General features: G+C 47.4%; 2 protein-coding genes across 2 annotated transcripts; one reads left to right on the forward strand and one right to left on the reverse strand.

Moving 5' to 3' along the window:
• The first annotated feature begins 5,312 nt into the window (after positions 1–5,312).
• LOXHD1 (lipoxygenase homology PLAT domains 1) lies at positions 5,313–81,859 on the forward strand. The gene is made up of 23 exons (XM_040089787.2): positions 5,313–5,415; positions 6,349–6,503; positions 7,884–8,017; positions 8,948–9,096; positions 10,436–10,540; positions 11,269–11,397; positions 12,145–12,309; positions 16,651–16,832; positions 21,165–21,281; positions 26,594–26,756; positions 29,476–29,630; positions 30,416–30,625; positions 33,097–33,220; positions 36,662–36,870; positions 41,507–41,692; positions 44,620–44,747; positions 48,666–48,783; positions 56,858–57,035; positions 62,888–63,073; positions 74,474–74,644; positions 75,952–76,090; positions 77,569–77,730; positions 81,379–81,859. Exons 1-23 carry the CDS (start codon positions 5,313–5,315, stop codon positions 81,857–81,859), a joined length of 3,849 nt encoding a protein of 1,282 aa, XP_039945721.2.
• Positions 81,860–86,722: 4,863 nt separating this feature from the next.
• Positions 86,723–141,880, reverse strand: ARK2C (arkadia (RNF111) C-terminal like ring finger ubiquitin ligase 2C). The gene is made up of 8 exons (XM_040091223.2): positions 141,785–141,880; positions 102,152–102,461; positions 100,124–100,249; positions 95,792–95,921; positions 94,677–94,781; positions 93,985–94,080; positions 92,696–92,802; positions 86,723–91,584 (listed from the first exon to the last, which is right to left on the reverse strand). The coding sequence occupies exons 1-8, from the start codon at positions 141,843–141,845 to the stop codon at positions 91,467–91,469; spliced, it is 1,053 nt and encodes a 350-aa protein (XP_039947157.1). The 5' UTR covers positions 141,846–141,880; the 3' UTR covers positions 86,723–91,466.
• Between the last annotated feature and the right edge of the window lie 1,028 nt (positions 141,881–142,908).

The following is a 142,908-nucleotide window of genomic DNA, read 5'->3' on the forward strand; positions in this document are numbered from 1 at the left end:
CAGTTTTTAAAGTTGTGATTTGTTTGAGAACTGCTTTCTTGTGTAGCTTTCTCGGAAGGATTTTGAATTGCCACTGTTCTAGTAGAGTAAATTCCATCAAATAACTGCATTCTCTGAAGAAAATCACCAAAAATATTGTATTGTCTTTCTCTGGAGAACCAGGGCGCCAATGCTACTATTTTCTTTAGAAAAATGGTGTTTGCAGAGTGCAGGTTGTTTTGTTAAAAAAAAAAAAAAGAAAAAGAAAAAAAAAAAAAAAGAAAAAAAAAAAAAAGAAGGTCAAAGTTATTGAATTAAATTGTAAGTATAAAAATGCTGAATTAATCCTATTTGCCTAAGTGCATTTTTATGGCTTGGGTAATCATCTAACAGTGAGAGGGAGGCATACAGAATATTTTAAGCTTACCAGTGTACTTATTGGAACTCTTAGTTTTCGGTGAATAACTCCAAGGCATGACAGCTTCTCCGGCGTGGTCCTAAGATGCTGGATGCACAAATGGAGGGCAAAATCCTTTCTGTGTCTGTGCCTGGAGCCTTCCTCAAGTATAAGCTGTTTGAAGCCAATTACCTGTCTGGGCCTTGGAAATGCCACTCACATGTCTGTGTTTTGTACATCGATCTTACTCCAGATGTCAGTTATCACATCAGCGTGAAGACGGGAGATATCCCCGGTGCCAGCTCAGATTCCAAAGTTTTCATCAAACTCTACGGTGAAAAGGCAGACTCCAGCAAAGAGCCTCTCTTAGTCTCTGATAACGATCTAGGGAATTATTTTGAACGTGGTCGAGTGGATGAGTTTACTCTAGATATGATGGATATTGGAAAGGTAAGAATTAATTGCAGGTGGCTCAGTGTTTTGTGCAAGTGTCTGAATTCACGATCGAAAAATAACACTCAGTATTGAAGGTGACGAAAGAACCTTTGACATTTACATCGGGTATTAAGATACATTAAGCTACATAGGATATTAAGAGACACATTTTACCTAGATTTTACACCAGCAATCTCTTGTGCGTGCTGGCATGCGAGGCGTGTTTTATGTCTGTAGTTAAACACATGTATAAATTACTTACATGAGCACGGCGGAAGAACACCTTTCCAGGGTAAGGGGACTGTTCTACGTTAAGCAAATTCTGTTGTGTTGGGCTTTTCTCTGCCCTCTGGGTTTTTGTTTGCTTTCTTTCACAGATAAATCGGATACTGATTGGGCACGATAACGTTGGTCTGCGGTCCGGCTGGTTCCTGGCCAGTGTCCAGATCACAGTTCCAGTCCAGGGAAGGCAGTACATGTTCCCCTGCAACCGATGGCTTGACAAGGATGAGGCTGATGGCAGGGTGGAGGTGGAGGTCTACCCAAGTGAGATTTTGCCAACGGAGAAGTGTAAGAGAACACGTGCTGCTTTATATCCAGGGCTAAATATATACTGCTCCCGTTCTTCAGGGCAAGGTCACCACTGTCCTAGACACTAAAACCAAAAAGTCACCATTCCTATGAGCTTATATTGGTGAGGAAAGTAAAATATTCTCCTCATGTTTTCTGAAAGAGCTGGAAAAACATTACGGAGATTTTCACCTCCATTTCCTGAGACCATTTGAAAAATTTGTGTCCTGGACAGCACAACACAGCACAAGACAATGTACTTCTTCACTTCAGTATCAGTGGGTTCTTCTTTTTTTTTTCCATATATCTGCCCCAGTCCTTTTTTCTCTTTATGCACCGGCACATGTCCCATCCTGTCTTTACTACCCTGTTTCCTGCAAAGGAGAAGCTGTTTGATAAATAAGTGCCAAATCCCTACTGGCCACTTGACTTTTATCAGTAAACTCATTTTCCTGTAAGACTACAGTTAAAATCTGCTGTCGGATCCCGAGAAAGAATGCTGTGTGTTTTTCCCCTGCTCTCTGTAACTCCCTCCCTTGTACTCTACTAAGGAGATCATTCAACCACTCTATAGTTAGTGCTGAAACAAAATTCCCTATTAAGGCTTTGTTTTGCACCCCTCTGACACTGGCTGATACTTGTAAAAGGAAAACTATTAGGTTAGTCCTCGGTGAAGGGTTCTGTTATCTCACATTTACTTTGGATAAGAGCAAATGGTCGGCTACGTGGACATTTGTTAAGACAAGGTAATTTAATTTCGAACCTGAGCCCCCGGGAATGTTGTTATCTGAGTTTCCCTGCTGATTTAATTGCTTTATTTTTGGACTAGTGATAAACTATGAGGTGTCTGTAGTTACTGGAGACGTGCGAGCCGCAGGCACCAACGCCAAAGTCTTCATGCAGATTTATGGTGAGGCTGGCAAAACGGAATTGATCATCCTAGAAAACAGATCCAACAACTTTGAAAGGGGAGCCACAGATATCTTCAAGGTATGATGGAGGCAGTCACTGCCACTTCTCAGAGGGGAAAGAAATGATCAGCCAAAGCTGAGACATCAATAGAGTAACTGGCCCAACCATAACAAAAAGGGAAAAAAAAAAAAAAAAAAGGGAAAAAAAATGCTTTTCAAGAAAATTGCAGGGGTCTGACAGTATCTACTGTCCTCTATCCATAGTTTTGGAAAGCTTTTTATTTCTTTATGGGGTACTGTTTTTGTGGAGGGACTTGCTCCTTCTGAGGGGTTACTAGCAAAGGTGTTGCTTAATTTACGATCTATTAGCAGTATTTGTTTGTGTTTACTTTCAAAAGGAACTCAAAAGACTTAAACTTTGGGCCTGACCACATGTTATTGCCAATTCTCACCGCGTAGCTGGTGGAAAAAGAGAGCACATTTGTATGAGAATATAAGGAATCCAAGCTTTGGCTGTGGTCACACACACCATTAACTATGGTCCCAGATGTCAGCACTGCAGAGGTTTGCAGCTGTAGTTCCTGTGAATGTGCGAATGCCCCATGGATTTTACAGTGCCTGTAACGCCGTTCCAGCAGGCTCTGCAGAGTCCTGGCACTCCATGTGCACAGCTCATCATTCCAGGGTGGTCAGAATTCAGGTTTATGCTGCAGAGCCCACACCCCTTTCTGAGCAGCCCAGCAGCAAAAGGGAGTGTTTGAAGAGGTGAGAAACCTCCAACATAACTCAAGGGAGCGAGCCAGGATTTGGATAATCCAGCAAGATATCCTGGGCTGATGAGGCTGGGCAGCAAGGGTGGATCACAATACGGTCAGGCATCCTCTCCCTTTGGGGCCAGTGTTCTTTTCTGATTTGTTGGCTTGGGGTTTCTGCCCAGAGAAAGCACGGTTTGGGGCACAGGGATGGTCTTAGCACATCCATGATGTGGGATCAGAGCAGAGACAGGATGCTCTGCCAGGACACATCAGAGGCACATCCTTCTGTACTGAAGGAGAGACCAACACCTGGACAGTGAAGCAGAGAGTCCAGGTGGAAGCAGGATTTAAGGGACATCTGTCATGTGTGCTCACAGCACAAGACTTGGCACAGCAGTGCCTATGTCTTCCCATGAATTTGCAGTCCCAACAGAGGATGGACCCATCCCAGTACAGTTAAGCTTGGAGGTAATTGCTGAAGTTCCCCTGAATCATCAAGACTGGGATATCCTTCCTGCTGTCAGTGGCCAAATGGAGGTGCCTTCACACACAACTTCACCAGTTCTGTACAGTGTATTTTTGAGATCAGTTCATCTCCTCCTGCCTCTTCTTCTTGCTTTACAGATTGGAGTCACTGCTGTTCATCTATTTTTAATGAGTTTTTGGGGATTTGAAATGACTAGTACCTTATAAATGTTTGCTTTAAAGAAAACTCTATAATTTTAAGATTAGGTTTCTCTGATTTTAAAAGAAATAATCTTTCTAAAATTTATAAGTAAGAGGTATTAGCCAATATCAGATTTATAATAAAGCCATATGTACAGCATTCTGTTTACATATCTTTGCTTAAATCCTCTCTCTGGTATTTATTGCCAGATTTGAAAATTATGCCCATTTCTCTGATTTTTTATAAGCATACAAGACAGAAGCTCCAGAGCATTACTAAATAGATCGTCTATCTTTTTCACTATATGAATGTTTACAAAAAGACACGGGCAAAAGTAAGATTCTGTGAGCTACATGATAATAGGAAATGCCATCAGTCATGGACAAGGCATGCAGGATGATTACAGTAAATCTAAGGGTAAAGCTGTGTAAGGAAAGATACATTCTTTATGTCAGGACAGCGGGATCAATTTTAGTTTTCTGATAAGCATCTTGTGTGCAATTGATTTTGTTTTAATCTACAAAACGCTTCTAGACTAAAACCTTACATTCCGAGTGCCAGATTTCAGCCTGAAGCAAATGTTTGCAAGTTTTATAACATAAACACTGGATAACGGTGTAAGCAATCATCAGGAACAAGTCATGGGTTGTTGAAGGATTGTGTGGAGTAAAATCTTCAATCCAACTTCATTAGGGAGTAATCCGGAGAGATAATCTAAACCAAGAAGGTTTTGTGTCTGCTGTGCTGACTAGAGGGATGTAAGTCTTCTTACTGATCAATCTTCTGCCATTGAAGCAACCGTAACCACTAATGATTGTATCCCCTCTGCTCACCAGCAAAGCGAGAAAACACTTCTCTACTTTTCCAGAGGAGAAGGAAGGAGAAGGGCACTCCAGACCCACCGCCTGTGTCAGAGATCGGGTTATATGAGTTAACTGCCTTTTCACTGCACCATTATTGCTTCTTGCTGGGTTCATATCCTGTGCTGAGCATGAAAGGCATCTTATTATTAATTTTCAAAACGCCTCATGGGCTGAGAATCTGCAAAAAGCCTGGTGTGATATTATCATATATTCATCTTTAGTGACAATGCAGAGACGTTGCAGGTAAGGAGAGCAATGAGGAAGTAGAGAGCCAAATAAATATGGATTTAGCTCCTCTCCTCACCATGGCTGCTCCGAATGTATTCAGTTTAATCCAATCAGATGAGATGTGGTAATGGAAGGTATGAAATACTAAAGCATGAAGGAAAAAAACAACTTTAAACTTGCATTAAGAAACTGTTCTTATCCTTGCTTAGATATTTTGTGTGATAGAGCCCATGCTTCTCATTTTTTAAGAAAGAGCTTTATGAAATTGTCTTCTATCCCCCCTGGGTGTTGACTTCTCCTTGGTGGCAGAGAGAGGCTGCAGATGTTGGCAAGATTTATAAGATTCGGATAGGCCACGACGGGACGGGCATTGGGGATGGCTGGTTCCTGGAAAGCGTCACGCTGAAGCGCCTGGCCGCCAAGACAAAGGAGTCTGACAAAAAGAAGAAGAAGAAAAAGAAGTCAGATGAGGAGGAGGAGGAGGAGGAGACCAGGGAGGAAGAAGGAATGGATGTCTATACATTTGTGGCACATCGCTGGCTGGCTAAGGACGAAGGGGATAAGGAGCTGGTGGTGGAGCTGGTGCCTGATGGAGAATCTGACCTGGAGGGTAAATACCAGAGGGAATGTGTGTGTGTGTGTGTGTGTGTATGCAGCCTCTGCATGAAGGATGATAACCACACTGTGCTGCTTGGCAGGACCATTTATCCCCCACAACCACCCAGGCACGCACTCTTATCTGTGGTGGATCAAGCTAGGGAGGAAGGGGATGGTGGATAAACTAGGGCAGAACGTGGAGGAAACAGCCTGAAATTGGAATATCCTAAAGGATTTCTATAGGATTCATCAAAGGTCATCTGATGTGACAGACAGGTAGAAGAATCACAAAAGAAAAGCCTCATAAAATCAGGCCTGCTCTGTTAAATTGATGGCTAGCCTGTCATTTCCTCTAAAGTGCAGCTAAGTAATTTGCAAGTTCCCATGTGAAAATAGTCTTGGTATGAAAGGTTCATCAACAAAACAACCTATTCTTAGGTTGAAAAATGGGTACATCTGAATAAACAATTAGATTTATTCCATGAGAACCCATTAAATATATATACATATATTAAAAACAACCTAAATCTTAGCACAAATTGCCTTCTGACCAATAAATTAAGTAGTAAGAAAACTACCAGCCAATACGTGTTGCACACAAAGTCTGTAAAAACTGTATAAAAAGTTAAGTAAATAAAAATTAACTTTTCACGAATAAAGAAAATAGAGTCCCAGCTAACTTATTACAGCAGCCTGGGGCACTTGGATCAAGAGTCCCAGAGGTTACCCACTGTGGCTGAGAGTTTACCAAGTTGTTATGGCCAAGGAGAAGGGCTGGAGGAAGACAGAGCTGCTCACGTTTTAAGACAGATGCCAACAAACTCCAGTCAAACTCTTTCCGTGCTGGCACTTCGGGGGTTACACCCTTCTGCAGTGAGCCACGGATTTGATGAAATACATCCATCCCCAGGGTCCTTCTGACCTGCCTCTGCAATTTCACTTGCAGAAAATACGTATGAGGTCCACGTTCTCACCGGGACCGTGTGGGGGGCTGGGACAGATGCTAATGTCTTCTTGAGCATCTACGGCGTGGAGAGAGGAGACACGGGTGAGCGCCAGCTGAAAAGGTCAAATAACCTCAACAAGTTTGAGAAAGGACAGGTAATGCATGAACTCCACTCACTCAAGCGAGAAGGAGGCTGGCAGGGTTCTCTCAGCTGACACGCTGGCCGCTCAATACAGTTTCTTCTCACTTCTGTAAAACGTGTTTTATTCCTGAACTGTATTATATAAAGCAAAATGCCTCAAAACATTTCCCAGGGGAGATTCATTTGAGTAATAAGCTGAACACCAATTCCATGCTGGAGCCATTTTCCTAGTCTGCTTCCTGTAAGCATTCTGGTAACAGTGCTTCCTTTCAGGAAAATTAAAATTTGAAATTTGCAAACTTTAAATTAATATTGGAGAGTATTTTTGAGGCAGTTTAAGCACATAGACATTTAGATGCAAATACTATTCTAAATGTTCTTCCCAACCAGGCAGGGCATAAAAGCAATATTACACAGTGTGCTGTAATTACGTTATAATCCAATCCAATTGAAGATCATCTCTTGTATGTTGAGTATTTGTAATGAAAAGTTTATGAACAATTACCAAGCTACTGTTAGAGCCAGGAGTTTTTCAAGGAATAATTCCGAAGAAGAAAACATTATAGAAACAAAAGGAAAACTTGCAACCCTAAAAAAAAAAAAAAAAAAAAAAAAAAAAGCCCTAAGGTTGTTAAATAAGCTGTTAGCTGTGATTTATGAGCTTGGCACTGGTGAAACTGCAACCTGCACATGGTTCTTCATTCAGTGGGAAGAGCTCCAAGCTGCAAATATAATGCTCCTTACCCTTGGGAGTGCAAACCCAAAGTCTACCAACAGATTAATCACATTAAGATGTTTAAACTGTTATGATAACAAGGACCATCCTGTCACACTAACACAGTTAATAAATGATCCTCTTGGCTGTGGCAAATGACAAAAGGAAGAAATTCTGAAATATTTGAAATAAAGCATATGGGCTGTATTTTGGGGCTGTCTTGTGCAGAGCCAGGAGTTGGAGCCTGTGGTCCTTGTGGATCCCTTCCAACCCTGGATATTCCAAGATTCTACACAGAGGTGTGCAGGAGAATTTCCACGGAGCCAACGTGGGTTTTTTTCGGTTCCAGATTCAATCTGTGGGAAAATACTAAGCCTGAAAGGAATGATATTTAGCAGAGAGGAGTTAAACTTGCAGGAAGCTGGAACCGGGAGGAGGTAAAGAGGAGTGAAGGGGTGAGCAGCTCCAAGGCTATTACTGCCTTGTGGGAGCCAAACATGAGTGTTAATGGGAGACCTCAGAGCTGGGTAGTTATTTTTGTACACCCACACAAAGAGTACAAAGAGAACTTACAAATTGCTGTTTCTTAATGGTGAAAAGGATTACCCTTGGCCATTTACTGCCTTTCCTCCCCTCTTTCTTGGAAACACAGCCGTTTGCCTCTTGCCTCCTGTGCAGGTCGATGTGTTCAGCATCAAAGCCATTGACCTGGGCGAGCTGAAGAAGCTGCGGATCCGCCACGACAACTCTGGTGCTAGCCCCAGCTGGTTCCTGGAGAGGGTAGAGATTATTGACCTCAAAGAGAGCACCACGTGAGGAGCCTGTTACCCCCTTTTCATGTGCTCAGGAAAGGGGCCACCTTCTCAGGGCCCTGCAGAGCTGTGGGGAGGCAGAGGAGATGCAGAAGGGCATCGTTGCAGCTCCTCACCAGCTCGAAGGGAATGGGCATCCTTTGGGAGCCTCGTGGTCACTGGGACACGAAACAGAGCGTGGGACCATTCTGGGGTACCTGTGGGTGGGTTTTGCTGTCCCAGCACCTCTGTAATTTGGGAACCAGCAGTGTTTGGAATGGAGCCTCAGCTTTTTTCCGTTTCTCCTGGGATGGGCTCATCTCTCCCTCCTAGAGCGGAAGCCGCATTCAAGCATTTCCCCTCTAGGCCCCACTTTGGAAGTCTCTCAGCTCACATTTTGTTTGCTTTTTGTACTTAATAGAAAGGTCTGGGCCAAAAGCAAGCTCTGATCTAAGCAAATTCTCATGACTTCCACAGACATCTGGGTGAGCAAAGAACGGGCTGCTTAAAACCTGAAATATGGGCTTGCCTTTGAGCTGGAACTTGCTGGAAATCGCATGCTTAGAAATTGCACAGTGCTCTGATGGGTGGGACCACTCTTAACCACAAGATATGTCCAGTCTTCATGAACACAAAATGCCTGGGAGACTGGAGGTTCCTTCAAGTTACTGAACCCTTTCTGGGACTGAAATCAAAATGAATCAACCATGTGGAGATGGCAGCCCAGAAACAGCACTTAGTAGTATGTGCTGCCTAACCTATTTATGGACTTAGTTCCCACAACACCAGATCTCGAGGATGAAAACAGACGTACTGCTCAGCTTCGAGTAGTCCTGTTGTTTTTTGTTGTTTTTTTTTTTTTCCTTCAAGTAGCCTCTGATCTGTGCTTGTTTATGTTGTTAGAGCCTGTGAACTCCTGTGTAAGCACCGGGTGCTGCTGTCATTTTGTAGGTACTACTTTCCGTGCCAGAGGTGGTTGGCAGTCGAGGAGGACGATGGTCAGATTGCCAGGGAGCTGGTCCCAGTGGACGAAGCATTTGTGAAGAAAGATTCGGAAAATGATGGCCAGTCTCCTGCAACTTTGGGCCTGGAACAGAAAGGTGGAATATATATGTTGGCCTTGTGTTTCTTCCAGCGTGGGGTTGGAAAGGAACCAGGTTGTTGGTGCTGCTGAGGGCATTAGCAGCTAGCAGTAGCAGTTACTGGCCTGAGAGTAATTTTGCCCCCAAATTAAATTTTCAGGTGTGAATGAAGTGTCAAGCGTGTGTCAGACTCTGAGGAGTGGACCCTCCTCATCTTTTATTTAATCATCTCACAGGATATGACCCAAAGTGACAAAGCTAGGAAGATGGGTACTATGTTCAGTCATCATTTTTGAACGGAAATGCATATTTGTTGCTAATGTCTAAGGAATAAATCTCACTCATTTCACATCATGGACTGTAATGGTTAAATGTTCCAACATGAAACTGAGCAGAGAGAAAACATGCCCAGAGAAAGAGAAGGGACCTAAATTCATCTCACTCACCATCTTGCTGCTTCTCTCTGTTGTTCTCCAAAATAACTTTGCCTCACTTATGAACAGATTTGCATGGTAACCACAGAGCAGTGACACATTCCTGGGTCTGATCCTGCAAGGTGCTGAGTGCTCAACACCCTCACTGGCTTCAGAACCAGTGAAAGGTTTTGAACTCTCCCCTATCTCCCCCTCAGATGCTTTTGAATACATGAATAATTTCTGCAAGCTGCATAGTGGAAAAAAACCTCCACAAAGTGTTTATCCCTTTGGTTCAGAAGGTCATGCTGGTTGACCAACATCTTGAAAGAAGATGTCCAGCTAGGGAGGAAATATTCCATTTTGGAAATCTTGAGGTTATAGCAGCAGAGTGAAGATCATATCAGACTTTTCCATTAGATTTTTTTATGAGTTTACTGCAATTTCTCTATGGTGGTGCAGTAGAATCATCCCTACTGATGCTGTTCTGAGAGGTGTGTTTGTGAATATGAACTGTATATGACAGCATACACACTTTTTGGTTATGTGTTATATGTACATGTATTATTTGATGCCAATGAAATAAGGGCGCGGGGGGAGAGTGTGTGGATTTTTGAAGTGAAATTTTACATGTGTGGATTTTTGAAGTGAAATATTACAGTCAGAGGCAGCTTTGAGGTGGGTTAGAGGCTCCCAGGAAGCCAGTGGGAAAGCCTGGATATGCAGGCAATGTGCTGAGTGACTGGAGCAGTAGAAGATTCTGGAACCAGATAACCCAGCTCACCTCAAGGGCTACCGGAGCCTAGGACAGGAATCAGAGATTACAGCATGGTTGTGATCAGACAAAAACAAAACTCAAACCAAGCACAAATTTATGCGAGGAAAAGTAGAGTTAACTCCTGGTCAGACTTCACACCCTTAAATCAAGATATTTTCTCTGGCAGCTAAATCAACAACATACACAGTGAAAGTGAAAACAGGGGACAAGAAGAATGCTGGGACAGATGCCAACGTTTTCATCATACTCTATGGAAGTAAAGACGACACAGGTATGGCTTCAAATGGTGGGAAAGGGTAGCAACTCGCTGCCTGATACCCGAAAAGACAGGTCATGGCTTCTTTTCATTTCCTCAACACCCGTCTCTCAGTCCTTTCAGCGCAACTTCATGTTCCCGCTGTCAGCGCACACATTGTGGTAACCCGGAGCACGGCACCAGCTGCTGTAAATCACTGCCAAACTTTGCGATGCTGATTTGCACCAGCTGCTGATCTAAAGGTTTTAATTTCAATTATAGAAACAGCACAGTTGACTGGGACTACATTATCGAGCAGTGAATGCGCTGGATGATTTGCTTTCCTCAGCAATGAATCAGCATGCTCCTGAAACCCAACCCTCCTCTGCCACTCTTTGAGTGGCCCAGAAGTATTTAATCAGCTGATGAGCAAATCCTCTTGGAAGCAGCCGAGCCGTGTGTGCAGTGCCTGGGATGCCTGTGAGAGTGAGAGGGAACTGATGGGTAGCGCCGATTTCTTAACTGCGAGCACAGCACGACAACATCGTCCCTGTGGCGCTGCCAGAGGATCATCCAAGGGAGGGATTCTGTATATTTTGGGTGTTGATACAGACTTGGGATCAGAGCAGGGTGGGGGACAAAGCTCGGGTCTTGAGATGAAAAGCCAGTTTTTGCATTTTAGCCCCTTCCCTCTTTCCACTGTTGACATTCCCAGAGGATTTGTTTCACATGCTGAACAATGTCCTTTTGCATCGCCACAACAGGGATAGTCAGCCTAAAGGCCTCAAAGATTAACAAGAACAAATTTGAGCGTGGGAAGGTAGATGAGTTTACAGTGGAGTCTGTGGACATTGGAGACCTGAAAAAAATCAAGATAGGCCATGACAATAAAGGTAAGATAATCTGCTTTGTAATGCAGTGTTTCTAGTGCACTGGGAGCACTGCTGTATAAAATAACCTCCAAGACCCCAAATGTAATTTACCGTTTGGTGACAGATCCTTGCTGTCACTTTGGCTGTTGCTGGTACTGTCTTTGTTGCTGATTCCATTCCCAAGTGACATTAGGAGCCCAGAGGTGCCAACTTGCAGGTAGCTTTGCATCCTCTCCCTCTGCAAGATTCTTTATAGTTCTACAGCCATATCTTTAGAGATATTTCACAGATACCACCAAATCCCATTTTTGTTTTTATTGCATGGGACCCATACACTTGCCTCACCTCTTTATAAAGTTTTTGGTGGTATTTTGATCATCAAGTCTTGGCTGCTTTTTAGACAGAATTCCATGGATATACTACAAAAAAGGGAGGCAGTGGAGGTGTGCGTGGATCTCTTCCCCTATGGGTCATTAAGGGACAGGCTTGTTGATGACTGCTCTGTATTATTGCAGAGGCCAGTCAATAATAGTGATGCAGTAATTAGCATTTCCACGTGCACGTCTTTAGCCTGGCACTCACAGAAATGTGAAGCGTTTTACCTCAATCCCGGGCAGTTGCATCCAATGATATTTACGCCGTGAATTCTACATTCCCGTTGGCAAAAGACGGAAAGATTTATTTCCCGGGGGTCAGGCATGCAGTGATTTCATCTGCTGTTGTCTGCAAAGGCTTCGTGGGTTATTCACTGTCATCTCTCCACCACAGGTAATTCAACTGGCTGGTTTCTGGAATGGGTGGAGATCGATGCCCCATCCCTGGGACAGTGCCTCAAGTTCCCCTGCGGCCGCTGGCTGGATAAATCGGAGGATGATGGAGCCGTTGAGAGAATTATCTTCCCTGCAGAACTGCAGACAGTAGAGTACACCCCATGTGAGCAGAATGCCATTTCCCCAGGATACGCCCCTCATTACAGAAGATAAAAATCTCACAATCTCATGCGGTTTTATGGGTTTCGCCTCTCCCTTGAACTGGCTTTGGAAAATTTATAAGTTGATTGCATGTCAGCTATTCAGATTACTACAAGAACATTCCCCTGGGTGCTCTAGATTAACATTTACCATGTTTGCCAAATCAGAGAATCATTAGAAGTCATGTGGATGTGGATGATTGTCTTTTTCTTCCTATTTCCCCATCCCCTCCAAGTCCTCTGCTCATTCCAAGCTGTCTTCCTTGTTTCCAGTTTCCCTTTGATCTTCCTCCATCCTAATATTGCCATTTCTGTTGCCAAAGCAGACACACTGGTCTTGCTTCCAAGTCTTAGTTCTTCCAGTGCCTTTGGCACTGCACAACCTTCTCCTGCTGAAAGACCCTCTCCCAGAGTTTCTTTAGTGTGGTGCATTCTAGAAGTGTTGCACCAGACTGCCTCTTTTAGTGTTCTCCAATTTTTCCCTTGCTCTTCACTCCCCTCCAAATTAATGTTTTGGGTAAACATTACCCCAGCTCAGCTCCTTCTGAGTACAAGCTCATGTTTGCTATGGCAACTCAAACTCTTTAGTTCTGGAAACTTCTTTTCCTGTCTGCGGAATACTGAGGATCAGATAACATGGTCTTCTCGAAATAAATGGAATGTTCTGCATTGTAGCCCTCTCCCTTCTCATGCTCCCCTCTCTTAATCATCTTTGACAGTGTGCAGAGTGCAGCCCTGGGGTTGTATTTGACTTGTCCCTCTCTGATCTTCTTCATTTCAAGTGGTTGATAAGTTTTGCTCACCATTAGGGTACTGTCAGAACTGTCTTTTCCTTACATTGGATTGGGTGCCACAATGATGAGGGATGAGTTCTGACACCTGGGAGCTGACTTCCTGACAGGCTCTTCCTTGGTCATTCATAAGAAGAGCTAAAATGTTTCACGTGGAGGCTGTCTCCCCTCTCATCTTACCCCCAGTGTATGCACTGAAGGTATCAAAAGCCTTAGTGCCTACAGTTCTTTATTTAGACATCAAAATTTAGAGCTGCTCAAACCCCCTTTATCTGCCCTGGTTTTCTTCTTCACAAGTAGTGTGGGAATAACCACACAGAAGGCCATCAGCTGTTTTGCCCCCTTTTTTATGGCGAAGGCAGTGGTTCGTGTTGAAGATCCCTCCCATGTCCAGATCCCCCTGCCCTGCAGTCTGTCAGCTGAAGTAATTCCTTCTCAGAGGATCTGCCACTGTCATGTCTTTGTGCTTCCCCCATGTTTTCACCAAGGTATTTTTATTTCTCACACTTCACCTTTTTTATCTGAACTCACTGGAGCAGAAGAAAGGAGTCTCTTTGCTCCCTTCCACAATTTTGTCAGTCCAATGGAATAAAAAGTAGATTCACAGGATTGAAAGGGACCTTAAAGCTTATCCAGTCCCACTCCCTGCCAGGGGCAGGGACACCTTCCACTGTCCCAGGCTGCTCCAAGCCCTGTCCAGCCTGGCCTTGGACACTGCCAGGGATCCAGGGGCAGCCACAGCTGCTCTGGGCACCCTGTGCCAGGGCCTCAACACCCTCCCAGCCACCAATTCCTTCCCAGGATCCCAGCTGTGCCTGCCCTCTGGCACTGGGAGCCATTCCCTGGGTGCTGTCCCTGGGTGCCTTGTCCCCAGTCCCTCTGCAGCTCTCCTGGAGCCCCTTCAGGCCCTGGCAGGGGCTCGGAGCTCTCCCTGGAGCCTTCTCTTGTGCAGCTGAGCAGCCCCAGCTGTGCCAGGCTGGCTCCAGAGCAGAGGGGCTCCAGCCCTGGCAGCATCTCCGTGGCCTCCCATGGACTCCCTCCTGCAGCTCCATGTCAGCTTTAATTTGGGGATCCCAGACCTGGATGTGGTATTCCATGCCTTTTTGTCTGAAAAAATAAATTGATTAATAGATACAGTGCTACCTTTCATAGGAGTGAATATAACCCAGAGACTCAGTACATGCTTCTCTTCTGTTTTTCCCATGTTATCCCAATCAAGAGATATATTATGGTGCAGATGTTGGCTATATAATTTATTAATGCTTCTGAGTATTTTAATGATGCAGGAGCTTCAGGCAATGCCGTGCCTCTGAGCACACACTTCGTGTTATCCCAATTTTTGTCAGCCCAGCCTCTGGAAGCAGAAAAACTCTCTAGCAAACAGTTTGCACCAGGCCCGCTGTCAGCTTAGGCTTTTTCACCATCTGAACCATCCCCACTGTGCTGTTTACTACACTGTTCTGGTTTCCTAACAATTAACCTGTGGGTTTCAGCTTGCCAGAGGTAACTAAAACGGCTTGATTTGTTTTATGATGACTCATGCCAGAATTGTTTCACCATGAAAACATGTCATCCACAGTCCAATTAAAACCATCCCTGTGGGGATACAGCTTTAAAAGTGCCATGTAAATGAAATGGGCATCTGACAGCTGAAAGTTGTGCTGCTGGTGACCTTGTTAGGGCGCTGCTTTGCTGATTCAGTTCTAAGCTGATGTTAATATTCAAGCAGCAAGAGCAAGTGCTGCGGCCTTCAGTGGAGAGGATAATTTTTAATTCATAAAGCATAGGGTGTGATTTTTGGTATCCAGGATATTTTTTTTTTTTTTCCCCTCCACTTCTTACATTCTAGGAGAAGCTATTCCATTTTACTCGCAGCACAGCAGAGCGGATTTCACTGGCTTGGGCAGGAGGAATGTTGGGTACCTCCAGGCTGACTCTCTGTAGAAAGAAAACTTCTTCATCTGTGGCCTCCTGAGAGCTGTATTTAGAGAGCCTGAGCTTTTAATGAATGATTAGTCCCTTACATGCATAATCAGAGTTACTCCAAGAGTAGCAGAGGTGGTGCTGGGGGCATTTTCCCTCCCCTAACGGAGATGCTGAGTGTGAAACACAGCGCCAGCTGCTGAATTGTAAAGATCAAAAAAATGACCGAAGTCGTGGCAGAGTAGGAGGGTGAGAATGACAATCAGCTGAAAAAATTGTAGCAAGGGATGGGAAAGGATGGGAAAGATGGACCTTTTTTAGGGATGTGTGGGAGAGGAATGGCCAGGAGCAGACTGGCAGTGGCAGAATCCTGGTGTTGAAGGCTGTGCTTGTGGGTAGTGGGATTGAGGGATAGTGTCTTCCTGAGGCAGGAGAGGTCCCTGCAGCTGCTCAGTGATGCCCAGACCTCACCTGATGTTTGGATTTCAGAAAGGGTTTAAAGGAGTTTGGGACTGGATACAGTTTGGAGGATGGCACGCCACGACAGTGCAGTGTGTGAATTGCCATCGTGGTTATTTGGTCACTCAGAAGATGGATTTGGGGAATGATTCAGCTAATCCCAAGGAAAATGCCTTCATTCCTTGATCAAGTGTTTCTTCAGACTGCACTGACTTTATTGATTACATCTGGAGATGTACACACTGGTCTGATGAGCAGGCATCTTCACCTGTGTTTCTTGATCTGTGAGCTAAACACCATCTCACCTTGAAAACTGAGGATATATTCAGGAAATCCATAGCAGAGCCAGGAACAGAGCCCCTGTTCCCAAATTCCTGGGTCAGCCTTATTCCCGAGCGAGTCTGAGTCATACTCCAGCAGGACTCGGGGCCGAGAAGCTGTGAAGATAGAACAGAACAAAAGGAGGCATCAGATTTTGGGGTCATGGGACATTCTGGAGGAACCACAGGAAAAGAACAGGGGAGTGTTTATGGTCTTGAACATTACTGTTCTGCATTTCACCAAGGGTTTGGGTTGTAACTTAATCTCTTTGCCTCAGTGTTTCAGGGGAGGTGGTACCAAGTGAAAAATGGATCAGGGGAATTATTAACTTCTTTGTGACGGATTTTTGTCATGTGTTTAGTAGTGGAAATATCAGGACTTTTTATCAATAAGGCTATCTCCAATATTTTTCACTGTCTCCAGTGGTCTTAACTTCTTCCATCTTCCTAAAGGGTCAAATATTTGTGAATTCATGTTTTGCTTTGACTCTTGAGCTGTTGAAGTAAATCTTGTTTCAGTAACTTTGGGTGGCAGGTACTCTGAATGTCATGTGATTAACCTGAAAACCCATTACTTGAACACATACCAAGGTCAATTTGCCTTATAAAGGAATTCCTCTGGATTCCCATAGGACTGACCAGCTTGATAATTTAACTGACCACTAGAGTGTGATTGCTACTTTCTCCTCTTTCACTGCTGAGATTTAGAACTCATTTTTTTTGTTTCATTGATATTTTTCTTAGGAGCATTACTATGCTGGCCCCTAACTCCTTTTGGCTTGTTTCTGTTTTCTCTCATTTCCTAAACCAGTTGTTCCTTACGAGATCACAGTGTACACCAGTGATATTTTTGGAGCTGGCACAGATGCAGATGTCTTCATTGTTCTTTATGGAAGTGATGGGATTTGCACTCAGCAAAAATCCCTGTGCCTCAACAAGAGAGAGCAAAGGATGTATTTCGAAAGGAATTCAGTGAATCAGTTCATTGTGGAGGTAAGATGGAAGCATGGGGAGAATTGGGGAGCATGAATTAGTCAGGAATAGACTCCCTCAGTCCACTGTGTTCCTGCATTGTAAAACCATTAAACTTATTTAATCGCCTAATTCCCAAAGTTCTTCAATGCCTGAGATGAGTCTTGGAAAGATGTGGGAGGTCACAAAACATAGCTGGCCCTGTACAGAAAGAGGAAAGTCATGTCAGCCCCTGCCCCTCCCTCCTCTCACCTCCACTGGCATCAAGGATTTGTGGTCCCAGGCTCGGGAGGGGCCAGAGGCCCTTTCCAAAATGACAATGAGAGTGGAAACCGTGGCCAGGATGGGTCACCACTGCTCTGCTCCTCACTGGTCTCACCCACCTCAGTCCCTGCTGCTCTGCTCCGGGCTGGGGCAGCCCCACCTCGAGTGCCGAGGGCACTTTTGGGTGCCACAGTATAAAAAAGGCATGAAACTCCTAGAGAGCGTCCAAAGAAAGCCACAAGGATGGTGAAGGGCATTGAGGGGAAGCTGTGTGAGGAGCAGCTGAGGGCACTTGGTCTGCTCAGCTGGACAAGAGGAGACTGAGGGGAGAGCTCATTGTGGTCCTCAGCATCCTCATGGGGGGAAGAGGAGGGGCAGACGCTGACCTCTGCACTCTCATGAGCAGACAGGACTTGAGCAAAGAGCAAGAATGGGAGGTTCAGGTTGGGTGCCAGGAGAAGATTCTTCCCCCAGAGGGTGCTGGGCACTGCCCATGTTCCCCAGGGAATGGGCTCATTCCCAGGGCTGCCAGAGCTCCAGGAGGGTTTGGGCAATGCTCTCAGGGATGCACAGGCTGGGATTGTTGGGGTGTCTGTGCAGGGCCAGGGACTGGGCTCTGACCCCTGTGGGTCCCTTCCAGCTCAGGATGTTCTGTGATTCTGTGATTCTCTTGCCGTTTGCAATACTTAGAAGCACAATGTATCTTCTGTATCCTCAGGCAGAGAAACCATTTCTTTCCTGTAGACAATGTGACTACAGACTAACCCAGACTAACTTTTCGAAAGATCTCACCAAGCATTTCTTGAAGTGTCTGCACAACTGTATGCAAATAGTAAACCGGTGCACATCAAAGAGTGAGCTCATTTACATCCACAGTATTAAGGAATTCCTATTCACAGTATATTCCTATTGCTGAAAATTTGTAAGAGGCAAAAAATACAGGCGGACCTGCTCTGGCTTATCCTGCTGATGCTGCTTCATGTCCTTATCTTCCCTTCCTGGCTGCAACACCAACACTGGCTTCACGGAGGATCTTACGACTTCTCTCTCTTTTGAGTCTGTTTTGTTTTCGTAATTGAAGGGAAATTTTAAGCCAATTCTTTTTACAAGTTAAAATACTTGCAGCCCACATTGTTGTTATATGTCATGAATCATAAAATAAATCCCCAGTGTGATTCCTTTAAAACAAAGAATAAGACTTATTTCGGTGGAGTTTCCGCACAATTTTTCATAGCAGAGGTTGCATTAATCCACACGTATAAATCTCAAACCGAGTGTTCTGGTTAGGTCTTTATTACATAAGATTTATTTCAATTTTGGTGGAATCTGAAACATCAGTACTTTTCTTAGATTAAGTGAGAGAAAATGCAGTGTGTTCTACCGATTTATAACATCGTATTAACCTGTCCCCCAAATTCTTTCCTACTTCACCAGCTCCTCTTTGTGCAGGAGATGGGAACAAAGCAAAATATATTTTTCTTTCACCTGCTTGTGCAGGGCCAATAATTTGGAGTTCAACAGACCTTAAAAACGATATGGGGGATTTCAGAAAGCACAAACTGGAAATTGTCTATTTGCTTTGTAGTTTTACCAGCCTCTATCATTTTGTATTTTGCAAAAGAGGCACAAAAGATTAGAGGCTGCTCTTAGCTGTGCTTCCAAGTGATGATTTGCTGGAGATGCCTACAGCAGGGTAAAGCCCACTTCTTCTTTAACATGGATCTTGACTGCTCAAGCATCATTTTATTGCTATGTATTGATTAAAAGTCTCATTGAAAGATGAGTATTTGGACAGGACAAAAGAGGAAAAATAATTTTTCCTTAATGTATACTTGTGTGCATGTGTGTGAGTTTTAGAAAGGAGTTTGGATGGTTTAATTATTTTGCAGTGAATCTTACTCTGCCTACAGTTGAGGCAGGGCTGATGGAGGCAAACCCAGTTTGTTCAGAGTGTGGATTCCTTGGGTTGTGCAGTCTGACTGACTCATGGAGCTGTCTTTGCTCCTGTGTGGGGCACTTCCTTTGTCTGGGCAGAGAAGATAAAAATTGACATGCTCCATTTTCTCATATTTTCCAAGAAAGTAAGACTCTAAAGCCCCAAGGACAGAAGGACAGCTCTGTGTTCTACATGCAAAGGTTTGAAACCAGCCTTGGGTGTTTGAAGGCCAGCTATAAAAAAGTTTTCACCAGAATAGCCAAAAGCTAACAGTTAGGAGAAAATTTTCAATTCTTCCTGTTCAAGCCTTTGAAAGGGAAGTGAATTAAAAGTAGTACAGCAGTAACAAATTAATTAATAAGGTGAAGCATAAAGACCCTGTATCAACTTCATAAGACAGTCTTCCTGTTGGCTTTCTCAGAACGGCACTGTGATTCTGTGGCAGAAGAGGAGAGATAATATAAAATGCCAGGCTGTTTGTATCGTACTTTCACCTCAAAGTTATTCTTCCAGTATTAAGAGAGTGCGCACAAGTGTTTAAAAAATGAAGGTGATTTAAAAAGAGCAATTTAAGATTTAGCTGCACCACAGTTTCATAGAATCACGGAATCAATTAGGTTGGAAAAGACCTCTGAGATCATCGAATCCAGCCCATGACTGATCCCCACCTTGTCACCAGACCAGAGCACTGGGGGCCACATCCAGTCATTCCTTTAATACCTTCAGGGGCAGTGCTTCTCCCACGTCCCTGTGCAGCCCATTTCAATGTCTAATCATCTATTCTGTGAATAATTTCTTCCTAATGTCCAAACTAAACCTCCCCACAGCTTAGGACTGTGTCCTCCTCCTGTCCCTGTTCCCTGGGAGCACAGCCCGACCCCCCCGGCTGTCCCCTCCTGTCAGGGAGTTGTGCAGAGCCACAAGGTTCCCCCTGAGCCTCCTTTTCTCCAGGCTCAGCCCCTTCCCCAGCTCCCTCAGCCTCTCCTGGGGCTCCAGCCCCTTCCCCAGCTCCCTCAGCCTCTCCTGGGGCTCCAGCCCCTTCCCCAGCTCCCTCAGCCTCTCCTGGGGCTCCAGCCCCTTTCCCAGCTCCCTCAGCCTCTCCTGGGGCTCCAGCCCCTTCCCCAGATCCATTCCCTTCCCTGGACACGCTTCAGACACTCCACATCGTTCTTGAATGGAGGGATCCAGAGGTGGACACAGCACTCGATGTGCTGCCTCACCAGTGCCAAGTACAGGGAAAATTTCCAAATTATTGCCTTCATTCCCACTCCGGCAGAAAAGCCTGAGATGCAGGATTGCTGCTCTGCAACTGGACCCGTCCCTCATGGTCGGTAATCTGTGCACACCAAGGTTCTCTCCATTTTGGAGCAGAAGTCCAGGGAATACTTCTAGCCAGAATGCAAATTAGGGCATAACTCCAGAGGAGGCCACGGAGATGCTGCCAGGGCTGGAGCCCCTCTGCTCTGGAGCCAGCCTGGCACAGCTGGGGCTGCTCAGCTGCACAAGAGAAGGCTCCAGGGAGAGCTCCGAGCCCCTGCCAGGGCCTCAATAAAGCCTTTTCATAAGCCCCTGCCTGGGCTTATAAAAAAGAGGGTGAGGGACCTTTCATATAGGCAGATAGTGACAGAAGAAGGGGCAATGTCTTTAAACTGCCAGAGGGCAGGGTTAGATGGGATATTGGGAAGGAATTCTTCCTGTGAGGGTGATGAGGCCCTGGCACAGGTTTTTCAGACAAGCTGTGGTTGCTCCATTCCAGGAAGTGTTCAAGGACAGGGCTTGGAACACTCTGGGACAGTGGAAAGTGTCCCTGCCCATGGCAAGAGGGTGGAACTGGGTGATCTTTATGGTCCCTTTGAACCAAAACCATTCCAGGATTTATTTTTAATGATTCTACAATTGATATCAGCACTAACAGTTTCTCCCCTAGGACTTCAAATAGCCTGGGAAAATATGAAATAAGGTAAAGAAGTGGTTTCTCAAACGTCACCAGTTGTTCATGCCGTGATATTGCACATTTTAATTTTTTTTTTTGTTTTGTTTGTTTGGTGTTGGCGTAATTTGGTGGTGTTTGTTTCTTTCCCCACCCCCCCCCCTGCTGTTTGGTTTCGGTGTTGTTTGGTGGGGTTTGTCTCTTTGCCTGTTTGCTTCTGCAGCTGGAGGACGTGGGTGACATTATCGAGAAGATCCGCATAGGACACAAGGGTGGAGGGCTGAACTCGGGCTGGCACTTGGACCGCGTGACGATCCGGAGGCTGCTGCCCAACGGGAAGGTAGGCTCTGAATCCCAGCACACCCCCAGGAGCCGCCACTCCCCTCTCCCAGATCGCATCTTCTCTGTACAAAGTGTGATCCACAGTGAAAAACGACTCCCTGAAGAGCAGAGCGCTCTGAACGAACTTGCTGGAGCCTGGGGACCTTGGGGACAGCAAACAAGTGTTGTCATGTTTCATTCTTCCAACACTGACAATAAGGCTCTGCAGTCGTTGCTTTTTTCAGAGCTCCGTGTCTTCACGTGTACTTCTGTTCTGAGGGATCACAGGGAGGGAAGTGGAAAGTGGGTGTACCATTTTAAAATAAAAAAGTATTGTTGCCGAACGTGGATGAGAAACAATTTCATCAGTCCCTTAATCCTGGAAGATTAAATCCAAAGGAGTCAGTACAATTAGGGCAAGTAAAATGCCTGTCAGTGCAACTCCCTGAATCATGTTAAAAAAGTCAAGTTAGAGGATAGGATTTTTTGCTGTTCATGTGAACAAGGTTAACACAGGACAGTCAGATAGGTAATCCTGATCCTTTCCATGCAGGAAATTGTTCCTCAGCCCTGCTTTCAGATGCTGGCTATACCAACAGGGATGAATCTGGCTGTGGGGAACTTTGAAAGAAAATCTCTTCTTCAGGGCCAGTCCAGAATTGGAGCAGTAGCTGCATTGGGGAAGACCTGAACTCTTTCCCCTAATTCCAAGGGGGTGTCAGCTTTTACCTCCCCTTGGGTCTGCCCACTGCTCAGGTGACTTCTAATACCAAGATCTAAAACAGCTTCTTCAGTCCTGGTGAACCTGCTCCTCATCTTGCTTCCTCCTTCAAAATTTATGGGATATGTTTCACTCTCTGCTACACAATCAACTCACAGGTCATCCTTGGACCCTCCTCACCATAGGATCATGGAAGTGTTTAATTGAAAAAGAACTCCAAGACCATCAGGTCCAACCACTCCCCCAGCACTGCCCAGGCCACCACTGACCCATGTCCCTAAGGGTCTATCTTGGTTCTGAAAGACAGGTGTCTGCCAAGGAAAGATAGATCTTCCCTTGGAATGGAGAATGTAAACCCCCTTCCCTCCAAATTATTATAATTTTGCAATTAGGGGTTTTCAGGCAAAGATATGGGAATAGGAGTAACAGTTCTTTACTAGGAGTATTAAAAAAAGGGAAAATACAAATGTTGTAGTACAAAAATAACAAGCGAGGTAGCAAACAAAAATCCTGGAAAACCCCTGACAGAGTCAGGGATATGACCTGGCACCCTGTTGGTCAGGGTGTTGGAAGCAGTCCAAATAAGTTCTCCTGGAGTAACAGATGTGGTTCTGCGGAGTAGAGATGGTCCTGTAGAGAGTCCAGTGATGGCAAGAAGGGTCCAGCCTTCCTCTGGGAATCCAGTGGAAAAACTGGATCCCTTGTGTCCTTCAGTCCCAGTTTTTATCTAGCTGGGAACAGCTGGCTCCTCCCCAGTGTGTGGAACATCTCCCAATGGGATGATGGAATGTGTCCTGTCATTGGTGGGCCGTAATGGCCCATTATCAGAAGATGTCCCCTGGAGGATGGAGGGGTGGTGAAAGAGATAAGAAACACTGCCCCACCTGGATTTAATGGCTGGGCCATTATCAGGAAACATCCTCCTCCCTCCCCCCTGGAGTTAGAAGGATAAAACATCTCCCGAAAACCAGCTTTCAACAGATGAAATTGAATACACATTTTTAGGTTACATAATCCAAGACAGGGTCACATCCACACGGCTTTTAAATCCCTCCAGAGACAGGGACTTCTCTACTGCCCTTGGCAGCCTGTGCCAGGACTGGACAACCCTTTCTGGGAAGAAATTCTTCCCAATATCCAGTCTAAATCTTCCCTGATGCACCTTGAGGCCATCTCCTCTCCTCCTGTCTCTTGTCCCCTGGGAGCAGAGCCCCACCTCCACCTGGCTCCAGCCCCCTGACAGGGAGTTGTGCAGAGTGAGAGGGTCCCCCTCATCTCCATCTCCATCCTCCTGAACAAGCTTCTTCACAAGCCAATACCCTCAGATTGTTCCTCCTTATCACCTTTTTGCCAGTCTGACATTATCAGACTCTCAGCGTACTGCCTGGCCTGGCTCCGCTAGGTTAATGGACAGGTATACGTTGTTTTCGGAGATATTATTGGTCACAGGCTGGAGAGGATGAAGAGGGGCACACCCAAATGCACAGAAACCAAGGGAAAAAGAGGTTCCTGGGATGCCTCTTTCTACAATGGCCTTAAACTGAGCACTTAGGGAAGTGCCCGAGGGCTCCGTCCTGGGTGCTCTCCAGTGTGCCAAGAGAGGGTCTGGGGGCTGCACCCCCTCCTCAGTCATTGCAGCAGCTTTGAAGGGCAGGTGATGAGAAACCTGAAGGTGGAGGAAGGGAGGAAAGCCCCGAACGGCTTGGGAACGGAGAGATTTACAATTCTGCTGATCTTTTGATTATGGCATGGGAAAAAAAGAAGAAAGCAGAGCGCTGCGTGATGCCGCTGATCAGCCGCAGGATATTATGACCTGCCACAGGATAGCAATACGCTGCCAGCGCTTCTAAAAGCTGTGCTACCTGATTAGACTGCTAAGATGTGTCTAGATGTATCCGTAGAGCTGCTAAAGAAAAATGAGGTCAGTAACTTTTCAGATTAAATTGAAAGCACTTGGGTAGGAAACTAGGATTGTTGCGTGCTGAAAAAAACTGTCTTGGCATGCCAATTATATTTGATAATTATATTTCGTTTGTTACAACTTGGAGAAGGGAAAAGCACTGACTTTTAGCACGCTCTCATACCCTGCTTCTAGCTCAGGTCCAGACTCAGACTCTAAAAAAACAAGTTCTGTTCAGGGCAGCAAGAGGATTTTATTGCTGGTAGTATAAACCAGTGCACTTTATATCACTTAAATATTAATACAATCAACTAACAGGGTAACCCCAGTAAAAAACCGTGGCAATGGCATGGTGATTATCAATAATGACACAATTAACTCTTGCAGTAAGTGCACATTACGCCCCACTGTGCTGCCACTCCAGTCCCTAGATATCTCGTTACCAAATAAACAGTGTTTGCCTCAATGGCACATGCCGCCAGCAGCAGGAATGTGCGGGAGCTGCTGAAAGCTTCAGCGAGAAACGTGACTGAAGTGGAATCTCTGTCAGGAGCAGAGAGTTCCAGCCCTGAAGCATGGCTCTGGAAAGCCCTCTCTTCCCAGCCTGCAGGTGTGGAGATAAGCACTGTTCACCGGCTCGGCGTACAGTGAGATAATGCGGGTTAAGTGGTCAGACAGGCGGTGCAGAAATGAGGAGGCAGGAATCATTAGGTGCTGTATTCTGCTTGTGTAGCACAAATAACACTTGAAAGTAAAAGATGTGAAGTCACCTGAAGAGCTGCCGGTTTTCTTTGACACCTTTTTGTACGCCATGCTCCAAACCTCCTCGTGGAGTTAAACATCTCTGTCTGGGGTTAAACAGCAGCGCTGCAGGGAGCAGCAGAGGGGAGGAGAAATGGTCTTTCATTAACTGCAGAAGGTTTGGGCTGTGTGTACTCAAAGTGTGGTTCTGCTGCAGACTCAAAACACTCAAGTCACACAAGCCCCTCGGAGAGGTTCTGCGGCCACAGACCGACTTCCCTGGCATCTCTGTGTGGGGACACTGTGACCTGCTCGTTCCAGGTTAGCTGTGATCTGAGTGCACACCTGCCCTTGGGTGCACAAGCTGTTCCTCCCCAGTGATGGTGTCAGGGAGGGCAGGATCTGCAGTTCCAAGCGGCACAGTGCTGTAATGCACAGTGACAAGGATGTTTGAGATTACTACAGTGAGATCTATTCCCTTCCCTGACCATGCATTAATATTTTAGTATTTGAATAGTAAAAGCAGTGAGGAAAGGGCCCTGTGTTTGCTTGGTAAGTAATCACAGCAGAGTAATAAAGGCGAAAAATTATTCATAAAGGGTGTCTACAAGAGAGCTGGGGAGGGACTTTGGACAAGGGATGGAAGGACAGGACAAGGGGGAATGGCTTCACACTCACAGAGGGCAGGGTATCAGATATTAGAAAGAAATTCTTGACTGTGAGTGTGGTGAGGCCCTGGCACAGGTTTCCCAGAGCAGCTGTGGCTGCCCCTGAATCCCTGGAAGCATCTGTCTCTGCCCCTGGATCCCTGTCAGTGTCCAAGGCCAGGCTAGACAGGGCTTGGAGCACCCTGGGATAGTGGAAGGTGTCCTTGCCTGTAGCAGGAGGCTTGGAACCAGATGATCTTTAAGGTCCCCTCAAACCCAAACCCCTCTGGGATTCTGTTAATATCCATTGGTATGTCGTATATGAAAGTGATGGCACACTGTATGCTGGAAAATCCTTGTGCAGGGTAAGAGATAAATTATGAGCTTGTCAGTAAAGAAAGGGCCTTTTTCTTTTTTTTCCGTATTTATTTGCTGTGAGATTTAAACTAACTTCCTCTTTTTTTTTTTTTTTTTCTTTTCTTTTTTTCTTTTCTTTTTTTCTTTTTTGTGTTTCCTTCTGTTCAGACGTGTGGCCTCTGTATCTTGCATGGTGGCTCATGCTCTTCTCTTCATGGAGTCATAGCCTGGGGTGCCCAGCACGCAGAAAACTGCCTGCATCTTACCATTTTGGAGGCCTTATGGGAGTCTGTTCTTAGTGGATAGTCTGGGATTAATTTTGTTTACCAAGTGGAAAACACATGTTCCATTGTTTTTGTCTGTTCGATGATATAAATCATATTTGTTTCCACCAAAGTGAAGTCAAAACAAAAGATCAAAAATTAAATCAGTATTTTTCTCCCCGTATTGCATGTATGGGAATTGCCTGTAACCCAGCTTGAGTCACAGAATTATAGGCGAAATCATGAAGTATTGAGTTCAGGAAAAAAAATTAAAAATTTTAAAAAAGCAACAAAAAAAGCCCTACTGGCTTCAAAGAAAATGCTGCCTGAATAAGGGTTGAAGAGGAATTGCAGAGTGCCAGTAAAGCACAGCTTCAGCAGGAATGGTGCAGTCCTGATCAGGAATTTACAAGCTTTAATACTGGGAAGGGCAGAGATCTACTGGATCATACAGCCACTCTCACACACCCACTGGGACTCCTGTTTTCTCCTGCATGTTCTGTGCTTCTTCTGAGAGCCCTCAGATGTCCTCTGTCTGGAGGAAATACATTTCTGTGTACTATTTTAGGTCTGCCTCTACACACACACACACGTACGTGAGTTGAAAACCCTTGCCTGCATGTCGGAGTTATTTTCAAAGGGGAAATGCTGGCGTGTGTTCGTGTTGTTTTGAAGAGGTTTCCTCTGTGGTGTTCACTCCAGGGCTCGGAAACTGTCACATTTCCATGTGAAAGATGGCTTGCAAAGTCTGAAGATGATGGGGAGACTGTCAGAGAACTGGTGCCATCTGATATTTTTACCGAAAAGCTCATGAAGGATGGGACACTCAAGCAGATAGAGGAAGAAGTTGAAGATCCTTTAGAAGGTAATATAATCCTAGGAGTAGGTAGGGATGATTTGTCTGATTTTTTTTGGAACAAAACATTTGGATGTGTGGTTCAGTGCCACAATGTTCACTTCTCTTTCCCTTCCCGCTGTCTGGCCTCTCTCACACCTGGAGCACTTCTGAGCAATAACATCATTATTTTCCTGTGGGGCTTTTGAGAACCTGTCACAGGCACCCTTTCACTCCCATAATTTCCGTATCTCCTCTGATGCCTAAATTCTTATGCCTTGTCTTTAAGGCTGTGCCTTAAACTCCTGTGCCCAACTTCTTCTGTGCTGTGCACTCTGCCTCTTCCTTTCCTATCCTGTGAGTCTAATTACTGCTCCTCTTTCCTCTCAAAATTGTTTTTCCTGCTCCTCTTCAGGTACACATGCACAACCTTTAGAAACCTGGGTCATTGCAGCCACCTTCACCTCATTAAAGTGCCTTTCAGGAGGAGAAAAAATTCTTATTTAGTTCTGAGTTCATCTTATAAAGTGGTGACGTTCAGCGTTTGGCCTTACTTGTAGCTGGAGCAAGTGAGAAAGAACTGTAATTTCACCCCTAAATCATTGCTTCTCTGTATGTGCTGCAGTTTGTGCCTCTTTTTCCTCTAGAAAAGAATCTCGTTTTCTCACCTGGAGCTCATTATGTCCTTGAAAGAGGTCATGAACTTCCTCATCCTGAGCAGAGCAAAAGGATTTCAGATGACATTTTCATTCTTGACTCTTGCCTCTGACAACAAGATGAATCAACAGAGAAAATAAGTTCTCCCACTGTTTCTTTTCTTCCAGAGTCTGACTTGCATCTACTGTAGGACATTGTCAGGGTGGAATTAGTGTGGACTGTTTTCCATTGGCAAGGGAAGAGGTGCCTTGCTGGAAGGAAGACTGGTGTCCTCCTTCCTCCTGTTAGGAAATACATGGTAGCTTATGGGAGACTTCTTTTCCTGCAGGGGCAAAGCCAATTTTAAAATAAACCACTAAGTGGTAAAACACTGGCAAGGGTGGCCCGGAGAAGTGGTGAATGCCCCGTTCCTGGAAACAGTTTGAGCTCAGGTTGGATGAGGCTCTGACAAACCTGGTCTAGTGGAAGGTGTCACTGCCCACGGCAGGTGGGTTTGACAATGTGGCCTTTAAAGGTCCTTTCCAATCCAAACAAATTGATGATTCAACGATTCTGTGACACCTAGGTGCCTGCATGACATTTCCCTTAACTTGTTAATTTCTGATGTTTTACCTCGGATCAGTTACCATTTGTTAATTAACCCAGGTGACTCATTTTTCCTTCTGAAGGCAAAGCCTTAAAAACAGTTCTACAACCTAGAGAACAGAATTTTTGTATTATTGAAAGTTTCTTCTGGCGTGGAGGTAGGGCTAAATCTGGGAACTTCTGCTTCAGATATAAAATATCTGGGAAAAGAATTAAATCTTCTGCATGTCTGTGAGTCCTCATACATCTTTGGGCAGTGACATGGTGTAAATGACAGTGAAGGAAAAGCAGCTCGTGGTATTCTGGGGTCATCTTTTTTTTATAATATGGTGTGTTTCAGTCCTGGAGGCCTCTAGAAATACCAAGGAAAGGCCAAGGAGGGATGCTAATTTACTAATTAGAAGATATTTATTTCTTCCTTCCTTACTAAAGTAGCAGCTGCCTCTCAGACATGGAGCTGTAACTCTGTAGGACATCTGAAGAGGCAAACCAGAATATCCAGCACTGCACACAGTCCGTGTGGATGTTCTCAGGTGATGACTTTGATCCATTTCTCAGAGAAATCAATGGAAATCTTTCATGGATGACAAAGCAGAATTGAGTTTGTCTCTACTGTGAAAGAAGAAAAAAGACAATATAGCAATTTTCTTCAACGTTGTTAACATGCACAGAATCCTAACTAAGACTTTGTGCCTCTTGCTCATTTGCATTGCCCTGGGATTTGCAGGGAGGCATTCTCCATGGCTCATATGCCACCAGGGTAATCAGAGACTTGTACAGACCCCCATTGTTTTCCTGGAGAGGATGCTTTCAGTAACTGTTTGTTTTCCCCCATGTAATTGGGAGAAGAGCAGCAAAATAAAAATAGGAGTATTTAACAGGTTTACTAAAGCACATTACTAAAGGCTTGATGAGGTTTTATTGTCTCATCATTGAGCAAGCTAAAGAGAAAGGGTACTTAAACAGCACTGCTCCAGCCCTTCCTTAATTAAATACTCTCTCAGCAAAAGGACCCAGAAACCTGTTCTCTGTCTGTTTGGGGAATTTATAGAGATACATGCCATTAACTCCTGTAGTAATTGCACGTCTGAATTCCCAGTCTTTGTTTATGGAAGATGGAGTATTAAGGATTCACAGCGCTGAATTGCTTGTTCTCAGATCCATGTCCCTCGAGCCCCTGTACAAAAAGGTGCTGAGCTCCCTCACCTCTATCGACTTCCCATCCAGTAATGGCCATAATGATTCTTTGCATTTTTAACCGTGAACCGTGTGATCAAAGCAACCCACAGGCATTGGCTAGACGGAGAAAAGGAAAGTCAGCAAATGCCAGCCCAGGGATTCCCCAGTCTTTGGATTGGAAACCTGAAAGGAAAAAACATATAGGATTTAATACCACTACAAGAGACGAGCAGAAAACCTGGGGAACATTTTCTTAGGTAAATTCGGTACCTAACACGGATCTTAATATTTCATCTGACCAGAAGTCACCCTCTGTTTCTTCCTGCAGTTCACACGTACAAGATCAGCGTGTTCACTGGGGATATCTACGGTGCTGGGACAGATGCCAATGTCTTCCTAAATATATATGGAGACCTGGGAGACATGGGAGAGAGAAAACTCAGTAAATCCGAAACAAACTTCAACAAGTTTGAAAGAGGACAGGTACAAATGGGAAGGGTTAATGGCGCCTTCCGTTTCTCAGTCTTTAGCCTATCAAGTCAACGACTGCCTTTATAGGCTGAGTTTTCCTATGAGGGATGAATTGATTGATTCCATTTACCAGATTCATTACCTCTTAAAATGCTTTGTGTGGATTGTCAGCTGGGTATTACAACTGACAGGCACCGCAGCAAACAGGCAGATGTTCCCATGGAGTCACTGATGGACAAATTACGAGCTTGGTCATGGAAACTGGCTGGAGCTGCGAGCTGCAGATTCCCACAGTCCCTGTGCAGCTGATTTGCATGTGCACAGTACATGCTGGAATTCTCCACAAAACTTGTTAAATTGATGGGACTTAAACTTCAGCTGTATCTGGGAAAACAACACCAACAGTGATGCTCTGTGGTCATCCCACGGGTCACTTGGATATAATGGTGGCGAGGATTGTGTCATCTGGACTGTTCATACAAATCTAACTGGATTAGAAAGGGAAAGTTAAAAAGGAAACTTAAAATCTCCCATTAGTTCAATATTCTAACTGGTTTGCAAAAGTGTTTCTTGCAGCTCTCCTCCTAGCAGAAGCAGGCTTTAAAACACTTCCCTGAAGAACAGTTTTAGCTTGCAGATATGCCTCTAAAGACTCCTGCAAAGCTTTTAGCCAAACACCATCCAGCAATATGGAATTTAAATACATGTGTTCCGTAGTATCCCTTTTTTGCCTTTTTCCAGTGGACGATCTGTTGAGAGTTTGTTAACAGAATCAATTTCTCTTGAATGCCCTGCAGGAGGACACGTTCACAATACAGGCTGTGGACCTCGGCATTTTATACAAGATCAAGATTCGTCATGACAATAGCATGTTCAGTCCTGACTGGTTTCTGGAAAAAGTGGAGATCCTGGATGAAACCACAGAGGAGTCGTTCGTTTTCCTGTGCGAGCGCTGGCTCTCTAAAAAGAAAGAGGACAAAAAGATAGAGCGTACGCTTTATGAACAGGTACCGCTACGGCTCAAAGCAGGTTCCACTGCTACTCACAAAAATAAAATTATTGAATATCTGGTTGAAGTCCAAGGCAGCTCATTAGGGACTCAGAGGGCTTTCGGCTTATCCAAAATTAATTTCTGATTTTCAGATGAGAGCTGAAAGAAAGTAAGGCCACTCTCAGCCCATTATCATTAGCTCTGTAATTTGCAAATTCAACAGAAAACTCAAGGAGTGTAAGTGGAACCCTTCAGATGAGAGTTCACTACCTTGCTGATAAACAGCACTTCCCTGCTGCTGTCCTTGCTATGCCCACAAGCAGTGGTTAGTAATAGTGGGTCCCATTATTCGAAGTCCTCCAACCAGAATATTGGGTCCTTTGACTTCATCCTCACTTGGACTGGGTGTTTATTTCTTTTCAGAACCCTATTCCACCGCTGCCTGACATAAAAAGCCAGGTCTCTTTGCTACCTCTCAAAGCACTAAACGTTTTTTAGTGAAATGTCCTTTCTACTTGCACACTCTATTGCTTATCGGCCTAGTGTAGCTAATTGGAATTCGAGGTACATGCTCTAATTAAAATTAGCAAACAAGATTAATTGACTTCTCTTACTTCTATACAGTGAGACATAATAAAGCAGCTGATTATAAGTTCATTTTATTTAAGGAGTCCACTTTGCAAAATACAGAGAGGCTTTAATTGACAGTTACCACTAAAATGATCATCAGTGGAATTGGCCCAGACTCATCCTGAAGGCAGCAGAGCGGATGTAAGAGGAGTTACACCACGGATGAGTGTTGCCATATGCTGCCTCATAAAACTGCAGCACACGCTGTGAGTGCTGGTGGACAGGCTTACCCTGTTGCTTATACCAATTCATAACGAGGAAAAACCTAATAACCCATATTTTTTTTTTTTTTTCCTAAATTATTTGACTGTGTGGGCAAAAACCTCACATTTATTGGAAGATGACACCAAGTGCATTTTCAGCAGCTCTTCAAACACCACTGGTGTTTCACATCACTCAGATTTGCAGCACTCTGCCTCTTATGACATTTGACCTGTACCTAATGAGCGGCCCTGGGAGAAGGAGCTGGGGTGCTGTGGGTGAGACCTGGACCTGCCCCAGCCTGAGCCCCCCGTGCCCGGGGCTGATCCCGGAGCGTGGGCAGCAGGGCAGGGGGGATCCTGCCCCTGTGCCCCTGTGCTCAGCTGAGAGCCCACCTGCAGAGCTGCTCCAGCCCTGCCTCCAGCAGCACAAGGACCTGGAGCTGCTGCAGCCAGCGCAGAGGAGGCAGCAAGGTGATCAGAGGGATGGAGCAGCTCTGTGGAGGGAATTGGGAGTGTTCAGCCTCAGAAGAGGAGGCTTCAGTGTGACCTGATTGTGGCTCTCCAGTAGCTGAAGAGAGGTCTTGGAGTGACAGGACAAGAGGGATATGAGCTCAGGTTGAAAGAGAGTAGGTTTAGATTTCATATTAGGAAAACATCCTTCCATGTGAGGGTGCCCAGAGCAGCTGTGGCTGAACCTGGATCCTTGGCAGTGTCCAGAGCCAGGCTGGAAGGGGGTTGGAGTAGCCTGGGGCAATTAAAGGTGTTCCTGCCCATAGGAGGTTGGAAGAAGATGACTTTTAAGGCCCCTTCTATGATTCTTTGAGCTCTGGCACTGCTCCATGGATCTGAATTTCCATCAGTCTCAGAGAATTTCAGACAGGTAGCACAGAAAAGGTCACAACTCACAAGACTCTTAGGTCTATTATATTTCCTTTTAATGTAACACACATCCAAAATGTCTTGCTAGGGTTACCAATGAAGTAAATGAAGGACCACCAGCACAATACAAGCCACATTTGCTCAAGCTGTACTGACCAAAAATGTACCTGAGGAACTACAGGGATTTCTTCTCATATCCTTCTTGGAGGCACATGGGAACAGCTGACAAACACGAGCACTAAGCCTCAATGCACCCCCACCTTACTGGGTGTTTCCATATTAGGAGAGGTTTAAGACTCACCCCTTGCTGTTCTAATATGGTAAAGAACCCAGAAACTTCCATGCTCTTTTCCCAGTAATTGGCCAGGTGCCATCACAGAGGCACTGTTTGGGCTTTGGAAATGTCCCTCAAAGCCTGTTACCAATTTAATTGGGCAAGGTGCCAAAAAGCCCACCTGGACCGTCAAGTACTTAAAAAGCCTGCACAGAACTGCCCAGTTGCTTTTTTGGATGGCCTTAGCAGTGTAGGAGTGTTCTCTGCGCTGTGTTCAACTTATGCTTCTCTTGTTTGATGATGTTTGTTATTTTTGTCATTATTAAAGACTTCTCTTTTACAAAACACATCCAGAGAAGCTGTCTCGCTGTTGTTAAGCCACTCTGAGAAGCTGCAGGTCAGCCCTCAGACTTGGAACAGCTTCACGGAGCTCATTACCCTTATTACCCACCTGTAAGGCTGCGCCACCTCATTACCTTCCCAAACATTCCTCCCACCCAGAGTTACGAGGGCGAGCGGAACAGCCTGGATGCCTCCTCTCTCAGCGTGTCCAGCCAGGACAGCAATGCCAACCTGAAGGAGCCCAAAAAATCCAGCCTGGTCAAGGCGGCAGAGGAAGGCTCACGTGAGTGGTTCGTGCCTGAGCGTTTGGTTGCATGCGTCCACGAGAGCTCTTGGCTTTCAGAGTTCACCCCTGCTAAGGAGCAAGGAGAGGCAGAGCAACAAATTATTTCTCCTTTCCTTGTGTTGCGACTGTGTTGGGGCAGGCTGGATCAGGGCTTGTGTCTCCGTGCTCGCTGCTTTTCCTGCAGCTCTGTGACCTCAGCGGTGGAATAACTCATCAAGTTTCTCAGCGAATTCAGTGTTTCCATACTGTTTCTTCGGCTTAATCGAGGTGGTATTTCGAGACGAAATGCTACTTAATTTGAGTTTAAATGTGATTTATTTTTAGAACTTCTCGGGTTTCTTTTTCCTTACCACATGTAGCGTGCAGCACAACAGCTGTTGTGTGGGTCTAGTGGAGGGTGCCCCTGCCCGTGGCAGGGGGGTTGGAATGAGATGAACTTTAAGGTCCCTCCCAACCTGGCTTTTCTATGATTCTATAATTTTATGGTTTATATACCCTTTTTTTTTTTTTTACTCCCTCTGTGTTCCAGGCCAATGACTTATCAGTTAAATTGAACCTACAGTTCTTTGATATCCTACATGGGGCCTTCTAGCTTCAGGTTCAGATTTTAGATGTGTGATTACAATAGTGTGTTTTACTGACTAACTGGGCAGCAGATACACCACAGTTACTCTCTATGTACCTTAATCCACAGCAAGTGCAAAATGATTAAATTTATCTCTAACTTCCATGGTAAATGAAGTGAAAATTATTCCAATTATCCAGATTTTCCAATTTTCCTTGGAAGTTTAAGGTAGCTCTCCGGGAGGACTCACACAGAGTCCAGCAGTGGTCACGTGGATGGTTTGCAGCTCCTCTCATGCCCAGTAGCTTGTTGTGATGTGATACCTGGGTTGCACAGGTCCCACACCTTTCATTTGGGAGGGAGATGAAATGCTGCACATTGCTAAACCTGGCCTGCAACCCTTGTGTCTGGGGGGCAGCCCTTCTTTTGCAATGCCACATTGTGCTCAAATAAAAAATGAGTGATTTCCACGTTCCTCCTGATATTGCTTTTGTGCTGTGACAATGGATAACATCTGCCACGTTGGCACTCTGTGTAGTTTCACAAATAATGGGTAAAATACCATCATCTCCCACGGGAATCCTTCTCCAGCAGAGCTAGGACAGTTCCCATCATCCCCATTGTGTCAGGGTGGTCTTCTCCCTCTGAGTCCTGGAGCTTGTCATCACCACTATCTCTGCTCAGTGACATGGCCTCATCAAGGAAGGTGCTTCCTGGAGGAATGTCAGATAAGATGGACTGGGTGAGCCAGGCAGCCACCTTCTGAGCTGCACAAGAAGCCAGCTCAGCTGGCTCACTCAGGAAGTGGTTCTGGGATAGGGCTGGGATAGGGAGTGCCTTTGTGCTGAGATCAAATGGCAAATATCACTGGGGGGCAGGGGGTGGAGGATGGAGCTCAGGGAAAGGTCCTCTTGGCTAGGATGATGCTTAGATCTGAGCTGGGAGCCTTCTCCCTTGCTGGAAGGCAGCCCTGGATGGATCCGTAAGGGAACTCACCCTCCTGAGAGGGGAGCACGTGGCCTCAAGCAGCCAGAGACAAAGGGAGTTGGGCTGGAGGACCTGCTATCTCCTATCTCCTGCTGTGGCCACTTGCCACAGGTTTTGCATTCTCCTGTGCTTGAAAAAGGGGAAATATGAGTCCCAGAAAAAAAGGAAGAAAACAGGGAGGGAAGATAAACTAATTTCAGGATCCATTTTCCAGTTTTCAGAGGAAAGAACAGCAAAGGATGTTTCCTACTCCCTCATAACAAGCTACTATAAACTTCTGTGTCCATTATTTAAAGCAGGAAATCATAGTTACTCGAAGTTCTAATTTCTTTTTTATAGGTGTTTCAAGTACCTTAGCTTAAGAAATGCTGGTAGCTCTCTGAACTTAGTCTGTCACAGCACAACAGTTCAAAACCTGTATGAACAAAAATGTCCCTATTCAAAACACACTTTATTTTAAAGTCTGGAGATGTCCCTAACATGACCCCTCCATATATTCTTATTTTATCTGCCTCGACTACAACTAAACCCTTTCCCTGCTAAATGCATCGTTGTGCTGATGCACCCACTGGAATGTAAATCATACCATAAATGGGAGAATAAATCTTGCCTAATCATCTGCTCATTTTGTGCTGGTACACAAAATCCTCAAATTGGGGCTGAATGAATCTTTTTGGGTTCTGCTCTGTCCGGAGGTAAGGACAGATTTGATCAGCATGAATTTAGGACAGATTTGATCAGCATGAATTTAGGCCTTCCCTGATGTTGCACGAGTATTCTGAGTCTGATGTGAATTTCTAGTACAACCTCCACCTCAAAAATGTTGTCAGTCATCATAAAGCAAAATTAGGTGTCAATCTTGGGTAATTTGAAAACCAGGCAAATTTGGGGATTTTTTTTTTTTTTTTTTGGTCAACCTATAAATCTTTGGGCTTTTTTTTAAATCAGAAAAGTGATGATGAAGCCAGGCTGTTTTGAGCCTGTGACGAAGCAAGTTTCAGAGCTCTGAGTCCTGTCGGAACTGTTTGAACAGCCCTGCACAAATGTTCTGAGAAATCAAACGAGTATTCAGCGACCAATTCTGCACCGCCTGCTCGGCTTACCCAAATGAGCTTTTGGAAAGCCCTTGAAAAGCAGTCTGGCACTTCCTCCCTTTTAACAGCTGAACTGAAATTTCCGAAAACCACAGAAAAATCACCTCCTCTTTTACCAAGCCTTGCCCTGAAGGTTTTCCCCCCCAACCAAAATTATTATGCAATGCATAGAATTATTGAGTGACTTACCTTTAACACAAGGATTGTTCTTTTCCGTCTGGATTTGTGCAGGGATGTTGAAACCCTGAGCTGCCCCATAGATCACAGCAATCCTTGAATGAGGCACAAAGGAGAGCACTTGTGGTTGTTCCGGGGCTTTCAGTCGGTGATGGCTTACCTTGGAGTCAGCACAGATTTATTTGTCTTTATTGAACGGGGAGTGTAAGATCACTTTGGCCTAATAGCCTGTTTAAGATTTAGGTGCTCAGACTCATCTTCAGGAAGGTCTCTTGGTGTCAATAAGGATTCAAGCCTTTTGCTGTTCTGTCATGCATTAGGGAGAGATCTGGACTTACAACCTCCTTGCAGCCAGTAGGGTTGTCTGGGGAAATTAACCCTTGCAGAATTCCGCCCCAAGCGTGGGAAAGGAGTCTCCAAAGCACACTTGTAGTCCAACAAAGCATGATGTTACCGCTTCTCCGAATGAATTCAATGGGATGTGAACCCATTTGGCATGCACAGCCGCTCCCTCTGATGGGATGAGCCCCTGGTTTTCTCAAGTCTCGTACAAGTGCACATGTGTGTGTGTGGGGGGGGGGTTGTTTCTGATGAGCAAACCTCTCTCTGTCGCAGTGATCCCGTACCACATCACCGTCACGACAGGGACGGAGTACGACTCCAGCACCGACAGCCGCGTCTTCATCATCATCATGGGCCCCCAGAAAGTGCAGACAGAGAGGCTGTGGCTGGATCTCCCAGAAGGAAAGGATGAATTTGCAGATGGCTCTGTGGAGAAATTTTCAGTTTGGGGCCTAGATGTTGGGGAGATCAAAAAAGTGGAGGTACGTTGTGAACGCAGCGCGAGCGCCGGAGGCGTATGAGATGCGTGGCCAAAGGAAAGCTTGTGGTTCTGTTATTCTTAGCAGTGAAGGAAAGGCTCTTGGGTCTAAAAGGAATGTAAACAGGACTGTGCTGGTGAGATTTCGCATGTGTCTGAACCTGTAAATAAGTATGCTTTACTTCGCATAAAACCAGGATCCTCGTGAAGCGGAAGATAATTGTGACTTGTAAAGAAGTTACAACGTGTCACAGTTTTGTCCCATCTCTGGCACCATTTTTTCTGACTCAATCCCTTCTATTGCCAGATGCAGTGAGGCTTCCCAGGTTGCAGTTCTTCATGGGTCTTTTTTGTAGCTCTTTTTTTTCACTACTTCCAATTGGGTTTCATAAATTGTCAGAAACACATCTTGTATAATTTCCTAGCTAAACATGAAAATTGTTTTCACAGCTTGGAGGACACAGGCTTAGAGAAGAAAATTAATCATAATTTGTGAGTAATGTGCGCAAATAGATTTCGGTGCAGGAACCATTTTTTCTATTATGGCTCAGGGAGACACAATTTGCATATACTCTCCATCACTGGGCTTAAACTTCACATGAATATTCCAGAGTGTTTGTGTACATCATTCTTGTTTCAGATGGCATTTCCATCTCCTTGAAGCTTGCTCCAGCCCCTCAAGTACTGAAACCCACAGCACCTGAGGACTCCAGGAGCCTGTTTAATTTTGTTTTTACTCCTATCCCTCTCTGGAAGTAAACCTACCTGTTGATATGTGTGCCTATATAATTGGAAAGAGAAAGAAAGAAAGAGGAATCCTAAATATTAAGAAAATCTTTGCATCTTTGTATGTCCTGCTGATGCAGCTGAGTGACTATCACTTGCACAACCTTTCATGCAAGCAATGAATTCTGACATCTTGAGAAATTTGTGTTTATTACCAAGCCGTTTTCTTAATGCACTCCCAGTGCCTGGTTATTATGAGCATTAGTGGCACTTTCTGTCTAGCCCATCTCCAGGTCAAATTTTTATGGTGAAGCAAGTGTGTCAATCCTTCTCTTCCGGATTGTGCATGCGTGGAAACAGCCATGGAGTGGGACAGAGGGAGGAAAATGACGGCATCACCCCTCAGGGTCAGAGAGACAGGAAGAGCTGCCTGAGGAAAGAAATAGAAAGACATGCTGGAAAAGATACAGTGAATAGGGTAGGGAATGTGTAGAAGATAAAAGGAAGGAGGAGAAGACACTTTGAAACAGGTAGAGGGAAGGCAAAAATTAATTTCAAAAGGAATACAAATGGGAAAGAAGATAAAAGGTTGCAAATAAAATGCGGAGAGCTAGAAAAAGAAATAACATATATCTTTCAGGCGGGTGATGTTCTTCGCTCTTTCACCCCCAGTACCCAGTGATCTCACCGGTCTGGTGCCTCACCCCGGCTCACTTTTCCCTTCTGGTTTGTAACTCCCCAGCTCGCAGCTGAAGGAGCCACCTGCTCCTGGCCTTCTGCCTTCCTTCATGCAGTGCCCTCAGCTTGGAAGGTCCCTTCTTTTGGACCCGTGTCCCAGCGATGACATCGACGTGCTAGTCTGCCGCGGTTGCCATGGCATCAGTCCGCATTTTCCTTCTAGAAAATTGCAGTGTTCAGGGACATTGCAGAAAATTGCTAGTTATCTGCTCAGGGAGAAGTGAGGAACGGTTTGTTCTTGGATCTGGCATTTGTCTGTTTGTGTGGAAGGTGAAAAGTTCTGAATGTGAGTTACCATGTGAAAGTAGCAGAGGACGAGGATTAAGTTTCCAGGAGCCCTCTGTGTAACCCAGGCAGCAGACTCTGAGATTTGCAGAGTGATGCTACTTCAAGTTTTGTATTATGCTCCTGCTGCAAATAAACTCCACCGGAAGAAACAGTGGAACATGAAGTAATTTGAAAGGGGCCCATTTATTCCTGTCTTGTAAGCCTACAAATATAATATTCACTACTGGTGGACTTCATGAGACACTCTGACATGAAAATAAATAGCGCAAGTTATTCGGTGTAGACACTTTATACTGTCTTTTCAAAATTATTTTTAGTATCTCTTCCCCTAATGAATGAGAGTATCTCTGTTCCTAGACTGTTGTTGCAGCAGAGAGACACAGGTATGTCTAGGAGTGTCCTGCATTGGTTTGTCTTCATAAACCTCTTCTGGTTCAGAGTCTTCCCCCATTATGAACACAGGAAAATCAAGGACACAAAAGTGCTGCAAATACAAGTCCATTCCCTCAGTGACTAGGGACCTGACCTTTAGGTTTCTCTAGTATTCTCTGACCCTTCTTTCCACAAATACTTAGATTTTTCCCTCTGCCACTGTGTTCAGTTTCTGTGTGATCCTGAGCTGCTCGGTATAAATTGTGTATCTCAGTGATGCACAGCCCCTCAAGGACAGTAGGAACAAGTTACAAAGGCTTTCAAACAGCCCAAAAAAGGATCTACCTGCCTTTGAAGTTCTGTCATTCTAATTTGGTTCAAACATCTCACCCCAAAACAGTTGCTGTGATATCGATGTGCACATCCAGGCTACACTGCTGGTGTGGCTTGGCATTATTCACTGTGTTGGCATGGTGTGTCTGGAGATTTGCCTGGAACTGAAAGTCAGATCCTGGTGCTCTGAATTGAAAGTCCAGTCCTGAAGTCCAGCCATAGGGAAGACTTGGCTGACAGTGGTTGAATTTGTCCCAGAATTTACATTGTTCTTGAGGACCGTGGAAACCTGTTTGTGCACAGGTTCTCCCAGGCAGCTGGATGCTCGGGTTGTTTCCTTCTGGCTGTCACTGATAGCAAAGAAATTAAAGTTTGCTGTGAAAACGTGGCACCTAGCAATGTCTTGGACAGAGGCTTTGCCCAGGGAAGCTGTGGATATCCCATCCATGGAAGTGCCCAAGGACAGGTTGGATGGGGCTTGGAGCAACCTGGGATGGTGGAAGTTGCCCCTGCCTGTGGGGGGGTTAGAATGGGATGGGCTTTAAAGTCCTTTCCAGACCAAACTGTCCTATGATTCTATGAGGTGAGCAGCTGGGGGTACGCAATGAACCCAAAATACCAGCAAATTTTATTAGGCTCGTCGGGATTTTCCCTCCAGCTGCTTTTTCCCTGCAGAGCCGTGGCCCTGAACTTTCCCCACTGCCTCATCCACGCCATCCTGCAACAGAGCTGCACAAAGACTCTGGGCTTGGAGAGGCTCAGCCAAGCTGGCAGAGAGGGAATGGGAAGGCAAGTGTTATATTCCCATTCACCTCACACCCCAAGAATCAGAGGATTAATGCATCCATTGTAGACTTGAATTTCCCTAGTGGTTAAGCTCTAATTTTCTGCAGCTGCACAGACCTTAGTACAGCAATAATACTCCTAATAGCAGTGATGGCTGAAACTGTCAGACAGAAAAGATCACTTGTTTTGGGGGAAAAAAATAGATACCACAGATATATCACGCTAGATGAATCTGTTATTAAAAATTGCTTTCCGAGCCTCCCTAAATATCCTAATAATTTAAAAACAAAAAAAAAAACAGTGAAGTTTTTGGACTAAGAACCTAATTTTGCTAGAAATGACAGAAACAACACCTTCCCTGTAAATAATGAAGTGCATTTAGGTCTTTTATGTACAGGTAGCTCATTGGATAGACAGACCAAGGTTCATACATCAACCTGTATACATAATTTTGTTTCCAAGTCTGCCCCAGGCTGAATTTCCAACCTTCTTTAATTGGGACATATGTAGGTTCCTGGAGAAATTTACACTGTCAACATTGTTTTGCTGCTGATAAACGTGGAGAAACTCTGGTTCCTGGCAGATTCCATTCCAGGTGGGCTCTGGCTTTCATAAACTCATCGCTGCACACTTGTGCACTGTCTCTGCATTTCTGCAGGACCTCTGCCCCTGCTGCCACCTCCAGTATTCTTCCTTTTCCCACTTAAAATTCTTCAGGAGCTCCTCGTTCATCCATGCAGGCTTGTGGCCACCCTTGTGTGACTTCCTGGTCTCCAGGACAGATCATTCTTGAGGCTGGAGGAGGTGGTCCTTGAAAACCAACCAGCTACAGATGTAAGCTCCATCTGCTGTCTCCTGTACAAAGACAGAGCTTTTGCAGTCTGAGGGGATGGGAAGCAGACAAGCAGCCTCATACATTTAGTTCACTTATATGTGGATTTGTGAGGCAAGTGCTTGTAATAATACACGTGGGTGTTTGCTGAGCTGCATCTTTCCTCCTGGCTATAAAGCTTTGAATAATCACTTCCAAGTGCAGTGACAGAAGTGGAAAGGCTTGTCAAGGTGGAGAGATGTGTCTGCTGCCGACTGCAAATGAGCACATAGCGGGACAACAGCGCAGGAGCAGAGCGGCGAGAGACTGGATGCGTTTTCATGTACATCAGTCCAGTCTGCCTTGGGATTTTTTTTGAGACTGGGCTTCTCTCATGCACAGCAGTTGATGACCCGAGCTCCCTTGCCTGTGGCAATGGCGCTGTTTGAGTTCCCTCCGTTCCCCTGAGGAATTGTATGTTGTGATGGTGTACACAGCCTCTGAGTCCTTCCTTGCCAGGTGAATCCCCCTCATGTGCAGAGAAATCCCCTTTCCCCAGGAGGTATTTTCTCTCTGGCCCTCACAGGTGGGGCACGATGGCGCTACCCCTGAGAGCTGCTGGCTGATGGAGGAGCTCACCATCGTCGTGCCCACCAAAGGCGTCATGTACAACTTTGTCTGCAAGTGCTGGCTGGCCAGAGACAAAGGTGACGGGCTCACCTCACGGATCCTCAACATCCTGGATGCAGAATGTGTTAACATTGGCATCAAGGTAGGCACCAGGCGCACTTTGTGCCTCTAGCTGCTGCAGGGACCTCTGCTGACACCGGTCGTGCGTCAAAGGCTCTCAGACTTCGGCTTTTGCAAGGTGGCTGGAGGCTTCTCTTTGCTTTCCTTTCCTATGTTATTTTTATTAGCAAAATCTCTTGGCATGGTTTAGGATCATGGCTGTTTACAGCACGGTTTAGAGAGGCTGGCTGGATGCAGCCATGGCACAGACGGGAGGGCAGAGCGGAGGGCACAGTTCAGCAGCTTGTCCTCACCTTGTCACCCACTGAATCACCTGAGCAGCTCTGAGGTGAAGGATTACGTCTAACTCATCAGATTAGAGCAGTGGAAATATCTTAATGTTTTGATCTCTCCATGATGTGGCTACATACCAAATTTTCCAATAGGGAATAGGGAAATTGACAATTACTGGGAGTTGTTGAAACATGAAAGCGTTTGTAAGCCTGATCTTTGGTGAGAATAACTGATTAAAGTTGAATCAGTGATGACTAGAACTCTATAGTATTTTCATTCAAATACATGAATTTTGATGTCATATCTGCTATGCCATATTTCAAACAAGTACAAATTGGAAAGCCGAGCTACACTGATTTTGGATGTAAGATTTGTAGCAGAAATAACAGTCTGGATGAATGTGACAATAACAATGTGTTTAAATACCTGTGTGGCAATTTAAAATCTCTATAGATCTGCTTCTATTTACAGTCAGGTTACACTTTCATAGTACATTATTTTTTCTTTATGCCGCTCTTATTATTATTATTATTATTTCCAAGCTGAAGATATTCTCCTGAAATCTCTCTTGTTCCCCAGACACCCCCAAAACTGATAACATTTTTAGCATTTGTGAAGGATTCACCAAATCAATTCAGATTTCAGTGGTGGAATTGACCTAAGAGGGTATAAAAACCTTCCTCAGACTTAATACCAAGGTTAAAACCAATCTCATAAAAATGCCCCATATGTCATTTAACCTCCTGGATGAGGTTTCCAAGCTCCTATTGGTGAGCTGATGGCTTGCCCATAGATTGAAGTGGGTGTTAATGAAGACTTATGTTCAGTCTTCCTTTAAAAGAACAATCCTGAATACTTATTTTCATAAGCACGCCAAAAATAGACACATCTAATGACAATTTTTTTTTTTTCCTGTGATGACAGCCCAGAAACTTGATGGGAGATTTGAAGGAAATCTGGGGAGATGCTTAGGGACATGAAACCAGAAGTGAGCATTTCACTTTCTGATCACTCTCCTAGTTGAGGGAATTTGGGACTGTTCCCTCATAAAAAGCTGTAGTCAGAAACTGAGTCTTACAGGCATTTTAGAGTTCAAAGACAACTGAATAAGTTTAGCATCATTGGGAGGATTAATACTTTTCTGTTTTATTTTTTCTTCTGTTTGGCTTTTGTACAGCCATGTGTACCCATTTCAACTTAATTTTCCTCTTGGCTTGATACTCCCCTTTTTGGCTTAAAATTGAGTATTTGCTTCTATTTACTTTCCCATAGTTGGAGAAATTACTCAGTGTCCACCACAGTCATTAGATGCCTTCAGTGCATTGGTAAAAGAGGTTTTTTTTCTCCTTCCTATAAAAAATAGGATGCGTTGCTAAGATTTAATATATGTGTGGATGAATATGTGATCAACAGGTTACTTGTGTTCAAACAAATGTGAAAAATATTTTTTTTATATTACGGTATTCCTTTGCACTATTTATTTATGTGGCAGCCAAAATTCAGGCCAATAAAACTAGCCTAGCAGTGTGCTATTAGAAATATGTTTCTGGGAGCTGGTTCTTGATATTCTTCCACATCTTAAAGAAACCTTGGTACCTTAGCTATGATCTTGAAAGCGTCTAAGTGGTTTAGAAGTCTTAAAACCCCTGACAGACACTGGGACTTGCACATTTTTGACATATTTTTTCTGAGTCTTATTGCTCCCATGTCAGGGTACAAGAACAAAATTAGGCTAGTAAAGTGAAAATTATAAAAAACCCATCTTTTCACAAGATCTGGGAAGACCCTGCAGCTGATGCAGCAGTGAGCATCCCCTTGGAGGGCAGGAGAGATGAATTTTTGTACCACAGGGAGAGTTCTGATGTGTAAACCTCCAGACTGTTAGTGATATTGGAATAAATGGAATAAACATTGACCAGATAAACACTGAACTTTTGGGGGAAACATTTTGCAGCCAAGAAAAAGAAATAATTGTTCTTCTGGGAGACTCCTTTTTTAAATTAGCAGGAGTTTGGTGCAGCATGGAGCTGGAGTGCTGGAGTGCCACCAGGCAGAGACAGTGGTAGCAATATTGGGTTGGAGACCCAAATATTGATGTGATGGTTGAGATTCCTGTGAAGAAGCAGCTTAAGAAATCTTCATCACTGATGTGATAGGACAATGGATAAGGGGTTTAAAGTGAGGAAAGGTTGACCCGGATTAGCTAAAACGGAGAGATTTTATACACTGAGGGTGATGAGGCCGTATTGTAGTTTTCTCAGAGCATCTGTGGCTGCCCCTGTATCCCTGGGAGTGTCCAAGGCCAGGTTGGACGGGGCTTAGAGCAACCAGGAATAGTGGAAAGTATCCCTGCCCATGGCAGGGGGTGGAATGGGATGAGCTTTAAATGTCCTTTTCAGCTCAATCCATTTAGTGATTCTTTAATTCAGATACTGTCACAATAAATGTGTCCCTTCCAAGGCTGAGCAAATCTCTAGAAAAGGTCATGGATGGAAAGTCCTGTAGTAAGTTTTGATGTCCAACTTTGCCTCTGAGAACAGTGGTGTGGAGAAGAACCAAGAAGCCGTGTTGGAACTTTTCTGTCAAGGAAGTAGATCTCCAGGGCAGTGTGTTGCCCTGTTCAGTGTGGGTTAACTGTTTAAATGAAACCTTCTGATTGTTTCCAATCCTCACCAGATCCTCTACGAAGTCACGGTTGTCACTGGAGACATCGAAAGTGGCGGCACCGATGCCAACATTTTCATGACTGTCTTCGGATCCAATGGGAACACTGAGGAGATGCTGCTGGAAAAAAATGGAGACAGGTGCAGTAACTTTTGTCATTTTTGTTGGTTAGAAGTGGGGTGATGACAGATTTTAGTGTCAAGTCAAGAAGCACTCAGGGCTCTGATCATGCTCCTGCTGAAACACAAACGTTTACTCCCATTGACGTTACAGATTCACACCTGGGGCTCTGTAAGAGTTTCTGTCAGATTTTTAGCAAAGCAAAGGAAAGGAGAGCACTGTATAGCCAGGGAACCACCCTTTGTCATTTGTGCAAATTTTGTTTAACCTGCTTCTCAACGGCTTTTGAGATTCTTGAACAAAAGCACGAAGTCCTGCTTTGCCTCCCAAGAAGAACCGTGCACATTGCCCAGGAGAGCGCTGGGAAATGGATGGGTGGTGGCACAGAATGCAGCATTGAATGCCCTGATTTTACTAAAAATGTGGAACCTCATGTTTTCTTTGGCAGAAACAGCTAACAAACACCATAACCCTAGCCTGATGCCAGCACTTCCATAAGCCAAAAAACCCCCCACACGCCACCACTCATCCACTTCCCAAAGCTTTCTTGTTCCTTCCTAGCACCTTCCCTAGTACAGGAAGCTTTGGCCTGCTCAGGAATGAACCATCTTTTAGTGACATCATGCTTCAACTTAATTAATTGCCTGGCTCTGACATCTACAGAGCATCAGAAGGGTGGGAGCATTTTACCACAGGGTTTGAGCTCAGCTTGCTGAGGGAATGCTGGATAACTGAGGATAGGGTGCACCTTGCATGGAGGTGTTTGCCCAGGGAATGTTTTACTTGAAGCTGTTGTAGCAGAGTGGGTGTCTGGACAAACATAGCTGAGGCTGAGAGCTTCATGTGTCTAGTTAGTAACAAGCACGAGCCTTGTTTGCTGTGAAAAAAAAAAAAAATATGCAGCAGGGGTGCTGTGGACTAAAATATCAGTGAGAAACACAGCTGAGTCATGCCGAAAACCACAGCTCTGGGGGCTTGCTGCTCCCCATCACAGAGGAACGCCCGACACGTGGGGCAATTCCCCTGGGCTACCAGAGAGTGTGGCCACCTGTGGCACCCGTCTTACGAGACCCTGGGCAAACCCAAACTGGCCTGTCTCCCACTCGTTTAATCCCAACACTCAGCCCTAGAAGGCAGGAAAATGGACCACTGATGTCTGGATTCAGAAAAGAAGCAGATATCACACCTGGGTGTGTCAACCAAAAATCTCCAAAGGGGATCAAGACATCTCCAGCCCCTCAGGAGCAGGGTTGGAGTTTTGGTGCATCTGGGGCAAGCCTTACCCCTGAGCTTTGTGGCCTCTAAAAACAGATCCCATTTGTCCACATGGGTGGGATGGACAATCTCTGATACAAGAGCATGAAAATGCAGTACAGGAGAATAGAAATGTCTCTGTGTTATTACTTGCTTGGGTTATCATCTGACAGTAGAGGACCTGTGAAAGGTGTTGACAAATCACCGGGGCTGTGTAAAGAAAAGGAAGTGTACGGCACAACTCTTATTATGTTGATGTCCCCAGGATGCTGTGCTAGTCTGCTGGCACATCCCTGCTCGCTGGAGGTGCTCTGTATCACACCTCCAGCTGTACAGAGCTCTTGTCATCTCATTAGCACCCTCTGCGGAGGACATTCGTGTCCCCAAATTCACATCTTGTATGTTTCCACGCCACTGCCACCAGTCTTCATCCAGCTGTTAGCAGCACAGGCTTTCCTGGCTCTTTTCCACATGGAAATCTCTCCAGCCCTTGCACCAGCAGCGCAAGGATGGGTGAGAGCTGCTGCAACCAAATGGTAAAAAGCACTTCATCTTTATTGGGGCCATCCAGTGCCAATTCACTCACAGCAGCTTAGTGCATTACCAAGAACTGTCTGTCTAACCTGCCACAGATTTAAGGCAATTCTCCACATTACGCTTATTGCCAAGACCCCTGGGCAATGGAAATATTTATAAGGGCAGGCATGGGTAGGAAAGCTTAATGAAATCCTTTAGATAAATGGTTCAGTGTCCAGAAAAGGGAATAGCGGCAGTCAGCTTGTCTGGCTACTTCTTCCCTTCTCAATTTTTTTTTTTTTTTTCAGGTTTATGTTCATCTTCATATAAATTAGGGATAACAAAGAGCTTCTGGGTCACCCAGTTTGTCACTTCAGCAATCACTTTCCTCTAGGACTTCCCTCTTGGAAGTACCAGATGAGTATCGGTGTTACAAACTCAAACAAGGCATTTGCTGAAGATAAAGGATGTTTTATTTTGCTAGCAGACATTTTAGCTTTGAGCTGCTCAGCCTGAAGAGCCTCAGAGTGAGAGATTTCTAGGAAGCTTTGTAGGTAATAGTGATTTTAATAAAAACTGGTCATAGGATCACAGGATAATTCAGACTGGAAGGGTCACGCCTTTTTGTTAAATAGACGTGGAAATCAATCCAGTCCGGGGACAAAAGTACGTTCTATTTCTCAGAGTGAGACAGGCTGCCTCAGTATCCGGTATCACAGAAAAGACAAATAAGAAGAAAAAGGAGTTTTTTCAAAGAGCAAACATAACCCTTAATAACTAGAAATGGACTGGGACCAAAATGCCCTGTCTAAATGCCTCTGGGAGTGCAGAGGAAGCAATGCCTGGATGAGAACTGAGAGGCTCGAGCCAACCCCTGTTACTAACATCTGCAGCTATGCATGCTCAGATAATGGTGTGAGTATAATCACATCCATTCTGCGGGGGGTAATCTGAACAGAGGTTGGTAAAGAAAATTATTTTTTTCTCCACATTCTGGCACTGCCGTGGAGGCTGCGTGCATTGCCAGGAACGAGATATCATCATTATGGATTGCTTCTGTTATGGCAGGGCCCACGTCTTGCAGGGCTCTTCCCAAACCTCTCGGCACGTTCAGGTAATTCCCCCACAAAGAAAACTTTGCATGAAGGAGAAACCTCAACAGCAGAGTGGTCACCATGTGCTTGGTAGACACCCTGGATTTGGCTGCCATTCTCCTTAGCAAGGATTAGATTTCCAACTCCAAGGCCCCAGCAGGTCTCCAGGTATTTGAGGGAGCAAACTGGAGGATCCACTCATTTAGAACAGGGTAATACTGAGCCGGAGGCAGCACTTTCACTGAAGCAAGGCTCTCCTCCCAACGCCAGTGATGCCAGGAGGGAGGGAAGGTGCAGTCCCAGGCAATGTAATCTTCTTTGGGAGGCACATGTTGGCTGTTTTTTCCCCTTCTCCTGCTTTCTGCTGATTGCTATGGATCAGCAGCTCCTGCACATCCCCGTGCCTGCACGAAGCAGCCACGCACCGGGGAGGGTCTTTCAGGCCAGCTTACACAAACCCACCCCGGTTCTTACCAGAGGCAGAGACACTTTGCAAATCCAAATCCCCCGATTTCGTCAGGTTGGTTTTGTCTCCATTCTGACACAATTTCACTGTGCTTGCTAAACTTGGGAGTTGGGCTGCAGTCCCGGTGCCGCGTTTAGCCGAGCTGCAGCAGCAGCTGCCTCTCTCCACGGCAAACGCAAAGTTTTGTGCTGCACCTCGGGGGAAGGAGATGAGGCAAAATTATTTTCCCTTCTAGCTGGAACGGGCCAAGGACAGGCAAGTGGGCAGCTGCCGGGGGGGAGGAGACGTGCAGAAGCCTGACTGTGAGTCTCTATTGTTCTGGTTGCAAACAGAACGGCGATGTATGCTACGGGCTGCCTGGAGCAGCTCCAGGTGGGCTGTGTTTTCCAGGGAGGGAGGAATCCCTGTCAAATCTGCGCTGAGGTGTCTTGCCAACAGCACAGTAGCTGGAGACTGCAGCGCAGGAAATTTCGAGCCCAATAAAGAACGCTCATAAACTTTTGGTTCGAGGCTGTTGGCGCGGCCAGGGCTGCGGCACGGGACGGAGACGCAGAGAGGCTGTAAAGCAGCAGGGAAAAGAAACCTCCTTGGTCTTGCAATCCCTGCAGGTTTGAGAGGGGCCAGGAGGACAGCTTCATTATGGAGATTGCCGACATCGCACCCCTCAGGAAGATGAGGATCCGGACGGACGGGAAGGGGACGCGCCCACACTGGTTCATGGAGAGGGTAAAGCTCTTGGAATCACGGGTCTCCCACAGCCTGCGTGTCCTGGAGCCTCTCAGCCCCTGGCAAAGAGGAGAAAGGCACCGAGGAACAAGTTTTTTTGTTAATTTTCTAAGTTTTTCCCTTTTGGTTTCTCATAGTTTTTCCCTGCAGGAGTTGAGTCAAGAAAGAAGAGAGCAGAGGGAAAAGCTGTGTTTTAAGACCTTCTTTTTGTGGTGGAATCACCATGTCTGGAAGCGTTCAAAAGGCCTGTGGGTGTGGCACATTTGTGGGCTATGGTTTAACCGTGATCACTGTGGTGCTGGGTTAATGGGTGGACGTGATCCTATTGGACACCTTTTCGAACCTAAATGATTCCATGGTTTCACCACAGATTCCACTATTATGTCTCACTCTCCTCTGCACTAGTCTTGGTTTGTCACCAGGGCACCTGAAATATTTTCTGCTCCCTGGGTTTGTACGCTCAGATCCCTGCCGTGTGGGAATCTGAATCCCTGGGAGTGTGGATGTTTGTCTGCCAGACAGAGGCACCCTGGGCTGGCTGGGATATTTCCAAATTATCCATCCATTCAGCTGGGTCATCCCATCTCTCTTCTTTCCTCCTCCTCTAGCACACATATTTATTTCTTCTCTTGTCCATGCAAGTAAGGTGTCATTTTTATCTTGCATTTTGAATGGAGCATGCAAACCGATGGTACTTTTCCCTGACATCCTACCCCGCACAAAAGTACAGTGCTTGCCTTTATCTTTGCTGTCAAACCACCAGCTCCTGGTAAGGATCACCTCTAATCTGGGCAGTCAAAAGTAGTTTGCTTGTTGTGGGTCCCTATAGTTATATTTCTAAGATAGAGGAGGAATGATGCTCTGATTGCAGACCATCAGAAGTCATCAATGGAGAAACACCTTTCTGCTATTTTCCTTTACCATGCTTTTCCTGGAGCTGACATCCTACTGGACTTCTGTATCTTGACCTTTTCATGGGAACAGTTTAAGACCTAGTAGCTTAACCGTGGTCAAAGGGAGCACTGCATGATTTTTAAATTGGATTCTCTATCCTTTTTGACTAATTTACAGCAGTCTTTTTCACACAGATAATGTGTTTCTAAACACTGATCCTACATAGCCACCAGTTTTCAGTAAGATGATGGACTCCTCTTCGCTGTCAGAAGAATTTCTGTGCTGCAGTAACATTTTTACTTCAACGTTTCCTCTTCTAAATTTTCTCTCAGCAGCTGGGAAAGGAGGGGAGCTGAAGGAGGGGGAATTCAGGCCGGATATTAAGAATAAATTACTGTGGGGTTGCCCAGGGAGACTGTGGCTGCCCTATCCCTAGAATTGTTGAAGGCCAGGTTGGGTGGGGCTTGGAGAACCTGGGATAGAGGAAGGTGTCCCTGCCCATGGCAGGGGGTGGGACTGGATAAGATTTAAGGTCCCTTCCAACCCTTTGCATTCTATGATTTTATGGTGATGCTTCTGCAGCTCCTCGAAGGATTAGACCTCCGGCACATGTCTTTAGAACCGATGCCACAGATGCACAGTTTTTTTCTCTCTGTGCCTAAGGAATAACTCGATCTTGTTGTCTGATTTGATTCAGATGTCTCGGTCAAATTCCCTTCGTAATTTCTCACATGCTTTCCCCTGAGTTTTACAAATCATATTCATATAAAATGAAATCAAATAAAGCTTATTCATCCAGAGACATTCCAGGTCCTGCAGCCATGAATCAGCAGCAGCACAAAGGCAGGGGATGGCTGCATATTTTGTGGTGCCTTCCCACCTTCATGTTGCCTTGTCTGTCCAGGCATTCCAAACCCTCAGCCCGCTGGACTGTCCTACCAAAAGCAAAGATCCCCCAGGGAAGTGGACTCATTTGAACCTATCCAGCAGACTTATAGCCCCCTTCAGCCCTACAGAAGTCAGGGGTCACAGGACCATGCAACAGGAACAGGTCTTGAGAACAGACTTAAAAGAGAGATTGTAGAAGTGAGGAAGAGCAAGTTTTTACATGGGTAGATGGTGGCAGAATGAGAGGCAGTGGTTTTACACTAAAAGGAGAGATTTAGATTAGATTAGATTAGATTAGATTAGATTAGATTAGATTCGATTCGATTCGATTCGATTCGATTCGATTCTCTTGGTTGTGAGGGTGGGGAGGACCTGGATCCCTGGAAGCGTCCAAGGCTAGGTTGGACTTTGGGTCTTGGAGCAACCTGGGATAGTGGAAGGTGTCCCTGCCCATGGCAAGGGATTGAAATGGAAGGTCCTTGAGGTTGCTTCCAACCCAAACCATTCTTTTATAATTCTGTGGTTTAGGAAGCTTTTGGAAATTGTGCCTCTTGTTTCTATTTTTCTTAGATAAACAGATGACAGAGGATTTTTTAGCTCCAGTGTTACGTAGAGTACTGTATTTATTGGTTTTCTTTCCCACCTTCCCTGCAAAGGTAAACACAGCATTTGCATTCCCAGGCGGAGGGTGGCTTACAGAAGCATTGAGGATGAGGGGAGGAAGGATTTTTGTTCTCTGATTTGTATTCCAGCCTTAAAAACTTACGTAGCCTGGTGTGACATGAAAACTGATCGGAGCCCATTTCCATTTCTGTCAAAAGTGCATATTAAGACTGCATAATGAAATACTTGTGGGGGTAGTGCTAAACTCTCAGACAGATGGTTCACAGTTAGTGCTAACTAGCACAGTGAAATGAGAAGCTAGATTAAGCCATCAACCCCGTAATTAACCATTTGTTGCTCCATTTATCTACATGATATTCTCGGTTTTCTTGTTCTATTAAACTAACAATAAATGATCTTTTTAATTCTCTTTGGTCTTTTGGTAAACTGTTGCTAGCCATAATTTATACTGCTTTTAGTTCACCAGATATAGAAATGCATAAATACCAATTAAAATGCATGAATTATCAATGATTCTGTACACAGCCAAAAGATTCAATTTACAAGCAGGCAAGTAGTCACTTTTTTTTTTTTTTCTGTCTACATAAAATATGCTAAAATTTCATTCAGAATCTCAGCGAAGTAATGAACTTGGTGCTGAAAATTCAGACTGCACCACAGAGTAGCAATAATGCTAGTACCTAAATCTCTAGATGGAACAAAATTTGATAAGTGATGTTTTGCAACCAAACGAACATTATTGATCATTACTATGCCCAAAAAGGCTTTGTGAATGTTCTCCAGAGCTGAGCAATGCTTTCTGATCACACTGCTGCTGGGAGGGACTTGGAGTGGGGATCTATTCCACTGACCTAATGCTGAATCTCACGTTCTTCCATATCAAAGCTCCCATGACGCTGCTCGGTGTTTCTGAAAACACAGGGAACAAAATCATAGAATCCCAGAATGGTTTGGGTTGGAGGGGACCTTAAAGCTCATTCCATTCTAATCAATCCCCTGCCATGGGCAGGGACACCTTCCACTATCCCAGGGTGCTCCAAACCTTATCCAGCCTGGCCTTGGACACTGCCAGGGATCCAGGGGCAGCCACAGCTGCTCTGGGCACCCTGTGCCAGAGCCTCACTCTCCTCAGCATAAAAAGAATTTTAGTCTAATTAGGAAACTTATCTAAATGCATGCTCTGGAAACCCCTTCCTGGGATAGCTGCTTTCTCAGTCCCTGTGATGATTTCACCTGCTGCCCAGCGTCTTAGCTATGAAGTTGAAAAGCTAGAAACAAGGAAGAGATGAAAGCTCAGTGAAATAGCAGGAATTATGAGACTGTTGAATTCTGCAGAGTTGCTTCCCTCAGAATTTTAATGTTACTTTGTGCTGTCAAAGCCAGACAGATAAGAAGCTGCCTTAATGAAGCACTAATTGCATTGCATTCAAACGTCACGAATAATCCTGCATGTGGGACTCCGTCTTTATTCAGTCCTTTCTCCTTTGTATAAAGGAGATTAAGAGAATTTGAGAATTATTATTGAGAATTGAGAATTATATAGCTGAAGCTGACTTTTATTCTTTGCAGAAGAGTGAAGTCTTTGTTTTACAGTCAGAAGTTCCTGGGTTTCAGTGAAGAATAATGACATGCAACAGAAGCCTAAAATCCTGTGTTTGAGCCTTTAGAGGTGAACGCCAGGAGCTGTGTGTTTTTGTGTCAGCAGAGTGGGAGACCCTGTGGAGCATGTTTTACATGACTTCTGGAAAAAGGCTGGGCAGGAGTAAATCAAATAATCGGACATGTCAAACCTTTCCGTTGCAGGAGACAATGTGCAATTAATTTCAAATTGTTGGCTTAATGTTCCTGTCAACTACTGTATTTGCTCAGCTACAAAGCAAATTATCGATGTGTTATTCATATGCACTTCTGCCACTTTCTTTTCATGGCTTATTGGTGTTCTACAGCCCAGTTAAGCTCCTAGCATAATTACCATGAAAGTTTGAGCTGAAAAGCACACTGGATGCCCTCAGTAAGTTCCAGGTTAGCCTAGGTGCCGTGCAAAGTAGTGGTCTCATTGCCAAGCAGTAGCTAGTTTTACTGAGAGGAGCAGGCAGAAATTAAATACAGTCTTGGCTCAGCTCACTGAGATGACTCTCTTGACCCCCACGATTGAAACCAAAATCCTGCATCACCCTCTGTGTGCGAGTGCAACACCCACAAACATCTCCTCGCAGGATAGGATTAATTTTCTGCTGTTTTAGTCACTGAAAAATGCTGCGTTCAGCTTTCACCCCTTCCAACAAACTATTCATGCCCCCTGTGAAGACAGGAGCCAGGCAGACCTGAGAGAGGGCGTGGTGCATCAATAAGCTCCTTACCTGCCCCCAGGTCAGGTGGGGTGTGGGGCTTCCCTGGGGACACCCAGGTCCCACCACGATGTGCTTGGCCTGGATGAGCAGCATTCCGGGGGTCCACGCTGGGTAAGTGAGAGGCAGTTCTCCCACACTGTGACCCAGAGGTCAGCCTGCCACTGCTGCTGCTTCTGTGTCCCTTGCTGTGACCATAGAATCATATTTTGGGTTGGAAATGGCATTTAAAGATGGTCTCATTCCATATCCTGCCACGGGCAGGGACACCTCCCACTGTCCCAGGCTGCTCCAAGCCCTGTCCAGCCTGGCCTTGCACACTGCCAGGGATCCAGGGGCAGCCACAGCTGCTCTGGGCACCCTGTGCCAGGGCCTCAACACCCTCCCAGACACCAATTCCTTCCCAGGATCCCAGCTGTGCCTGCCCTCTGGCACTGGGAGCCATTCCCTGGGTGCTGTCCCTGGGTGCCTTGTCCCCAGTCCCTCTGCAGCTCTCCTGGAGCCCCTTCAGGCCCTGGCAGGGGCTCGGAGCTCTGCCTGGAGCCTTCTCTTGTGCAGCTGAGCAGCCCCAGCTGTGCCAGGCTGGCTCCAGAGCAGAGGGGCTCCAGCCCTGGCAGCATCTCCGTGGCCTCTGCACTGGCTGCAGCAGCTCCACGTCCTTGTGCTGCTGGAGGCAGGGCTGGAGCAGCTCTGCAGGTGGGCTCTCAGCTGAGCACAGGGGCACAGGGGCAGGATCCCCCCTGCCCTGCTGCCCACGCTGCCGGATCAGCCCAGGATGCAGTTGGATTTCTGGGCTGATATCCCTTGGGAAAAAAAAAAAACCACTGATAAAATGAATCTCTTTCCTCGTCTGCTCCTGCCCAGAATGAGATATCAGGGCCAGGCCCCTGCTTCTGCCCTTACTGCTCACAGTAAGCTGCACACAGATGCAATCACACACCCTGGGTGAGGGGCTGAGGATGGAAAAAGCTGGCATTTTGCTCCAGCAGCTTTAGTAGCCAGAGGTTTGTTTTTTCTCTCAGGCAGCATCTGGAGCTCTGAGCATGGGCTGGGTATTTGTGAGAGGCCTGACCTCTGTGTCTGAGTGCTCTCTGTCTGACAACTCTTAATCTGCTTCTATCCCCACTGCTTCCCTGACAATTCCCTGCAAGCTTTTCTCAGGACATTTTGCTACTAAACAGTGTCGCTGTCATTCCCAAGCAGGGCAGAGGTACTGCTGGCTGAGCCTTTTCCAGCACAGATCTCATGCACTGGGTTGGCAGGGTGAAATAGACATTTTCAGTCCACCTGGCATCACTCACAGCCCAGCTTCTTGAAGAAAACTTTCTGAGCTGGGTTCCTAAGAGGATGCAAGCATCGTTCACACATCCTTGAGAGAGGACACCTCAGTGCCCCAGCAGAAAGGCCACCAGCGGGGGTGGGGGAGCCCTGATTTCTGCTCGGTTCAAAGCGAGGGTCTGATTCAGTACCTCTTGACTCACAGAGCAGTTTTTTTGACCTCAAAGTGATAGTGTCACTGGCTGAGAATAAGCAGCTTTTTAGAAAAGTGGGACATTTTCTACATCCAAAAATGTCCTGTCCCCCTGGGACAGGGGGGGCGAAGGTGCTGTGTCACAGATCTCTCTTTAGCACCATGCAGGTTGAAAACCCCAGGTGAGTGTCCTGCCCACGGAGCCATTCAGTGCACAAACGGCATGGCTTACTGTTCATCTTCGGTGTAGCTACTGCCCTCTTTAAAACAATTTTTTTATAACCTGCAGCAGTATTCTTTTGAACTGCTGAAGACTGCAGCAAGGCTTGGCTGGGGTCAGCAGAAGGCCATGGACTGGGACACCTGAAGTTTGAAGACAGAATCTGAGCACTTTTTATCTCAAGATAATTTTTTTTTCTGAGCTTTTTTTCCTCAGGCTGATAAATGAGCACACAGTGGAAAGGCACTGAGGCAGTCAAGGGGCTACAGGAAGCACAAGGCACACTAGGAAAGGCGGAGGAAAATAGAGTTTTTAAGCCATGACAAGAAAACGCTGGTGGGGGGGGAATCCAAACACAGCCTACTGCTGCTTGAAAGGAGGTTACAGAAACCATCGATCCAGACTTTTCTCAGTGCTGGACAGCAAAAAGTCACGAGGCAATGGACATGAATTGCACTGAGGAAAATCCTGATCAGATATAAAGAACAAAATCTTTCCAATGAGAGTGGCGCAGCCCTGGGGTGAGGACTCACAGTGTCTGGGGAATCTACACCCTTGAAGATTTTCACATCTTAGCTGGACATGGCTCTGCATGGCATGTGGAGCTACAGGCCTCCAGGCACCCTTTTTAATATAACATTTCCCACCACTCCTGATTCATTCATCCCTGGTGCTGTGCCACGCTCCTCTGGCACTGCGGGGCTCACGTTTCCACGGCCTTTGCAGAGGCAGTGTTTCGTGACGCCCTGCTGCACACAGGTGCAGCCTCTGTCTCTGTTAGATGGTGACACAAATGGCAATTTACGGCGCTGTCTCATCCCTTACCTTCAGCCCCACCCCACTCCCCCGTTTCTTGAGAACTTACTGCTGGGGTTTTGCTCTAGGCAGGTGTAATGCTTTCCTCCCCTTTGACTGACGCTCCTCTGAGCCCACACACAACAAGGTGCAGAAAGGTGGGTATTTTATTAGGCATTTGTTGGAGCAACTTGTTGAGTTGCTCTGAATTCATTCCCATTCTGTTCTTATCACCGCAGCATCTGAGCCGCTTCCATGACACGTTAGATAGTGTGACTAATATCTGTTGCATACTGTTTGTTCTGTCACCTTTTCCCAGAGGGAGAAGCGTGTGAAATATTAAGTTTTTGCTGGCCTAATTTTATCTTGTGCCTTGTTTTAACTTGTTTGGGCTTGTGTCTCGCTACAATGATTTCTGCTTGCTCACCCACAGGAGACGGGTGAAAGAAAGTGCTTTGAGGAGAGGTAGTGAAGTTTTTGGTAACCCTGCTACTTCTTTGGATTGAATCCCATGCTGGCTCACAGGAGAGGTCTGACTCTCTTAGAGATGGACTTTGTCCATAACTTAGGTCAGAGGAGCAAATTTCTCCCTTCGGAAAAACGCGGTAGAAAAAGCATTTTAATACTGTGAAGACCATTTTCTCAGGGCAAACCACCACTGCAAATACTGTCCATAGGAGAGAGCTGCATTTATCCCAGGAGAGTTCAGCATGGGCTTTGGAGGCATGGCCAAGCTTTTCCCATGTCCTACCAGATCACGGACTTTATAAGTTTAACATTCACCCTCATTCGAATGGTAAGTAAGCTTTTTCGCCCAATTCTGGCTCTTCACAGATCACCCTGAAGAATCTTACTAATCAAGAAGTGGCCACATTTACCTATGGGGATTGGCTGTCCAAGCTGAAAAATGCCAAGGGAAGCCTGCTGTGTGAGATGCCAGCTGTCATAAATGAGGAGCAGATGATGGAGGACACCACGTACACTCTTCAGGTTAAAACCAGTGACATCGGAGGTCAGTCCTATTTTATGAATTTGCTAATATGAAGTTTGTTTTTTTAACACTGGGGAAAAAAAAAAAAAAAAAACAAAAAAACAAAAACAAACAACCCATCTGCTTCATTTGAAATTACATTTGAAAAAACATGTTTTAGCTGGAATGCAACCATTTTAACTGGCTGTTCACCATGGCAGTGTCTCAGAGACTCATCTGAGCTCTGGGAATAACATATTTAGACACAAGGCCCGGGTCTGACTGCCCTTTGATTCCTCTGAAGACATCCTGACAGAAACTGTTACCAGACCAAGCTGCAGAGGTCAGCAGCCACGTTTTTCTTCTTTCAGTCAGGACCATCCATGTAGGGTGGTCAGAGCTGGTGTGCTTCAGGTTTTCAGTCAGCACTGTCTGCCTGGGCTTAAGCAGGCAGCAGTAATTCACCCACCTTTTCAAAGTGTTTTGAGACCATTTATCTCAGGCTGTGAAAGAAACCATTCCTAAATAGGCACCAGATAGAGGAGGTGGAACGGAGTGTACAGAAAGAGCTTCAAGAGCCAAGAAACGGGGTTTCAGTATCATTTCCTGGGATCACTGCCTCTTTTCGTGGGAAATTTGGTCAGGCTGCTGGATGAAATCTGCTGCCACATACAAGGTGAATCGTGCTAAGATGGGGCAAGCCAGACATTGTCTTGAAGACACCTTGTTTCAAAGGTTGGTCCTCAAGTGATATTCTGTCACACCAGTGCACATAACCAACTCCTGACCTCTAAAAATATTTTCTTTATTTCCTTTGCTGCTTCTTTGTTTTTGGTTTTTTTTTTCCCCACCCCCCCCCCCCCCCCACACACACCTTGGTTTTATCAACAGTAATTTATGCAGCTTCTAAGGTTTAATCTAGAAATATCAAAATTTCTCTGGCAGAGCATCTTCGTGCCACCTCACCACTTATTTATCTTCTCTGCCAGCTGCTTGTCTGAAAAACATGTAGCGAAATACAAAAAACAAAAGCGAGAGAAAGAGAAAGGAAGATTTGTTTAAGTATCTAGCCATCCATCTAATATAATGGCAGATCTTTCTGTGACCTTTTTTGTGAAAACCAGCCCTAACTCACGAAGGCGATGGAAATAGAAATGAAAAGGAGAATAGAAAATGACAGCAGCAGCAGACAGATCTGCCCTTCCCATTGAATGAAGGATGACGGGTATTAATGAAGAAACATTTTATTTCATTATGAGCAGCGACAACCAGTAGGAAAGAGCAGATTACAGAGAGGTCTCAGAGAGTCTGTTTGTGATTAGATCACACAACTCACTGACATAATGCTGAACTTTATCCAGCTTATCTAAAGCAGGTGCAAGTCATGAACCATCTCCCTTCTTTGATCATTATGTATTCCACAATTACTCCTGGCTGGACCAATTCGGGAAGAAAGACATTTTATCCTTGGTGATGTTTAAGCATGTTATAACATCCCCTGCCACACTGACATTGTCAAGGAGCAATACTGCACAAGGACTGAAATCAAATGTGTTTATTTCTAGGTATAAAGTTTTCCTTTGCAATGGTTTCCAACTTTATAGCACATAAGAGTCACCAAAATGAAAAAAAAAAAAAAAAAAAGAAGAGCAGGCAAAAAATCTCACCTATTTGCCACTCCCTGAAAAATTATATTTCTGGTTTTAGTTCCTCCTAGTCTAGAATGTCTCTGGCCAACTCATCTGGGAGGGAAGTCTTCATCAGTGGTCTGAATAACTCTCCTGAGGGTCTCTGCCTCTTAAGTTTTTCTTCTTTGGGTTCAGACAGCGACTTCATGATTAAGTCATGTTATATGGCTAAAGTTAGGGAAAGTGAATCCCACAAAGAAGATTCTGCAACAAACTGGAAAGCATAAGACATTTCCTCTCCACCATACACACATTTAATGACAGCATTGTCTTACAGTTTTCTCAAGAAACCTTTAAGTTACAATTTGTCTTTCACTTAGAGCAAAGTTGCTCTACTTAAGTGAAAATATAACCTGCAGAGTTTGAGACAGGGAACAACTCTGCTCCTGCAAAGCTCAAATCACCTCTTTTCCACCACAGAAGTACCTCAGATAGCTCTCAGACTACGCATAGATAAGATGAGGTTGTTAGGGCACAAACCTCCCAAGTCAAATGAGTAATCTTTGGTTAAAACCAGGATTTGATTTCAGATGTAAAGCACAATCTGATTTTTTTTTAAGGCAGGACCCATAGGCATAGATGCAATAGAGTCAGACAACCTGATAGCTCTTTCTGAGATGCAAGAATGTCCTTTGGCTGGTTAATTTTTACTTTTTCTATGCAGGCATCATATACATATTAATGCAGTAAAGATGGACAGTGAATAAATACTGCTTTCTCATTTTCCAAGCATTAATGAAACAGAAGGTTCTTATCTCTGCTGTTATAAGATTAATTAGGATGTTGTCAAGTCAGTTCCAACCTGCAAATTACATAATTTAGGACAGTTGGTGTCAGTTTCTAGTGCCTTATATAGGTCTTTTTTATGTCAAAAGAAGGACATTCTTTGGCCTCAGAAGGCTGTGACTCAAGCCCAGAGTTTGTTTAAAAATGAAGCATCTGCTCAGTAAGAATCACATAATCACAGAGATTTCTGTTGAAAGGGTCCTCTGGAGGTTATTTCACCCATTTTCCTGCTCAAAGGACTGTTCCCAGCACCAGGTCACCCCCAGCTAAGAGTGCCCAGCCAAACACAGGACAACTGTGGGAATGGCGATGCCACCACCTCCCCAGGCAATCTGCACCCAGACCTGCACCATATTCCTAAGAAATTGTGGCTGTGGCTTTTTGGGGTATGACGTGGCAGAGTGCATGGACCTGCCATCATTACCAATGACCCTTGTGCACCTGCCCCAGCTCCTCTAGGGGCCTCTCCTCACAGCGGTGTGTCCCAGCTCTTGTCCATCCTAGCAGCCATCCTCTGAGCTCTTCTCAGTGTCTTGACACAGCCCAGGAATTCAGAGTGATGTTCTGCACTGAGCACTGGAAACTTCCTGCTGGCTTGGATCCGATCAGAATGTGAATGGTACTGCTGTAAACTTTTGATGCCTTGGGAAGGCTGACCTGAAACAGAGACTGGACAGAGCTAGAGAATAAAGCAGATATGTTTTGAAAGGTCTCTACGATACACCTTGGGCAGGACAGGGCCTGACCAGGGCTACACACAGGGTTGACTAAGAATGGTTACAAAATGGGTGACTGGTCACCAGGTCTCACACTTTTATAAGTTTTGGTCGATTTGCATATTGGGGTTTAATTTTCCAGTTACAGCTTCAGGTTGTGAGGTCCCATCCTTCCTGTTCCTCCCTTCAGCCACCGTTGTTTGTGCTTTTGGGCCTGAAAGTTGTCCTTGGTCTTCAGCAGGAAAAGGATTTGTTTTGTGTTCCTGCTGTGTGCAGAGAGCTGAGTGGCACTGAATGTGAGCTCAGAACTGCACCCCTGGGCAGCCCAGAATCTGAAACACATGAAACCTAAAACTCAAGACATCATTTCCCCCCTTCCGAGTCATCTTCAACTTCCCAGCTTGTGTAAGGTTTATTCCAACCCAAACAGGGGACTTTGCATTTCTCCTTGCTGAATTCCACGGGGTTTCTGCTTGCTGAAACATTCCCCAAGTTTCTCAGGGTCCGTCTGGGTTGGAATTCTGGCATTCAGCTTGTCAGTCACTCACACAAATCTGCTCTTGGCTGGAAATCTGCAGAGCAAACACTGCCATTGTTAGGGTGTTGATGATGAAGTTCAGCTCAGTTCTGCAGATCCCAGTATCAATCCATGAACTATCACACTCATCACCAGGTCAGGCTGGTGCAACCACAGTACCTTCATCTCTTCATTTGTCAAGTTTTTTTACAGTTCCTAAATGCACCTGACAGTTTCCTGGAACTGGCAACAACAACAACAACAACAAAAAACACCAGAGACCCAAATAAGTGAAATGTACATTGATTTAACGCTTCTGTTTTTTGCTTTCCCATCTCCTGCTAATTGCTTCTGAGGGAAATGTCACAGCATGAGACCTTCATAAGCTTCTTCCTGCAGGGACAGTTTTGCTAAGAAACAGTTGGTTCTGTGCTCTTTGAGACCTGGCATTAATTAGGAGCCTGCTCCTTGCAAGGAAATGGACTTCAGTTTGCTTTGTTCCTCACCTCAGCAAGCTTCGAGGTCATAAAAAGTACTGCCAGATTAACTGCCTGGATCCCTGATGCTCCCTCTTCCTACTTAAACCCTTCCCAGGGAACTGTTGAAAATCGGCCCCAATTTCACCATGGGCAGCTTCTTGCACGGGCACTGCATGTTGCTTTGCCTTTCCTCTACCTGACTCTTTTTCTCCTCTTTTTCTTCTAGCAATTTTATTTTCCAGTCCTTCCATAAGAACAGGTGTGATTTCATCCGAACTTCTGTGTTCAAGCAATAATCCTGTGGCAGTGGAACCATTCTCCAGAAGTTTACAGTCCCCCTAAATTTGTCTCTGCATTGTGTTTGAACGGAGCTATGGGAAATACTGTCTGGCTCAGAGTGGATTTGTGACACTCTTGTGTAGGAAAGGGCCTGGCAGAAGGTGAGACTTTCAAAGCTGGGCTGTCCAAACGAGGGCAGCAGATGCAGAGTGTCTTTGTAAGGCAGATTTGAGCTTGATGGTCTCGTTTTCCTCTTCCAAAATTGAATTTGTAAGACAGATTTGAGCTTGATGGTCTCGTTTTCCTCTTACAAAATTGAAGGGCCTTGGTTCTGACACGGCAATGACTGTCTGCCCGTGTGTGATCTTACTTCTCTCCGTGAATCTGCTTTCATATCACGGCGTCAAAATTAAAACGCAGTCATTTTGGTGGGGCTACGCATGGTGCCGGGTGAAAATGTAACACTTGAGCTCAAACGTAAGGTCACTGCAGGTGGTGGTTTGGCCTTGAACTCTCCAAAAGCCAGGAAAACAGCACAGCTGTTTTCTTTGGAAAAAAAGTGGACAGTAGAGGACAAATGACGCTGAATATCAGGTAATGAAGATCATCTCTGAAATTTCCTAATTTCCTAAATGTGCACAGTAAGAAGGTGGAGGTTGGTAGGGCGAACTGTTGCATGTGAAACTGTGACTTTTTCCATCAGTTGCTGCATGGATTGAGTATTTTGAGAAAGAGCAATACAGAAGGAACATCTGTTGGGTGTTGGGAGAAGTGAGCCATGAGGTGCCTCAGTGGCTTGGCAGGTGATCTGTACGTAGCTCTGAAATTCCTGTGCCATCAAACACGGGGAGAGCAGGAGGAGACAGAGCCCAGCTGAAATATCCTGAGTGCCACAACTGCTTGGAGAAGGTTGTGGGGCTGCAAGAGGGAATGGCTGAGTGTCCAAAAGGGACTGTGCTTCAGTGGGACAACACTTTGTGGCTAGAAAAGTTATAAAGTATGTTCTTTTAACACTCCTTAGTAGATTGCTGGATTCTGCTGGGTAAGTCACTTTACTTCCCAAGCTATCTTGGATTAACGGGAGTTACTGCCCTGACACCCCCTGCAGGGCGTTGTGATGGACAGTCCTCCATCAGAAGCAGAAATTTCTGCTTCCCATGAGCACTGCCATCACCATGGTCACCACACCTCAAGTGCCAGGGCAAAGCATCCGGCTGTATTTGTGGGATGGACTGGAGGAGCTGGTTGTCCTCCCTGCAGGATCCTGCACGGACCCACCGAAATGTCTTGGTTGGTGCCCAGAGAAACACGAGCACCCCTGCAGCCTCTTCCAGCCTGCCTTTGCTGTCTCCCTGTGTAACTGGGGGCTGGGAGTCACCCCAGCTTGGCAGGGTCACCCACGGCATTTTTCTCTGCTCTCTTCTTCCAGGAGCAGGCACTGATGCCAACGTGTCCTTGATCCTGTTTGGGGAATACGGGGACAGCGGCACCCTGCCTCTGAAGGAGTCCAACAAGTCCAACAAGTTTGAGAGGAACCAGATGGATGAATTCAGCTTCTCTGAAATGCTGAGCCTGGGGGACCTCTGCAAAGTGCGGATCTGGCACGACAACAAAGGTCAGGGCCGTGGCAGGGGTGGTGGGAGAGCTCGGGATGCTTCCACTGGAGGAAACACACAGACACAAGGCAGGCTGAGGGCAATGTCCCCAGCTCTGCTTCAGGCTGGGAAAATCACCTGGATTTTACCCAGTTCCCAGCTTCCCTGCCTAGACACACCCCCTTCATGCAGGTGACCCTTTCCCTGCCTGTGCTGCAGCATCTGCTGCAGCAGGTCCCCAGCTTCAGTCTGAGCTTGCAGCCACCTCTGCAGCCCTGGAGGAGCCTCCCCCTGAGCAAAGGCAGCCTGCTGTCCCAAGACGCTGACTCCATCCATGAAATACCTCTCACACAGGCTGGCATGGCACTCCCAGAGCAGTTTAATGCTCTCAGCCTGACACTGACACGTGGGGAAAGGCAGCCTGGCGTAACAGTGCGAGCCTTAGCAGACAGGAGTGAAGATCCGTGTCTGGCTTTATTAAGGTCGCTGCATCAGCCGGTGAGCGCGCAGCGTGCGTCTAGGGGAGGTTCTGACACTTCCCTGCTGCTGGACACCCTGGCTGGTGCCACAAGCAGCAGGGCAGAGCTCAGCACGACTGTCGTCGTCATTTGTGTTGTCGTTCAGGCACCAAGTGGTGTCTTGTAACAAGTGCAGCGCTGCTGTGGTGACACCCCATCCCATCTTCATGTGAAAGAGATGACAATGCTCTAGCAATGGCTGGCTCACTAGTGGCTGACCAAGCCCAAAGGTGAAGCCCCAAAGCTCCCACAGGCTCACCTGAGTCACTGTGAACAAAGCAGTTTGGCAATAATGTTTCTCACAGCCTGGGGAGGAATGGCAGCAGGAGTACCCAGACATTTCCTGGTGGTACTGAGGCAGTGGGTTCGTGGCTGGGATGGGTTTCATGCCCGTGTTGATGTGAGCTGGACACCATCCTCCCAGCTACTCCAAGCTGTGGCAGATGGGGAAGGCTGCGTGTCACGCTCTGTTAATAAAAGATGCTATCTCTGGATTAGACTTTCCCATTGGAAAGTCTTCGGGAGAGAGAAAAAACACATCTAACGATAGCCTCTGTCTGCGGTGAAATATGGGAGACACATCCACCTAACATGATTGTTTATTCCCAGACACTGCAAGCTCTGAGCTCATATTTATCACTCCCATAACGCAGCACAATTTAGTTGATTAAACTCTATAATATCATGTTATATAGCTGGTGCTGGATGTAGTTGGGGAGCTGCTTTCACCTGATTACTTTGCCCAGACACTAATTCCTTAGATCTGCAGTTTAGATGTAGATATGGAAAGGGGTATTGAATGAGAGTTTTAGCTCAGTAAACAGGCTTTTAGGCAGTTCCCAGAGTGGTTCAGACATCCTCCTGATAGCACCAAGAAATCAACATGGACTTGCAGATTGTTTTCAAGCCCATTACCAGCTAAAATGTGTGCTAAAATAACTTTTTCCTCAAGTGTCATCATGGCTCCCTGGTGACTGGCCACGCTAACAGGGTGAAATTCACCCACCAGAGCAAAGCTGGTCCTTAGGGCTCAGGCACAGGGACAGACTGGGGTGCAGGAGGATGAGAACTGGGTCAGACTGAGGATCTGGAGACCCCAGCAGCTCTTTCCAGCAGCAGCATCACTGGATGCCTGAGGAAGAGGACAGGCTGAGCGAGCGTGTGTAATCCTTTCACAATCCTCTTGCATTTTGCATGATGGATAGCTCAGGGCATTTCCTGAAAACTGGGTATCATTTTTGTCCGTTAAATAATTTCCAGTGAATTTTCTCATTCAAGCTCTTGCCCAGGCCCGCCAGGAGATGTTGGCACCCACGCACCCTGTGTCAGTGAGTCCCACGGGTCTGTTGCCTGCTGCGTGATGAGAAAATCCTGTTAATCCAGGAGGGTTTTGCTGCCTTTTCCTTCTCGCACAAGTGGTCACGGTTCACCTTCCCAGCGCCGCTGATGATGCTGCTGACACCGGTTGGTAATTGCTGGCTGTGTGCAGCTGGTTGGTGGCAAAGGGAGGTAACAGTTTAGCCTTAGGCTAAGCAGCAAATAGGCTCAATTAGTTCAAATTTGCTCTGGGCTAAGAACACGTACCCAGATAGCCACCACAAGTCAGCTAAGATACTAAACTGGGAGTCTAGAACCTGAAATACGTATATAAATACACACGGCAACCTCATATTCTCTTCCCTTATTTCCTCATAACACTGGTTTCCACTTATAAATACTAGTTCTTTCCAGACCTGGCTGACAGCAAGGTTAATTTAAGCCTTGGATAAACACCATGCTCAGGTTTTGTTCAGCAAAAATGTACTCGCTTTTCCCAACAGAAAGAAGGAAAACTGTTGTTTAAATCATAACATATGTTGTCTGCATTGTTCTTGAATTAGTCATGTGAAAGGCATCTCCTATCTAAAACTTCACACAATTCAGCATGACAGTTTGTTGGGTGGATGGAGTATTTATTACTGCTGAGATCCCAGGATATGGCTATCCTTTGAATATATGCCTGCTCCCTATAAATAATTTATATAAATTGGCTGTGGCACTGGCTAGGAATTCCTGGCTCTATTTCTTTTAAATGAGTAGTAGGGTCAGGGATCAAGTGTGTTTTTTGTCAGATGCGTGAGGGACTTTGGGTACTAAATAAAAACATGTTTGTGTTTACCACTACTCTGAGGCTTCAGATGTTGATCATTCTTTCTTACCTCTTTTCTGGATTTTTTTTTTGACTGAATCGTTCTCTGCCAGTGGCCTGTGGAAGGCTTGGCCTCATGTTGGCCAAGCCTGTTCCTCCTGGAGTCTTCAATACCTGGAGCATGCTTGATGTTCTTCTCCTTATCTCCTAAATTACCAGTCTCAATCACAGAATCACAGAATCACAGAACGGTTTGGGATGGAAAAGACTTTAAAGATCATCTCATTCTACTCCCTGCCATGGACAGGGACACCTTCCACTGTCCCAGGCTGCTCCAAGCCCTGTCCAGCCTGGCCTTGGACACTGCCAGGGATCCAGGGGCAGCCACAGCTGCTCTGGGCACCCTGTGCCAGGGCCTCAACACCCTCCCAGACACCAATTCCTTCCCAGTATCCCAGCTGTGCCTGCCCTCTGGCACTGGGAGCCATTCCCTGGGTGCTGTCCCTGGGTGCCTTGTCCCCAGTCCCTCTGCAGCTCTCCTGGAGCCCCTTCAGGCCCTGGCAGGGGCTCGGAGCTCTCCCTGGAGCCTTCTCTTGTGCAGCTGAGCAGCCCCAGCTGTGCCAGGCTGGCTCCAGAGCAGAGGGGCTCCAGCCCTGGCAGCATCTCCGTGGCCTCCTCTGCGCTGGCTGCAGCAGCTCCACGTCCTTCTGATACCTGGGGCCAATGACAGCACCACATTAGGTGCCTCATCAAGACTAATTAGGGGAATTGCTAACCATCAAAAGGCTTCTTTTTCCTTGTCATATCAAGATGCCAACCAACTGCCTGCCTGTGTTGTCAGGACGAAATGGATTTAAATGCCTTGTCCGTTGTATTCCCTGTGTCATGCGCCTCAGCTCAGCATCCTTCTCCCTTAGTGAAGCCTTACTGCACGGGCTTTTCTCCCAGTTAGCATCCCACTTCATGTATCCTTTCACCGAAATCTGACTGCAGGGGGGTGTTCCGAGTTGGAGAGAGAGTAATTGACAGGATGGCAGGACCATCAGAAGGTCCTCAAATTGCAAACACCGTGTTTTCATCCTCTGGAAAAGCACGCCAGATTTATGATCCTACTTTAATGCTTTTAAATGCCGTTTCCCCCACAAAAACTGCTGAGTGACATCTCTGTCTGAGGCATAAAGGAGGAATAAAGCCCCAATCTAATTTCCTTAACTTCAGTAAATATGATTAGGGAAGAAGTTGTTGCTCATTTGAAAACAGGCAGTTTAAAGACTTCACAACTCCAGTTTCCAGGATTTTGCTCCTGATTTTCTTTAGATGTTTAGAGCTCACCAGTGAGATTCTGGTAACGGCAAAGTGATGTGTATGAAACTTAGTTTTAATTTTGCTCCATGTCTTTTTATCTTGCCCCTGTTTACTTTGAGATACTGATGTTTCACCTAATATATTTAGACTCCCTGAGCAAATTTAATCACCTTCAGACTCCCCATCTCCTGATCTCAGATAGGCACTACGTATTTTCTCATATCTCAGTTCATTTTCTTCTACATTTATGCAAGATCAATATCTGTAGGTCTGTAGAAATGCTGCCTTTCTAAATATAGGCATTCCTTTTTTTTTTTTTTTTTTTTTTTTTTTTATGCTATAAGGACTAAATCACCATTCTGGAAGAATGACTGGAAGTTTCTCAGTATCTCAGTAACAGAACTATTTACCTAGAAAAAGCCTCTTTTTTTTGTTTGTTTGGTTGGTTGGTTGGTTTTTTTGTTTGTTTTTTGTTTGTTTGTGTTGTTGTTGTTGTTGTTGTTGTTGTTCTGTTCTTCTCCATCAAACAAGGAGGCATGGGAAATCTGGACTTACCTCTCTCATCTGCCGGAGTAGATTTGAGCCCAGGTGATAAGCAGTCTGTCTAAAGTAATTAATTTCAGATTCTTGATTAACTCAGTTGCCATCAACCAAAGGGGAGCCAGGAAGAGCCTAATTATGGATAAAACAGACTTTTCTGTGTTGTAGGATCAAAGACAAAAGCAAATACCAAGGTTATGGAGCCAAACTTCTTCTTTGCCGTAACAAAGCCTTTCTCTCATTTCACCAACTGCTCTGGCATTGTCTGGCAGAGTTTTGAACAGCCTAACTGCCCCAGTGACTCCTTTTGGGTGTCTCTTCCAAAAGAGAAAGTACCTTATTCCCTTTTTGATTTGGACTCAAGTCAAAACAATTTATATACCCTCGGTTTTCCTTTTCTTTCTCTCAAGGAACTACCTTTTCCAGGAGCAGTGTCTTGACTCAGTTGTTAAATTGCCCAGGCCTTGAACTCACAGCACACAACTATTCCAGAGGTCTGTTTCTGCAATTTGTGGGCATGATTCCAAGCCTTTGGGGCACTTGCAGACCATAAATTATTTCTTTAAAAAACCTAATGAACTGGGGTTTTTTAGCCCTTTGTAAGGATTTACTCAGCTCTCAGGCCCGAGAAGGGCTTTTCTAAGCCCTCCCTCTCAGCTCTTGACTGTTGCCTCATAAACTCTGCTGATCCCCGGGGCAGATTTGTTGAAGAGTTTCTGCTTTAAATAAAAAGTGAGAGGAAGAGAAATAGATGTGTAAAACTGCCCAAGGAGAGGAGAGTCCATCACACTCCCTGTTTTGTTGGTGGCTCAGTACAGGGGAAGACAATGGCAGATCCTGCACATCTTTCCGGAGGAATCCGAGTCTACAGTCCGGACTGGGCTCAAGTGAGGGTGCGATCTGCAGGCTTGCAGCGTGCCAGCAAATGTGCCATGGCTGATTGGCCCTTCTAATCGTCCAAATCTGGCCTCAGCACCACGGGAAATCCCACAGAGACCCCTCTCATTTGCCTTGCACGCTCCTCTCACTTCAGAGCCAGGATTTTTCATCCAACACTGTTCTCACAAGGATTTCACCCCTGTGAGGATTGTGAGGCCCTGGCACAGAGAAGCTGTGGCTGCCTCACCCGTGGAAGTGTCCAAGGTCAGGGTGGACAGGGCTTGGAGCAGCCTCAGATAGTGGAAGCTGTCCCTGCCCATGGCAGGGGTGGAATGGGATGAGTTTTAATCTCCCTTCCACCCCAAACCATTCCATGATTCTGTGAAAGGCGTGCTACAGGTGTTACACCTTAACCAAGAGACGCTGCCAAGGTGTGGCAGTCCAGAAGCGACATGAAGCAGAAAAGGGATGTAAGGAATTAAAATTAAAACAGCAGCTCCTCAGAGAATGAGAAGACTTCAGTGTTGACCTTGTGCTTTCATTCCTTTCCAATCTCATGAATTGCAGAACCCTTCAGAAGGACCCCAGAAAGACAGAAGTAGCCTTAGAATTTCTGTAAAAGCTTCTCTTTTCTACAGGCCTGCTTTGCTCCTCTTGGGGACAAATTATCTTGCATCCTTGTTAAAAGCTTTTGCTTCAAGTATTCCTCAATAAAATACAAAATTTCCTTCAACTGCAAGAATATAATCTGAGAAATTGTTCCATCTCCAGTCTGAGTTGTTAAGTGCTTTTGCACAGGAGTAGTTTATCTGTAAGGTGTGAGGGCTGGAGGGGGATGGGGTGTGTCTGAGGGTAATTTATGGGTGGTTTCAACCTGAGTCAAATCCTGGACTGAACAATTTGCAGGGACAATAGAGGAGAGGCGGGGGAAGGCACCTGTTTTCTAAAACTATCCCAAGCGTTAATCTTCTGCTTCCTCAAAGACTGTGAGAGGTTTTTTTGCATTGCCTATCTGCCCCGATGAGAGATGTTGTGGTGTGAACTAACATGATCCTAAAGGACAGATACACAAAATGGATCCATTTTTGTTCTGCCACTGGCTTGCCGAATGACCTCGCGTACATCGCGTCCCCGTGCCTCGTTTTCAATTATGTAAATCAGGGACAAAAATTATTCACCTTCTTGGAGTGTTTTGAGATGTACTGATGCACGGAGAGATGCCACGGTTTTAACACCTCACAATTAACGCTCCGTTTCTACCGGTTTGATGCCTCTATCAAAACTCCCACCGCTTTTGTGGGTGATGCCTCATGAGGTGGGGCTTAGGGATGGGTGCTCACCTAAACAGGCAGGGGATAAAAAAAAATAAATGTCAGAGGATGCGAGGCTGGTGAGCTGTCTGTGCTACGGTCGTTACTTCACGGTTCAGAAAACGCGCGTATTTTGGAAACAAATAAATTTTAAAAATGCAGTTAAGGGGCTGAGCAGCTCTGGTTGGTGGTTGTGAGTGTCTTGGAAGCAGCAATTCCTCACTGCCCCTTGAGCAGTCAACGTCCCCAGCAGGAGGGATTTTTTACACAAGCACCAGTAATGACCACTATTATCCTTGATCAGACATCAGCTGCTTCCTGAAACCAAACCAGAAGAGATACGCTACAGGAAGAAAAGGGGTAGAGAGGATAGCCAATGAATATGGCTGCAAAAAGCAGAGACTTCCGTGGACGTGTGTGTATCCAAGCATGGAAGTGGTTCTTGCCAGCAGACTAGATGCCACCAGCTCTTTCCTTGCAAGGAATAGTTAAAATTCACTGAGGCAAGGTCAGGGACAAGGTGTCTGGTGAGAAGTGAACCCACCACACTTGTTTCACCCCATTTTTTTTCTCCTATCCTCCCATGTTTCTGCAGGTGTCAGAATGGCTTAATATTTTAGAGTACAGGCAAGTCGTGGCTGTTCCTGGGAGAGGCAAAGGAAGCTTCTGGTGCTGCAGGCTGGGGTTTTAGTTAAATGAAGCAGTAATGTCATTATCTGTGTTTCATCCACCGCTTCTACAGTCAGGCTCAATTGTGCTAATCACTGCAGAAAAGGGTGACAAGGAGCTTACAATCCAACCTGTCTGATGTCAGGAAAGCACAGACTTCCAGCATCACCTGGGAAAAAGAAAAGAAGGTCCTGTGACAGCCTTTCAGATCTACACAGAGGGTCCTTGCCCAGTATCACCCAGTAGTCAGCTTGGATCCTTTCAGGAGAGAGGATAAATGGGATAAATAACTGCTCTTTTGGATAAGGACATTTACGGAATACATTTCCCTACATCACACTAAATTATACAGAGTCAAGCAAGCAAAGTGATTCTTTTTTTCCCCAAAGCTCTTCTCTTCCTCTAATTACATTTGAAATGTTTTGCATGCTATTGAAAATGTCACTTCCAGCTGCAGACCATTAAGGAGCCTATGTGGCATTGCCATGGGTTTTATTAAGGCAGGTTTGTTGCTGGGGATTTCAATGGCTGCAAAATGAGGCCTGAGGTGAAATACCTTTTGTTAAAAATGTTGAACACTTGCTTTGGTGGTAGGGGACCTTTCACAAAGGCACAGTGCTCGCCAAATTATTTTAAAGACCAAGGGCTGAGTAACTGGGCAGGAACTACTCAGATATGTGCTGTTTCTTCCCTTCTGCCCCAAAGCATTAATGGAGGCAAATGTGGTGGTCCTGGTTTGTCCTGTGGTCACAGCAGAAACTTGTGCAGCTGGTATTTTCCTGAGCCCTTGTTTTCCTGGTACTGTTGCTTGAGGTGCCAGCAGGATACAAGCAGGTCTGCTCTGGTTCTTCTGCAAGCACCCAAAGCTGAGTGATGGAGCACCTCTGGCTCTCACAGGGGATCAGAATCAGGAACAGTGTCCAGAGGAAAGGCTGATGAGCTGTTGCTGCAGAGATCCTTCAGTTTCTCCTTGCGGCCAGGCTGTGTGAGCAGTGGTTAGGGTTTGGGAAAGTCCTTTCACCCTCCTATATTCACATCACCTTTCTGGATCCTCTTCCTCTTTGGCTTTTGCTCCTCTTTTAACCAGCTTGGGCTGAGGATTTGGTGACTCTGGGGTGGGAGTTTCCTTTCCCATCATTGCTTAGGTGCTGCAGAGTCTCTGAGCCCATTGCAAAAGTCACAGAGGATCGCAAGGGGTAAACAGGATAATAGCCTGAAACCAGGATTTCATGACCTGGAAAGCAGTTCTGCAAACATGATTTGTTCTCCTTCTGCTGACGTGATGCCTAGCACACAGAGCCAGCCCAGCAGAGGGAAAGTCTCACATTTAGACTCTGTGCACCACTGGCCTTTCCATTTTCTTTTCCATACCAATGCGGAAAGGAATTTTATATATACTTTCCCAGTCTGAAACAAAAGAAAAACAATAACTTTTCTGGCAGAGCAGGATGCATTTTTCAGACACAAACCAACCCTTCCATTTCTACATCAGCTTTTCAAAGCTGTTTAAAGCTGTGGCAGTGAAACCCTTCATGAGACACCACTCCTGGCACCATGGGGCATGGACAGGGTGGGGAGAGATGCTGCTTTGGCATATCCAGTACAGCTTTCACCTGGGGTGAGCTATTTCTCCTACAAATGAAAAGCATTTAGGGATCCTTGTACAGGTCTCATAATCTAATTTAAGTCACTGACAATCAGGAATGAAAATGAGAAAAAGGAAAATTCTAGTGAGAGGGAAATTTTTTTTTTTCTTTGAAGCAGACAGGAGGATGTTTAGGGGCAGTTGTACAGTTTTTCTAAGACTGTCCATCCAGCTCCTTGATTTATGTACCCCTGTGCTGCAAGGGACACACTGTTGGCATTTGCTTTTTCAGTGTTGATCCCTGACAGCACTCGGCACTTGCTCTTTAAATAGCCCAGAGCTGATAAAAGCATCTTTGTGGGGAGGAGCTGGCTCTGTCCTCAACTCCAACATCTGCAGGAAAGCCAGGTCTGTCCCATCTCTGCCTCTGGTAAAAGAGCAGGATTTTGTTGCAGCTTCTTGGTGAGTGTGGCTGCTGGCACCGGGCTGGAGAAGAGGGAGGAGGGCATGTGCCTCTCAGCCGGTCTCTATTCTGGTACTGCTGCTTAGCACTGATCCTGACCCTGCCATCCTGTTCACTGCTGGCAGCCGGGCTGAGATCAGCAATTTACTCCATCCTGGTCTGCAGGCACTGACATCTCTCACTGCAGAAGGAAGGCATGTTTTCTTTCTTTCATGCTGTACTGTCACTGAAGGTTTGATGGAAGCAGAGCAGCCTCCTGAATATCCTGCAGAGATGTTCATTGAACTTAAATGGAAAAGATCCTACCAAAAGATTAACAGCTGACACTGCCAACATGTGTAGAATAAATTTCCAAAACAGCCCCAAAGAGCAAGCTGCTCCAGTTAAATCACAGTGGGAGCCCTGGAAAGCTTCACAGAATTGTAGAATCATAGAATGGTTCAGGTTGAAAGAGACCTTACAGAGAATAAATTTCCATCCCCTGCCATGGGCAGGGACACCTTCCACTCTCCCAGGCTGCTCCAAGCCTCATCCAACCTGGCCTTGGACACTTCCAGAGACGGGACAGCCACAGCTGCTCCAGGAAACCTGTAAAATTAAAGCAGATGGAACCAAACTCTTCTCACCAGTGTCCAGTGGCAGGACAAGAATGAACAGGCTCAAACTGAAATACAGGAGATTCCATTTAAAATAAGAAAAGAAAGTTGTTTTGTTTTGTTTTTTTTTCTCTGCATGGGCCACCCAGAGAGGCTGTGGAGTCTCCATTCTTGGAGATATTAAAAACCTGGCCACACACAGTCCTGAGGAACCTGAGTTTAGCTGAGTTTAGCTGAGTTTGCTCTAAACAAGATATTCTGCAGATGAACCTTCCAGGCACAATAACTTCGCAGTTCTGTGCCCCTGAAATTTGAGGGGTGAATGGTGGTGTTGTTTGGGGTCTGTGCTGCGTGGTGCACAGCTGAATTTCCTGACTTGGAGAAAGTTCAGGAAGCCAAAGTACAGAACAGCAGTGGCTGTGGGGCTGGTAAAGGACTGCCAGCACGTGGTGTGGAGGCTCACAGTCCACAGGAGAAGGGCCACTTGTTGACATAACTCAAAAATGTGCCATCATTTTCTGTTCAAGGATAATGAGGATTAATTTTTGCAGACGAAGAGAGTAGGCACACGGCAGTGAATTCCTGGAAGAGCAAGAGCTGTTTAATCTCTCCAGGATGTACATAACAAGTGAGCAGAGATGTCTCATCATGAACATAACCTTCTTTTGTCTGACTAATGGCAGGACTTGAAAGTAGAACTGTCAGAACCTCCCGTCCCCACCGAGGTCAACAAGTGCTCCTTCGATTTTAACAAAGAAATCAGAAAAACATTCTCAAATGCTGTTTTCTTCATTTTCGAGTTGCTTTTGCAACGGGGAAGAAAAACAAACCGAACGAAGAAAGTAGCAAGTTAAAAAGGTGCTGTGGCTCCTCAGAAGGCCCCAGGGGAAATGTAAAGTGATTTGGTCATCCATGCTGGCAAGGATGGGTGGTTTCCTTGCATGTGCTGGCTGGCAGGGCCAAAAGAAGAAGTTGTACTTTACATTTTGACCTCAAATCCAAAGGGGAGACCTTAGAGCCCTAGTGCCTGTAAGGAAGATGGGGACAAGCATTTTAGCAGGGCTGCTGCAACAGGGCAACGGGCGTGGTTTAAAACTAGAAGAGTGTCAATTTAGATTAGATATATAAAGGAAGAGGCTTTTTTACAGTGAGGGTGGTGAGGCTCTGGCACAGGTTTCCCAGAGAAATTGTGGCTGCCCCAGGCCTGGAAGTGTCCAAGGCCAGGAAGTGTCCAAGGCCAGGTTGGACAGGGCTTGGAGCAACCTGGGATAGTGGAAGGTGTCCCTGCCCATGGCAGGAGAGTTGACCTTTGAAGGTTCCAACCTGAACCATTGATTCTATCATTTATAGCAACAACGTGGAGCTGCCAAGGAAAGGTGCCTCACCTCCTACATGCAAACATACAACCCCCTTTTTTTTCTCACTAGGAATTGCCCCGGGCTGGCACTTGGAATATATTGATGTGATGGACTCTGCCATGGACAAGACATTCCGCTTCCAGTGTGATCGCTGGCTGGCTAAGGGTGAAGACGATGGGCAGCTCATCAGGGAACTGGCCTGTGCCAACAACGACATCCTGGAACTGAAGGAACGGACTGGTGAGTAGGGAATGCTCCGGTGCCATTTCCTGAGGCGCCTCAGAGGTCGCAGGACCACACCTCCCACAAGCCGGAGGTTCCCATGCAGGCTTTGGGGGTCATTTCATCGACGCTCTAGTTCGACAGTGCAGTTCTGCTGTAAGGGAGAAACAAAACAGGAAACAAAGAAAGGACAAAGCAGGATTTGTGAGGAAGATAAAGCTCTCCTTCTGGGTTGAAACCTTAGAGGGGCCCATCTGCAGTGGTTCAGTCCATCAGTAAGCCATGAGAACGCACGGATATGATCTCATTAGAAGTAATGTGCTTGAGGCTTTGAGGTGGAAAACAAGTCCAGTCCTTAAAGCTCAGTAAGTAACATTGCTCCAGCTTCCCCCTTAACAGGTTCTGGGCCACGAGTTTAATTGTCCCAGCTGAACATGACAGCTGAGCTTAACAGCCCATGGCCCTGGATCTGCTCTGGGTGATCCCTCTGGGCCCAAGGTAATTACACTGGTGTCTGATGTGGTGGGTGATTCAGCCAACAAGAGCTGCTTAACCCCACTGATGATGTGCAGGGTCCATCTCAAGAACTACTGCACCACTGCTCTTCTTCAGGAGGAGCCTGGAGAGACAATGATCACATTACTGCACTGTGATTGTGCTCTGCCCCTGGGAAAAAAAAAACCAAACAGCCTTGTGAGGGCCATTTTGGGTACTTACAGGCCACCACAGCATCTGAGCACATACACTGGGTACATGGACATCCTCGCTCTGATAGGAAAAGTGGCACAAAGAAAAAGAAAAAAGAAAAACAAAACAAAACCAAAACTAAAAACAAAAACAAACACAAAACCACAAAACAACAAAACAAAACAAACACACACAAAAAAAACCAAACCAAAAAAAAAAAAAAAAGAAAAAAACAAACATGGAGGATTAGGATTTGGATTTGGATTTGGGCTGTGTTTTCAGATTAAGTACTTAGCACAGAGCTGGACACAGCTTGTTCAAGATGGACCTCAGTCATCCTTGTGGGTCCCTCCAACACAGAATATTCTGCGATTCTAAGAATAACTCCATCTATTCTTGCTACCCAATCAAGCAGGACTCATATTTTTCATGTATCCTATCCCAAACCACTTAGAAGCCAAAAGTCCTACAGATTTCAGTGTGTTTCCACCCTTATTTTGCAAATGCTTGCTGTCTCGTGGGCTGTGATAAATATTAGGAAAGGGGTTTTTAAGCAAAGTGACAGCCAAATGAAGAGATCTTGCAGGCCATCTGCTCCTCCTTTTCTGTTCAACGTGTGTGTTAATTATGCATTAAAGCCTACGAGATTGTCACAGTAACCAGCGACAGAGAGGATGCAGATACAAAGGAAAACATCTGGATCATCCTGGAAGGGAAGATGGGCCGCTCAAAGGAGTTCCTCATGGAAAACTCTTCCAAGAAAAGGAGATTCGAAAGGTAGTAAGCAGGATGGTGGGCCACAGCAACTTCCCCACCCCTTGTGTGTCCTCCACAAATGCCACCTCTTCTTGCCACAGGGGGCTGTGTCTGTGCCATGCTGCTTCTCATCCCCCTTCCAAAAAGCTGGATGGCCTCCCGCCTGGATTACAGGGAAGATATCAAACAAGTTTCTGGTGGGCAGCCACAGAGTAGGTTTTAGAACAAGAAAAAGGTATTTGGTAAAAGGAAATGTAGATGTGGCATGTGTGTGTGTCCTTTTGTGTCAGTGCATACGAAGAGGCTCCTGGCAAGCCCCCAGGGAGGCTGTGAGGTTTTTGAGCTGGGAGGAGCAGAAGGAAGCTGGAGGTGGTTTCAGCTCCTTTTACAGCATCTCACTGGCAGTGGGAATCAGAGGGAAAGTAATAGTAGTTGGAGGCAAGATGTTGTCAGAGCTGCTCAGATTTGACTTTGCAGATGGATCTGGGGTGGGGGGGGGGAAAGGCTGCGAGATCACTGCCGCGTGAGGAAAGGCAGGAATCAGCCTCCTGCTGGAGGCACACCCATGGAACATGGGGCATATTCCCTCTCCCAAGTGGGACCAAAGTGCTGCAGGTGTGAGCAGGGTTTTCTGCTTTTTTAAGGGCAGGGCACACCCGTAGGGGATGGGGACCTCACCAAAGTCACGGGCGCTGGTGATGTTCTGCTGCCTTGCAGGGAGGAAAGGGTTTTTGTCCTGGTGAAGGAAGGTGAAATTATGGCTTGTGTGGAATGGAAAATGAGTGCCTGAGACATCATGTGAAATATGAAAGATCAGGAGGAGCTTCTTGAGTTGATGGTGCCTGTGGGGGAGTTATGCACCACTTTCCATCAGGCACAGTCTGTCCTTGGAGGGACCAAGGGCCAGTCCAAGGAAATAAACCCAACAGATACTCAGGAAACACAGCAGGAATCCAGTCAACACTTGAACAGAAACCTATCATGCTAGCCCATGGCAGGGTTTTTGAATTAGATGATCTTTGGGGTCCTTTCCAACCCAAACCATTCTGAAATTCTGTGATCTAATTGTTTCTCTGAACTATTCCAATACGAGCTTCAGGAAGGGTGGCTCAACCAGCAAATTTAAAACAGCTATGGTGGGTAGATGCGTAACAGATACAGTCTCCGTCAAGAATGAATGAATAAGTGCTGGAGGGGAAATTAGTCATTCCTTAGATTTATCTATAATGAGGCAAATTGATTTTGTATGTGGAACAGCTCAAGTTTATCCTAGAAAGTCCTAGTGGCAACAATTTCAAGTGTCACCCCTAATCAGGGAAAATACTAAATTTAAATATGGAAATTATACTTTGTGTTGAATGATTGTAGGTTAAATCAAATGACTGTAAATGAAGGCTTATCTTCCATCTTCCATAGCCATGTGCAAATTACTTAATGCCCATATGAGGCAAGTTACTGGCAGCCTCCAGGATGCTGAAACTGCTCCCTGTTTCCTGTAGGGGAGCGACAGACACATTCCAGTTCTCTTCAAAGAACGTTGGTGATATTGCAGCCATCTGTGTTGGTCACTGCCCAAAAGATGGGAAGAAGTCATCTGCAAAAGCTGATGTCTTCTGGCATGTCCAGGAGATTATCGTGACAGAGATGGAGCTTTGCAACAAGTAAGTGCCTTCTCATGGGCAAGGAGCTGCCCTGGGAGGGCGTGGGGGAGTTGAGCAGCTCTGCACACATCCTCCTGAAGCATCTCAAGCTTAAGAAATAACAGAAAGTCTTCTTTCCTGTTACGTAGTTTGGTTTCTCAGGTCCAGAATGTCCTCGCCTGACTTACCTATACAATATCCGGGTTGTTAGAGAGGGTATTTGCATGTGCAGGTAACTTTTACAAAGAAGTTGGCTGGGGTGAATCTCACAGCCAGGATGAATTGGTTTCTCAGCTGGTGGGAAATAACCAGAGTGGCTGAAATTCAAGGAGTTTGTAGGGTACTCTGCACAGACTGGTCTTTAAGTAAGACTTGTGAAAGAGTTCCTAGAAATGAGAGTAAGACAAAGCCTGAGCCTCTGATTCAGACCACTTTGGATAAGAGATCCTTCTGGTCTGGTCCAAAAGGCCACACGTGACTGGAAAGGTTGCAATCATGCAGCTCAACCATACCTGAAGAGCCCTGAGCATGGTCAGGTCACGCACACTTTGATCTGAGTCCCATCTTTGGAAGGGGAGCAGATTCCACAGGGACTGAGCAGGAACAGAGGAAATCACCCATTTGCAGGGAAAAAAATGCACTTTAGTAAAATAATCCACAACGTTAATTGTGGATTTCTTCTCTTCTCATGATATTTCCATTGCTGCTAAAGAATTTAACTACAAGGAGTTTGTTCCAGCTGAGACAATTGAGTGTTTAAGAAGAAATCCTTGAAGCGGTGGGGGTTTTTTTTAGAAGCTAAGAGTCTCTCCTAGCAAATTAATCAGCCAGCTGAAGAGCCTTAATAATATTTGCTGAATGAAAACTCTGTCAATTGCATACTAAAACATGTTCTTTTCTCCTGGTGGGGAAAAGCCTGGAACCCTTGAAGTCCAGCTGTGCAATCACATCCGTGCACTGAACTCACTGGGAGCTTGCTGGAACTGCTGGGACAGTGTGCTGCGAAGGGGCCAAAGGTTTTCCCCATAAAATCCCACTTTTTAAAGATGGTTTTAAATTAAAGAGGGCAGCCTGAAGATACTGGAAAAGCCTTGCACTGGAGCAGAGCTCCAACTCAGCAGATGCAGCACTTTAGAGTGGTGTTTGCTGTGCACATGAGCAACTGGAGAGCGTGCACCATGAGAACGGGTTCTCACTTAAGGTATTACCCAGACAAGCCAAAGACCAGGCTTCATATTTAAGGTATTACCCAGACAAAAAAAAAAAAAAAACAAACCCCTACCCAGGGAAGCCAAAGACCAAATTAAAAGTTACGAGACTATTGCAGCAATAGTTTTGGATTATACTGGGATTTTTCCTTTTGGTAGTACTTCTTAGTATGTAAAAAGATTGTGTTTCAAGATTTTCCTTGCACATTCCAGGGATACAAAGGTCATCTTTTTTCTTTTTGCCCCTTGTGAAGATTGGCATGTGCCATTTTACTTCCAGACCATGAGATATTACACAGCTGAGGAAATCAATCTGCAGCATTGGGCATCCTCTCCATCACACTCTCATGCAGTTTTTCTCTCCCTGAGCCTAAAATTTTGTTCCTCCTGGAATCTCTCATCTACAAAGCTTCTTTCCAGGGAGTGAGATCTTCTCTTTTGCTGCAGAAAATGCCAAGAGTGTAGGAAGTGCTTAAGAAACACCATACAGCTGGAGTCACAGTAACCCTTCCTCCAGGTGTTTATTTTATACACACACTCACCCTGCAATCCAGCCACACTCCATTCAGGAGGGCCTGCTGCACTCCAGTGAAGGTGGGGGAAGGGGGGAAAAAGCTCCTTTGGAACTGATCTGCATCATTGGAAATGAAATACATCCTTAAAAGCGGAGGGCTCCAGCCCCTGGCCGAGTGCCAGCCACGAGGTAATTTATGGATGTGCTCGGTGTTCCCCTTCACATCACCAGAGACGGCACTGCAGAGACAAGGGCTGCTGGCATCTGGTACCTATCACTTCTGTGTTCTGACCTTTTTTTTTTTTTTTTTTTTTTACCCTGCTAAGGATGAGATGGGTGATCTAGAAAGGAAAGGGAAGATTTAAGCCTCCTCCATCTTTCCCACTCCTGCCTTTCTCCTGCTTTAGCTCTGGGTCTGACTGCTCTTCCTGCCTTGGTGGATCTGGAACTGGATGTGCCATTGCACAGGCTAAAGAGGTGGCAAGAGCCACACAGATCCTTCCCATGTGCAGTGTGTCTGTAGCTGTATGGGGAGAGGTCAGATTTTTTCCAGCTGCAAAGTTCCATCGTGGCTCTCTCGCTAGAGGCATTCAAGTTCTGGCACATAGAGGAGAAAATACTGAAACAACTTTGATATTGGGCAATTTAGTAGAATGCACACTCCCTAACTTGCTGGCTCCATGTTTTTACCAACAACAGCCCCAGGGCAGGGCCTGTCCCCTGTGCCGGCACTGCTGAGGCACCTCCAGTGCTGGGGACAGCTCTGAGCCCCTCAGGACAACAAGGACACCGAGGGGCTGGAGCGTGTCCAGGGCAGGGAAGGGAGCTGGGGAAGGGGCTGGAGCCCCAGGAGAGGCTGAGGGAGCTGGGGAAGCGGCTGAGCCTGGAGAAAAGGAGGCTCAGGGGGAACCTTGTGGCTCTGCACAGGTCACTGACAGGAGGGGACAGCCGGGGGGGTCGGGCTGTGCTCCCAGGGAACAGGGACAGGAGGAGAGGGAACGGCCTCAGGTTGGGCCAGGGGAGGTTTAGATTGGATATTTGGGAAAATTTCTTCACCCAAGGAGCTGTCCAACCACAAAATAGGTACAGCTGCTCAGGGCAATGGTGGAGTCCCCATCCCTGAAGAGGTTTAAAAGCCATGTGGATATGGCACTTTGGGAACATGGGTCAGTGGTGGCCTTGGCACCTTGGTAGCAGTTTGACTCAATGATCTCTCTTAGAATGATTTTTCAACATAAACAATTCTACAGCTCTCTAACATTTGCCCCACAAGGTATCCATCTCTGGGACATGGACTTGTAGAGAATTCTCAAAGCCTGACAGAAGGCTTGCACAGCTTTGTGCACCTGTATGCAAACCTTGAGATGAGATGTGCTGACTTAGAAAGGCCATGGAATAGGACAGACATTGCTGAGAGAGAAACTGAATTAGAAACAAGTTTCAAATAATGACCTTGCATGTAGACTAGATATCCTGGAGAAACAGAACCATGGAAGTTGTATTGTACCAAACCCACATGGGGTATTTTTAAATTGTTATCTTAAAAGCATTAGCAGCATTGTGTGGCAAAATCTGATAGGCCAAAAAACCACTTATATTGTATAATATAAGGAAATAGTTTGGCTTCTGATTGTGATGGCGTGAATTGTAACATCTGTACCATCTCACCCTTCTCATAAGACTGAAAATAGAATAAAAGTCTTTAAAACACCTCTCAGGAGCCCCACCTCTGAGTCAGAAAAAGTGATAATCTGACAGCACTCAGTGCCATGGTTTAGTTGAGGTGTTAGGGCTGGGTTGGACTCGATGATCTCAAAGGTCTTTTCCAACCCAGTGATTCTGTGATTCTGTGAAAACACCTCTCAGGAGCCCCGTCTCTGGGTCCTAAAAGGGTTTTTCCAACACCCCTCCATGCCATTAACCCACCCGTGATCCCCGCCGCGGCAGGTACTTTTTCAGGTGCAACGTGAAAATCCCTCTGCGGTACAAGAGGCGAGACTACAAAGTCTTCGAGTGTGCCAAGGTCACCGAGAGCTTCGCCAGCAAAGCCCGGAGCTTGGTGCCAGTCAAATACGAGACCATCGTGGTGACAGGCTTCGAGAAGGGCGCGGGCACCGACGCCAACGTGTTCATCACCATCTACGGCCTCAACGGCGACTCGGGGAGGCGGGCGCTGAAGCACAAGTTCAGGAACCTCTTCGAGCGAGGCAAAACCAACAGGTTTTACCTGGAAACGCTGGACATGGGGGAGCTGAAGAAGGTCCGGATTGAGCACGACAACAGCGGCCTCGCCCCGGGCTGGCTGGTGGAGCGGGTGGAGATCACCAACTCGGCCACTGGTGTCACCACCATATTTCCCTGTGGGAAGTGGCTGGATGAAAACAGAGGGGATGGGGTAATCTGTAGGGACCTTTTTCCTAGGTACTGAGGAAGGTTCAGCTGCAGATCCCTTCAGTATGCGTATTTTTTTCTCATTATACTGTTTTATACTGCATTTTGCTTTTTAATACACTACCTTTTGTAATTGAGAGATTTTTAGTGGCAAGACGTTCTTCCTGGGTTAACATTTTGTAAAAGTAATGCTTTTGGTAGCTCTTTTTTTTAAGTGCAGATAAAACTGTGAATTAAATTTATTTCAGATTTATTGCTTACTTACGAATAAAAGCTACAACCAGCAGAGATATATAAACTGTCCTTTACCAGCTCAGATCTTCCTGCTTTCAATGCTAGGCTTTGGCAGGGCTGAGAAAACCCACTGACCTACTCCACTGATAGGCTTCACTTTTGGGTGAGCATAGAGGTTAAGAGAATTGAGACACTTTTACATTAAAAACTAGGGTTTTTTTTTCCCATTTCTGGCAACTTCAAGCTCTGCATGTCCATACACACACATGTACACGTCCAGAGGACACCACATCTGAAAAATGGCAGGCACAGCAGGACTTTCCAGAAGGAGTTTGGGAGCATCTGCATCCACCCAGCCAGGTCTCAAGCAGTCGGGTCTGGGTGATGTTTTCCACCCCGTGGGCATTTATTCCCTCCCCCAGGGCAGACTCTGCTCCCTGGCTGAATTCCTACAACTCTGCCGGGAGCCGTGATCTATGGTTACAGCTGCCAGTGCAAAAGACCTTCCAGATAATCAATTCCACAGCACAGAAGCTGTGCTAACTGTATTAAAAGCTGACTCGGGATAATCTTACCCTACATGGCTGGAATACCAGCCCTGCTTCAGAGCAAATGCCATTCACTTTAACTTTCTTTTTTTTTTTTTTTTTTTTTTTTTTCCTTTAATAAGGATTGATTTTTTGTCTTTTTCTGTGGTGGAGGAGGGATTTTCCAGAGGCAGTAAGGGCCAGTGCACCTGTCAGTGAGTTCTTCCCAGGCACTCACATCCCTACAGGTACCAACCAGAAAATCTGTTGGTAAATCATTGCTTCTGGAGCCATATCTCTGTTTCTAAGGAGCAAAGCAGCAGGACACATCCTTCAGAGGAGAAAGGGGGGTGTTTGAGCCATGAGGACCTTCTTCCTGGCCCACCCTGGAGAGGACTTGCCCTCTCACAGGAGCTGGTTTTAAACAAGAACTTTGCATGAATTGGGATCAGATGGGTCAAGAGTGGGCTCAACCCACCCACCCCACCAGTTCCTGGGTTGAGGATGATGCTTCTGCTGGCACCTTGCCTGGATGTGCCAGGCCGCGGGGCAGGATTGTCCCACTGCTCAGTCCCCCACTGCTCATGGGTAAACAAGCCTCAGCAAAAGCTGGTGGTGCTGAGACCAGAGTTAGAAGCATCTTAAAAATGCTGTTGATTGCTCAGAGGTGCTTGAAAGCTGCTAACCCACCAAAGCCCTTCCAGGGAAGATCTGGATTTCTGTTTCCCACAGCAGGCACCACCAAAGAGACTTGACCTTGTATTGTGGCTGTCTGTGCCAGCTCACCAATAATAGCCCAGACTAATCCATTTCAGAAACCTTTATGGGAACTGATGGTTTTGGAGCAGAGCAAGTTGCCTTAATGAGCCCAGTAATCAACTTCATCAGTGATCAGCTGCTCACTGAGAGGAATAATAATAGCAGCCTTCGCTGGCTGTGTTCTCCCTCCTCATGGCAGACTGGTGCTGCCCAGCCCTGAGCAAGGAGCTGGGAGCTCACAGGAGGAGCAGAACACCCCTTAGGAGAGCTGATTCTAGGGTCTGATTGCACCGCTGGGACCCTGCTGGGGTTCAGACCCCCTGGATATCTGGGAAACCCCAATCCCATGAATGGAGTCTGGTGCGTCTGGGTTTGCAGTTCTTGAGCAGAGTCATTGCAGCTCCCCAGAAGGTGTTCGAAGCAAAATATTCGTTAGGCTTTTAATCCCCCTGCATTCCCTACCACTCAAGTTTAACCAGCACTGTGAAATAAAATTCTCCTGTCAAGAGGTTTGGCCCCTTTTTAAACAAATGTGCGCTGCAGTGAAATAGGAGTTTATCCCAGGACAGCGTTGTAGTCCCAGCATTTCCAGCTGGCTCCAGCTGGCCCTGCTTGGTACAGGGTGGTGGGGAAGCTGGTTTTAGAGCATCAGTTTAACCTCTGCCATCCCCTGGGCAAACCCACTGCCCTGGTACTTGCCTCCGTGGCCAGGTTGGATGGGGCTTGGAGAAACCTGTTCCAGTGGAAGGCATGGGACTGAATTTTTGAGGTCCCTTCCAGCCCAAAACATTCTGTGACCCTGTGATTCCATGATGATTCTATGGTTCCAGCCCTGGGGAGCAGTGAGGCAGCTCCTGACCCACACACCATCCCTTCCTGGGGCAAGGAGGAAAGATAAATCCTTACCTTCATGTGAGACGTGCTCACGTCTGGGAGGAATCACAGTGGGTGAGTGGCTAGGACCATGGGCTGAGGCATAGCTGAAGCAGGAATTAATATCTTCGGGGTGACCAGACCATTGTGTAGGTGGGAGATGCGTTTGTAGGTACCTGGGTTGCCATCAAGGCCACCTGCCATCCTTTACTCAACACAAAAGCTGCAAGCAAAGCTGCCCTGAAAAGGGCCAAGGGAGAGTTTGCTGACAGAGGGTCAACACCCTCACTGTTTCCCAGGAAGGCAGCCTTGGGAAAGCAGGAAAGAGCTCTGCTTTTTTCCACTAAAGACTTCAAACAGGCCCCTCCTTAGTGCAAAGCTCAGCTCCACCCTGACTCTGGGGAATCCCTCTGTTGCTACAACTAATGCTACAGAAGTAGTAAGGTGAGAGTGGAGTTTTTCCAATGGCTGGATTTGCATTAAGTTGCTAAATACAACGCATTCTTGGCCAACTGGAGGTCTAGAGAGGAGAAAAGCCAAAATTTTCAGAGTCCTGTGCCTTTTGCAGGGCTTAATCAATCTTTTCCTGTGGAGGCCAAGCATCCCAAAGCTGGTATGTCGGGCAGATACAAAGCTCCTGCTCCCACCACCAACCTCTACCTTCTTTTCTTCCACTTTAATTCCTAACTGGCAGCATTTTAATGCACATTCCTTCATCCTAAAATGACAATGTAAATGAGAAGCAAGAGCAAAGGACAAGATTGGTAGCACTCAGTGTGAGTCTTCAAAACCTGGCTGTCATATTTGTATTCACCACCATTCAGGAACTCTGATGAAGTTCTGTGTTTACTAATTTTAGGTTTACTAAAGCACTTGGGTGCTGCCAACCAAAACAAGTATGAACAAGGAGTACTTAGCAGAGTTTTGTGCTGAAGGACAGGTTGCCTCTTGGTGCAGGACACTGCGAATTTTTTCCAAATCTCTATGAAATGTTGCTAAACATTTTTGGTAGCATCATATGCCTACATGACCCTTAGGTTCATGAAGGGGGAATGACTGAGAGACGTGAAGTATTTTATATTCTGTATGTAGAAAATATCTTGTAATCCTCCTTGCCCCTTCCTTAGGTCTAGAGGTCCGTTCTAAACTAGAAAAGAGCTAAAAAGGCTGGGGGGGGGGGGGTGGGGTGGGGCGGGGAAGAAAAAAAGAAAAAACAAAACAAAACAAAACAAAAAATTATTAATGGGTTTGTACAGCTCTGAGCTGCAAACTGTGGGCCTGCTGCAGATTTAGACACTACAAAACACTGATAAGGGCTAAGCTTCCCGACCCTGGGCAGCTGCTGCGAGAGCAGACACTGGCAGTGAATAAAGATGTTGCATCTCTGTCCGTGCTGCTGTGCTGTGATGGGCACAGCCCCTCTCCCTCCCCAGGCAGGCACTGTGCTCAGCAGGGCTGTTATCAGATTGTGGCGGCTCGTTTGCTGCTCCGGTTCCAAAACAAACCCGATTGCCATCTGCAGCATCTCTCTCAGCGCCGTCACCCTTCCGAAGGACATCAGCAGGATCTCAGCGAGAAACTGAGATTTTCCCCAGCTGGACCAGCGGGCCACTTTTAACCTGTTCTCTGAGTTTCTAAAAGCTTCTTGTAACTAACAAGGGCTTTGTGTTGTGTGAACACGGTTCATCCCTTATGCAGCTTTTGATGGATGCTGGAGGAGCCGGCAGTTCCCTTCAGCTACAGGAACCAAATCTCTACGATCAGCAGCAGCCACTTCTCTCCAAGGCTTATTTACTTTAATCACACAGTCAAAGCTGGGCACTGGTCTCAGCTTTTCAGGAGAAGCAGCTGAATGAAGAGTGGGCAGGAGCAGAGACTGGCACCATTTGGTGTGGGAGAAAATAAAAGCACAGGAGGACCTACAGAACGGATTTTGCAGGATGCAGATTTGGGTGTATGACCCATTGGAGTAGCAAAAAGGATTGAAAATACCCCCAAATGTACCTGTATTTGTTTGAAGGGTTTGGGATTTTTTTCTTCCAATCAGTTTCCCCTTCCTTAGCTATTAAATTAGAGACTCCTGCAGAAGAAAATGCTTCTCCACCCGGAGGGTGGGAGAACCTGTTGATACCTCTGCAGGACTTGCTAGAGATACCTTACAGGCACCATGTGATGTGTTTAGAGGAGAGATCTCTCTTTAACAGGCAATTTTCTGAAACTCTAGAAAGAGGTTTTGGTACCAGATCACCAAACTGGTGCCACAGGGCACCACGCACAGTGACGTGCAAGGTGTGGAGAGCCCCACCTCACCTCTGCCATGGGGCTCAGCCACCAGCAGCCTCTGCAAACAGATGGGCAGAGTATTTTAAACCCCAGCAGTGGTTTCTCATGCACATCAAAGACACAGGCAGTGAAAGGAGAATTGATTCCAACCCAAAGAAACCAGAAACGAGCAGTAAATAAAGACCAAGCGACCGCCCTGCCAGGTGGCTTCTGCATGGCACAGGTTTATAGTTAGCAATGCGGTTTGTTTTATTAGTTATAAATAAAGTACAAAAAATCCACCAAAAGTGAATCTAAGCATTTACACAATTTCTAATGTCTTTCCATTTCTTCAATGCACTATTGCTTTAATATTAATAATAAATATTTTTCTAGCTTTCTTCTATAAAATAGTCTATGTAGCAAAATGTTGCACAGCACAACAGAACAGCAGTAGGAATACAAAAATGTGGGTGATCCTTTCACCTGCTCGGGTCATTAAAGGAGAGGGTTTTTTTTTTTACTCGCTCCTTGTTTTGCTTATCCCTCTTACAATGACTTTTGGGGGTAGGACAACCAACCCCCCTGTCCCCACACAGCTCAAAATCACAGCTCCAGGCTACAGGGGAGGAGTGTTACAGAGCAGCAAGGTAAAAAACACAGACAGGTTTAAAACCCGGGGTAAGGCAAAGTCAACAAAGCAGCGCAGCACCCTGAAGGGACAGAGAGAAAAAAATTAAGGTACTGTGATTTTGTGCCTTTCTAACCCAACTGAGAATTTCATCTGAAACCTTTTTGTGGGGAGGATGGCTACAGGCTGAGCACATGCATCAAACCCCACTTCTGTCTGTACACGGCTGAATGTCTGCACTGACCGAGCATGGTTATGGCTTAAAGCTTAAAATGTTATCAAAGGTTCTCTAACCTTCTGGCAAAGCTGGAACACGTGATACTCAGGAGCCTCTGGGGAAAGGGCAATGCATTGCAAGAGCGGTGCTGCTGTGGCAGGATGGGGATGCTTGGCCATGTCAGTTTGGGGCTGACCCCCTTCTTGGGGACAAGAGGGCTCTGGGGCAGGTCCCAGCTCTGCACTGGATTAAAAAGCGCCAAATTGAGGCTCCCTCCTGTACAGGAGGGATGAAACCAACTGGTCAAGATCAGGGTTAAGTGTGTCTCAGAGCTCCATGCATATCTCAGAGCTGGGTTATGGCCAGTGCTCATGGCAGGCATTGCAAAGAGATGGCAAATGGATCCCGTGTCCATCCCAACCACTCTCAGCTAGACATGGTGTCACAGGATCACAGAATTGTTTGGGCTGGAAAGGACCTAAAAGCTCATCTCATTCCAACCCCTGCCATGGGCAGGGACACCTTTCACTTGGCCTTGGACACTTCCAGGGATGGGACAGACACAGCTTCTCTGGGAAACCTGTGCCACAGCCTTCCTAGCCTCTGAGTAAAGAAGTCAGCCCCTATAAACTGCATTGAATCCCTCAGTATTGTTGCCTCCAATCTCAGGCTCACTCTGTTGCCTCCTTCACCCCAGCTGGGCGCACACACAGAGGGTGAAAAGAGCCAAACCGAGCACTGATAGACGCCAAAAATTACAGAGCCACGACACCTGGGCTTCCTTCCTTGGCTTTTGACACAATTTGCAGAGTCTTGCAGTAAAGGCATGCATTGCCCCAAGCACAGCCTTGCAGTGGGGGCCTGCTGGGTGTTATTGCAGGGTCACACAAGCAGCAGCAGCATCACCAGAGGCAACAGGGACAGGGCAGTACCAAGAAACAACCAAAATATTTTGGTTTATGCAGAGCGTTGTTAACCACCTTCAATGCACAAGAACACAAGTGAAAGGATCACCAGAGTTTGATTATGAGTGCAAATAATATTCATATATATGTGCTAAACACAGTCACTATATTGCAGTTTTCCACTATGTCACAGCATACAGAACCAAAGGTTTGCATTTTTATGGAATGTATCCAAGGTAACAGCACCACAGTAATACAGTTTGTAATCACACACCCTGATTTTTTTCTCTTTTTTTTTTTTTTCTTTTGTTTCGTTTTTGACAAGATAAGCATTACCCCCCACATCCCCTGTTTAATTTTATTTTAAGTACCGATGCATGCAAAGCATTCCATTCCCAGAAACAATGCAAAAATGAGGTAATAGGAGTAATAAAAAAAATTAGTAGTAATTTCTAAATAAATAAATTATAATTAAAAATGCAAAAAAACAACTATAAAAATAATTAAATAAGAACCCACAATATCTACAAGTTAGTCATAAATTATGATTGTTAAATATAAGGCATTTAAACTCACAAAACCCTGTAAACTATTGATGTTTTGTTTCTAGATTTGTTGTTGTTGTTGATGTTTTGTTTCAGTTTTGAACTCATCCTAACTCGAAACCTACTTGTACAAATTATTTAAATGCAAAGGAACCTGACACACCGATACAACTCCAGACGCTGTAAATTCGCACACACCTTGGGATCAGTCACTCACACGAGACCATGGGAGTTTGGTGCTTTTCTTCACCAAAGGTTTGCTTGGGTTTTTTTTTTTGTTTTGTTTTTTTTTGTTTGTTTGTTTGTTTGGTGTTTTTTTTTTTAAAGTTTGATCTATTTTTTTTTTTAAAAAACTGTGCTTGTTTATTAGGCAAACAGTAACACTTTCTTGTAAGCTTTAAAAGAAAACACACAGTCCAGAAGCGTTCTTCATTCCCCCCCACTCAGTGGGGGTATCAATCCCCCTGTTATTCTCCCTGCTTCTCTCCTCCAGCTCACACCTGGGCAGACCAGACTTGTTCAGATTATATTTTTCCAACAAAGACTTGCTTTGCTTGTCATGGTATTAGTGTTATTAGTATTATTTGTAATGCTGCTTCAATGCCGATGGAGCAAGACCCATAGGTATCCATGGGTCACTCCTCAACCCATGAACATCAGGGGCGGGACCACCACATTCTCCAAGAAGCTGTCACTTGTGCTGGGTGACAAATGTGTCATAAAGTCATGGAATGGTTTGGGTTGGGAGGGATCTTAAAGCTCATCTTGTTCCAAACCCCCTACCATGGGCAGGGACACCTTCCACTAGAGCAGGTCACTCCAGTCACTGTCCAGCTTGGCCTTGAACACTTCCAGAATTCTCTGGGCAAGCTGTGCTAGGGCCTCCCTACCTTCACAGCCAAGAATTTCTTCCTTATGTCTTCTCTGTATGTCACCATTTGTCCCCTTCCTCTCCCTCCCACCTGCATGGGCACATAATTAGAGAGGCTTCTGCACCCTCATGTGGGGCTTCCCTCCTTCTCTCCCCTCTCTCACTGGGGAAAAAAAAAAGCAATGTGTGCCTCTGAGGTTTGTGTTTTCCAGTTTACAGCTCATGAGAATCTTGCAGTTTCTCAGATGATAGTTTATGATTGAATCTACTTGGGAGAGCGTTTCTCTCCAGTGAAACAGATGCTCAGGGGAGCCAGAATTATGTTTCTAATTCCCCTGCTGCTCCTCTGCAGCTCTTTTCTCCCTTAGTATGAAAGAAAAAAAAAAGAAAAAAGAAAAAAAAAAGGAAACTATAGGTTTTGGTTGTGAATGTCGGTTTTCCCGAGGATTTTCCGCCCAATCCCTGCGGCTGGCGCGCTGAGGCCTTTTTTTTTTTCTTTTTTTTCAGGGTGAGCACGGATCACAACCGCTCACTCCTTTGGGTATTACCTCTTAATTCTGTTTTGAGTGTTAATGTGATTAAGTTCCGTTTTAACAGCCGCTGATTACTCCGCGTGCGTACGGCCTGAAACCTGCGCGCAAGCCCAGGTGGGCGCGGGCGCCCACGCTTTGGGGCGGGAGCCAGAGAGGCAGCCCCACTTCCATCCACCCTGCCTTCTCCTCCCGCTCCCAAGGGCTCATGGTCTCAGCAGTGCCTTGTGAACGTGGAGTTTTCTTCCATCCCGCTATCAGGAGGTGCTTTTGCAATGGGAGAGAGGAGCTGGCATTTCGCGCCTCTCAGCACCTCTCCGGCGTTATCACACCCCAAAAGGACGGCGCTGACTGCCGTAACCATCGTTTTGGAGCAGTGCTGGCAAATCCAACCAGCCACACGGCTCACAGAAGAAAGCATCACGGACAATTGCAATCATGTAGACAGAACTTCCTTGGATTTTGATATGACAAGCAACTTTGTTAAAATACAGAAAGCAAAGAAACAGCATCTACTCAAATACTGTGCCGCTACAGAAAGTGTCCAGCACCAGCAGACAAGCAGGAACGAAGCTTTTCCCTATTGCTTCGTTCATTTTATCCCCAGATTTTTTTTTTTTTAAGCTTCTCTAAATTTGCAACACACTGTAAATGCAAGGGAAAGAAGCACACGCGGCTGAGGCAAAGAGCACAAACCCTTCTGACTGTAAACAGGATTTTGCTTTTTCTCCTCTTTCCCCCACCCCAAGGATGGGAAAGTTTGACCTCTTTATTCCCCCTCTGCAATGTATTAATCAGGCACCAAAATAAGGAATCTATGAAAAAATATTTGGTGCAAATTAGGTAACAGCAACATGTCCACCACAAGATGAGTAGGGCATCAAACACAACATTTCTTAAGCTAACATGCTCCAGCTGCCATCCATAGAAATAGCTAAAGGACCCCTAACATGTTTCTACATATTTGAGAGGTATATATACAATCCCCATTAAAAGCAGGATTGACAGGCCGGACTACCACAACTAGTTCCTTCATATTCAACACTAAAATCTTCTGCAGCACGGGGTCTCTGAGCTCCGGGAATGCCAGCTCCCTTTCACTGGGCCTGTATCCTGCGTGTATGTGCAATATCTCCTACTGCTAGATATTGTATCACCACCTCCTTCTCCTCACTAACGTGCCTGCAGACTTCCCCTCTCAATCAAATGGCTCAGAAGGCAAAAAATTTCGCTGCAAGGGTTTATGGCCATACGACCTGGTAAGGAAAATGGTGTGTCCAGCTAGTCTTTTCAGCTGTCCGAGCCGAGCTGTGTTTCAATGTCCACCCTGCAGATCGGGCACTTCTTGCTGGTGGCCAGCCACTGGTCCACGCACACTTGGTGAAAGAGATGCATACAGGGCAACCGCCTGCAGAGAGAAAAACGCCGCTGTTAGGATGGAGGAGGTCCAAGAAGAGCTGAAAAACAGCACTTGGGGCTGTTCTGAACACGGGAAACACTGCTGTGGGGACACCATTGCCACCAAGGTCCTGCAGCCTTTCCCAGTCATGCCAGTTCACACAGGGCAGTGGGCTGGAGTTAGTGTTCTATTAGATACCCCCACATCACTCTGAATTGAGTTGTTGCAGTTATTAATTGTTCTGGCTGCAAATTTTTAGCCTTTCAGGAGCAAGGTTACGCTCCAAAGCCTCTTAGTTCTTCATGGTTTTGTCACATTAGCAGTCAGGTGTGTCCACACCATTCCTACATGGGTGTTCCCAGGGAACTTGGTCACGTTTTTACCCACATCACCTCTGCCATCATCACACATCCCCTTTATGATACAGGGGAACCTTGAAGCACAGGAACCCACAGCAAAAGGATCAGGGCTTTTCTTGACAATTTAAAGGTGAGAAGCAGACCTGGGTACTTCTAACCTGCAGTTCCTTCAGCTGTGATAGTTCAGCCCCTTGCAATTTCTTATCCCCATCCTCTGTCACAAGCAGAGATTTGACCCAGGGATGTCTGTTAGAGACAACTGGAGTTCTGTTGGCTGGGGATGGTTCTCTGTGACCACATGGGAAGAGTAATCCTACTTATTCTACAATAAAGCAGCTGTATCTTGGACACAAGCCCAACTCTCCCGGACTTCACACTAACTCTGCTTTTTATCATACTTTGGTCATCTGTCAGGCTCAGATGTTGATGACCCCAAGCTCCAGATGGTTGTCAGAGATCAGTGTGACCTACTCTTCTCTGACACTTCCCCACCTGGCCAGCTGGCACAGCCTGGAAGCAGATGGTCCAAACCCAGGAAACACTATAAAAACTTGACCCCCTGGTGCTGCAGGGCTCTTCCTGCCTACGGGCCAGACCAATGTCCATCTGCAAAATCTTTGGGTTCCCAGACCCTGCAACAGCCCAGGTGACTTTCTCAGGACAAGAACAGAGACAACCCCACCAGTGCACAGCCATGTTAATCCAAATAAACACAGCTCAGACGACATCGAGAGGAAGAGGAGGGGATGAAAGGATCTCACCTGACATCCTCTCCATCTTCAAGCATGGACAGACAGATTGTGCATTTCTCATCGGTGTCTGACTCCTCGCCATCGTCTTGCTCAGCTTTGCCTTCCTGTGGTCTTCTCTGCAGCAAGGTTAAAGATATCATTTGGTTAGACCTTGCCTTTCTAATGCTCTCCCAAGACTGTGGAGTTGCAGGAAGACAAATAATAAGATCTATCAGCCAGATCCTCCAGCTCGGGGAAGCCAGCCCAGGCAAAACAGCCAGTAGATGAGTGTGCCACCGACATGCTGCAGGTTGGCGTGTCTCCTCCTGGGGCTGGTGGCAGTGAGGATGGTGGCAGTACCCCAAGGAGCAGCCTGTCCTCTGCTGCCCTAATACAGCCCCCCAACACTTCCTTGCAGTGGGGATGGCCCCATGGTCTCCTTTGTTGGAGGCTTCTCTGTGGGGAGACCCCAAAGCTCATGGTGCCACCACTGCCAGGAAGAGCACCCGCTGTGCCCCATGCCGGCTTGGCCACTGGGCCACTGGCCCAGCCCCATGCTGCACCACGGGGCAGTGCTTAGCCTGTCAGCTCCCTGTTTTCCTCTTTCCCCACACATCCATTCCTATTCATATCCTTCTCCTGGGTTCCCTGGAGATGCGATGAGAGACAAGTGCAGCAGGAGCTTCCTCACTTCCAGCCTGGGCAATGCAACATCCCTACCCTCCAGCCGGGAGTGACCAACACGAGAAATTACTGCCCAGACTCTTCCCAATTTCAACTCAGCGCAACCCAAAGATGTGCCACCCGTGTCCTCATGGGAAGGAGGCCAGCTCTGACGAGGAGACCCCCCTCGTGGAGCCGGGGGAGGACAAGGGCCGCAGAGCCGCCGCCGTGACGGCGGGCGTGGGGCAGCGCCGCTGGCATGCAGAACAGGGTGGGTTTGCATGCACAAAGCCCCCTTGGTGGTGTGCACTTTCTTACCAGGCGCGGACAGGGGGGAAATAGCACCCGCTGGGTGGGAGAAGGTTGAGACCCTTTTGAAAATTTGGCCCGCAGCTTCCTAGCCTAGAAGTGAGAAACAGGCAGCTCAGCTACGCCACCGCTTCCGCCCCGGGAGCCCCGCAAGACGTTAAAGCGCCGCTGCTGGGTTTTAGTTTTATGTTCCTCCCCCGCCTCGGGGGGTGGTTGCGTTGATGGTGCCACTTTGCCAACCCTGAGGATTGAGACCCACTGAAATCCTTCCTCCTGCCTGCTCTGTGCCCACAGCCCTTGGCCGACTGAGAGGGGCTGGCAGCTGTGCCGTGTTTTGGGGCACTCACCTTCTTGTACTTGTGGGGGAAGGTGAATCTCTCGATGGTGTTCTGCACGGCGCCCCGGCTCACACTGCCCAGCCTGTCCTCCAGCTGCAGCAGCTCCTGCGGCACAGGAACATCAGGGAAGTGCCATCCCCACTGCTCCCAAGGCACCAGGTCCCACCACACAACCATACCTGCTGGTAACTGAGGCTCCCTCCTGTCCTGTCCTCAGTGGAAATATCCATCAAACCCAAATCAGCCATGATGTAATGATGGATCTGATCCCTGGCGCTTGGAATAATAACCAAGAGCTCGAGGAAAAGGGCTGGATACCCAATATTTCACAAATTAGGGTGGGATTTGAGCTTCATCTGACAGGCTGGGAAACAAAACCCCATAGATCTGGAGCACTTTGTTCACAGATATGAAAGGAGCCAGAGTTAACCCAAGCCAGATCCAGACACCTTGGACTAAACCACCTTTTCCCAAACTTAACCCTGTCACTCCCCCGTTATTACTAAAACTGATGAAAAACTCATTGCAACTGCCACACACACAAAAAACAGTCTTACAATGTGGAGTCACTAAAGCCAATTGAAATAACCCCCAGAGGCTTCAGTCCTAAAAGATGCACTGTTACATTACAACTTTATAGCAGAGCTGGCGTAAATTCCCAGCACTTAAAAAATTAATAATTCCAGTCTCCAGATACGTACTTCATAGCTCTCCCGCACGGCGGATGTGTGCCTGCTTGGGTTCAGTCCCTGAAGGGCAAGCAGCTGAAGCTGGGGGTAAGGGTAATTTCTGATTTCATGAACAACCTGAAAAAAAGTGAGGGAGAAAAATAAAGCCACCTGTACTTGCCTACAGAAAACCTTTGTGTGCCCCGATATAAATCTAATGTTTTAAAAATTCACATTGAAAGAGTAGATGGATGCTTTCACAAATTTAAGCCTTTTGATTACAAAAAAAAAAATGAGGCTTTATCAAATATATTTCCTATAAATGATACCTAAGAACATGCGCTTTTTCCAAATAAACTGTTAAAATAATTCCTGTATCATCCTTAACATCGTGGTTCCAAACTCCCAACATGGGTTAGATTACAATGAAATTTTATTTCATTTAAATGGGTGGATTTCTGTTCATCCAAGCTTTGATTGCTTTTTTTTCTTCTTAAAGGCTAGCTTTAGTACACAGGTGTCAGGGTCTGACTATGGCACAAGGGAAAAGCACCCTCATGGGATTTCTGAGGATGTTTTAAGGATTAGCAGTGCTTGGCATGACTTAGCTCCAAATACAGCACCCTGCTAGGAGAAGGGGTAGAAAATTATCCCAGTCAGCCTGTCTTCTCATCAACCCCACCTCCACCTGTGCAAGAGGTCATGCAAAACCTTTGCAGATGGCATCAGAGCTGATGTGGAGAGCAATGACTTGACGAGGGATGGTCCTCAGGGGTGACACCTGGGAAGGCAGTCACCCACTGCCAATCCTTCTGTGTACAAAAACTCCTGTGAGACCACAGCTCCTTCCAGTATGTAATAATATTATTAACTGTTGAGTCTAGCACGTCCTGCCCATGTTTTGCAGACCAGCTTGTGAACGGGGTGCTGCAAACGATGGACCGAATCCTTCCAGAACAGCTGAGCTTTTCTTTTCTTTCTTTAATCCAGTGCAGTGATGCAACATTATCCTTTCAGACACTCCCTCCCACGGCCGGAGATAAGTGGGATTTGCAGAAGACAGGTGATAGAAAGATAGCAGCCTTTATTTTGACTGCTTTCTGGCAGACAATGCATAAAACATTTCTCGGCAGAAGCGTTTCACTTACCATCTGGGTGGAGGATGTGCTTCTGGGGAAATGGTGCATCCGAGGTGTAGCCAAGTAATGCTGATAGGGCTGGGGCACTGGCCGGACCTGGAACTGGGCGTGAGTCAGCCCTGCGTCAACACTGAGGTCCCTGTGGGCACCAGGAGGAAGACATGAGTGCCTGGTTGTGCCTCAGGGATGCAGCAAACCAGACCGTGCTCACAGGGCAACCTCCTCCTGCTGAGCTCTGGGCTGCTCTGGGCTCCTCTTCTAGGGAGATGGTATGGCTTGGAAGGGTTTTTCCTCCAGCTTGGGGAATCACCCACCAGGCCACCACAAAGGTGTGAGGGGTTGTTCCTATGCCAGGTAACATTTGAGTTATTTGGGGTCAAGAGTTGTGCAGATGCACCCTGCTAATTCCAGAGCAAGTGCATTTTGGTGGCTCAAAAGGACACCCAGGCTCAGCAACTCAACCTGCTCAGACCAGAACCTTCCTGTGCTGCCAGCGCTGCAAACCGTTACAGTTTGCCATGAATGTTTTGCAGGAATACAGATAGCTTCTCAAGGGACTCAAATCTGAACCGTTCTGTGAGCTTTTGGAAGGTAAATGAGCACAGTCTGTGGGCTTTCTTGATGTGCCTGTGCTCTCCTTAGAGGTCTCCCAGCCCAGATTGTGGCAGGAATTGGGCAGTCAAAGGACACTGTGCCTTGCCTGCACCCAGCCTCAGGGTGGTAAGGGTTTGAGGTGAGAGGGTGGTGAGCACAGGGTGCCCAGGGCAGCTGTGGCTGCCCCTGGATCCCTGGAAGTGTCCAAGGCCAGGCTGGACAGGGCTTGGAGCAACCTGGAACATTGGAAGGTGTCCCTCCCAATGTCAGAGGCTGGAATAAGATGATCTTTGAGGTCCAGTCCAACCAGAACTGTTCTGGAATTCTATGATTCTATGAACTCCAGAACTGTAATTTGTGCAAAAAATAATAACGTTTTAAGAAATGTCTGGATGAGGCTGCTGTAGGAAAGGGCCAACACCAATGGAGCAAAACATCCCTTGCTTGTCTGAACACATCCTGGCCCAGGTGAGCAGAGATGGAGTTCAGCTTGGTGAATCTGGGCACTTTTATCCTCCAGGAAACCAACCCAGCTCAATCCCCAGACTTGTCATAATCAAGATCTCATCAAACACCGCAGCTCTGTTCAATCCAGCACACAGAGATAAACTATAACCCCACCACTACCACACGATGTGGAGGGAGTAGGAGGGGGCCTAATGCAGCATCTCCATCTCTAATCCAATTAGCTGATCCTTGTACTCTCCAGCCTAAGAGTCACTCGGCAAAACGAGTGCTTTGAACATCATTCACTTTGTCATCATTACAAAATCCAGCACTCTAATAAAAATTGTCTTCACATTTCCCAAAGCAAAGCTAATTTCAGCACAAGAGTGGCTTCCTATTTCAGCCTCCAGCTTCTCCTCCCCTGCATGGGGGACAGCAGTGAGTACCACAGCTTCTTAGGAGCAGCCCAGATGTGTCCTCCAGCTTCCACCTGCCAGAAGATGGGAACCTGAGGGCACAGCAGATGCAGAAATGTTTCATCCAGAACAGCCTGTGCATCAGGCAGCAGCACCTGTGCTCTAGAACTCCCTAATACACACATCAATCTGGATGCAATGATCCTCATGGGTCCCTTCCCACTCAGGATATCCTGTAGCTCCATGATTCTAAGTTGAGGCCAGGAGAGGGACTACTTTTTCTGGCCCTGTGTTAGCCATGTGCTAGACAGACAAAACCTGGCAGAGGATAAAACACAGCAGGCAACTGGCAGGAACACAACCAGGGTGAGAATCCATGGGCCTTGGCACTTTCCAGCTCCTGTGTCCCGATTTTGTATATTTACCCAATTGCTTAAGATTGTTCCCAGGTTGATGGAAGGCTCAAATTGGAAATCGGGAGGCTTTGGGTCCATTCCCAGTCCTGCCACTTTCCTGATGCATGACCTTGGTCCACTTCCTCTCTGCCTTTCCATATTCCCTGGCTATGAAACAGACCTGGTAATTCGTGGAGTGCTTTGAGATCAAGGACTGAAAAGATCTCCCAAAGGTGAATGGCCATTACTAAACTGCACACGTAATTGCAATAACAGGACCGCTGAACTCTTTGTGCATCTAGAGACTTAAAATCAGATGTTGAGGTTCCTGAAGTGATGCTTTGGGTCTACAGATGTGTCCAAATAAGAATACAGCACAGAGCAGTGTTTTCCCAGGATCTGGGGCTGAAGAAGCAGAGCATACTTGTGAAGGAAAGTAGAACTAACGATTCCTTTGTAGCCCATGCTAAAGGAACAACTCTACAGCGTCTAGATGTTCAGGTGAGAGGTTCAAGAGATGTGGTGCTTGTGGTAAATGGGCTGCCAACAACCAAGGGGTGAAGGATGGGACACCAGGTAACAGGTAGGGTGGTCATCACTACATGTGCACGCAGAAGATGATCTAAGGAACCACATGGGAGTTTATTTATTCTTCACCAGAACATTTAAACTGGGGGTTGGTCTGTCTGAGACAACCGATCTTTCCTCAGATCTTTCCTCCATCCCCACTTCCACCTCCTGTGGCAGCACCCACCACCTACAGCGTGTGAGAAAACACTGCTGTGGCTGCTCATCCAGGGGTAACACATTAGGGGGGGGGGTTGTACTTGTCACTGGGCAAAACTGTACGTGTGCCCCAAGGGAAAGTGAGTCACCCAAACATATGCTCACCATGTACGATTTCTGTCACCCCCACTCCTTGGGTTTTATGAGGCTATGGAGCAACAGAGTGGAGAAAAGGAGGGAGGGGGAAGGCACTTAGTGATGCTTTATCAGATACTTCTAATGATCATAATTAAGCACTCTGAGCTGAAAGAGAGGCAGAAAGAATCACTCTATCCAGATGGTACATGAACTGCTTTGCAAACCAATCCATGAACAATGTCATCCTGACCACATTCAGCCCACAGGAGTGCCAATAATGGGAACACCTGAGAAGAAAATTGCAGAAGGATGTGGTCATATTTTAGATTGTGTATTATGCACTGAAGAGGGGAAAAAAAGCAACAACCCTGGGTTAAAAGGACTTTTCATTTGCAGAGTGGAGTGCTCAGATGTTAGGAAATGCCATCATTAAGACTTCCTGCACCATTTTATTTCGGTCCCCTTGTGCAAATACATTGTGATTGTCTCTAATTACAAGCTCACATGCTATTTTTTCCATTCAGTGAACAGAATGGACTTTGCTCAGCTTACAAGCAGCTACTCAGAAAAATGTTTTTATTTTGTCATTCTTTTGACCAGGTTACCATACTTTATTAACTGTTAAAGGGCTCTCAACCTGCTCTGAAAATGAAATGAACAATTTCCTGTAAAGCTTTTCCAGGGTATTGAACACTGCAGTTGTTGAAGAACGATGAACAAATGTCCATTCATACCACCCTGCATGGCAAGGTAGCAAGGTGCTCCCTAATTTGGACCACAGAAAATATTATGGCCACTGGGTTTTGAGTGCCTGAAGTTCAGCAAAGGGTCTAGTTCTGGCAGTGGTCTACAGGAAAGAAACTCTCTCTGTGCCCTACAGCACAAAGAGCAACTTGGGAGAATTAATGCTTGGCTTCACCCTAAATTTGTAGATGAAAAGTTACGGGCACCAACAATGGAGTGTGCCTAAAGGGGGGCAATGGAGCTGGGGAGGGCTCTGGAGCACAAGTCTGATGAGGACCAACTCAGGGAGTTAAGGGGGGATTCAGCCTGGAGAAAAGGAGGCTCAGGGGACATCTCCTGGCTCTTCACAACTCCCTGACAGGAAGCACAGACACTGGGGAACAGGCTCTTCTCCCAGGGTACAAGGGACAGGAGGAGAGGAAATGGCCTCAAGTTGTGCCATTTAGATTGCCTATTAGGGAGAATTTAGGGGAAGTTTAGATTGCCTATTAGGGAAAATTTCCTCACCCAAGGAGCTGTCAAGCCCTGGCACAGCTGCCCAGGGCTATGCTGGAGTCCCCGTTCCTGGAGGGATTTAAAGCCATATGGATAAGGCATTTGAGGCCATGGGTCAGTGGTAGCCTTAGCTGTGCTGAAGGATGGTTGGTCTTCATGGTCTTACAAGGCTTTTTCCAACCTAAATGATTCAACTGTTCATTTGTCTAGGAGGTTTCACGCTCTCACGGACCTCCTAGAGATGAGTTTACCCTTTGCACACTGTAATCGCTGAGCTGACTCATCAGCTTTCATCAAAGCCCTGATGGCATTCCCCAACACCTGCAGCCTTCCCAGGACATTTTAAACACCTCATTGGATGCAGCAGTGGCATGGGGATCACTTACCAGTCCGTGCCCTCTGCCAAATACCTGGGCTGGGGCCCCATGGGTTGCGGAGTCTGCAGTTGGTGGCTGAAGTCGAAGCTGGGGTGTAGGCGGTGAGGCTGGACAGACATGCGCTCTTGGGCCCGCCTGCGGGGAGGACAGCGGCAACAGCAAGGGTCAGACACCACTGGGCACTGGAATTCCCAGCAAGAACCCATGGGAAAACCCCAAAAGATGGGCTTGTGCCCAAAGCTAAGCACTCCAGGTGTAGGGATGATGGGAAGAAGAGCCCGGGGCTGTCATTCCCACACATCCATGATGTAGCAATCCACTCTCGGGCCCTGTGGCACGCACCTATGCTCAGTTTGCAGGAGATGCTGTTTGCTGGCAACATGTAGAGAAGAAGGGGAAACCAAACAATTTCTGGGCAGCTTTGTGCAGTTTGCACTATTTCCTCTTTTGCTACAGTCAGCCCCATAAACAACACACATAAACCAACAAAACGTGCCCCTGCTTCAGCCTCAATCCATCATCACAAAGAAGCTGCAGGTTGTCTTGTCTCCCGTGCAGTCCATAAACTCCTGGGGAACCTCATTCATAACCAGATTACTCACGAGTGACTGGAAGCAGAATTTACTCTCACTGGCTTTTGCCAACATTTCTTTGGATGATGGACAGGCCAGGCTGTGTTCCAGGTCCTTCTCCCTCTGCTCTGCTGCCATTGCAGGCAGGGAAAAGAAAGTGCTAGAAAATACAGCAAGGTTTTTCTAGGGATTTGATTATTTGCTTATTTGAACTACTCAGGGGAAGAGCCTGTGCTGCTGGATCAGTGTCCACATTTGGCAAGAGACAAGGTGGATGCACAAGCAGGATTTCCATTACAGACAGACTCCTACCCCTTGCTTCCTGGCAAGTTACTGCCTACCAGTGGTACCATCACAAAGAAAACCTCCAGGAAAAAAATAGGGCACATGGAGCAGGGAACTGCCATGTAAATAACTTTTCATGCAGCCTCAGTTCAGAGGCTTCACTCTCAGAGGCATAACCCATATTCCCATTACTGGGACCTCCTGCCCCGCACCTGTGAGGGTTCTGACATCCTGCTCCATTGCAGCTTTCAGAGACAAGCACTGGGACAGGGCAAGAGGTTCCTGCCCTCTTCCACACCACAGCCCACTTGCAAATACAACCCTGACAGCATTTACCAAAGCAGATTCTGTGTGGAATTTTGTTCTGTGCTTTTATTTGAATTCAGCTTATGACTAAGAGATAAACACTTGTATCATCGGTTTCTCAGCCTTGAACATACTTGCTACCCAATTATTAGCTAATCATTAAATCCACCTAAAATCCAGCTTATGCAAAACAAAACAGTGATGAGAAGAACACACAATTTTCAGACAGAGAGGACATGGAAAGAAAGGGTTTTCTACCCGTAGCATTCCTTCCAAATGAAGCATCATTGCAAAGTCTCATCCTCTGATTCTTGATCCATGGGTACAACCCACAAATAGCTTCCATATGTTTCCAAAAAAAAATCACTCCTCTCTCAAGAAACACAATCAAGACAAGGCCAGAAATCCATTTCCATCGCTGCTGAGTTACAGCAATTCCCTCTGCATTTGTCAGCTCGGTGTGGATTTAGGATGCTCTTTGTGACAGAGTGTGCTGCAGGTCAGTGGCATCACTCCCTCACAGAGACAGAAAGCCTGCCAAACCCTGAGCAGCAAGAGCTTCATGTGTACAACCTGACGAGACAGGTGGACACAGCCTTTGCATGGTTTTGGAACAGCAGCTACAAGGATGCAGCTCACGCACGGCAGAGACAGGAAAGGTCTGGCAACACCAGCATGATTCCCCTAGGAGTGACAACAATGGGACACACCAGATGAGCACAGCAGGAATCCCCACGGGAAGGACACACCTTCAGGTGCAGCCTCCCTTCTGGTGGATGCCCGAGGAGAAAACCCAACACCGCCAGCGCGGCTGGGCTTCCACGGGTGGCGCGAGGTCTACGCGGCTCCTCCGCATCCTTCGGGATCCCCTTACCTGGGGTGGGGCATGAGCCGGCGGTGCTGTGCCTCGAGGAGCTGCTGCTGGAGGAGGTATTGCTGGTGTAGCGCCTGAGGTAGGAAGGAGGGCCCGGCGACGTCCTGGAAGGGCAGGGCAGGCACCGGCGCCAGGGGCTGGTGCAGGGCGCCGCTGTGCTGGTGCGCGGGGGCCATGTGGGGAGCCAGCCCCGGCTGCGGCTGCACCGCGTGAGGCAGGGCGAAGTCGGCGGAAAGCTGAGGCTGGGGACCCAGGTGGAAATGCCGGCAGGAGGTAGCATGGGGATGCTGAGACCTTTGAAAGGGAGCACCTGGAAGAGAAGAGCACAGCGGTCACGGGAGGGGCCGGCAGCGGCCAGGGAAGGCCAGCCCTGTGGTAGCACAGCCAGGGCAAGGGCTGGGCGAGTGGCTGTTACTCTCCACTTCCAGAAGGTTTGGTCAAAAAAGCACAAATAAAAGAGAACAAGTCAGTTTGAGCTGATTAGAAGAAAGTGTGCTGATTTTGACTAGCAGCGTGTCTCCTCCAAGAAAACACTGGAGCCAAAACATAGATTTGGGTTCAAAGTCTCTTTTTGGCACCAAGTTGAAGTGTGTACTGATGAAAACTGCTTCGAGCTTGTTTTGGCTTTCCTGTCTTAAACAGAAAAAGAACAAAAGTCTTAATAGAGTCTTTGGAGATAGAAAAAGGAGTGACGGTTTTAATCTAGAAGAGTGGAGATTCAGACTAGATAGAAGGGAGACATTTTTTTGTGCTGAGGGTGATGAGGCCCTGGCACAGATTGCCCAAAAAAGACATGGATGCGGCATCCTTGGAAACATTCTGGAAATGTTCAAGGCCAGGATGAGATTTGGAGCAACATTTTGTAGTGAGAGACATCCCTTCCCATGGGAGTGGGGTTGGACTAATGACCTTTAAAGGTCCTTTCCAACACAAACCATTCTGTGATATAGACTCAACACTCTAGAAAAGGAAACAAACAACAGAACCTGTTTTCTAAAATATTTGGGGTTTTGGATATTATCTCACTGAAGCTTTGAATGTTTCCCCTGACATACAGACTTTCCCTGCAAGTCATTTCTTTGCCTCCCTAAAAAGTGTCTCATAGGCAAGGAAATAATCTCTGCTCTAAAAAATTGCCTCACACCGACTTCAGGACCTGAATGAGACCACTTCCACCTCTGAGAGCAGGGATGAAGGCTCTGTGTGTTTGCTGAGATCCTTCAACAGCCCGTCCTCATGAGCAGCATGCGGGGAGAGAGCAGCTGTTGGAAACACAACATAGACTGCTATGAGGTCAGTCATGAAACTGATGGGAATGAGGAAGCAATGAGGTGTGAAAGATATCCATAGTGGAGAGGTTTTGCAAAACATCTGGCACTGGCTTGCACCTTGCTCAAGATCCTCACTTGGACGGGCCCTTGGCCCAGTCCGGCGTTTTCAGTTCCTAAATTCCTGGGGCATTTACAGGCATCATGCAAAACTTCTGGCTCTTAAACTAGGGAAAGAGTCAGCTCAGAGATGAAGGATGGGACTCGAGGGAGGCTATTAGAGATGCCTCTTTGCTGAGGATCAGCCCCAGGATGGGACACCTGCCTTTTTACAGTGTTTTGAATAGCCCGTCTTCCTCTTTCTGTTTTAATCTTTGTGAATGGTACAAAATATCCCAGAACAACAGCACCGAGGGAACACTGTGTCATGCCAGAGATGTACATCATGCCTTCTTCACCCAGATCCCTTCTGCTCACCCCTCCCTGGCAGGCAGGGCCAGTCCATCACAGCTGCCCAGGTAGCCCTGAACAAGTCAGATGCTAGCAGGAAAAGCAACAGGAGAGGGCCTATCAGAAAAGGATGGTTTGCAAAACTGTGCATAATTACACACAGCATCTCTTAAACACAAGCTAATCCTCCACAGTGCCCCTCTAAGAGAGAGCAGGTTAGACAATATGTGCCACCCACAGCAGTGCTTCTTGAGGTGATAATTTCCCCTGCTGTCAGATAACAGCATGATTTGACCACGATATTAATTAAAGCCAGAGGTGGTGGGATCAGACCTGCTGTTCCTCAATGACAGAGCTGCAAACCCAGGCCAAAGAGCCATTCATACACCCCGTTCCCCTGCAGGCTGTGTTCGCTGCTGATGGCCTGGCCCAAATTCACCACACAGAGGTAAAGAAATGAAATGAGGATCCTGCACTTCCCTGGCTCATTGCTGAAGGGAATTTTTGTGAGGAGAAACCTCCTGACTGCTGTGTGTGCTTGGTACTTGCCAGGGAACTCGTGGCGAATTGCTCAACCTTTGATGGCCATCCCAGTGGAGAACTGCTGCAGCAGGTCACGGGTGAGGCACTATGCACCCCCAGGCCTTCATGGGGCCTGAGGACAAGGTGAGAGGGCAGGTAAAATGTGCTAAACCCTCTGCAGACACCAACACACCAACCTGTGCAGTTCAGCTGTGTTTCAGACAAAAAATGTCTGAGGGCGACACAAGACAGTGAAACTCAGGGATACTCCCACACATTTCATGGGACACATTCTCCAGCACTTAAGTAAAGCAGGGAAAGCCTGTCTCTCATTTCCTGTGACTCTCTTGTCTCTCGATGCCTAGTGTAGCCTCAGCCAGCAGTTTCCAGCTTTTACTGAGTCTTAGAAACCCTTCATCTGATCTAGTGAAATGTCTGGAGGGCCTTTGATACCACAGCCATGGTGAACCAGAGAGCACCAGGAGGTCAGGTCAGCTGGTTGTGGTTTTGTTTTGGATTTTGCTTCTCATACAAAGACAGTCCTTGAGAGGAACTTGGTCATACACTTTCCCAAGGTCCAGAACACACAATCTTTATCTGTGGTGTGTGTGCAGGAAGAAAGGCAGAGCTAACGCATCTGAACGCAAAAACATAACTCATTTTGGTACAGAGTGAATTTGCCTTATTTTAGGAACTAACTAATTAAATGAAGCATTTTTCAGTGTTTTTTTGCTAATACCTACAAGTGCAGTGATGCATTTCTCTCCATAGGAATAACACCATCAAGATGTGACCCAGACCATATGATTAAATAAAACCCACCAATTTGCCTTAACATAACATATTACCCTACGTAGTAATTGTTCATTCTCTTCAACTAATCCAATTGCTGATGAGGATTTTTACAGCAAAGCAAAGACTTTGGGGAATACTTCAGCAATCCTACGCTTATTAGCAGTTATCCAATCACACGGCTAGCAGAACCAAGCAAGTCTGCGAAACAAAGAGCCAGTCCTCACTAAGCAGAGTGCTCGTGAGCCACAGAAAGCCCTGGCAAGCAAATAACAGCTCAAAACAGAATGTTACATCTTTGAGTTAGTTACTTCTGAGTTCACCCTCTCCTGCTCATTGCATTTAGATAAAAAGGTGGGGACTGCTTTCCAAGTCCACATTTTGGTCTCATGTGTTGGTATGTCACCCTGCAAACACAAGCTGAGCATCCTTGTCCAGGTAACTCACCACAACCAACACCAAAAGCAGGCACCCCACCCTTTGAGTTCTACAGAGGTTCACATGTTAGGAGTGTCAGAGAATCCCAGGATTGTTAAGGTTAGAAAAGTCCTCTAAGATCAGTGAATTCATTAACCCAGAGTCATTGTGTTCACCACCAACCCTTGCTCCCAGGCGCCACATTCGCATCACTATTGAACACTTTCAGAAGCAGGGACTCCACCAGTTCCCTGAATGCCTCTCTCAAAGCCATCTCCACACTTTCTGTGGAGAAATTTTTCCCGATATCCAACCTAAAGCTCTCCTGGAACAGCTCCAGGCCATCTCTTCACATCCTGTCCCCTTTTCCCAGGGAGCAGAGCCAATGCCCACCTGGCTGGCCCCTCTTTTCAGGGAGTTGTGGAGACCCAGAAGGTCTATTAGTGATTACTTTGCTAGCACATCTTCTCCCTCTTTTCCAAGCCACAAGTGTGGCCCTAAATCACATTTGCATTGAAACCAGCAAGCATAAACACTGCCCATAAGATACTTCAAGAAAACTGGATTCATGGATTTAATCTGCTTTTTTGCCTGGATAGCAATGTCTGCCACAGCAGAGACTAATCCATGACTAAAACCAAGTCCTGATACCACATTTCAGCTCTTGTTTTCACTCCCCAGTACAAGGGCAGAGCTGACATTTTCATTAGCCAAGCTTTGGGGACATTTCCACAGCAAAGACCATGAGGATATAAAATGTGTCTATCATGCTCCAGAACCACCAACTGCATCCTCCATGATCCTTGTTCCCCATCACCTGTCCAGTGCTGCCTGAATGAAAGCAATGTTGCTCTGGGATCAGCAAGGCAGAGACTTTCAGCTCAATGAACTCAAGTTTTGGTCCTCATACCACAGAAGGATTCTCCTCCTCCACTGGGATACTTTGATTTTGCAGGAAGAGAGATTAGCTGGATCTTGGATGTTTTTATGGCTTATCCTTCATGTCCAAACACTTGCCTTCTCCAGGCCAGGAGACAATCATAAAATCCCAGAATTAAGGTTGGAAGGACCACTGGAGACCACCTAGTCCAATCCTCCTACTCAGGCAGTGTCCCTAAAGCACATTACTCAGGACTGTGTGCAGCTTTTTAATATCTCCAGGGAAAATTTTCATGGATGTTCAGAGAGGCAATACAGTCCTCACCAGCCCTAGAGAGGCATTTTACCCGAGGCCAGCCTGGGAATACCTGTGGATGAGAGGGCCAGCCCCCTGTGTGAGGCTCATTGATGAGCTCCTGGTGCCTTGAGTAATTCCAGTTGCTCCTGTCTGGAGCTGTGGAGCACTGATTTCCCTGGGATCGCTGTCAGGCTGCCCACCAGCCATAAAAAAAAGTTTTGTTGTCCTGATGGTGTTTCCTTTCATTTAAATGCTGTTGCTGTAGCAGATGATGACAGCTCAGAGCAACATTGGATCAGCAGCTCTGAGATGAGCAATGCATCACATCTGTGTCAGCAAAGCAGGTGACTTACTCCAGTTTTGCGCAGTTCATCTTTCACAGGTTGAGGCCAAATGCCCTCAAAATGCCCCGAGATGCCTACACACCCACCCTCAGCTCACAGCTTGGACAACCCTTGTTGCCTTACACTCAGCTAAGACACAAAGATAGCTCATGCCTGAATCTAGATAATCCAGGTCTAAAAGGTGCCGTGCAAGCCTCAAAGTTTGTGATAACACATGGAGGCAGAGACAGGAGAAACAAATCTTGGTTTGGGCAAGCCAGGCTATCTGTGGGGTGGGGAGGAGATCTAGGTGGTTCTCTGGCATAACTAGGACAAGTCTGGCCCAAAAGAGGCTGTGGCACTTTGTGATGGTGTAGAACCATGTGGCCAGGGATGCCTTTGGGCGATCACCAGCGACATCTCCCTGCCTTGTGTGATGCTCTGCTGGTTGCTGCTTCCAGTCCCCCTCAGCTTCTTCCATCACATCCCAAAGCCAAGTTCAACACCAGGGATCAGCGGGTGGAGAATCAGTACTGGGGTGACTCCTGCCACTGTCAGAACATGAGTGTGAAACTGTGGCTGCCCCAGCTGGCCTGGCTCTCCTCTGCTGCTATGACAGATGCTGCAGCTTCACACTGTGATGATGAAAACCTGTTATGGAGCTGGGTCTGTGAGACAACCCACCACTCTGGGCCTCTACAGCCTGCAGTACTCCCTACAGATACTCAGTTCTGCAATCACAGAATCACACAATCACACCATCACACAACCACACACTCATAGAATGGTTTGGGTTGGAAGAGGTCTTTGAATGTCATCTAGTCCCAATCCCCTGCCATGGGCAGGGACACCTTCCACTACCCCAGGCTGCTCCGAGCCCGATCCAACTTGGCCTGGGGCACTGCCAGGTATGGGGCCCCCACAGATTATCTGAGCAACATGTGCCAGGGCCTCACCAACCTCACAGAGAAGAATTTCTTCCTAATATCTAATTTAACCCACTTTCTTTCAATTTCCTTCTGTCCTGTCACACCAGGCTCTCGCCCCATTTCTCCCGTAGGTTCCCTTCAGGTATTGGAAGGGAATGAGGTCACAATGAGGTCATCCTGAAGCCTTCTTGTTTCCAGGCTGTACAACCCCAATTCTCTCAGCCTTTACTCATAGCAGAGGTGCTCCACCCCTCAGATAATTTTGGTCGCCTTTTCTGGACTGGGTCCAAAAAGTCCCTGTCCTTCCTCTGCTGGAGATCCCAGAGCTGGAGACAGCTTTCACCTGAGTGTGGCAGAGGGGCGGAATCACCTCCTTGACACACAGCATCATAGAGCACGGTGGAATACAAGAACAGAATTGTTCGGGCTGGAAAAGTCCACTCAGACCATCAAGCCCAACTGGCTGGGCACAAGCCAAGTCCGGTGCCAAACCCCATCCCCAGCTGGCGCTGCGAGGAAAATCCTCCACAAGCCTGTGGGGAAGGCTGCTTAACAGTGATTTACAAAGCAACCAAAACACTCAGCTGGAAGCTGGCATTACAGGCTTTAACGTCAGACTGAGGAAGGTACAGATTTGTTTTTAGAAAGCCAGCAGCTGATGCAGGTGTGTGGACAGCTGAACCTGCTCACTGCTGTGCCATTTCCACTCCTCACTCTCACAGGCATCAAGTGCGGCGGAAACTTGAGTGGAAACTCAACACATCCTCCTCACCACCGCTTTCTCACCTCCACAGCTGCCGCTTCTTTTTATTTTTCTTTCCCCCCCTCTTCTCTACAGTTATATTTATTGTTTCCATACATTATCCGAAGCAGCATGGGCTTTTTTTTTCATTTACAGAAACATTTCCTCTGTACCCCCAGGTGAACCCTGTGAATGATAAATTTGTGTATTTTGGCAGGTTGGTAAGTGACATCGAGTCACAGAACCATACTGGTCTGGTTCTAGGTGTTTCTGCCACTGGGGATTTTTCTTTAGCATCAGTCAGGGTTTGACTACATCTAGGCACATGCATATTTATCCACCCAGCAGTCTTTCAGCCAGAAAGGCTCAAGGGATCCGTGTGCTCGTTCAACACTGACCCATCTCCGAGACGCAAAGCCTCTGGGTAATCCCTGCAGTGAGACAGGGGATGCTACAGGCTTCATGAAAAGAAAAACCCAGAAAGCAGAACCATTTATTTCCACCTCCTTTCCTCAGGAAATGGCGCTCTTGATGCAGCCAGGCTACTGGTGAGGGACACGGGATCTGGATCAGGCCTGGAGCTGGCACTGGGATAGGTGTCTCAAGCAGACAGCTGGAGCCCAGGGAGCCCGGCAGCCCTCAGGAGGAAAACAAAATCTGTTTCATGCTGTTAATCTGCCTGCAAAACACGTGACTATTTCCCCTGGGCAAGGCAACTTGGACTGCTCGTCGAGGCCTCCGCGGCCTGCATGTAGGGCATGGGGGTGTCAGGGAGGCCAGGGCTGGTTCACACCCGGGTCCCATCGTGGCAAAGGGGAGATGGCAGCTCCTGGAGAGCCCTGGCTTCACTCACTGACAGATCTGACAGCAGAGGGGGATCTGCCTGCTGTAATCGGCCAAGCTGGGGGATGGACCGGGGTTGTCTCAGCCGCTTTGTCCTGATTAGACCCCCGGCGACCCCTGCTCCTGCGCTGGGGAGGCAGATAAGCCCCCTCAACAGGAGCCCTTGTGGTGCCTCTCTGGGCACCAGCAGAGCCTGCCAGGCTTTTAACAGCCCAGGAGCCTACAGCTCGGATGTACATTAAAATTCCTCCCAGAGAAGTTTGGGAAGTTTGCTTCGGCCCTGACAGCGTGCGGTGAGTAAAGGCCGAAGTCGTGGGAGCGGCTCCAGGTTCGTGTGGCACACAGAGAAGGACACCACGGGAGACTCGCACCGCCTCGACAAACAAGCTCCTAATTGCCTGATGCATTCGGACACGTGTTAATCCCTTCCAAATTGTTCGTGAATACGCCCTTAGAAATGGGTGAAGTTCACTCACTGGTAGGAAATGAGGTGTGACAATCAGAGAACAATTGAATGGCTTGGGTTGGAAGGGACCCTAAAAATCACCCAGTCACAACCTCCCCCCAGCCATGGAAAATAAAAGTGAAGTAAGTAAATAACCCCTAGGCTAAATTCATGGTATTCAGCTGCACAAAGGTTGAGTGCCCTGGCAGAGGGAGATACTGATCTGTCTCACTCCTGTTACAGGACAGCTGACTGCAGGGTGAGGAGGTTGGGGCAGGGAGGATGAAGGAAGGAGAGGAAAGAATTTAAGAAAAATCTATCAGGCAGGAAGGAATCTGTCTCACTTTCGGCACCTTTGCCAACAGCTTTCTCATTTCATCTAGTGAAACCGAGAATCACAGAACGCAATCAAGGTTGAAAGAGACCATCAGGATCATTGGGTCCAGCCATTAACCCAGCACCACACAAAACCACTCCAAATGCCACATCCAGAGTCCTCTCGAACGCTTCCAGAGATGGTGATAGTACCACCTCCCTGAACAACTTATTCCAATGCCTGGCCAGTTCAGCAGTGGGAGAGAAAAGAAAAGAAAAGAAAAGAAAAGAAAAGAAAAGAAAAGAAAAGAAAAGAAAAGAAAAGAAAAGAAAAGAAAAGAAAAGAAAAGAAAAGAAAAGAAAAGAAAAGAAAAGAAAAGAAAAGAAGAAAAGAAAAACAAACACCCCCCCCCACCTAATATCCTGTTTATCCTAATATCTGTCTGAACCTTCTCTGGCACAACTTGAAGCCCTTTTCCTTGTCCTGTCCCCATTCCCTGGGAGCACAGCCTGATCCCCCGGCTGTCCCCTCCTGTCAGGGAGTTGTGCAGAGCCACAAGGTTCCCCCTGAGCCTCCTCTTCTCCAGGCTCAGCCCCTTTCCCAGCTCCTTCAGCCATTCCTCATATAACTTATTTTCTAGACACTTGACCAGCTTTGCTGCTCCGCTGGGGCAAGATGCAAGAAGCCAAAAACCATGCTAAAAATGATGGGCTGTCAGCTCCGATACAGCTCGGGGTACAGCCTGCCATCCCACATGTCTAGTGCCACGGGAATGGCGAAGGACCCCAGATCTGTGGCTGGGAGATGCAAGAAATTGATAAAGACTATTTAAATTCACCTTATTTACTTGTGCAGGTTGTGCCGTGCCTGCTGGTCTGTGGTGGCTGGTGGAGCACGTTTGTGTCCTGAGTGGCAGCATGAGGTTCTGGAGGTTTATCATCCCCTGCTCAGAGTCTTTCACACTTGATGGAAAAGATGCTTCAAAGGAAATCAGGGGAAAAGGGCTCAGATGGGCTCCCCACTTCTGATTAATTTTTTGGTGGTCACAGCCCTCTTTGAGCTGTGCCTCTGTGCAGGCACAGCGCAGCACAGCTGAACTCTTCCCAAAAAAACCTCATAAACAACAGACCTCAGAGCCTGCACAGTGCCCCTGCCTGCTTGTACAATTCCCGGTCAACATTCCCTCACACCAATGAAGCCTCTCATTAATTGCTGAGTGACATGAGCTGGCGTGGCTGGAGGGTCCCTAACACAGAGCACAGTATCTCCTCTCCTGCACACCACCGGGGAAACCACGTGCAGCCTTAATAGACTGAAAAAAAAAAAAAGAAAAAAAAAGAAAGAAAAGATGAGGTGGGACTCCTACCAGAGCCTAAGCTCAGCATTCAACAAAATCAAAATCCAAAACACGGTGTGATTCTTAGGTTTGCTCAGTGCAGGGCCCGGAGCTGGACTCTGATCCCTATGGGTCCCTTCCACCTCAGGGTAATCAGTGATTTTGTGATTTGCAGCTGGCAGTGACCAGCGTTAAATCAGCATATTTGCAGAAAATCATAGGTAGTTAAGGGTTGGAAGGGACTTAAAGATCACCCAGTCCCAACCCCCCACCTCTATTTACATCAAGACTGAAGAGGCGCTGAGTGCTGGGGATGGGAACCAGCAAGAATGAGGGATGGGATAGAGCCAGGCAGCCTGGACCCATCACAGGAGGGAGACAGCTGTTTACACAGCACTGGACGAGAGGGGTTTTTTTTTCCTGCAACTCTTTCCCACTAGCTTCAGGGAGGGGAAAAAAAAAAGTTTTGTTGGAGATGATGTTTCACAGCAACGTGTTGAATTCAGCAATATTTTCCAAGGAGGAAGGAGAAACACTTCGGCAGCGTTGCTACACTTAAAGCTGTCTTTTTGCTTTTGTACTTCTCACTGTGTTTTAATTATAGCTTTGTTCTCAGTGTTGAATTGGAGGGTGTATTTGAGATTTTTGGATCATCACGTTGGGTAAAAAAAAAAAAAAAAAAAAAAAAAAAAAAAAAAGAGAGAGAGAAGCCAAATTGCACCAAGAGAAAAAGTTTTCTGGGATTTAGTGGTCCCAGTTTCACCCCTCCCCTCTCGGGCTCTGTCATGCCTGCAGGGATGGGTGGTCCCAACAGCCTGGCATGATGTTCCTCAGCCAGCCCAGCTCTTTCTCCCCAGGTTGTCCTGTTTCTCCCGGGTTTAGGCCCAACCCTGCACAGGAATCTGCCAGGAACAGGCTCTGGAGGGAATGTGGCTTTGGAGATGTTGAAAAGCCCCTCTGAGGTTTTGTTTTTTTTTTTTTTTTTTTTTTTTTTTTTTTTTTTTTTTTTTTTTTTAATAATGTTTCTCCTTTCTCTTTGGTCTGAAGCTGTTGGAGAAGGAACAGCTGACAGGAATCACTTGATCACAACTCCTGTGCTAAAAGCAGGAATCACACTGCAGGTCTCAAAGGCATTTTTGGGCTGTAGGGCTTACGCCTGAGCAAAATTCCAGCAATTCCAAGGGCAGAGAAGGTTTGGCTGGTACCTGAACACTAAGACAACTCTTGGGGCTTTTCCCAACAGCCCAGCTCTACCTGCTCAGGCACCCCTTCCCCTTCACCACCATACCATCCAGCTCCTGTGTGCAAACCAAGCCGGCTCTGCGTTGCTCTACACTGGAAACGCAAAAAAAAAGCTGGAGTATTCCCAATTTGTGGGAAGCTATCTGGGCTCAGAGAGTCTTCCCCAGGGTCTGGCCAGTTTTTTCAAATTTTTTAAAAAAATGTTGAAAAGGAAGTGGAGTGGGTCTGGGTCCGCTTTGGTCAAGGGAGGCAATAAAGCTGATCTTTTGTGGGTTTATATTAGTAGCAGGGTGATACAGCCATGTGAATGAGTCCCCAACCTGGAAATGTGATAATTAACCAGGGGAAGGAATTTATCCCCTATTTAAAAATCAGAAAGGAAAAATCCTGGCACGACAGCAGCCTATTACTTGGCTTTTCCTGCAGAGAGCAATGGGGGAGCACTTGGAGCAATCCCTATCTCTGCCCCTGGGAATGTAAAAACGTGCTGACTTGTACCTTCAACTCTGACAGGCAGTGATAGGCTGCAGCCAGTTGTTTGGAAAAGGAAATTCAATACTTGTGTTTCCAATGTTTCCTTGCTTTGGCAGCGTCCAAAGCTCTCCCCAGGCATTTGGAAGTGATCAACACCTGCCTTAAAAACACTCTTAACTGCTCCTAATGACTGGCCAGGGAGGTTTGCGGCAGCTCCCTCCTACCAGTAATGATATGCAGGACATCCAGAAATAAGCAAAATGCCAAAACCATTGGGGAAAAAAAAAAAAAGTACAGCCAGACACTGCAAGGGCTTGTCAGAGTCTTGGGGGCTACGCTGCATTGTTCATGGAGCCTCTTAATTCTGTGACAGCCCCAAACCAAAACCCTCCGCACAAACTCTGCCAAACCTGAGGGGTCTGAATCCCCTCCTGAACGTGGAGTTTTAATTTTAACCCTTCCCCAGAGATGGAGCCAATGGGAAGAGCCAATGCCCTCAGCTGACTCTGATCCCTATTTAAGCAATAGCTTTGTGATCTCTGGTCCTCACCTGCATGTGCTTAGCACCAGCCAAGGACAGGCTGCAAGCACTCGGGCAGGAGCAGAGTCCTGTGGTGTGGCTGGTCACTCAGGATCCAGGAATTATCCACAGCCCTGGCAGCCACAGCACCCCAAAACCCTGTGCCAGCCTCACCATCCCCTCCCTCCCCAGCAGCCTTTGGGTGGTGGTGGTCTTGGGTGGTCTTCCTCTCCCACACACATTATATCCCCCCAACAGGAATTCCCAGTGAAGGCTTTACATTCTGTTCTCCCACTATCAGCAAAGAGGGGAAAGATGGCTTTTTTTGGAAGGCATTGTTTGCCTGGTCTGCTTTAAACCTCCCCTCTCGGGAGAGATTGGAACAGACTTTGAAACCTATCCTGGAAACACAGAGGAGCCTGCTTTGGGTGGGTTATTCTGCATCAGTCCCCATCCATCTCTGTTTTGCATGCTTTAATTCCCCACCCACACACCCGTTGTTTTAAATGGGACTGTAATAACCAGCTGGGTTTTCCTGAAGGATTTATTTATCTGCATCTTGAGCCCAGGGGTGGGAGATTCCCATCCACCGTGTCCACAGAGCTGCAGAGTGAGTGGCAGTGGTTTGGAGGGGACAGATTTGGGGAAAGGGTGGGATGTTTCACCATTTCTAGGAACAGCACCTTAGTTTGGATGGGGGATGTTTGGCAGCCCAACCTTTCTTCTTTGCTGGCTCTGGCAAATCAGCCCTTAAGCCAGAACATTTTGGCAGGGTGTCAGGACGTGGGATATCCCCTTGCACAGGGATTGGTTGATGATGGCATATTGCAGGTCACCCTCTGGGTTTTATCTTAAATCCCATAATCCCGTATCAGGTAGGGTGCAAAGGATTTACCAGCCTGCATGAGACCCTCAGAGTGCCAGGAGGGCAACTTGTGCAGTACCTGACACTCAGGGAAGGCAATATAATCTACAGTCCCCCTTGAGTTTTTTACAGATGGTTCAGAAAACAAAAAAATGTCCCTCCTCACCGCAGAAGGCAGTAAAAGTTCAGCAGCTGGTTCCTCTTGCAAGTGACATTACACAGAATGCAGGAGCATCTTACAACTGCTAAGGTACAGAAAATGAGGATTATCTCTTAAGAGAGAGCAGATGCTCCTAGGAGGTGGGTGTGTTGGATGCAGTGCCAGAACAATGCTAGCAAATCCCCTGTAAAGCACTCTCAAAGTTCCCACCCTGAGCCCAAGGACTCAGCCCCACAGCCACAGCTGAGCCCTCAGAGTGGGAGATCGACTGCACATGTGGAGCTCCTGCAAGTTCCCTGTCCCCACTGGGCCTCTTAATTTAAGCAACCTAAAGGATTTTGGAGATCAGACCATCAGTGTGAGCTGGTTTGAGGCGCCTGTGTGCACCCTCAGCAGCAGGGCAGCAGCTGGGGCCAGGGTCCATCCCGAGGACCAAGGCTGGCGTGGAGCTGTGTGAGGTGCAGCGGGTGCTGGCAGAGAGCTGGCACAGATCAGGGCAGCTCAGCTGCTCCTTGCACTGAACTGACTTGAACTCAGGTTTGGGAAAACCACAGCTACTGTGAGTCCTGCCACACTGTGTCCTGGCAATTCCTCTTTTACGCCCTGTGAATGAAAAGTCTGGCTAAAAAATCAAAGATCCCAGAGGCCTGTTCCCTATTAAATTTAATATCTCGAACTTTATAGGTACATGTCACTCCAGGAGAGACAGAGCTATGTTTAAAGTGAAGGGAAACATCAGTTCCTTGATGTGGAAATGGTTCTTACTTTACATTTCTGCATGAGGTCTTGGCATGAGTTAGTGCTGCTAAACCCTGCTGGAATAACATATACAGGAAAACTCAAACCAAACAGCAAAAAAGTATGTATTTTATACAGCTAAATGTAAAGTCATCCATCCAAAAAAAAAAAAACAACCAACCAACCAACTAACCAACCAAAAGAAAAAAAAAAAAAAAAACCCAAAAAAAACCCCCCCAAAAAACCAAAAAAAAAAAACACCAAACACCACACACCAAACAAAAAAACACCAACCAACAAACAAAAAAACCAAAAAACCACCCTGTACAGGTGCTATTTGCAGGTGTCAGGCTACCTGAGGGAAAGTGAATTTTGGTGATCAGCAAACCATGAGCTCCCAGAGCCCCAGCAGCATCTGAAGGCACAAATGTTTGCTATATAAAAAGCAGGAGGTGGGGCTCCTTGGGAGCAATAAGTGCCTCAGATTGATGCCAAAGCTGGGAAGGAGGCTTGGAGAGGAGCCCAAGCATTCACCGTGGAAGGAGGCACTGCAGGAGACCTGTGGTTCCACATCAGAATGAGCAAAGGTAAAACCATGGTTGAGCAGAGCCTAAAATGCTGCCACACGCGAGCAGGGCAGGATGAGGTTTATCCTCATCAGGCAGGCAATGAGCCTGACAAAACCCAGAGGCCTGGTCTGCCTGCAGCAGGCACAGCCTGAAAACACAGGATACTGTGTGCCCACAGCCAAAATCCCTTCCCCAGCACCAGGATTGGTTGGTTTCCTGAAGGACATCCCCTCAATCACTCGCACAGGAATTAATTTTGGGATGTGGGATGAAGAAGGTGACAACAGCTGTCCCTTCCAGCATGGAAATCCACCCACCTGTGGGTATTTTCCCCTTCCTCTGAAGCCAGACCACAGTGGGAAGAGGAAATCACATTCCTGCTTATTTCATTACAGAATCACAGAACACCCTGAACTGGAAGGGGGCCACAGGGGTCATCCAGTCCAGCCCCTGTCCCTGCACAGACACCCCAACAATCCCACCCTGTGCACCCCTGGCAGCTCTGTCCAAGCTCTCCTGGAGCTCTGGCAGAGCCCAGCTCCTGTCCCTGCACAGACACCCCAACAATCCCACCCTGTGCACCCCTGGCAGCTCTGTCCAAGCTCTCCTGGAGCTCTGGCAGCCTCGGGGCCGTGCCCATTCCCTGGGGAGCCTGGGCAGTGCCTGACTCCTCTGGGGGAAGAACCTTTCCCTGATAACCACCCTAAACCTGCCTGGCACAGCTCCAGCTGTTCCCTCAGGTGTTATCACAAATTGGTTCCTATTTAATCCATCAAGAATATCCCACAGGGCTCCACATAACCCCCCAGGATGCTGCAGATACCGCTCCATGTCACAGGCAGCATCTCATTTCCCTGCAATCAGCTTCGGCTCCGGCCTCCCTGAGAGAGTCAGGACTAAGTCAATGTTTCCATCATCAACCTCACTTTTGAGGGGCTCGTAACTCTCAACATTTGTGCTCTCACAGTGCCAAAACTTGGTGCAGAAACACATGGCCCAGATGCAGTTTTATTTGGTAATAAATAGCTTAAATCTCATAAGCTATTTTTCATTTTGGCTTAAACGTGTAAAATGGGAAAAGAAAAAGGTGTGGGATTTTTTTTTTTCCTACCTTCCAATAATTTTGGAAAAGCAGATTATATTGAGTAATGGCAGGTTTGGTTGTTTTTTTTTTTTTCTCCTGATGCAGACAGCCAACAATGCCATTTCTCAAATATTTTGCCCTTTTTACATCCCCTTTTTAATTGGATCAATCGCAGTGCCACCACTGCAGCCCCAGTGTTCTGGGGGTGTTTCAGATTATTTTGGTTTTGGCGCACTAAGCCAGAAGTTCCGCGACAGTTAAAACGCAGCAAAAATCCACAAGCCGTTTAACCAGTGTTGGTAATATTTTGGGAAAGTATTGCTGTTTTAACTGTACTCCTGTGACCTCACATTTCTCTGGAGTTCAGCAATTATTCCATCCCAGCGCTCGGGTGAGCGCTGGCTTTCGTCAGCAACCCGCCAGGATTTCAGCACTTTCGGATTTTCTCCAAACTCAGACTTTGCTCTACCTACTCCAGCTACTTCCCAGTGGCCAAAAGCCAAGGAAACGCCCCAAACCCCCAGACAGAGGACTTGGCTGCCCTTCAAAAGTCCGCCTCAGCTGGAGCAGAGAGAAATAGTGATTTTGCTCATATGGTCAGCTCCAGTCGGCGGAGGTTCCCCAGTGGGACACCGGGCTGCTGTCCAGATGGTGCCATTGCCGAGTGATTTGTTATCTGTGGGGCTGGGAGATTTTCACAGAAGGCAGTGAGGGGGATTCAGGGAATGAGAATGTTGCACTGGTATGGGGAGCTGGGCTGATAACGGGTCAGAGGCATGCAACATAGTCCAAGGAGGATTCTGCAGATTTCACAGAAATCCCGGAATGGTTTGGGTGTGAAGGGACGTTTAGAGATCATCTTGTTCCAACCCCACTGCCATGGACACCTTCCACTATCCCAAAGCGCTCCAAGCCCTGGGGCCTTGGATGCTCCCAGGGATCCAGGGGCAGTCACAGCTGCTCTGGGCACCCTGCGCCAGGGCCTTCCCACCCTCGCAGGGAACAATTTCTTCTTAATAACCAATCTAAATATCTCTTTTTTGAGTTTACAGCCTTCCCCCCTTGCTCTGTCACTATCTGCCCATATAAAAACTCCTCCTCCCTCTGTAGTATCAGCACCCTTTTGGGTACTGAGAGGCTGCAAGGAGGGGTGCCCAGAGCCTTCTCTTCTCCGTGCTGGACAACTCCTTCCTGTGCGTGTAGACCCCCTCATCCCCTCAGACCCACATCCCCCTTTGCTGGGAAGAAGGGCTGAAGGCAACACTGCATGATTGGAAATATTCCCCCCCAAACATCTTCCCACCACGTTTTCCATCTCAACGCCCACCTTGCAACCCCACAGCACAGACAGAGCTTCCCCATGCACGGATCCCATACGGCTCAGCCTCCCCAGATTCCCAGCAGGTCCAGTGAAGACTTTCCTCCAAGAGAGGCAGGGGGAATCTTCTGCCTGGAAGCGAGGCAGGCAGCTCGTGCTGCAGAGCCCACCCCTTGCCCCAGCAGGACCCAGCCTGCTGTCAGCCCTGCGTGCACGTCGTCTCCAGGAGGAGCGGGATGGCTCACACATGGCATGGATTCACAGAGGATCGGGCTGACTCACTGGATGTGGGTGTGGTGAATCGGAAGAAAAACCCCCAAAAACACAGGTAGGTTTTGGGCCATCTGTCCTCGGAAATACCAGCCCTGAGCCACGCTACAAAGCATTCAGGAGAAGAAGCCACCCATGTGAAGCCACCCTGCTCTGCCAGGACACAGCAACCACACCCAAGGAAGAAACATCAGCCTGCTGCATTTCTTGGGGGAAGGTATTGGTGGACAAAATGCAGCCCTGCTTCCTCACAGCAGACTGGAGACCTGAAAGTGCTTTTTTTCCAGTGCCTAAAGGGGCTCCAGGAGAGTTGGAGAGGGACTTGGGACAAGAGATGGGGGGACAGGACAAGGGGGAGTGGTCTAAGCTAAAAGAAGGTAGATGTAGGGTAGATATTAGGATATCAGGAATTCTTGGCTGTGACAGTGGTGAGGCCCTGACACAGGGTGCCCAGAGCAGCTGTGGCTGCCCCATCCCTGGGACTGTCCAAGGCCAGGTTAGATGGGGCTTGGAGCACCCTGGGACAGTGGAAGGTGTCCCTGCCCATGGCAGGGGATTGGAACTGGCTGAGCTTCAAGGCCCCTTCCAACCCAAGCCATCCTGTGATTCTGTGATCCAAAGCTACCTGCAGCCACAGCAAGGCCCTCCCACCCCTCATCCGCAAGAGGCACAACCCAGATCCCACAGCTGGGTCTTTGGAGGAAACACCAGGCATGCTTCATGGTTGGGAAGCATTTGCTTAACGTCAGGCTCGTGCCAGGAATGTCTCTGCAAATCCATGCAAGCTGGCTTCAGTCTCTCCGCAGGGAAAGACACAGTGGTGGGTCTGCGCTCCCTGCGCTTGCCATCAGTGAATGCCTTTTATTTTTTATTTTGAAATTAAAGTCAATCGAGTAATTGAACTAGTCTGAGGCAGCAGACCCAGCCACCTCAGAGAGAAAAGCTGTTGCAGAGCCAAAAGACCTATTCATTAAAGACACAGGAACTACCAGCAAACCCAGAATGAACCAGGCAGGGTGACAAGGGAGACCCACACGCAAACCAGCAGCCCCTGGTGTCATGAGAAATGAGCAGGTGAGGAGGAAAGGGACCCTGTCAGCTAAGTCTGCTCCCTCCTCTGAGCAAAACATGACTTCCAGCAGTCTGGTCTCCATCAGGCAGAACTAAACTGATCATCACAGGGTGGGAAACAGGTCTGGGTCCAGCACCCTCGCACTGCACCAGCCCCATGGCTGGGCAGGACGGGCACCCTGTGGGAATGGAGAGCACTGGGGAGCTGGGGAAGCTGCTAGGAGAAGAACATTCTTCTCACCAGAAGACAAGCCAAACCAGGTCATCTCAACTCACCTTGAGGCAGGGTTGCCAATGTAATGGCAGATGAGTGTATCTCCCCTTACCACTTCCTTCCAAAGAGCTGCATCCTCCCACTGTGCGCCCTTCCAGGACCTGAGCTGACCTCCCACTGTGACTTTTAGCATTCCTGACAGTGGTTTAGCTGAGCCTGCTCAGAAAGAAACATTTTTCCTCTCTCACGTGGTTGTTGTTTTTATTACCTTGGAAACCTACACGCTGCTGCTCAGTATAACCAGAAAGCACAGGAGGTACACGGGGGCTACTCAGCCCTCCGCCCTGCTGGACCAGCAAGCCCCCTTGCTATACTCCATTAACAGCACCAGGTTGCCACCATTATGTTGTTTTGCAAGGCCAGCCTTGCTATTGAGAAATAAAATTGACATTCAGAAAGAATTTGACTCTCAGGGCTGCAGGCAGTGCTCTTAACAGAGACAACAAAATAAGAGGTTTTTGGTTAAAGGGTGAAGAATAACCTGTAAATTGTTGTTTAAGGGGCTGGTTAAGTGGCCCATAAATACAAAGAGTGGAAATGAGCTGTCACACGGCAGGAGGAAGGTGGGATGCTCTGGCATTTCTGCACCCTGGGCACCAGGCACTTTTTAATTTAACTGATGCATCCATCCACAAGTTTTTAGGAGTAATCACTACCCACCACACCACCAGAGGCTATTCCTTTCATGCCAATGGGTTAATTCCTGTTAGCAGGGTTTCTCATATGGGATTTTAGTGGGTTTCATAAGTGTGATGTTCAGCTGTGCCTCAGACTCCTGGTCTTGGCTCTCTGGAGTTTGTGGGAGTAAGAGTAAGGCACGGGAAATTGGATGGTGGGGGAATGAATGAAGTGAGACCATCCATCCATGACAGAGCCAAGGGATTTGGCAGTTAATTAGAACAATGCTATTAGGGGAAGGCTGCTGGCCTTGGGGAGAAGCCTGCAGCCCTGGCGAGCTCTTCCCACAAGCGCCTGACCCCCGGTTAAACTGATGCTTTGACACCGCTTTTCCCAGATGAAATTCCTGCCCGGCACAGCTCCCGTACTGACAACTTTGATGCCAGACGAAGCCTTTAAAAGACCTTCAAAAGATTTTCAAACAAATGCGGGATGAGTTGGTCTACCTAACAGAGAGATGTCCCTGGCTGTCCCCAGGAGCCAGGACTGGAGGCTGGCAGAGGGACAACGCTCCGTTTCACAGCTGCTGATTAAACTGCCATGACAATGCCCGGCACAACGCCAGATTAATTAGCGCTAGCCACATGATCTACAATTCCCTTTTGGCTTTAAAGGGGGGGGGGGCGGGGGGGGGGAATCTAAGGGTTTTCCAAACTCATTTTCGCGCACCTCACCGGCCTGATAACTTCCCTTGATTTTCTGTTCCTGAGGCTGTTATCTCTCTTTCACGGGGGCTTGTGCCATTTTCAGATGTTTAGAGGCAGGAGGAACTCAGAGCCTGTGTAGCTCTTGGCCTTTCAGAGAGAATGGACTAATCTTTGGCTGATATTTAGCAGAGGCTTGCAGCACCACACGCAACCTCCAGCTTGATACTGTTGTGACCTTTCAGCTTCATTTGCGAGACCATCTGAATTTTGTTTGATTTCGAGTCCTCTGCAGGGCCTTCAAGCAGGCTGTCGTGTGTGCAAGCCACAGCACACACACAGCTGTTTCTCTGCTTAAATGGCACGGAGGGAGGGTGGCAAAGTGCAGTGAGAACCCGGGCTGGTGGCTGCACCTTGTTTTACAGAGGAGAGGATGGGGCAGAGGACAGAGCTGTCCTGGTCAGGAAAAGCAGAGGGTGTTGGATCCAGGGCCAGATTCCCACCCCATCTGCATATCTCCCATGGAAAGATGTTTGTACAAGGGCAGGCTGCTGCCATGTTCCCTTCCCATTCCCTCCTGGGGATGCTTTGAGGATCAAAGCCACTTTTCCTCCCTTGGATCAGCCAAGGGCTCCCACAGGCCTGCAGAGCATTTTCTGTTCATCCCCTCACATCCAAGGCGAGGTTGGATAAAGCTTTGAGTAAACTGGTGGAAGTTCTCCCTGCCCATGGCAAGGGCTGGAACTAGATAAGCTTTACTTTCCCTTCCCAAACCATTCTACGATTCCATAATTTTCAGATATCACCCTCCCAGGGGTCCCATGACAGAAACTGTGTTACCACTGCTAGTAGGATAAACCAAATACGAACAGGGCTGGGTTTCTACCGGTAGCAGCCTGGATATCCCTATTTTTGCCTCTTTTTTCCCCAGCAGCAGGCAAATTTCTGCCCTGTAAACCATGGACAAACATGACCAGGAGTGGGAAGACACATCCTGGAGGGCACCGGGTCAGCCCCAGGGAGGTGGGCAGCACAGTTACAGACTGTAAGATAGCTCAGCTTTTATCCATGTATCCTACTCCTGCTTCTTACGGAGATATTTCCTTCCCAAAGGACCTATTACAGTGTCATGGCCCTAGATTTCAGGAGGCATTTAGGAAATAGTAATTTGGTCTGTTGTAGAATCTTAGAATCATTTAGGTTGGAAAAGACCTCTAAGATCATTAAGTCCAACCACTCCCCCAGCACTGCCAAGCCCACCACTAAACCATGTCCCCAAGTGCCACACCCACACATTTTTTGAGGGCACTTTCTGGGATGGTGACTCTGCCATTTCCATGAGCAGCCCTATAAGAGAAGAATATTTTTCCTAACATCCAAATAGAATTCCAGGAATATTTTATCTGTCACCGTGCCAGCCCAGAGCTTCCTTCCTCCTGGCCCCAGAGAGACACCTTCATCTGCTCCAGACGGAGGAGCCAAACAGCTGGAATGGCTCATTCCCCAGTTTTTGTTCTGGCAAGGGCCTTATGCTGAGACCCCTGCTTGTCCTGCTGCTCCAAGGGGGCGGGAGAAGAGATGCTTATGGGGAGAAGGGAACAGGCAACAAGCCTGGGGACACCTACCCATACCTGTTATCTTTGGCACTTGCAGGGCAGAAATTTGGCAGTGCTGGGTCCCAGGCGAAGCCCGAAGCCCAAAGGAGCAGAGGTTTGTGTGTCTTGAAAATCCCACAGGAAGAGAAGAAAGGGGATTCCACCGCTGCCCTGGGCAGCTGTGGCAGGGCTAGACAATCCTTTCCATGGAGGAATTTTCCCTGATGTCCAACCTGAGCCTCTCCTGTCCCAGCCTGAGGCCGTTCCCTCTCCTCCTGTCCCTGTTCCCTGGGAGCACAGCCCGACCCCCCCGGCTGTCCCCTCCTGTCAGTGACCTGTGCAGAGCCACAAGGTTCCCCCCGAGCCTCCTCTTCTCCAGGCTCAGCCCCTTTCCCAGCTCCCTCAGCCTCTCCTGGGGCTCCAGCCCCTTTCCCAGCTCCCTTCCCTGCCCTGGACACGCTCCAGCCCCTCCATGCCTTCCTCATCGTGAGGGGCCCACCTGAGTGGGGCCAAGACCATCCCAAAATTTCCCACCAAACTGCACCACACTCCTCCCTGCAGCACAAAACATCTTACCAGGAACTTGTACAGCTGCCAAGTGGAAAGAAAAATACAGCCTTTTTTTTTTTCACCCCCGTCTGTTCCACGTGTGACCTCTAGGCCCCAAGGATTTTTTACTAATTACCAAATTTAATTTATTTTGCTGTCTTCTCGGTGCTAAGGCTTTGCATTGCTGGGCCTGTATTGTTTCTGTTGCAGCCTGCTGGTGTCCACAGAAATTTCAAATTAAATATCAGGCACACGTTAAGGTCAGGCAGCTCAATTCCATTAGCAGCCAGCCAGGCTCAGCCTCTCTGTAATGAATGCTGCTCTCGCCTCCTAATGATAGCAGCAGAGGAACTGGGCAGTGCCAGCCTGTGGTGATTGGCACCCCACTGACACTGGGGACCACTAAATTGATTTTAAAAGTCCATTCATCTTCTGCAAATCACGGCTTAAGTCTTCCTGACCTGTGACAAATCTTCATGAGCTGCAATTTGAAAGATAGAGCCAAGAGGAAAGGGAGGGGGAAAAAAAAAAAAAAAAATGCACCAAAGAACCCTACAAAAAATTCCCAGGAGCAAGAAATAGATTTCATCTGGGTTGTTCTGCTTCAGTTTCGAGCCTTCTCCCCCAGGTATTTATTCTGTGCTCACCTGGTGAGCAAGGTTAAAGGTTTTTTAACCCACTGCCCACCACAAAGAGGACTCAGAGGATCCAAGGATGCCACAAGAGCCTCCCTGTTGCTGGACTCATGGGCATTGGAGGGGTCATGAGCAGCAGAGATGTCCTCCCCAGCACCATCCTGAAACCCTCCTGACCCACTGCAGCACGGCCCCATGGCCAGAGACACGTGCAGCTCCCTGCTTGTGCAGCTAAATGGGATGGCTGCTGTCACCCTTGGGAAAAGGAGACCTACAAAATCATCAGAAGATGTTTTTTCCTACACCCTTTAGCACAATGAACTCCAGCCCAAGGGTGCAGCCAGCTCAGGTCTATTCCAGACTAGTCCAGGCTGTAACTTCCTATAGATCCACATCTCAGAGGGTAGGCAGGCCCTGGGACAGGCTGGTGGCTGCCCCTGGATCCCTGGAATTGTCCAAGGCCAGGTCAGATGGGGCTTGGAGCACCCTGGGACAGTGGAAGATGTGCGAGCAGCACCACTGCTTTGGATATACTTTGAAAATGCTCTTGGGGTGGGGAAAAGGACGTGGGGAAGTGTGTGAAATAGGACTTCAAGGCACTGCCACAGCACCAGGAGTCTGGGCTTCGGGCTGCAAGCTGTCACGCCGTTACTGCTGAGGCATTTGGGAGGTTTGTAACATCTCCTTTTACTCTGTAGAATTCGCCCTTCCTAAAGGAAAGCATTTATTCCACTCAAATACATATAACAGCTAAATACAGGCCGATCAGTTTAATAGCGTAGTTATGCCTATTAAAGCGACTGTAAAACCAACATCAAGGCATTTCACATTAATTCCCTCTCGGTGACTCCAGATCTGATTCACTTAGACAAATCCCTTGCTATGAAGAAGTGGCCACAAATCTCCACAGCCCTCTACCAGATGGCATTGAAAAAAAAAAAAAAATTGCTGTTGGACTTGAAAATTTTGTCAAGGTCTGTCAGGGAAAGAAAACCTATTGATCAGAGCAGCCAGATAAGGAAGTTGTACAGGTAGTGCCAGCAGATGGGTTTTCCCCCAGATCAGTATTTTTAAGCAGATTTCATCAGGAGAGAAGGGATGTGAGTCACTGTCCCCCCTACTGTAGTGAGTGACCTTGAGGAAGTGTCTCCCCTTGGATTTTAACCAAATAATGTTAAAGCTATTATTTAAAAAACAATATTTATTCATGTCTATGACATTAAGAAGGAATTGGGGTTTTTGTTTTTCATCCAAAAGTCTCAGCTTTGCCAGCTTTCTGTTTCGTTTCCAAATCTGTTTCCTGAAGAAAGTGGAGACATCTGATCAATATTCTATGGCTAAATACAATCCTTCAGACATCTCCTGTAACACATTTCCTCGAGAGTGACCACAGAAAGGAGGGTATGAAACAGAAATCTGCTTTTCTCCACCCACATTCACATTTACCCATGAATTTTAGGTACAAAGGAGCAGAATCATCTGCATTTTTCCCGTTCCCTGAATTGTACACCCAGTGGCCTGCAAGACAGTCATGGGGGCATTGTACAGGTGGGGAAATGAAAGTGGGAAAGCTCTTGCTCAGCCTGAGGAAAGACCAGAGGCTCTGATGGGGATCTGCAGAGCCGGGGGGTCAGAATCCACATGTGGATGTTTGGGTAACCGGGAGCACTTTGGGAAGAACTAGATTTTCTGCTCCAGGTGTTGGGTGCAGATATTTGGCCTTGGTGGTTTGGTGATAGAATCCCAAAAAGGATTTGGTTTGGAAGGGACATTAAAGCTCATCCAGCTGCACCCCCTGCCATGGGCAGGGACACCTTCCACCACCCCAGGTTGCTCCAAGCCCTGTCCAGCCTGGCCTTGGACACTGCCAGGGATCCAGGGGCAGCCACAGCTGCTCTGGGAAATCTGTGCCAGGGCCTCAACACCCCCTCCACCATAAAAATTTTCTTCCTGAAAGTGTTCTTCCTACTCAACACCTTATGGGACAGCTGGGACAGATCAAAAACCGTAATGAAAACAATCCTAGATTTTCCACTTATACTGTCAGTTCACAATGGAACTGGACCTTTAGAGAGAGCAGAAAAAGATTACAAGGGGTTTTTTTCCTCCCAGTGCTAACTGCTGAACCCCAGAGAAGTCTTCTACCTGTGGAAGTGGAAATAATAAAGCACAAATAACACTAACCCCTGTAATATCCACTGGATGGGGGTTCTGGCAGATATCAAGTAGAGGAGAGAGAAGCAGCAATTACAAAGCAGTATTTCAGATTAAACCCAGCTCCGAGGGGAAAAAAAGTAACATCTGTTCAGGACACAAAACCTGTTGACACTTCAGAACTCCCAGTTATGTACAAAAAGAAATTAAATTTGGGATCTGAACTTCTCAGTGATGTTAATTAAAGGCTGGCGCCTCTAGAACATCAGATGAGCCACACACTGAATTTCTAAAATCTTTCTGGTGCTTTTGAGACCAATGGGCTACAAATCATCCAACCCTGCTCCTCCATTCAGAAGAAGCATTTTGACCAAGCAAATCAATCTGAGCCCCCAGTTAGGAGGTCTGGGCTGGTACTCAGAAATTATCCAATATCTGGCAGATCTGCAAACATCTAGCCCTGAAGAGGTGCCTGCGGGTTGTCCCCAAGGCCTGAATACCCTCACACAGGAAGCTGGTGGGCAAAATCCTAGTTCCTGACTTTTTTGTGCATTCAGGATGGGAGCAAATGGCCTCAGGTTGTGCCAGGGGAGTTTTAAATTGGATATTAAGAAACTATTTCCTCAGTGAAAGAAGAAATTTTCAGGTCACACCTTAGAATGGGCTGCCCAGGGCAGTGATGGAGTCCCCCAACCCCAGAGGGGTTTGAAAAGGTTTAAAGTATAAAAGTGGGTGTGGCACTTGGGGACATGGGTCAGTGCTGGCCTGGGCAGTACTGGGGACATGGCTGGACTCCGTGATCTTGGGGGATTTTTCCCAGTTTTAAGTGTTCTACCATTCTATGATTTTGCACAGTGGCATCACCCCTACTTTTTACAGCAACAACAAAAGCTGCGTGGATGGCAAACTTCCTCTGGGGCCCCTGAGTTCAGACACGCTCCTGAACGCCCCATTTTCTCAAAGACAAGGGGTGGCTCATTCAGAAAGGTGCCCAGCCCTGCAGAGCAGCTCAGCCCCCTGGACAAAGGTCTCCTTTCCTCTCAACATTGCAGGAACCAGCCAACAACCTCCTGCCCCTCCAGCCACAGCTCTCCTGACCGTCACCAAGCAGCCCCAGACCTGTGCGGGATTTCTCTCTGCGTTGCTGTTTTTCCTTGACTTTCTGGTCCATCACCTGCTGCCCTCAGAACTTCCTGAGCTTCTCTCTGTGCGTTACCCTCCCTCCTCCACCATCACCCAGCTCTTCCACAACACAGCTCAGCTAAAAGCTCTCCCACAGATGAAAACTTGCCCTTGAATTTTAAGCCCTGCTCTTTGCAGAGGTACCTTTTCTCCCCCAGGGGAGGTGGTATGCACTGACAGACAGAAAAAGCAGCTCCTACACCTGAAGGGCTGCACCCCACCCAACCCCAAACTCAGATGTGTGGAGCAGATCACTCACCACGGGTATTGATAGCAACAAATCGGTTTTCATCGGCTTTTTGGTGCCTGAACCTTGGCAAACACTTCACATTTCCACGATGCTGTTGTGCTCTGGGCTTTCATCCCTTTCCTTTCTTTCCTTTTTTTTTTTTTTTTTTTTTTCTTTTAATCTGGAAGTCTCATTATATTTGCTGGCTGTCTCAAAGCTCCAGCTCCCTGGCGTGATGCAAAGTGTGCACGTCATGGCATCACTAGAAAAGGCCTTGTTCTTTTTTTTTTGGGGGGGGGTGAAAAAACCCCAATAGCAATCAGGATCTGGGACTACCCATGGACTGAAGAGGAGCGCTCTGGCTCAGGGGGCAGGGTGCCCACTCTGCACACCCACCTGCTCCATTAAACTTACCTCCAACAGGCTGCATTCAAAGAGGACTCCCCAGGGGCCTCTGCAGTGGTGGCAGCTCCAAGCAGGGGTTGTTGCTGGGTGCCCTGGTGCATCTCTCCTCCCCTACACCGCCCTGCTGCCGGGCCCTGGCACCTCTCTGATGCCTTTTCATCCTCCTGCTGGCCTGGATGTCACCTCCCTCTGCAGGGGAGGCTGCCAGCCAGCGGGGTTTCTGCAGAGAACGCCTATCCCTGTTTCCTATTTAAATTGCAGGGCACTGGGAAGGGGCCCTTGCTGCTTCCCCACTCCCACCAAGGGAGCTGTGGCCAGCTGTGCCATCGCAGCAAGGAGAGGAGTGAGGGGAGAGGAGAGTCACCAGTGCTCCTTGCTCTGTGAAAGAGCAGAAGCCCTTCAGCAGAGGTACTTTCTGCACAGCATCCATCAAAACCACCACCCCCTCTAAAAGCGGTGTTTTCTAGAAGTGAAACTGGAAGAGGGATGTGTACCGAGAGCCCGCTTGGCACCACACCACGATGTTCCTTTCCCCTGGCCAAATAATGAATGCCACTGCTCTTTAAAGCCAGTTATGGGAGAGATCTGCCCATCTCCGTGTTCCCAGCACCACTTATTACACCATCCATCACAGACATCCCCCAGGGCAGCAGCCAGAGGACAGGGCTTGTTCTTCAGCCTCCTCACCCCTTCATCCTCCTCATCCCTTCAGCCCGTACGGAGCTCTCAGGGAGCTCTGGACTCACAGAGAGCAGGGCCTTACCCTGCCCTACACACCAACACACACCAGGCCAGTGTGCTAAAGCATCTCAAGGGTTTTCTGCAGGTTTGGGTCCCAGAGCCAGCACCAGCCACGAGGGAGACGTTGGTGCTTGGAGGAGGAACGTGAAGAAGGAGCAACTCAACAAAACTCCTCTCATCCACAGGGGAAGGCACGGCAGGTATTGCAACACGTGGTGGGAAATGAGAGAGGTAAAGGTGGAGAAGTCAAGTGAAAGGTTATACCTGGAGTGGTGGTGGCTAGGAGGAGAGTCAGCCTGGATATCAGGGAAAGGTTCTTCCCCTGGAGTGTGCTGGGCACTGCCCAGGCTCCCCAGGGAATGGGCAAGGTCCCGAGGCTGCCAGAGCTCCAGGAGCCTTTGGACACCTCTCCAGGGATGCAGAGGGTGGGATTGTTGGGGTGTCCGTGCAGAGCCAGGGTGTGGATTTGATAACCCCATTTGATTTGCTGGAAAGCAGCAGAAGTTGAGACTCTGCAGAGAGACAGAGGATGAGCCTGAATCTCACAGTGCTGAGGTCAGCCCAGGGGGAAAAGAACCTCCCTCATGGCTTAGTTTCTAACAGGAAAAGGTCCAGTGAGAGATGCTGGGCTGTGGACAAGGAATCCCAGGGCAGGGGGTCCCACAAGGTCTGCGTGATGCTTGAGTGCGCTGGTTTGGGCTGGGGTAGAGTTAATTTCCTTCACAGCAGCTGTAACAGGGCTGTGTTTTGGGTTTGTGCTGAACGCGGGGTTGATAACACAGAGATGTTTTTGCTATTGCTGAGCAGGGCTTGCACAGAGCCAAGGCCTATTCTGCTTTTTGTGTCGCCGCGGTGGAGGAGATAATATGAAGTGAGGGGAGGGAGGAAGGTTGGAAGGAGGAAGGGAGGGATGTTTGGAGTTGACGGCATTTGTCTTCCCAAGCCACTGTTATGTGGGAGGAGGCCCTGCTCTCTGGAGACGGCTGGACACCTGCCTGACCTTGGGAAGCAGTGAATTAATTCCTTGGTTTTGCTTTGCTCGTGTGCACAGTTTTTGCTGTCCCCTATCAAACTGCCTTTATCTCAATTCACTGAAAAGTTTTCCAGCTTTTACCCTTCTGATTGTCTCCCTGATCCCACTGGTGGGGGACAGAGTGAGGGGCTGTATGGGGTTAAACCACAAAGAGCTACTGCAGCATACCCCAAAAACTGCCGTGAGCTTCCCAGATATTGAGGTTTGGCCTTTGATTTTGCTAAAGGGGCTAAAAATCACTTGTTGCAAGAAGAACAGAGACAACACCAAGCAAACATACCTGGCTGCTGTAACAGCATCCCAAGCCCTCTCAGGAGGAACTTCTTTCTGTCCAAGGGAACATGCCCCCCTTCCCACTGACACGCATCCTATTTTTCCAGTCCTATAACTACCTCCTGGCAATATTTTCCTTTCCCAGGACACCCCTGCACCATCCAGAAGCAGCACCTGGATAGCACCACAGCCATCTGGATCTGGCAGTACAGGACTCTCCCTGCAGATGACCCAGGGCAAGAGATGGTTTGTCCTGACCTCCAGGGTGCCTCTGTGGTCTCCTGTGGCAAAACACCCAGGATTTCCACTGGCAAGTTTGTAATCACACGTGCCAGAGAGTTTTTCCTGCCCAGGGCAAACAAGGCCATGGAGAAGGTGCTGTTTGCATCTGCAGGCTGGAGGAGAATCATAGAACATCCTGAGTGGGAAGGGAACTCACAGGGATCATGAAGTCCATGCCCCTGCACAGACATCCCAGCCTGTGCAACCCTGAGAGCATTGCCCAAACCCTCCTGGAGCTCTGGCAGCCCTGGGAATGAGCCCATTCCCTGGGGAACATGGGCAGTGCCCAGCACCCTCTGGGGGAAGAATCTTCTCCTGGCACCCAACCTGAACCTCCCATTCTTGCTCTTTGCTCAAGTCCTGTCTGCTCATGAGAGTGCAGAGGTCAGCGTCTGCCCCTCCTCTTCCCCCCATGAGGATGCTGAGGACCACAATGAGCTCTCCCCTCAGTCTCCTCTTGTCCAGCTGAGCAGACCAAGTGCCCTCAGCTGCTCCTCACACAGCTTCCCCTCAATGCCCTTCACCATCCTTGTGGCTTTCTTTGGATGCTCTCTAGGAGTTTCATGCCTTTTTTATACTGTGGCACCCAAAAGTGCCCTCGGCACTCGAGGTGAGGCTGCCCCAGCCCGGAGCAGAGCAGCAGGGACTGAGGTGGGTGAGACCAGTGAGGAGCAGAGCAGTGGTGACCCATCCTGGCCACGGTTTCCACTCTCATTGTCATTTTGGAAAGGGCCTCTGGCCCCTCCCGAGCCTGGGACCACAAATCCTTGATGCCAGTGGAGGTGAGAGGAGGGAGGGGCAGGGGCTGACATGACCTTCCTCTTTCTGTACAGGGCCAGCTACGTCTTGTGACCTCCCACATCTTTCCAAGACTCATCTCAGGCATTGAAGAACTTTCTGTTAATTAAATAAATTCGATGGTTTCACAGCACAAGAACACAAAATGCAATCTATTCCTGACCATTGAATGCTCCCCAAAACACCCAACCCACTTCTAAGATACTGAAAAAATTATGTCAAAGTGAAACATTTATGTATGAAAAAACAAACTCAAAAATCACGATGAATTGGTTTTATTCCCTCCATCCAGTTGATGCTGTTTCATTTTTTGTCATAAGATAGCATTTCACTTCTGGGGTTGTGGCCTATTTCATCTCCCTTCAAATGAACCATTTAAAAGCCTCTCCCCACCCTTTCATTTTGTTGAAAAACTCAAGGGCAATTTAAAACCAGGAAAATAAATTTTCAGCCAGTGAACTGGAAAATAATCATCATCATCAAAACCAGATATTCTTGTTTTCTAGTCCCTGGCAACTCAGTTCAATAGAACTGCCACCAGCCGAGCTGCTGGCCCACCACCCACTGCTCACCCATGCACTCCCCTGGTGCTATGGGGACAGGACATTCCTTGCCTTGGGGCCCAGTATCCATGCCAGACCCTAATTTTCAGCTCGCAGTTTGAAGGAAAAACCTCGGAGGCAAGAGTCCGGCCACCACTGGTCAATATGCTGCAGGAGGGAGTCAGGCAGAGCTGAGCAGCAGATTAAGGATAGAGATGGGTTTTGCTGCTGCTTTGATACACTTGGGAAGGTACAGAATCAGCAAATCATTTAGACTGAAAAGACCTCTAAGATCAAGTTCAAACACTGCCAAGGCAACCACTGACCTCTGTCCCCAAGTGTCACATTCACGTGGCTTTTAAATCCCCCCAGGGATGGGGACTCCAACACTGCCCTGGGCAGCCTGTTCCTAAGCTTAATGACCCTTCCCATGAAGAAAATTTCCCTGATGTCCAGCCTGAGCCTCCCCTGTCCCAGCCTGGGGCCATTCCCTCTCCTCCTGTCCCTGTTCCCTGGGAGCACAGCCCGACCCCCCCGGCTGTCCCCTCCTGTCAGGGAGCTGTGCAGAGCCACAAGGTTCCCCCTGAGCCTCTTTTTCTCCAGGCTCAGCCCCTTTCCCAGCTCCCTCAGCCTCTCCTGGGGCTCCAGCCCCATCCCCAGCTCCCTCAGCCTCTCCTGGGGCTCCAGCCCTTTCCCCAGCTCCCTTCCCTGCCCTGGACACGCTCCAGCCCCTCGGTGTCTCTCTTGTCCCCAGCACTGGAGGTGCCTTAGCAGTGCCAGCACAGGGGACAGGCCCTGCCCTGGGGCTGTGTCACACAGTGTCTGGCTCACAGAAACCATCTGCCACAAATATTGAATCCCTACTTCCCAGGAAGTAGCCAGACATCACCTGGTGAAGGGAAATAGAGTGTAAACTCTTCTGTTTTCCTTGGCAGGCTTTGCTCCTGCTTTATTTAATTGACTTTACCTCAACGACTTCTTTTCCATTTCGTTTTTTCCCCCCTGCCCTCCTGAGGAGGGGAATGATGGAGCAGCTGGGCGGGCACCTGGTGTCCAGTCAGGGTCATCCCACTCAGACCAAGGAGGGCTGAGCAGAACCAGCTCCCCAGGCGGTTTGGGTGCACAATGGATGTAACACTTTCTCAGTTCAGCTTCGTGGAGATCTGCCTGTGGCCCTTTGATCTCAAAAGAGGCTCTGCACAGAGGAGCAGGACAGAGTTTGGGGCTGCCGATGGGCTTTGCAGGCGCCTAGCAGGGAAGGGAACCTTTTTTATAGGGGTGCTGGCAACGAGGCATTCATTCAAAAAAAAACCGAAAACAACTGTGTTACCATCCCAAGCCCGCTGATGTCAGGCTATCTCTGCGCAGGAAGCCTCCTCACTCATTATCTCAGCCCCGGGAGATTTGTGGGATATCACAAATAACAGCTGGTCAAGATAAGGTCTCTCCCAGCATGCTGCTTGCTCCCAGCATCTGTAAAGATTCGTCCTGACGGACCTGAACGGACCAGTGCCTGGAGATGCTACGTCTCATCTGTTTTCAGTCCAACCCTGCTCATTTCTAGATGTTTTGAGCAAATGTTGTGAGGCTTCTTCCCTCCATCTCCCTCCCAAACACCTTCACCTCACCATCAGGGGAGCTCAGCGACCAAAGGCGCTCAGTTTTGGCAAAGCAAAACTTAATCCGCTCCCCGTCCTTTCCAGCTTCTAACACAGAAGGAATCTCTTGATTTCACTCAGGAAAACCCCAACAAGGAGGAGGGGAGCTGTCAGGATCCCCCCGTGCTAACACGAAACCAGGCACGCCATCAAACAAGATGTTTATAGCCCAGTGATTCATAATACTGCAGAGTTTGCAGGAAACGTGGCACCGTTCGTGGTTAAGAAATTCTCTTGTTTTCTGCTAAATATATAAAATAATCACTCATCCCCTGAGCAGCAGATGCAAATTACACCTAGTATTAGCCTCACATGCCAACCACTATAATTCTGGTGCAGCATGAAGCCGTTTCCCAAGGCTTTAGAAGTCCCTTAATCTGCCTTTTGACGTCAAATGACAAATTTCCTTGCCTGGGATCATTAACGGAATGACTAATGAAAGCTGATAAGTGAATTTATAAATGAAATTAAAGATATTAATATTAAAGGCCAGGGTACAAGAAGGAGAAATGTGGATTTAGCAAACCACAACAAGAAGCGTGGTAATCTGCATGAGATTTACAGCTCCTTTCCCGACAGGCAAATGAGTGGTATTTTCCGCCTGGAGGTTGTGGAAGCTGCCAGGCTTGATGGACACTTCTCCTGAAGCATCACCACCCCCATTACCTCCAGACGCTGTCTGAGATTTAAAAAGCTCCTGCTCAAGTTTAACTGCAAATGCCAAACCAGGGATTAGCACACCCCAATAGTCTTTGCAAAGATAACTGCACAACCACCAAACCCTCCTGGCAAACAGAACACCTTTACTCTGCAGGCAGTTTGCTGCCAGCTTTTTTTTTTTTTTTTCTTTTTTTCCCCTCTCTGTTAAGATAAAAACACACCAAAGACTGGATTCTCATCTCATTCACCCCAGTATAAATGCCAAGCAATTCCTTTAAAAGCTGAGGACTTTTTCTGGGGATGGGTTTATGCAAGTACAAACAGTACAGACCTTGCCAGATGCGTATCCAACCCCACGTCCAGGCAGCTTCACCATGAACCCACAGCTCCTTCCAGACTCCAGCTGCTCCTCACTGAGGTTTGGGGCCCTCAGGAGAGAGACTGCTTAAGTGTCAGCTCCCACCAGCTGATGATGGTCAGCCCTGAATGGACCAGACAAACATCCTGCACTGCCCCAAGGCACACAGGCCAATACAGGCACCTCCTCTGATATTATACAGAAAAAAAAAAAAGGCTGAAGAAAGCTTCCTTTTGTCTGTAAATGCCCAGTTTTCAGCAGGGACATAGAAACTGGCTAGCTGGTTGGGCAAGTGGCCATGAGTGGCGCTTCCTCATGCACCCACAGCCTCCAAAAAACCCAAGATCCTCTGGGAAATATCAGTGCCTTGATCTAGCAGCGTGATTGAAGAAGAGTCAGATGCCACCAGGAGAATGAGGAATCCCAGAGACATTCAGGAAGCACAGCTGAGGAGGGCACATTTGCTACAGGGATATTTCCCAGTCCCTTCTTTCACTGGAGGAGCCCAGGGTGGGGAGCAGCTGCAGCGAGACAGATGCCCCAGGGATGGTTTTTCTGAATGCCTTTCCGAGACCCCTCCCAGCCTGGGAAAAAGGACAAGAGAATGTTTCCACAGCCGTTTCCTAGCTCCAGAGCTGGACATATGGCTTGGTAGGGCTGTCCAGTTCCATCAGTCCTGCTCAAAGAAGTCCCAGAAGGTGCCCATGCCTGGTGCTCTCCTTGTTTAGGGACACACCTGCTCTTTGGAACATTTGGGAAAGGACATGGAGGGCTGGTGCACAGTAACAACCCCACAGCACCACTCAAGCCTTCCAGAGGGAGAAAAAAAAGAGGAAAACCAGCACCACCCAATGGCTCTGACTGGGCTGAGGGTCACCCACACCTCAGGGTATCACCTCCACAGAGGGCAGCCACTGGGAGAAGCTGGGAGCACAGGGATGTGGTGAGAGAGACAGAGACACCTGGATCCTTCCCCCAGCTACCGAAATCCTCACCCAAACATTCCCCTACAGGCGTGCCCTCACTTCACAGGCTCCCAGCCCACAGGGCTGCCCCTTACTCTCTCTCTTTCTCCCCACAGCCTGCACCTTTGCTGCTGACCCCAGTGGGTGTAGTCCCTCGAGCCAATGAAGAGATGATGTTCATTTAAGAGCCACAAGCCACACACACACCATTTTCCTGCAGGCACATTTTTCAGCCTTTAAAGGGAGGGAGAGAAAACAACAGAGGTTAAGGACACTTACCAAGAGGGATCCACGACAGCATGGGCCAACCAGCCCAATCCAGCTGGGGCTGGGAAATGCAAAGGACCATCAGGCAGGAAAATGTGTGAGAAAAGGTCCTGGGAGACTGCAAAACTGAGCAGAGGAGGAGCAGAGAGGGTTAAGAAAAAGTGGAGAGGAGGTATGGAGAAGACAAGGGTTTGCTTTCCCTCCATCCTGGCTGCTGCTGAGCTCTCCAGCACAGGGGCCCAGTCCTTGCCACCATTGGGACCTGTTGCAAAAGGTTAGGGAGTGATTGCCTTTTTTTTAATCTTCATCTTCTTCTTCTTCTTCCTTTTTTTTTTTGTCGGGGGAAGATTTTAACCTTTCTCAAAAGACAGAGTTTTCTCACTAAGAAGGTTTAGGAGAAAGACAAGACCACACAAAGATTTAACTTGTGGATCTCCCATGGGGTCCCGTGCAGAATTGCTTGGGAAACCACTTTGCAAACCCCAGCTGCAGACCAACCCACTCAATCTTCCCAAACTGAACCAAAAAAGAGAGAAAATTACCATTTTCCCCATTGGGTGTTGTCCCCACTCTCCCTGCCTCTCTCTGCAGGTTCCTGCCCTGGCCCCACTGAGGCCCCACATCCCCTATCTGCTTCCCAAACCCCCACATCAGCTGAAACACCTGCTGAGTGCAGACTTGTGAGTTTTGAGGACAAAGTTTGCCATGAGCAGCAGCTCTACATTATGTACAACCCCTTAAGAGAAAAGTCTCTGCCATCAGCCAGCTCCAGGAGCTGCAGGGTTATGCAGGAACACCCAAATATCACGAGATGCCCGAGAGTCACAGCATTTGGCAATTGTCAAATTGTCAAACAAACTCTGTTCCTGGGGGTTACGGATATTGAAGACAATTTAACGCAGGAGAAGACCTTTTGCAAATCTCCCCTTGGATTTCCCACTCATTAATTTAAAGCCTCCCAAAACGAGCGCTCCCAGGTTAAGGGTGGGAAAGGCTTTTCTCTGCTGACCTGCTGCAGTGCCTGTCTCTTTCGGAAAACCTCTGGAGAAAAGAATCTTCCGGTTTAGACATGAGGTGGCCCCAGCGCACGGTTTGGGGTTAAACCAGCACGTAAAGGGGTGGGAGGGGACGCCCATGTCCTTGCTACTCCCAAAAGAGCTGTATTCCCCTGTCCTTCCACCTCTGCACCTCCAGCGGTGGCCACCATCGTCCCTCTGGTCAATGGAAACGCATGAGCCAGTCTTGGATGTCCCACGTGCTCCCCTGAGGTACCTGGAGGGGGGATTCTCCCACAGCTTTTGGGGCAGCGCCTGCCCCAGCCATGCTCCATCCTCCCCTTTCAGCTAACAAGGAGCTGCCCAGGTTATGAAGCAACGACAGGAATTAAACTCAAGACTTACTCTAGTAAAGTCCTTCCAGAGAGGTCACGGAGGGGGACTCGGGGCGGCTCTGCGAGGACACCCACAGCACCCCGAGCAACGCTGGGCTGTGTCCCCACAGCGTCCTCAGCGCTCCGTCCCCCTCCACCGGAGCAGCTGCGGGGTTTTGCGGCAGACACACCCCCCCCCGACCACCCCCGAGCTTCACAGCTTCTGCTGCTGCCTCCCTCGCGCACCAACTCACCGGTTCTTAAATAACACACTTCCAACGGGGCCAGATCCGCGCTCAGCAAGGTAAATCCAGATCAGCTTTCTTTAGGCTCTGCTGGTAATTCCCAGCATGAGCGAAACGTGACCGCTACTTGTTTCTCTTTCTCTTAAAAGGGGTGGAAGCCGTGCCACCAGCCCAACCCCCGTGTGAGAGACCTGTCGGCCCAGCTCCCTTTTGCCATCGTTAAACGCGCGCAGATGGGTGTGAGACCTTTACGCAACCCTTACATAAATGAACCCCAGAGCCCGTTTTGTCCGTGTTTGGGATTATCCTTCTCCCTGTTACTGAAAGGAGTTATTTAAAGGAGACCAGGGATGCAGGTTGGTGCTGGAGAGGCATCTAGGCTTTACAGAAATCACCGCATGTGCCTCCACACCCACAGCAGCACCACCAGCACGTGACCCGCCTTGGATTTCCTCAGCCCGTGATACTAAAACAAAAACAAAAACCAAAGGGGGGGGAAAAAAAACCAAAACCAAAAACAAAAACAACAACAACAAAAAAAGCAAACAAAAAAAAAATCTTTTTCTTTGTACCAGGTGGCTTTTTCAGGACTCAAACGTGGCTTTTGAAGAGTGTCAAAGGAATTAAGTCATTAAAATGTGGATGAGTTTGATGGATTATGAGCTATGAAAGCCTGGTGGTTACTGACTAATAAGGCTGGGAGGTGGAGGAGGGGGGGATGTTTCCTCTCGTATGGATGTGTTTCTAACAAGACAGGTCAAAAATATGATGCGGATGATAAATTGCTTTAGAAGTTGCCATTAACCCAGCAGTTTTCTGCGTTATTAGATTACCAAGGCATCCTTGGAGCGGATTGACCAGGCAGCCCTGCTCTGTAGCAGGGCTAATTTGCAGACTGAGACCTGGCGGGGGGGTTGTTACACTCGCCGCAGTGAATCCCCACTCCCAACAAAGGGGCAGCTGCCGGCAGGTGTCCGTGGAGGGGATGGGTTTATCCGTGTCAGGGTTTGGGGTGGGGGAGAGGAGAAAGGGGATTTTTCTCTTTTTCTTTTCCCACGCCATAACCCGAATCTCATTGTCTCACGTGGTGTGGGATTGGTGGGGCGGGGGAAGGGGGTTTGAATTTAAAAAGAAAAGGAAACAAAACAAAACAAAATTAAAAAAAAAAAAAAAAAGGGGGGGGGGGAGGGGAGGAGAGGGCGGGAGAGGAGGGAGAAAATAATAATAATAATAATAAAAAAATCACATTGGAAAATGATCAGCCCCAACAGGCATGCATGTCTCCCTTCATGCAAGCGAGAAGCACAGCCTCCCTCCTCGGGATGTGTATGGGGACGTGTCAGGCACGGAGGAGCTCAGCGCTGGCCCGGGGCGAGGATGGAGCGAGAACAAAGGGCCACGGCATACACTACATCCAGGGGGGAGCAGGGGGGGCACCCCACCGGTGCTCGTACAGAGGGGGACAGGATGGCCAAACAGTCACCGAGGGACACGGAAAAGGAAATATGGAGAAGGAAATCATAAATAAATGTTTATAGAGAGAACCAACCAAACTCAGGATAGAGCTAGGAGAGAGGTGGAAAGGCACAGCCTTGCAAAATGATGCGTCTCTGGGAGGGATGCTGGGGTAAAGGCAGGGCGGGCTGCAGGAGCCACTGGCTTTTGTTTTGTTTGCCAGAGGCTCCTCGTGAAATTTTAGCGGGTGAGAGCCACCGACCTGCTGAATTTGTCTTCCTCTCATTAAAGACCAATCACCAATCCTGCATCTCTCCCCCCCTCCGCTTCTGTGGAAATGTAATTAAAGACAAGATGCTTCCCTCCCGCCTCCCCTCCCAGCCCCATCTCCTGGCTTTGGGAGCCCTGACTTCCCTCGGTTCCTCGTGGCATCCGAGCCGAAACGGGGAGGTTTTACAGGACCATTTTGCAGACCTGGGAGAGGAGGTCTGCTGCAGGCACAAGGAGAGGTGACCACTATCATTAGCATGGCTTTGCAGCCGCAGCAAAACCGCTCGCTGACCGCAATTCATCCATTCCTCCATGCTTCCAATATTTTAAGGCTCCCCCATCACTTTCTCGCAACCCCATAGTTTGCCTTTTTTTCTTTTTCTTTTTTTGACCGAATCGAGTTTTTATTCAGAAGACGGTGGGCCTGGAGGCTTCGAGCAGGAAAAATGTAGTTACAACATTAGCAGCTGGGACGTTTTTACGAGCCCTGCCTTGCAGGGGTCTAGTGGAGATATTTATAGCGTGCCAGCCGCCGCGGGACCGAGGCACGGCAACTTCTCGCATGGCAGATGGTGGGCAGGGCACTCGCAGAGATGTATACGTTTAAAATATACAGCTTAAAGATTAGAGGGGGATTTTTTTTAAAAATTTTTTTTTTTTTTTAATTTTAATACAGGTTGGTTTACCTCTTGATAATCAGGAGTTCCGAAAAATAAACAATTCCCCCTCCCCATCCACACAGAGGGATCAGTCTGGTAAGGAAGGTGTAATGTTGTAACTAGAATGAACAAGCAGCAGAACCTTCATCAATTTTTTTTTTTTTTTTTTTTTGATTAATAACGAGGGATTCGATTTGCACACTTTTTTTTTTTTTTTTTTTTTTCTGGCTGTTCTGCGGTAAAACCAGAATTCTGCATCAGCACAACAGCAATATGGACTGTGCGCTGGGGAGTATGTACACACACAGACTAATGCTGAGGGTAGATATGGGATAGGAAGTGGGGGGGAAAAATGCATTTAAAAGCCCCCAAATCTGTTCTACGAGGGAGAAAAAAATCCACTCACTCAAACCTCACGATGAGGGGAAAGCAAGGAAAAAATCTAAACAGCAGGATACGACAATAAATGGGAAAACAGCAATAGAAAAAGCACACTAGGTTAATATAGGAAAACTAGTTTCTTTATTGAGAGATCGTATATTAGTATTAGTGGAATCGTGTGTAACAATGTCATCATGCACACAATACAAAAAGGCAAGGCCCACCATGCTATGGAAGGGCAACAGAACAAAAGCAGCGTACACTGAGCAGATGTATAGGCTACAGCACATTACATTTCAGCAGGGTATGTCTCTACAGAGATATTTACATCAGAAACTAGGTAATGTAAAAAAATACAGACCATGCTTTAGTTTTAGTACAAGAAAAAAGGTGGAGATACACAACCAAAGGATATTCGGTACAGAAAAAATTACCCACAAAATAAGAACAGGAAGTAATTCAGCACAGCAGAAAAAAATGTTATCCCTGTTTAATGGAAAACCATTTTGCCAGTCGTCTCTTTCTTTCGGCAGCCCGGTTTGGCTTTTTTTTTTTTTCCTTTTTTCCTTTTTTTTCGGCTTTTTTTGGGCGGGGGTGCGCCGGCGGGACGGGACACTTGTGGCTGCAGGGAGGGGACGGGGCTGGGGGCGATGCCCGCGGGGACAGCGGTGTCACCGCGGGGACAGGGATGCCGGGGGCACCTCAGCCGCTGCTCCCACCACGCACATCCCGCTCCCCCAACTCCCTGCCAGCCCCCGGCTTTCCGAATCGCGGCCAATCGCTTGCGCTTCCCCTCCCCAAATTTAATGGTGGTTCGTTTGGGGTTTTTTTTTTTTTTGGTTTTTTGGGGTTTTTTTTTTTTTTCCGGAAGGTTTCCAGCGGGGAAGGTGGGACCGGATGACCCCACCGCGGTCCCTTTCCAACCTCAGCCGCCCCGTGATTGTGGGTTTGGCCGCAATTTGGGGGCGTCTTGCCCACACCCCACCCCAAAGAGACTCTGCGACGACGACCACAGCAAAACGAATCCACTTAACAGGAATTTACAGTGCAAATGTAACTCAGCTACTACACAGGATGGAGGTACAAAAATGGCTGTTATCGGCTACAGCTACGCTGGGATGGCCTGGTGGCTACGGTGAGGGGTGGGGGGGGGGGGAGAGGGTAAATTAAAAAATAAAATAAAATCCGTAAAAGAACGGGAGGGGGTGGGGAGGGGGGAATGGATCTACCGCAGCGGAGACGGGAGGTGCGGGCGGGAGGCGGGGGGGGGTCCCAAAACGTGGTGTGTGTGGGGCGGGAGGCGCCCCAGAAAGGGGGATGCCGCTGGGCTGGGTGAGGTGGGCTGAGGGGGACGCTGAGGGGCAGCCCCCCTTTCCTGCCGCCGGGGACCCGGGACGCGCCGCCCCCCCTCGCCGCCGTTAGCGGCCCCGGGACGCGAACCCGCGTTGCCGGGAGCGGTACCTCTGTTGCGCACGGAGCCGAAGACGGGCAGCACCAGGTATCCGACGTGCACCAGGACCATGCTGCGGCCTTTGTGCCCCCCGGACGCGCCGGCGACTGGCGGCGGCCGCGCTCGGCCGGCACACAAAGGGGCGCGCGGCCAATGGCAGCGCGGGGGCCGCCGCCGGGACACGCCCCCACTCCCGGCACCGACCAATGGGCGCCGAGGGCGGGGCGCCGGGCGCGCGAGGGGAGGCGCGCACGCGCGCAGCGGGGTCGCGTGCGCGCGCATCCGCCCGCGGCTCCAGCGGTCCTCGCATCTGTCCGTCTGTCTGTCTGTCCGTGCACCCATCTATCCTTCTGTCTGCCTGTCTGTCCGTCTGCTCATCCAGCCATCCTTCTCTCAATCCATCCTTCCAACTGGCTGTCCCTCTGTCCGTCCATCCATCCATCCATCCATCCATCCATCCATCCATCCATCCATCCATCCATCCATCCTTCCATCCATCCATCCTTCCATTCTTCCGTCTGTCCAGCCATCCTTCCATCCATCCCTCCAGCTGTCTGTCTGTCCATCATCTATCCGTCCTTCATCTATCCTTCCAATCTATCCTTCCATATGTCTGTCTGTCCTTCTGTCTGTCCAGCCATCCTTCCATTCATCTCCCCCAGCTGTCTGTTCATCTGTCATCCATCCATCCATTCCTCCAGCTGTCAGTCTGTCCATCCATCATCCGTCCATCCTTCCATCTGTCTGTCCTTCCGTCTGTCCAGCCATCCTTCCATCCATCCCTCCATCTGTCTGTCCATCCATCCATCCATCCATCCTTCCATCTGTCCGTCCTTTTGTCCGTCCGTCCATCCATCCATCCTTCCATCCATCCGTCCATCCATCCATCCATCCGTCCATCCATCCATCCATCCATCCATCCATCCATCCATCCATCCATCCATCCTTCCATCTGTCCGTCCTTTTGTCTGTCCGTCCGTCCATCCTTCCATCCATCCGTCCATCCATCCATCCATCCATCCATCCATCCATCCATCCATCCATCCATCCCTCCCTCCAGCTGTCTGTCCATCATCCATCCATCCATCCACATGCATCCTTCCATCCATCCACGCATGGATGCATCCATCCACCA

This window comes from Hirundo rustica, chromosome Z (assembly GCF_015227805.2).
Source record: "Hirundo rustica isolate bHirRus1 chromosome Z, bHirRus1.pri.v3, whole genome shotgun sequence".
NCBI lineage: Eukaryota > Metazoa > Chordata > Aves > Passeriformes > Hirundinidae > Hirundo > Hirundo rustica.

What these genes read in the sequence shown, in the direction of transcription:
- LOXHD1 (XM_040089787.2), top strand. Translation starts at nt 5,313, where the DNA reads ATGGATGTCTATACATTTGTGGCACATCGCTGGCTGGCTAAGGACGAA. An exon ending in AGTTGAAGATCCTTTAGAAG is followed by an intron (nt 26,757 to 29,475) that starts GTAATATAATCC and finishes TTCTTCCTGCAG; the next exon opens with TTCACACGTACAAGATCAGC. An exon ending in AGCGTACGCTTTATGAACAG is followed by an intron (nt 30,626 to 33,096) that starts GTACCGCTACGG and finishes CCTCCCACCCAG; the next exon opens with AGTTACGAGGGCGAGCGGAA.
- ARK2C (XM_040091223.2), bottom strand. Translation starts at nt 141,845, where the DNA reads ATGGTCCTGGTGCACGTCGGATACCTGGTGCTGCCCGTCTTCGGCTCC. An exon ending in GCACATCCTCCACCCAGATG is followed by an intron (nt 94,782 to 95,791) that starts GTAAGTGAAACG and finishes ACTTTTTTTCAG; the next exon opens with GTTGTTCATGAAATCAGAAA. An exon ending in CCGTGCGGGAGAGCTATGAA is followed by an intron (nt 94,081 to 94,676) that starts GTACGTATCTGG and finishes CCTGTGCCGCAG; the next exon opens with GAGCTGCTGCAGCTGGAGGA.